The 143,430-nt window shown below is 44.8% G+C and overlaps 7 protein-coding genes across 14 annotated transcripts; 2 read left to right on the forward strand and 5 right to left on the reverse strand.

Annotated features, from left to right (window-relative positions):
* Positions 1–375: 375 nt before the first annotated feature.
* LOC118788951 (DCN1-like protein 2) lies at positions 376–5,962 on the reverse strand. Of its 3 annotated transcripts, none has more exons than XM_036545174.1 (7): positions 5,498–5,962; positions 3,865–4,081; positions 3,455–3,623; positions 3,032–3,162; positions 2,419–2,501; positions 1,184–1,280; positions 376–1,014 (listed from the first exon to the last, which is right to left on the reverse strand). In XM_036545174.1, the coding sequence occupies exons 2-7, from the start codon at positions 4,037–4,039 to the stop codon at positions 944–946; spliced, it is 726 nt and encodes a 241-aa protein (XP_036401067.1). In that variant the 5' UTR covers positions 4,040–4,081; positions 5,498–5,962; the 3' UTR covers positions 376–943. The 3 variants fall into 3 exon arrangements, with proteins under 3 accessions (XP_036401067.1, XP_036401065.1, XP_036401066.1); XM_036545172.1 differs by having other exon boundaries at positions 5,502–5,958; XM_036545173.1 differs by lacking the exon at positions 5,498–5,962 and adding an exon at positions 5,019–5,383.
* Positions 5,963–6,995: 1,033 nt separating this feature from the next.
* Positions 6,996–19,843, forward strand: LOC118789083 (transcription factor Dp-1-like). Of its 3 annotated transcripts, none has more exons than XM_036545393.1 (12): positions 6,996–7,064; positions 9,876–9,932; positions 11,132–11,198; positions 14,681–14,778; positions 15,317–15,435; positions 15,856–16,021; positions 16,113–16,259; positions 17,208–17,276; positions 17,397–17,548; positions 17,936–18,102; positions 18,537–18,615; positions 18,849–19,843. In XM_036545393.1, the coding sequence occupies exons 2-12, from the start codon at positions 9,921–9,923 to the stop codon at positions 18,970–18,972; spliced, it is 1,200 nt and encodes a 399-aa protein (XP_036401286.1). In that variant the 5' UTR covers positions 6,996–7,064; positions 9,876–9,920; the 3' UTR covers positions 18,973–19,843. The 3 variants fall into 3 exon arrangements, with proteins under 3 accessions (XP_036401286.1, XP_036401284.1, XP_036401285.1); XM_036545391.1 differs by lacking the exon at positions 6,996–7,064 and adding an exon at positions 7,547–7,696; XM_036545392.1 differs by lacking the exon at positions 6,996–7,064 and adding an exon at positions 8,604–8,643.
* An 816-nt stretch (positions 19,844–20,659) lies between these two features.
* On the reverse strand, positions 20,660–25,056 carry LOC118789207 (potassium-transporting ATPase subunit beta-like). The gene is made up of 7 exons (XM_036545552.1): positions 24,945–25,056; positions 23,053–23,181; positions 22,840–22,953; positions 22,148–22,353; positions 21,431–21,493; positions 20,920–21,012; positions 20,660–20,818 (listed from the first exon to the last, which is right to left on the reverse strand). The coding sequence occupies exons 1-7, from the start codon at positions 25,054–25,056 to the stop codon at positions 20,660–20,662; spliced, it is 876 nt and encodes a 291-aa protein (XP_036401445.1).
* Positions 25,057–26,818: 1,762 nt separating this feature from the next.
* Positions 26,819–34,956, forward strand: LOC118789020 (rhodopsin kinase GRK1-like). Its single transcript, XM_036545297.1, has 7 exons — positions 26,819–27,520; positions 30,218–30,345; positions 31,249–31,406; positions 31,874–31,957; positions 32,602–32,726; positions 33,365–33,566; positions 34,664–34,956. Exons 1-7 carry the CDS (start codon positions 26,819–26,821, stop codon positions 34,954–34,956), a joined length of 1,692 nt encoding a protein of 563 aa, XP_036401190.1.
* A 5,278-nt stretch (positions 34,957–40,234) lies between these two features.
* LOC118788894 (ras GTPase-activating protein 3-like) lies at positions 40,235–65,905 on the reverse strand. 2 transcript variants are annotated; one of them, XM_036545090.1, is made up of 24 exons: positions 65,732–65,905; positions 55,343–55,460; positions 54,442–54,545; positions 53,330–53,424; positions 52,647–52,723; positions 51,921–52,001; positions 51,198–51,270; positions 50,357–50,430; positions 49,700–49,804; positions 49,150–49,306; positions 48,176–48,324; positions 47,620–47,734; positions 46,967–47,041; positions 46,739–46,862; positions 46,015–46,121; positions 45,464–45,541; positions 45,126–45,203; positions 44,883–44,956; positions 43,952–44,058; positions 43,581–43,663; positions 42,951–43,159; positions 42,492–42,595; positions 42,085–42,268; positions 40,235–41,461 (listed from the first exon to the last, which is right to left on the reverse strand). In XM_036545090.1, the coding sequence occupies exons 1-24, from the start codon at positions 65,784–65,786 to the stop codon at positions 41,395–41,397; spliced, it is 2,493 nt and encodes an 830-aa protein (XP_036400983.1). In that variant the 5' UTR covers positions 65,787–65,905; the 3' UTR covers positions 40,235–41,394. The 2 variants fall into 2 exon arrangements, with proteins under 2 accessions (XP_036400983.1, XP_036400982.1); XM_036545089.1 differs by having other exon boundaries at positions 43,581–43,681.
* Positions 65,906–71,451: 5,546 nt separating this feature from the next.
* LOC118789044 (serine/arginine repetitive matrix protein 2-like) lies at positions 71,452–85,126 on the reverse strand. 3 transcript variants are annotated; one of them, XM_036545336.1, is made up of 8 exons: positions 85,028–85,126; positions 81,506–81,651; positions 79,865–80,060; positions 78,876–78,946; positions 75,227–78,340; positions 74,374–74,816; positions 73,564–73,680; positions 71,452–73,176 (listed from the first exon to the last, which is right to left on the reverse strand). In XM_036545336.1, exons 1-8 carry the CDS (start codon positions 85,108–85,110, stop codon positions 73,174–73,176), a joined length of 4,173 nt encoding a protein of 1,390 aa, XP_036401229.1. In that variant the 5' UTR covers positions 85,111–85,126; the 3' UTR covers positions 71,452–73,173. The 3 variants fall into 3 exon arrangements, with proteins under 3 accessions (XP_036401229.1, XP_036401228.1, XP_036401230.1); XM_036545335.1 differs by having other exon boundaries at positions 79,865–80,063; XM_036545337.1 differs by having other exon boundaries at positions 79,865–80,063; positions 85,041–85,117.
* A 789-nt stretch (positions 85,127–85,915) lies between these two features.
* Positions 85,916–91,203, reverse strand: LOC118789208 (pulmonary surfactant-associated protein D-like). The gene is made up of 10 exons (XM_036545554.1): positions 91,168–91,203; positions 89,837–89,899; positions 89,027–89,071; positions 88,594–88,767; positions 88,291–88,416; positions 87,460–87,588; positions 87,249–87,364; positions 86,826–86,960; positions 86,594–86,705; positions 85,916–85,920 (listed from the first exon to the last, which is right to left on the reverse strand). The coding sequence occupies exons 3-10, from the start codon at positions 89,061–89,063 to the stop codon at positions 85,916–85,918; spliced, it is 834 nt and encodes a 277-aa protein (XP_036401447.1). The 5' UTR covers positions 89,064–89,071; positions 89,837–89,899; positions 91,168–91,203.
* Between the last annotated feature and the right edge of the window lie 52,227 nt (positions 91,204–143,430).

The following is a 143,430-nucleotide window of genomic DNA, read 5'->3' on the forward strand; positions in this document are numbered from 1 at the left end:
TTACATGGCATAACCCGATTTTCTGATTGTTAATGCAGAGAGCAGAGTCACACACACATGCGTACACACATGCACGAGTAGCCAACAATGAGGTCAGTGTGTATGTGTTTGTGAGGGGATGTTTCTGCTCTCTTCCTGATTGGTTGCATTAAAGACAGAACAACCAGTGACAGAAAGTGAAGATGACATGAAGCATGTAACCAAGGGTTTAATTTACACCAAAAATGCTTTATCATTTACATATATATGTATGTGATATATTTATATGCATGTGATATATACATATACACACACACACGTGTGTGTGTGTATATATATTATATATATATATATACATACACACACATACACACAGTTGTCTCTATAGATACAATATATTACAGCTGTAGAAGTTTTGTTTCTGCTGGTGCCCAGTCCTGAGTGGATCTTCCTTTTTCTCGAAATGAGAGCATGGGTATGTCCTGTACACAGCATCCAATACAAAAAAACATACACACTCAGCCCTATAAAAAACAGATGATGCCCAGCTTTTTACACCTAAAATAAAACAAGCGCTGCCAGTGCTGTCCTGTGTGAGGGTGGAGTCACAGCACCCCACCCATCTTGAATCCCCACTGGAGGCTGGTGGTGGTGGTGGGGTGGGTCAGGTGTCTCCAGGTGCCACCCGATGCCATGGTGTAGCCTGGCTCCTCAGTGCCCCCCAGCAACAGAAAAGAGTAGCTGTAGTGCATGTGCCAGCTCCAGGCAAAAAGGGGAGGAAAATTTTTTTTTCCAATTCTCTGCTCTGATTGGTTGTCCATCTGGCCCCGCCCTCTCAGCCAACTGATAGAAGTTTTACAACTTCAAGTGTTTTTGCTTTCTTTTTATGTTATATCTTTTTTTAAAAAAATGATCAAGTCAAAATAAGGGATAAAAGCCAGTCACTAGGCGGTGATTATATAGTTTAGCGCTTGCCCCCTGTCACGATTGGCCGAGCAAATTCCACAAAATCATCTATGAGGACAGGCCAGGCCCCTAGGAAGAAAGAGTCACAGAGTCATTGAAGGGGACAGTTTGTACAAAGAGCCAACCAAACTGCAATGCTGAAGTCCTGGGTTATTAATTCCCAGCTGAAATTATTGTCAGGTAATTCAGAACCATCCTTCGATTCATCTGGCATTCCACAGATGGTGAAAAACCTCACCTTCCTCATCATAGTTGGACATGTCATCGGCAATCATGTTGCAGAAGTCCAGAAGTAGGTTCCACGTGTCTTTGGGAATTGAGCGTTTGTGGTGTTCCTTCACACAACAAGAAGAAAACGGCAAACAGGTAAGAGAACCACACCAGTTCAAGCACAACCTTCACACAAGGTTAAAGCTGTTATAGTGTTACACTGCCACTCAAATTTTATGAGAACATCCATGATGTGTTGGCTGGGATCCCTTGTTGAATCCTGCATGAATCTGTTTTTCACAAACAACCACCACAAATAGGCCTACAATCATTGCCATACCTACACAGAGTATTAAAAAGCTATACAAAATATACAAAGCTGTCTTTGATCATTTAAAATGTAACAAAAAAGTAGGCAAAATGTTAAACATGTTGATAAAAAAGGGCTGTCCTTCTGATAAATTCAAACTATGACAGGCAATAATAATAGGTTGTAATGAGCCAATATTATTGATGAAAGAAATCAGCCTCCCTCTCAATCAACATGACATAAGCTAAGCTCTTCATTTCTTGCAGGCACAGTCTCCTGTGACACATCTGTTTTTGTCATTAACAATAATGCCAAAATGCTTCCACACATGGGACTTTTGAATTATTGTCCACAATGGGGAATACTGGCTTTCAACTAGTCCGTTTCCATGCTCTAATCTTTACGTTTACACAGCATAACTGTCCCTCATTAGCTGTCTGTGCTTTCAGACTCCAATGAATAATGTTCTGCTTCCCTAATAATAATTTGCTCAGAATTATCTCACAATATACCATTAGCAGTTGCTCTCCCAAAACTATCACTTTCTTTAATTGGTAAAATACCTAACCAAACCTGTGGCAGGTTCGTTTTGTACCACAACACAAACCGTAAATTTATAACACAGTCAAAAATCCACCCACAGGCTACTGCCCATGTGGATCTCCTACAGGTAGCCCACCTGATGCAGGACTCTGGTCCCTTCCCATTACACACTAACACATGCTGTTCTCATTCTGCAGACTCTTTATTCCTCAAACACAACATGTTACACTGTTACTCTGTTGGAGGACCCAAGCAGATGCCCCCAGACTCCTTCATATGATTGGTCCAAGCTCCAGGAGATTGGTCATTCATTTGCCACATCCGGTGACCTGTTTATACAGGTTTCCGTCTTACAAACCCATTACAGCCCATTGTTATTTCACAGACGGGGTCACACTGTACAGACTCACCAATAGAAATCTGTTCCAGAGGTCCAGGAACTTGAACCTTCCAGCTAGTACTAAATTCCAGTAGGCCACGGCCATCTCTAAATCTGAAACGAACAACAGCAACAACAACCATGGACTGAGACACACAGCTCAACGCTCTGTCAATGCCTGCTACTTTAGGTCTATAGTCACCCTCAAACCACTGTTCTCCATTATCAAGGGCACCGGTTGGCTGGCTGAATACACACGCGCACAGACCAAACAGCACACACACAGACACACACTCACAGCAGGAAGGAAAACAGGCACTGTTGTTGCTTCTGAATGAAGCGGGTTCCTCCAGAAAAGCCTCACTGCCTGTTCTCCCACCCCCTCCCACATGTCAGAGCTCTGCGCCGCAACAATGCCGCTCTTTGTGCTCTGGTGGTATGCCCGGGTCACCAGCAAGGACACAGAACACTCCTGTCTCCATGACAGTGCGCTGGAGGGATCAACACCAGAGTCCTCTCTCAGGGGAGCCCGTCCCTCCTCCATAAACCTCCCCCCCCCCCCCCCCCCCAATTGCCCACCCGCCCGAACCATCGGCCCCCAGGCCAGCCTGGACAGCACGCTGCAGTGGTGCTGCCCCGCGTACCTAAACCCTTCTGTCCAGGAATCTTGGCGAAATTAAAGGTGAACTGATAGAAGTCTTTGAACTTTGTGGCGTCTTTGAGCTCCTGTTCCAGCCTGGGGACGAGCGCTTTAAGCTTATCAGTGCTGTCACACCTGAGAGACAAAGAGACCGAGGTGTGAGCATCTCCAATGTGGAAAATACACCCCACATACACACACCCATAACATCGAGCACACCCACTGAACACACACAATAAACACAACATATCTAACACAACGCCATATGTTTACACAGGACTAACACAAAATTAATACAGAATATACAACGAGCTAGTCCTTTTAGCACATGCATATTTGACTTCAAAATCTGTAGTTTTCATGAAAGATGCACTATATCTTCAGATGAACATCCACCCTGCATCAGAGAGACTATATCATGGCTCACCCCAGCTCTGACATCCCGTCCAGGAACTCCTTCCTGCTGAACTCGCACTGTGTCGCGGCCCTAAACTTCCACGCCACCACCAGCACACTCAGACTCGCTGGGTCCAGGTTCAGATCATCACAGAACTGCTGGATGCCGTCAATCCCAATCTTGTTCTCATCCTGGGGATCTGAAGGGAACAGCACCAGGTCAAACACACACATACATACACGCACACACACGCAAACACACGCTCATGCAGGCCAGAGTTTCAGACTGACACAAAAGTGGAAGGGTGTTGGCATCTGCTCTTAGTGCCGTTCAGTGTGTGAGTGAGCCGTTGGTGTTTGGGGTGTGGTGCTCAGGTGTGGTTCTGAGGTGTGGCAAGTGGGTTTGGAATTTGGGGTTTGGCGCTCGGGTGTGGCACTTGCCTTTATAACGGTTGTAAAGCTGCTCCAGCTTCTTTCTGTCCGCTGTGTTTTTCATGGAGTCTTTTTGGTAGAGCTCTGGGTTTTGGAAATAGCTGTCTGTTGCCACCTCTAGTTTCCAGTCATTGTGCGTGAGGCAGTGTAGCGCGGTCTTCTCCCCCGCCTGAGTGAAGGACATGAACTGGCGAACCTTGTCCTTCTGCGAAGACCTCAGCTTGTGCTGCGAAGAGAGAGCGGAGACACTGATGCTGTGTGCCAAACGGAGGAACGGGCCTGGAGCCGGAGCTCCCACGGCAGCCCAGCAAAAATCTACTCAGTAAACTTCACTTCTGTTTACTGGAAGGAAAGTTTTCACCAGCTGACAGCTAAGGAACACAATGTAACATACTGAGTGGGTGAAAGTTGAGTCTTGATTAAGCCCACACAGATCAGATGGAATTAACGTGTGCAGGCACAAACACACTCTTGCTCTCTCTCACGCACACACACACACACACAGTTAAAACACTTAATCTGTTGTTGTGCAGGCGTTTTTCCACATAGTCGCTACCTACTGACGTGTAAGTATTGGCATGCTGCATCAAAGTTCAGCCGACCTGTAACTACCGTGTCGCGTTTAAACTACGACAATACAACATAATGATGCGGCGTTTCGAGACAGGCAAGACCTTTGACTCCCATCACAGAAACTCGAGCCGTCCCAAACAAACCGGACTGCGAGCAAGACGTGGTTATTTTCGAACCAAGCTGAGTCAGACTTGACAGAAGTAGGTATATGTACCATCTCCGGCATTTCTTACGGTAAAATATAATAGATGTTTATTGTAAACACGTGCATCTATCTTAATTAAAGCGAAGTTAAGCAATCAAAATCATGCCGGTACAATCGTATAACTGACGAATGCGAGACAGTAAAACAAGCTAAATTATTTACGCTTCCCCGCCTTGTGATGAATGGTTTGCTAGTTAGCCTGCCAGTGTTGTTTGAGGTGCATAAGGTCTCAGAAGCATCACCTAATATGTGTCATGGACGAAACTGAATCGGATAATTCCGTATGAACTAACAGTCTGATAGCTAACTGGCTGTCAAAAATATCACGCATTTATCGCAAATGTCATAAAACCAGATAGTAAAAATGCAAGTATCGCCAATTCACCGTGACGAAGCGTCAACAAACATAAACATTGGCTTTCTTCTGTGTATGATCATCAGCGACGCCGGTCGGGGGGGTCAGGGTCCCGGCTGTTGTGTGGTCGAGTCTGCAGAAAGGTGATCGTGGAATTTTCTTCTCTTCCTCCAAAAGCTGAGCCAACCGTACACCCTTGCAGCTCCGCTGGGGCAGTAACTCGCGACCCAGTTCCCGAGCCTGCGCGGTGGGTCAGCTCCTCTGTCCCAACTTACTCGGAGACCAAAAAGGGAAAGGTACGTGTCGAGCAACTGTTGCTGGTGTCAGCTCTCAAAATACCAACAACTCTGACCTTCCTTATCACTCAGAGTAAAACACTGACAATGCGACTCTTGGAGAAGGACACTTTGTGTGCGGCACTAGCGACCTCGCCCCCTGACTCTTTCCTCCCCGTCACACCTCGTCGCTGCGCTTTATTTGTCAGTTAGGTTGTATTATTTTGATCTTACCTACCATTTTATCACCCGCTGTTTAACCAACTCGATTGGCAGTGGCCTCTTGTGCGCCTGCGCAGCAGCCTCCCGGTGTTGCGGTGGACTGCGAAGGAGCATGCGCGATTGAGTTATTTGGGCCGGGAGTTGCAGTTTTATGGGAAACGTTTGTGCTTCTGTATCGAAGTGGTGGTGCAGTATGTTGCAAGAGGGGGAACTAAGAACGGACAATTAATTACACCTGAATTCAGTGAAAATGCACCCTAAAAGCAAGGGCTAGACCAGCATCGCAAAAGAGGCGTACCGCTAGGCTAATTTAAACCTAATCCTGTCCCGTGTCTTAAATGAAAAGCTCTTCACAGCCAGGAGGTGGAAAAAGCTTTGATTTGTTTCGGAATTAAATAACGACTGTGTTCAGGCGTAGTTTTGGATAATTAAATAGGCCAGCGACAAGCCAGGTACTTCACCTTGCCCAATTCGATTCCCTAGCTGTTGGAGAGCATTCTATCTAGCACAGTGGTTTTTAAATCATCAGAAAACATTGATTTACTAGCCTTTCACCCAGCTAGCCCGCTATTTGAGTTTAGATTTCATACAGCAAGTTCGTTAAACGCCGAAGCTATTGTATAAGACCGTTTTCTTACTGAATCATAGCCTACCTGTCAGGATTATTTGCCGATGGGACTGATACCTGGTACCACCAGGCGGACGCTTCATAGTATCATCCGGAGACAGGAAGCATACCCAGAGAAATGTCGGTTGCATTTCTCGAAGAGTTCTAAGCGAACTGGACGACGCAGAATTTCGGAAAGTAATCCCTTATAAATGTTGAATGCTTGGTATATATATTATAGTGTGTTGGTGTGAAATATGTGATGACGAAGACATGGATGGCAGGTTAACCACGGCCATAAACAATTCCAGTTAAGCCGGTCTACACTAACTGCAGTAAATGCCTGGGGACTGCATTGCTGCTAAGGCGTGTAAGTGTGTGCTGCTTGATTTCACAGTCCGTAGTGGGCCATTCTTCTGGGGGCGAGAAAGGGAATGCTGAAGGTCCAGGGAGAGAGAAGACCAAACGCTAGGAACAATGTGGGGACAACGGACTTACTCTCCGCCTAACAACATGTTTACCCGACTAACTGGTAATACTGGTCAACAGAGTGATGTTAGGAATGACATGATGTTATACATCTTACAGTTAGACAAGATATTTTGCCAGGTTATTTTTAATTTTTATTTTTTAATTTTCAACTATTAATACATGTTTCCAAAATAAAAGTGATAATAAATAAAAATTATACATTTGTCTGCTACAACAATAAACCTGGGGTCTTTTTATATGATGGAGTCATCATCTTCTCTTTCTCTCTCTCTCTCTCTCTCTGTGTGTTTGTCTTTCATTCTGATAATCAATGAAGCAACTATATTTTTGGTTAAAGCCAACAGATTTTCTATTAAACGTTTTGCACAACACCCCTTTCTTCATGCGTGATTAGTGTCCCTGTGTGCTGCAGAGAACTCCTTGATCTCGAGTGCAGACTCCCAGACAACATGAGAGGCTTCAGCCTGAGAAGCTCATAGGGTCAGTAATGAGTCTATTTCAATTTTTATTCTTTCAGGACTTGATGACCACAATGCTACATTCCCACTGGGGGTGTGCCAATGCTAGTAAAAAATAATAGTAATAATATGATACAAAGGGGCAAACATAGAAAACATTAGAAAGAGTGAACACATTTAAATCAAATGAATGCAAAAAAAAGTACCTAAACGGTCATTCGAATTGAATTTATTATTGAACTTGACCGGTTACGTTGAAATGACAGGAGGTAAACTTTGCTAGGCCGGAAGTGTTCACTCAACATGATATTCAAGGACCATTCACCTCACCAATGAGAAGCTTCGCTAGAGGAAGCTGTAACACATAAACCAATGAAAGGACAGTGGGATGTGGCCTATGTGGCACGCCGTGCTGGTGATGTCATTGTACGTATCCAATGAGAGGGCTGGCTTTTTGGACACCGCCAAGCTCAGTTTGCAAGCATAAAACAGTACTGTGAGCAGCGGAGGACTGGCGGCAAAGCCTGTTGAGTCGAACTGAATGAGAACGGTGACAGATCACTAAAAATACTTACAAGGCGGACCTATATGTAGTATTTTTATGCACACGATTTCACGGGAACGGAAAAGATATGAATGCTTTAATCTGAGCAAGTAAGTTCTTTCCCAAAGAAAGATTTTCTTTGTGCAGAGTGGGGCGATTTACCCCGGGACTAACGGACGGGGGTCAGCTGGCTTTGCATGATGAGAATTATGCGCACAAGACTGGCTGGGACGCTTGTGTGTGACGTTTTATTTATCCAACGTCAACCGCCATAGATTATGCAATGATTTGATCGAGTAAACGTACCGTTTCAGAAGTTTTTGCTTAAGTGAAAAGATGTTTCCAGTTTTGATCATTTTGGCTGTATTTCACATAGCATGTCCATTTGATTTAATTAGCAGCCTGCAAGGATATTTAAATTCTAGCTAGCTACTTTGCAATTCAAGGTAAAATGGCTGACATAGCAAATGCTTTCGAGTGTGGGGGGAAGCGTTAGCTAGTTTCCTGCTACAGTTGTCCTTCACTGACGTAAATTAGCTAGATATAGAAAGCATGTCGACCTTTCTGGTTATTTTTTTCTGAATGAATTAGCTATCTTACGTAACCTAATATATGTCACTGAGGTCGAGTTTGAGCCAGACGACCCACTAACCTCTCAATACAAGGTAGTGCATTGTCACAACATTGTACTAAACCAAAAGTGAAATACCCCAGCACATTAGCTAGCTGTCTTACTACTCTATGCAATGCACAAAGAATTTGCTGTATTCATACCGCGAAACAAACTTCGTTTCAACAGCTTGCCACTATTCGATAAGATTGCTTCGGGCAAAATGTAAATGTTGTCAGTAAGGGATTTCCCTACCACCTAATGTTAAGTAGCTGTAATTAATGAAGGCCACATTGTATAAATGATGTTAATCAAATGTCTGAAATAGAAGTAAGTGTTCGATTTATGTAGAAACGTGATTGTATAGTGTTTCCTGTTCGGTGCACGGAGCTAGACCTCCTCTTCCTCTCGGACTGAACAAAAACAGGAGCCGAAGAGTGTGCATTCGTAAGTGCAATTCACTGTTGTCTGTTTTTAGTTAAAGCCTGCAAAATTTAGATATGTTGCTGGTTCGACTATTCGAATTGTTCCACGTGATTCATCTCGGACTTTGCAGGCGCGCGTTATTACAAATGTGTCCTTGTTGCCGAATATAAAATGAATTCGACTAATAAACATTCTATTGGCCATAGATGGCGTTACGACAATTACGCAACCTTAGCGTGTAAATCTCATATAATCGCATACTTTTTTAGCCAGCTGCCTCCTTTGGGTTACAGTTTACGGCTGATCCCAGTTTTATATATGTATATTAAAAGTTGTAACATGAAAATGAAAATACCCGAATTAGTTCGTGTTTCGCCAAATGCATCTATCTTTTCCGTTACGACAATAAACGCATTCATGTGTTGTATTTCGCCCAGAAAACCACAGGCAAGAGCTGTGGTGCATTGTGCACTGTGAGCAGATGTTTTCTGTAGTCAGGCGGGCCTAGCTTCATGAACAATGTAGCCAGCTAACGTGGCAGCTTTTATACTTTCTTCTCAGAATGCTTTCCCTGCTATCAGGAATAGTTCCTGTGGTTGTGGACAGGTTGCTGTGGGATTTGTTCGTATCTCGACTACCCTTTAGGACGACTTAAAACGGGGGGAAAACACCACGCGGCCTGCAGTAGTACTGGAGCTGCGCAAACTGTCCCACGCACAGTAGAGCCTGCAGGTTAATGAATGGGGCTCCGGTGCGCGTACGAATGGAAAATTTGCACATTCCTTTCCGCTTTGTCTCACGCGAATGCGTTGCGATCACTGAAAGTAAAGGTCTTTTGTATTACCGTTTCCTATCTGACTACAGAATTACGACTTTTTAAGACGTTGTGTTGTTAAGACGTGGTGTTTTTGTGTTTACATCGCGCTGGCAGGGCTAAGATGTGTCGGGTCATGTGTAGGGCTGCTAAACTCGTAGTCTCATTACTCCCATTCACAACCGTTTCTCTGACACAATCGACCGCCTCTGATATTTTGAGGAAGAAATTATTCACATCTTTCGTCCTCGGTCTCTAGTCATGGGATTGAAACGCACAACAGTTATGCAGTTTGTTGTTGATAAGAATCGATGAGCAGCAGTTCTAACCTGGAGCCAAATGGCACCAATATACACACTTTCCCACGAGCTTCGGGTCCAGAGTTCAGTGCTCTGTTTACCATGTCATTAAGTGGCTCTAATCAAAACTTTTTCTGCAGGGGATCAGCTCCTGAACATCACTCCTCCACCAAGGATTGGGTACCATGGCAAAAGATGTGAGTGCTGCAGCCAGGGACTATGTTGGGCTGCACTAGCATCCTGTTGAACAACTACTTAAACATCCATTACATTTCCCACAGAGCTGCAAACAAGTTACTCCAACCTGTCACCCTTAATGTGCTGACTGCACTGAGCATTCATATGAAGCACACCTGAATGTTCTCTTAATGCTTCAGTGTGTGTTGAGGGCACAGATACCTGTAGCTAGACATTGCTGTGTATTGGATTTACACTTGTGTTGGATTGCATTATGCTTTAAAAATTTGCATAAAATGTTGTATTGCCCTGTAGGTGGTTCTGTTTATGGTACTGGATGGACTAACTTGTTTGCAGCTGTACTTTCTACATTACATCACATTGTCATTTAGCAGATGCTCTTATCCAGAACGACTTCCACAGGTTACAATTCATATCCGTTTATACAGCTGGGTTAAGTACCTTACCCAAGGGTACAACATTACTGCCCCAGTGGGGAATTGAACCAGTAGCCCCGCCCCCTTACAACTGCACTGCTGTCTGTCTAGTCACTGTGAGAAGGGCAGCTGTAAAAAAGGATCATTGCTGTAGTTTCCTGTACTGAAATGGCCGCAGTGTGACTCAGTTTAAACTCTCCCTTTATAGGGAATATAGTACCTCATTGGAACTCTGTTTAGTTGGCATCAAAAGAGATACTCTGGTCACAATAGGGTTCATGATGTGAAATTATCACAAAACCGATCTTTTGTGAGACATAACGCTGATAGAGAATAGTATGCAAACAGCATTCAAGAGGAACAATGGACAGAACATGGACAGAAAGAAAGTTTTTTAGAAAATCCACTGACATGTTTTTTCCCGCGGAAAGATTCTAGCCAGCTAGTTGCATTCTAGCCAGTTTTAAGCTAAGTCACGATTATTTGATTTCTCAGAATGTTTTCGTCATTTTCTGATTCTGTGAAATTTGATATTACGATATTTCCTCTTATGACGGCTGTTTAGCCTATGTCAGGGAGCATCAATGCCTGTGTAAAGAGAGGAAGGTGCTCTTTTGGTGGTGAGGTGCTCTGAACTGTCTGTGCTGTCAGTGTTTAGTGTGAGGTATATCTGTGCTGCTGGTGTTGGGTGAGGTCTGTCTGTGCTGTCAGTTTCAGGTGGGGTATGTCTGCGCTGTTAGCTGTTACTGAGGTATAAGCCTGTTACCTTCTGTGCTCCACAGGCCACTCTGATTGAAACCAGTGGAGAGCTGAAAGTATTCATCGATCAGAATCTCAGTCCCACCAAAGGTGAGCCACGTGCAGGGGCTTCTGGGAGCTCTGAGGAAATGAGGGAGTGCTGAAGGGGCAGGTTTCACACAATAAGGTGGGGTACAGGCACTGGAGGTGAGGAAGGGGAGATGGGGATGCCCTTGTTCAGGATCCTGAAGGAGCAGAGAGGAGTCACATGGTCTCAGTGCAGAACACAGGGCTGAATCCTGATACGGGTAAAAACGGGTACCACAGGACTCGGGAGGGTGTAGGCAGTGGCACAGAAGACTGAGGGATAGCTCTGCTGTGGTGCTGTCAGCAGGTGGCAGTATTGGCAAGCAAAGGGAGCTCTCATCTCAGAGCCTTCTGCCTCACAGCTATGAGCCCTCTCCTGCGTGCTGCACACGCACACGCTCAAAGGAGCGGTGAAAAGTGGCAGTGCACCAGATGCGCTGAAATGTTAGCCTGCATGTACATATGTAACAGTTTATGTAGCCAGTTTGCTGTGGTGCACATGGTAAAATCATGTCTCGGTTTAACGCCTCACACCAGTGCGTGGGGTCCTGTGAGTGACAGTGACTCTGCTCTAGCAAACTCCTTGCAAGCTGCGGATATGAATCAGTTCCTCTTCAGTGCCGGGTTTGACAAGCAGTGAGGAACTGCCAACAGGCAATTAAAAATAAATATTCAAAACACAATGTACCAGCCAAACAAATAGCTTCAGGACTCACACAGTGCCTTGGAAATCTTAGACGTGCTTCATTCACAGTTCAGCGATTTTACATAGTGTTAGTTTTTTTTTTCTTTTTTGCATTTTGTAAAAGTATCCCTTTTCCACATACATAACTATACATATTTTGTACAGAAATAGTTTTTAAGCAGTTTAATGACAGTGATCTATCTTTTCAAAATATGAGTTCCCTCATTAACTATTCTGAGAGCAGGAATTGGCTCTTTGCTAAGGGCACAAGCTTGAATTTTTTTTTTTTGTTGGATTTTTTTCTTCCCTTAACTGTAGACACTCAATCTGACTATTTTTTTAAGGGACAGACTTTCAAGGCACCCTTAACAGCCAGAGCTGTTCTCGAAAATAAATGGTTGCTGTGCCATAATAAATAAAAGGATGAACTTGACTGGCTGTTAATATAAAACCCTTTAAGGAGTGGGGTAATAGAGATGGTGTTCACAAGTAGTTATGTTCAGGGTTTTTTTTTTTCTTTTGTTTTTCAAAATGACAGACATGAATAAACATTTCTATTCGAAGCTTTCAGAATTCAGTAAATGATGGTAATTATTGGTCAACACTGACCGACTGCACCAGAATGACCTAGTGTAATGACCTAGATGTTACACACGGATATAGCCCGTCACATTTTAATATGGAAGATTGCCATGTTTCTTCACCTTCCTGCAGTAAATATGAGATCTGGGATTGGCTTCCCAGCATTCACAGCTGAAGCAGAGACCCTCAGTGATGAAGACTAGGACTGTCCCAGCGGTATTCATACTTTTTCAGATGAGTCCCCCCCACCTTTGACATGTCCCCACCACCCTTAACCCTAATACCCTAATCCTGTTTGCCTGGGTAGGAGATTGGATGCCAGATTTTGTCACAGTTGTGCATTCTAGGCCTGCCTTGGTCTTTGCTTTTCACAGGCATATCTTAATCTTACTTGAACACATCTGAGGGTCACATCAAGCAGTGTGCTCTCTCTCCCTTACAGTGACATTCACTGAGTTCAGCTCATCAAAAATGCCATATTTTTGATGAATTGAGCTCATAGCACAAGTTGAAGTTATACCGCAAGGCAGCTGGTGTCAAACGGTGCATTTGGGAGAATGAGACTGGCCCTTTTTCTCTGTTGGTGCCTTTCCCTGGGAAAGCCGTCTGGCCCCGGCACTGACAGTGGCTGGGCACCACTTTTGGCTCTGGTGCTAATGGGCGAGATTACATTATTGGCATTTAGCAGATGCTCTTATCCAGAGCGACTTACATCGGTTACAGTTTTTTTTTTCCCCCCCAATGTTATCCATACAGCTGGATATTTACTGAGGCAATTGTGGGTTAAGTACCTTGCCCAGGGATACAGTAGCAGTGCCCCAGCGGGGAATCAAACCAGCAACCTTTCAGTTATGAGTCCAGCTCCTTAACTATGCTACACTGCACTACACTAGATTTGTAGGCTGTGTCCTAAACTTTACTGCTTTAATTGTGGCGCCCGAGACGTCGCTGAACTCTTGAGTCATCAGCTGATTTGAGAAGGCCTTGTGGTAAATAATGCAGTGATTCCACAGCACATGAGGGGTTTTCTCCTGAACTTCAGCCCTTAGACTGCTTCTTCTTCATCAGTTGCTTCATCCGGTTGGGTTGCAACTCAGAGGCCCTAAAGAACTTCAAAGGCAGATCATGGATGTGCTGGACATTGCTGCGATTGTGCAGGCAACCATGGTATCAGAGAGGGGAAGAGTTCGCAGTTTATTGCCTGTGCTACCCTCAAGCATGGTGCTGCACATTTCAGTCATCGCAGGAAGCGCACTTTTTTCCTCCACTGAATATGGCTTCTTTTTTTAGTAATGGGATGCTTGATGTGAGGCTTTTAAAGCATTCATCTGAGCATAAGCAGTATTCTTCATTGCAGATTTTTGTGAAACCATCTCAGGATCATGAATTTTTATCTTAAAAAAATCTGTTTCTTCCCTTTCAGGTGGCCATATCTCAGTTCTAAATGTTATGATTTTGTTTTAGTTTGGTCACAAAACTGCAAACACAGCAGTGTGGCTGTTCTCTGTAATGGTAAATCTGTAATCCAGTAGGCCTCCTCATATCTTTGTCTTGGGTTTAGCAGGATCAGGTTGATTTAGGCTCTTTGTCAGTTCTGTGCAGAACTATTATGAATAAGAAATGTATCCATTTTGTTATGTCAGCTTTGGGTTTGCGAGTCCCCCTTGTGAGCAAAGTTGCTTTTTTGCCAACCCCAGTGAAAGTTAGTTATATCAGGATATCCAGAAGGTGAAAATAATTCTTAGAATGTGCTGAAAGCTCATAAGCAATGACCTTTTAAAATGTTTTATAATATTTTAAATATATTTCATCTCTTTCCATAATTTGATTAAAAAAAATTTCACTTGCTAACTAGCATAGCCTAGCATTAGCCATTCACATCTCATGCCCCTCCACATCCCCTCCCCACCCCCAGTCCTAGAAGGCTCACCCTGCAGTTTGAATACCACTGCTCTAGACTATAGGCAGAATGACAAACCTAGTTGGGCTGATTGGCTTATTATATTCATTAAACTTTTTGTGTTTTTGGTGACAATAATCCATTTGCATTTCATGAGGCCTCTCTCACTTTTTTAAAAATGATGCAATAAGAACTTTTTAGAACTAACCACCACAGAATGCTAGCTTTAGATCTATGGCTTGTCTGTCAGTATTGGCAAGAGGTGGTATGTTGAGGTCAGGGGGGTCATGGCCTTTGCACTGACTGGATGTACCTTCCTCTTTGCTCCTCCTCCCTCAGGGGTATTGTCCCTGGTAACCATCCAGCCTTCCATCCCTCTGGGAAAGCAGCTGCTGCCCAAAACCCTGGGACCCTCCAACATCAACGTGGCACCCATGGTGAGTGTGTAAGAGTTCCCCCTCTGGGCTGGGCGAGGGAGAGCCAGTCTGGGCCGGGGGTGGGGGGGGCGCATGTATTAATGGGTCTAAAATAGCGCTCCATTAACATTGGGTGAGGTGACCTAGAGCCTAAGCGGATAGGAAATGGAGCAGTCAGCGCGATTATGCCCATGATCCTATTAATGACGCAAAGCCTCTGCCAGGACAGGCTGCCAGCCTGCTGCACCGAGAGCTCCCCAGTCCCACAGACTGAGGGCCCCCCCACCCCCCAACAATCACACACACCTCTCAGTGCTTTTACTCCTTTGGTAGAATTCAGAATTATGTAATATTGTAATGTTTTTTTTTTTTTTTTTTTTTTAAAGTGGATAAAGGTCAAATATTCAGTTGAAATTGTGGGAATATGTGCCAAGGCAGTATGAGTGGCATTTTATGAATGAAGAGTCTTTATAAATGAAAAGCTACTAGTTAAAACACCATCGGTGGTTCCCCCCTGGTGATATGTTGTCTGTCACGGTGTCGTTGGGGCCCCCTGCAGGTGATCGGCACGCCCCAGAGATTGGGCGGCTCCGGCGGGGTCCTGGCAGGCAGCCCACACACGCCCAGTGCCCAGTTCCTCGCCCACGGCCAGCCCGACTCCTCGCCCTGGTCCACCGGGTGAGTCAGACGGGTGTCGGACCGGTGCCAGCGCCTGCGGGGGCAGGATAGCGGCTGGAGTAATGGACTTAGAGTGGATGTGCGATTCGTGTTTCCTGATTCGATGTCCGTGTTTAAAGATGATAATTGACAAAGTGCACCTAATGACAGAGGGCCCCTGAAGGAAGTGTTTTTGGAACTGCTTACTAAAGCAGTGTGAGTGTGTTTTCATGCTTGTGAGTGTGTATGTGTCTCTGTGTATGTATGTATGAGGTATATTCATACCTGTGGTGAATGAAGCAAAACTGTGCCGAATTGAAACACTGGATACTTAGCCTGCCTTTGCTTAGTAGTCCTGTGTGGGAACTCGGGCGTGGCTGGTTTTGCGTGTTGGCGTTCGACGTGGCAGTACGGGCGCGGCTCACTTCCTTTTCCCTCCAGGAAGCGCAGTAAGAAGGGTGAGAAGAATGGGAAGGGCCTGAGGCACTTCTCCATGAAGGTGTGCGAGAAGGTGCAGAAGAAGGGCGTCACCACCTACAACGAGGTCGCCGACGAGCTGGTGGCCGAGTTCAGCAACGCAGACACGCACATGTCCCCCACTGACCCGGTGAGCTCGTCTCTGTCCGTGTGTCCCATCAGCCCAGGCTGTCTGAGTGCCTCAGTAGCTGTGACCTCATTGGTCCGCCCTCTCCCTCCAGCATGTCTACGACCAGAAGAACATTCGGCGCCGCGTCTACGACGCGCTCAACGTGCTGATGGCCATGAACATCATCTCCAAGGAGAAGAAGGAGATCCGGTGGATCGGCCTGCCCACCAACTCGGCCCAGGAGTGCCAGAACATGGAGGTGCGAGCACGCAAAATAAGCCGGAATATTCCGTCACTGATTCTGACACTGACACACACTTATGGGAGTCAACCTCTCTCCCTGGGACAGCCTTTTAGAAAAGGTTCAGCCTAAACAGATGATCAAAATTTGTACGTGTCCCCACCACCAGTATGCAACTCGTCTTTGGTACCCAGCTGTAGCAAGAAAATAGTTCAAATCCAATGCACTGTTTGTAAGAAAATCCTTAGGAAAAAAATGGAGCTTAGCTGCCTAGTTGCATATATGTTGGATCACAACCCCTTACATACATAACAACATACAAACATACAAGACAAATTGGCATTAAGCTTGGTAAGAGTCATCTTAAATCAAAACTAGAGACAGTGTTGGCTACCGCTAACACAGTGGTAATTGGACCCGGTCACATTCATTGGACCCGGTTGTGATCAACTCTTGACTGTTTTCACAGGAGCACAGTTCCTGTCTTGTTATTGAATAGTATCATTCACTAGTATCATTCATAGTATCAGTTAATATGTGCAAAGGTGTGATAAAATAATAAACTAGTGCTACTTCAGAGTATATTTAGAGTCCTGGGTATTTCCTGGAACATTCAGCATTTGGGGAGTGTTCCAGAACATTCTGGATCCTGGGGAGTGTTCCGGAACATACGGCACCAGGGGAATGTTTCAGAACATTCAGGACCCTGGGAGTGGTCTGGAACACACAAACAATTCCAGATGACTATATTCCCTCTCACTGTTAATGTTGGAAACAACTATTCAGAAGGTGAAAATAGTTCTAAAATGCTAAGTATACATTGTGGTGTGAACAGTCAATGAATTCAGCTCTGCATGGAAATATATCTTGAAGAGGTAGAATACAGTTGTGAAGGTAATATGGTTGCACCAGCTGGCCTTCCTTTGACTTTGGTATTTGAGTTTTAACTCCTCAGTTTTATTTCAGGTGGAAAAACAAAGAAGACTTGAAAGAATCCGAGAGAAACAGTCCCAGCTACAGGAACTCATTTTACAGGTGAGTTAATTGTGTGATTAAGCTGTCCAAGAGCCCCTGCACTTTATAATGTACAGACTCTGTACATGCCCCGCTATCCACCAATTTTTATTGGGGCCATTTTATTTCACCCCCTTGCAGCAAATTGCCTTTAAGAACCTGGTGCAGCGGAACAGGCAGGTAGAGCAGCAGACGAAGCGACCGCCGCCGCCCAACTCTGTCATTCACCTGCCCTTCATCATCGTCAACACCAGCAAGAAGACCGTCATCGACTGCTCCATCTCCAATGACAAGTGAGGGTGGCATGTTGTCCAGGATACCTAGAGCAGTGCACAAATACAGGGACCCCCTGCTTTTGGAGCTAGAGGTTTACATGAACATGTGCCTCTAAGGATCTTCTCTCTCTGCTCTTTTTCCCCCCTCCCTCTTTCCTGCTTCTCCCTCTCTTTCTCTCTTTTCTTGCACTCTTTTCTCTTTTCCTTCTTTTTCCCTCTACCTCTCTCCCTCCTTCTGTTTCTCCTGTGCTCTTTCTCCCTTATTCTTCATCTTTTTTTCCCCTAATCTCCTCCCTTCCCCTCTCTCTGTTTCCCTTTCTTTCTCTGTCTTGATCTCTCCCTCTTCCTGTCTTTTTCTCTGTCTCTAACTTCCTCTCTCCCTCGGTTTCTGCCTCCCTGTCCCAGGTTTGAGTACCTGTTTAACTTTGACAACATGTTTGAAATCCACGACGACATTGAGGTTCTGAAGCGTATGGGCCTGGCCTGTGGGCTGGAGGCCGGCCGCTGTTCCCCTGAGGACCTGAGGAGGGTGCGTGGCCTGGTGCCCAAAGCCCTGGAGCCTTACGTCACAGGTCAGCCCCAGCCATGAAAGCTGTAAAATCACGCTGTGAAAAGGAGTGGGTTGAAATGAATACAGTTTCCCTGTAGCATTGTTTTCAAGTCCTTGATTTCACACAATTCAAATTTAACTAACTTATTTAACTACTTCAAGAAAACTAGGCTAAATATTGTTGGAAATGCAGTATCTTAACAGCACGATACAAATTAAAAGCTGCACTGAAAAATAATGCTGTAGTCATTATTTTTGTCAATGTTTTCACTCTGGATTAGAGCGAATGAATGGCAATGGCAAAACATATTACAAGCTGCTTTTCAAAGATGTACTTGGTTTTATGCGCCCTACTGATGAGTTTCTTACAATGTGCCCCCGAATATACACACACACACACACACACACACACACACATACATGTATGTGTTTTACACGTCTGTCTTTCATATGCAGAAATGGCGCAGGGAGCCATACGTAACGTCTACATCACTGGGCGTGTGTCCTCCAACGGGGGGCGCTACCAAACTAGCAGGTGAGTACAGGCTGCAGGTGTCACTCCAAGGGTGGTGGAGCGAATGAGTTCAGACATTTTGGGAAGTCTGCGCTGATGATTCACCCTGTCTTTCCTTCTGTGTGTTTGTCTTTGTGCCTCTGTGTGTGTGTGTGTGTGTGTGTGTGTGTGTGTGTGTGTGTGTGTGTGTGTGTGTGTGCCCCTTTGTCTCTTTGTTCAAATGTGTTGTTCTGTGTGCGTGTGTGTGCGCACAGTGAGAGTGGTGCAGACTGTACCCTGGCCTCCAGTTCCAGCGGCTCGCGGGTGCAGACCCCTGTGTCTTACATGGACGACGACGATGAGGAGGAAGACTACGACGAGAACGACGATGAGGACTAGCTCCACTCATAGTCCTCCAAACTTTCAGGACGTGGTCTCCCCCCACTCAGTGTCTTTCAACCATTTTTCTTCCTCCCCTCTCTCTCTCCCCCCCCTTTTCTTTTCCTATACTGAACCTTGCCTCCAGTGTGCTAGACTCAGAAACCCCTCATAGTATGCTGGCATATGTAGTCTTCATCTCAAGAAACTTGTGTTTATGTCACAGAGGGTGGGTTGAATATGGGGCTGATGGGAGCTGAAGTCCTGAAACTGAAATTTTGTAGTCTACACTGGCTCAGGACCTCACGTGGGCAGCACTGCTGTGCAGTGCCCCCTGCTGTCAGCTCTCACTGCAGACACCCTCACCTCGGTGCGCGAAAGAACACACAGGATTCCCTCCAGAACATGGCTACGAAGAAGAAATAGTATGGTGACATGCGTGAAGTAAAGATTCCTCCAGTTGTGGGGTTTTTTGTTTGTTCTTTGCTTTTTGGTTGTGCTGTGTAGATGTGTCCACAACCAACCCCTTCCTAGGTGTTTTTACCGATGTTTTAAGATGGCCGCCGCTGAAAGAAGCTTCCTGCTAGCTGGAGAGGAGCACATGCAAGGGCAGACTCCATGGCTCTTTTTGTTGATCGAATGCTGTGTTTTCTTTTCTTTCACCCTGTTTCTCTGTTCGGCCGGCTTCCTGGTGTTTTGCAGGCAGCTGCATTTGTGACTCGGTTGAGTGTTTTGTTTCTCTCAGGCCCCCAGCCCCAGCTGTTAGTGTTTATAGTGCATAAAATGGTGTCCTAGGAAAAACAATAACCCACACAGCTCATGTTTGAAACATGTATTTTTTGCTTTGTTTCTGAAAGGACATATTCCTATAAGACCGTCAGTAGTGGAATGGCACCCAAATCTCAGGTTGATTACTTGTTTAAAAATGAGTTAATGTAATTCTGAAAAAAAAATTTTAAAACAAATGTACTGACTCTTCCAGGTACCTTTTCTGTCATCTAATTGTATAGAACTGTATAAAGCTGTTTCTGGACAGAGGGGTAGTTTTCCTTTATTTGTATGCAGACCTGTACCTCTAGACTATAACAACCTGCAAAGCCTGATATATGGTAATAGTCATTTTTACATATAATAACTGTGTATTTGTAGTCTACATGGTACATAATGCAGTGCCATCTTCCTGTGTGGAGGTGAAAATGAGTATTTTTTAAATAGAAATGAAAAGATGGTAGAAGTTGCAGGTAGCAATGCTGTGAAACAGAACTATTGAGTAAATATTTATTAACTCAGGTGTGTCTTTGGTTAATCACTTAAAACGACTCAGGTTAAACATGTATACAAACTACAAATCAGACTCTTAAAACCTTGCTCCTACAATCACACTAGGTAAAACAATATTTGAAGTAGAGTATGCCAGCACTGGTTACACTGGGGAAATGTAGAGTTGCATTTGACAAACTGAATATGAAAAATTAATAACAGTGGAGATTTAGAGGACAAGCATGAAGGATCACAGTCTTCCAGAACCACAGTTGTCACAGTCCACGTGACCTACTTAGTGCTGCTTGCTAAACCGGCTAACTCTCTGTACTGGAAACTGTCCTATTAAGGTGACTGGACGACAGCACTGAAGGCGTGGTTCTGCTCTGCTGCTGGTTGTGTGGGTCTGGGGTGTCCAGGCGGGTGATGTGGTCCGGGCAAAGAGGGGTTATGAGGTCACTTTCAGGCAGAAGACCACTTTGCCTTCGTAAGGGTCATGGAAGTTCTCGTAGGCGATGTTATTGGCCACCACCCTGCACTGGATCTTGGCATCTCGTTTCTTGATCATGTCAAATTTCACTGCCACCAGGGGGTTGATATATGTGGGCTGTGGAGTGAGGGAGGTGGGGTGGGTTGTGGTAGTGAGATTAGGACACTGCAGACACTAGACTAGGGTCATGATTGAAGAGGTATCAATAAACTGCTCACCTGGGCCTGTTTGCCATAGTAGGGGAAGTAGGAGAGGTCAAAGGTGCCATTTATGGGGAAGTACTCCACCCCTCCTACATTGTCACTTCCTTCCTGTGCAAACACAAGGCAGAGACACAAGGCACATTTATGCAGTGTCAGCCCTTAAGCCATTTCTATCATTCTAATCCAACAATTCAGCCAATCAGATGACTCTGAGCCTGGTTCAATCAAATCATTCTTTGACTCAAACCTGGACCTAAAGTGGAATAACTTTTGATGTTAATGAAGAGTATGTCATGCTAACCCATAGAATCTTGACTGGAAACCAGCTGGATTGCAGTCCTCAAATGAATGTTCACTCATGTTTTTGTGAATTTGTGTTTGCAGCACATTTCTGAGAGGAGTTTCTCCAGCTGCGTCTTCATTTTCCCTGCTCATCAATAAGGGAGCCATTTTGGCTCTCACCGTTACACAGCGCAGTGCAGTTTGTTTAGGGAGCCATTTTGGCTCTCAGCATTTGTACACTCACCAGCACAGTGCAGTTCACATAGGGAGTCATTCCAGTCCCATTGTCTGGCAAAAAGTTAATGACCTGGAGAGAGGCAAATTGAACAGTGTCACCTTTCAACCCTTCAGGAATATCATAATCAATTAACTCAAGGTTGCGCATCTGTACCTTAGTGATAATGAGAAACTTGGTTGTTTATCACATATGTAGTGTTTAAAACAAAGGCATCCTAAATACAGTATCTAAGCATTCTAAACGCAGATAAACTGTGAACATATAGGCTACCTCTAAGCACATGTACAGTAGATAACATTAACCCTAAACATCATTAACCTTGTAACCTTTAATTCTAAACATGCATATAAGTATAAAAAGGGGTGGCAGTGTAGCACAGTGGTAAGGAGCAGGACTCGTAACTGGAAGGTTGCCAGTTTGATTCCCCACTGGGGCACTGCTGTTGTACGCTTGGGCAAGGTACTTATCCCAGAATTGCCACAGTAAATATCCAGCTGTATAAATGGATAACGTAAAAACTACAACCAATGTAAGTTGCTCTGGATAAATCATTTAGTCTGCTTAATGACTAATGTAAAATCATGTATGATGTGCATATAAACTCGGGGCTTTGGAACCCAGGGGAGCCAGTGAGGTAATCCCCCTCCTTTATCTGGAACCCTCCCTCTGCTTTCTCTAGGTCCACTTTTCAGGTTGGTACTGCTTTGTGATTGGTGGACGCACCCTGTTCATTTTGATGATCACGCACGGCTTCCCGTCGGGGTAACCGAAGGAGGGGTCGCTGAGGCCAGAGCAGTTTCCCAGCATGCTCTGGGTGAAGGGGCAGGCCAGTTTGGTGTGGTTTGGGCCAGTAAACTCTTTCTGGAAGAAGTACTTGCCCTTTGTGCATGGGTGATTGTTGCAGTGTTGCTGCATCGTGTCGTTGTAGGCTGAAGTGGGCAGGCAAGTGGGCGTGCAGGGAGAGAAAGGAAGAAAGACATTGGTTATTTCATCTGCACTTTGGCGACATCAGTTTTGTGTTTAGTCAGCAAAACTCCTTCATGGGCCTGGTTGCCTAGATAAAGAACTGTATGCAATTGGCTGCCTGGGACAAGAGCCCACTGTGATTGGCTGCCTTTATTCTTTATTATTCTTTATTGGGGTCACCATTAGCTTCCACATAGTGGTCACTAGTCTTCCTAGGATCCACTCAACAGCAATAACAATCAATTGAAACAAACAATATTAAAAATGATACTGTATCGAAAAACAAAACAAGCCAAAACTTCAAAAAATAAGTACAATTACTCTACATATGAAACACTAGACAATAACAACCTGCACTGAAAACCAAAACAAAATTTGGCCTTGTATATTTGGTCACAAATATACAGCCTTTGTAAAGAGCCAGGTGAGATCAGGTCTTTCACACTCACGCAACAGGAACTTCTTCAGACAGTTGGTCATTTTCATCCAGCTCTTCTTGTCTGATATGTTGTAGGAGATCTCAACACCATCCTCCCCATATGTATCTGGCCATACCATCACCCCTAAAAAGGCAGAGGGAGAGGTCATCTCACACCTAAACAGGCAGAGAGAAGGGTCATATCACCCCCAAACAGAGGGTGGAGATGTTAAATGCTCCTTACCTGGCGATTTTAAGCGGTCTTGGTAGTCAGGAGCGTAAGGACTGAGTGTGTACATCAACACATAGATGGCCAGAGAAAAGAGGGCGGTCATCACCACGTAGAAAGCCACATAGTAGAGGCTGATGTAGACTGAGGAGAGAGGAAATTATCACCATTTAGTGCAGTCTGGCACAGACTGAGAGGAAATTACTACCGCAGAGTACAGACTGATATTGACTGAGAGGAGATTATCACATAGTGCACACTGATGTAGACTGAGCAGAGTTGAAAGTATCACCACATAGTACAGACTGACATAGACTGAGGACGCAGTTTGCTGTTTACCTTGATATGTGAGATAGAGGGAGGGGTGGAATATTGCCATGATTTGGAGTAGAGCTGCATTTCCCTCATGTTAGAGTACACAGGGATGGTTTTTCCACATTTTTCCATTTTCTCCCCAATTTGGAATGGCCAATTCTCTGAATTGTTGGAATGGCCTATTTGTCATCGATGTTCGGTCCCATTGCACAACCCCCACTGTCAGTCCGGGAGAGCGTGGACAAGCACGTGCCCTCCTCCGAGACACGTGATGTCAGCCGCTGCTTCGTTTCACACTGTGGCCCACAAGCCAAGCTAGCACAGAGATGAGTCGGAGGAAGACATTTCATATGCAGCTTTGGCAGGTGGACCCCAGGCGCCCGATCAAAGATCAACCAGCTCGACAGGGGTCACTGTTGCTAATGGGACTGAAGCCCCTGCCAACGTACCCACCCCTATCCCAGCGGAATGAAGCCAATGTGTTCCACCTGTGAGCTAATGACACGGTCGGGATCGAACCCGGACCGTAGTGTTCAGTCTGCACTCGGAATGAGTGCTTTTACCGGCTGAGCCACTCGGGAGCCCTCCATTTTCAGCACTTATTTAACCCTGGGCACAGATCTAACCTGAAGGAATGCTCTGGTAATGCTTAACTGTGTTTCAGAAGACCAAGTGAATGAAAGAAGAGTGTAGATGCAGAAGAGGATTCTACTGGTGAATTGTTGGCTTACCAAAGTAAGCAATATATTAGCTCGAATTTAAGTTCCCAAAGATAAGGAACATGTATTTAAAGTATCTTTGAATAGGTTTGACTCAGATGAGTGTTTCAGGTATAAGTCTGTGAAGTTTGGATCAGGTGAGTGTTTCAGGTGTAAGTCTCTGTGAGGTTTACCTTTCAGGTTCAAGGTGCCTTTTGAGCTGGTTTTGCCTAGGTTTTAGGACACTGTGTTGGATGCCCAGTCTTATCTCTTATCTCCTGTTCACACACTCAACTTCCATAAACCCCTTCAACACAGATAGCATGTCCCTCACCATATCACAAGGGCACAGCCAGGCCGAGTCACCTGCGTACAGGTATGCCAGGGCTTTGATCTGAAATGCATCCAGTATTTGGTGTTTGGAAGTCTTATCTGCATCCCCAACATCTCCTCTTACCCAAGGTGACACCTTAAGCATCCCCTAACTCAATCGCACAGCTGGGTTTTTGCAGGAGCAATAGGTCCAGCGGGTTTAATTTCTAAGAATTTATTACCCTCAGTATAGTATAGGGAGAGCAGTGTGCTGGAGCCACGGCTGTCTTGGTCTGCACTGTCACCACAATGAGTGGTGCATATGTAAATTATACTGACTGCCCGCCCATGTTACATGGTTGTAAGCTGCGCCAGGTCGTTCCTGCAGCCAACTTTGTCTTTGTGCTGTGAGAGGTCTGTTTGGTGGTTGTGATGTATTTTCTGTTGTTTGTGTTACACTCTCATTTCTCTCACAGCTCTCTCCTCCTGGTCACTCTCTCTCTTTCACACACACACACTTACACACTTATCCCCTCATATATTGCTGCATATTTACTCTTACCCACACACACATGTACATACCCCACTTCTCTGGTGTTCTCCCCATGAATGTCTTGTTGTCGGAGTTCCACACAAAGTGCCCAAAGTCCTGGCAGCGCTGGCCACAGGTCCTCTTCTCCTTCAGGGTTGCCATGGTTTTACGTTGATAGTGGAGTGGTGCAGAGATTCAGGGGTTCAGTGTTATTCACAGAGGCACAGAGACTCAGAGGTGTCCACAGAAGCACAGAGGTGCGGCTTACGCTGCTTTAGATGTTCTGTGAAGGACCTTCTCTCTCTCGTGCCTTTACAGCTGCTCTGAAGGTCACGGTCGATGTAGAACAAACACAGCACGACCAATCAGCAGGTATTTACTGTGCCCCTGTTGTGTGCCAGTAAGATGCCAAGAAACCCCCTCAGGGCCCTGTTTGCCCTGCGTGATGGGCGTGGCCAGGGGTTGGTGTGGCCCACATGGAATTGCTGTAAACGGCCATTGTTTCAGAGGTGGTACGGCACTCATTGCCATGGCAACAGGGGGTGCACAGAATCCTGCCAAATGCATAAAACCTTCAGGACATGATCAGTCTGAAATGGGAGAGTCTAACCATTGAGTCAAAGCAGGGTGTTGTAATGGGGTCATTCAGGATAGTCTGCTCTCAGAACTAAGCCTTGTGCATGACTTTCAACTGCGCAAAAAAGGTTGCCAGTTAGATCTCAGGTAGACCAATGCCCTCAAGTAAGGAACCTGAAATGTTTCAAAAAATATATCTGGCTGTAGAAACGGGTAATATGTAAATTATGATTTGATCTCTGTAAATCACCATGGATGAGGAAATCTGCAAGGCAGAGAAATCATGTAATAACATTGTTTCTAATTATTTCCTTAACTTGCGCTAAAACATGTACGAGACCAAAATGGCAAGGCCAAAGCATTGTGTGTGGAGAAGCTGGCATTGAACCTTGTCACTTCTCACAAAACCAAACAGAAGGCTTTAAATTTTATTTAAAAAATTAGCAACAACAAAAAACAGCAAAAACACAACCAAACTTCTCAAACAAAATTCAGCTTGCTCTCTAGCCACACACACACTACCATTTAATTAGACAGGTGAGGCCAATTAATTGAGCTGTTTAGCTGGTTCAAGACGATTACAATTAAGCTGTTTGCAATGAAATTGATTTACACAGATCTGTTATTGGTACGTTAGTGAGTGATTTAATCAAGAGATCCCAGAAACGTTTGCACAAAAATTTAGCAATACAATTCATAAACAATTTTCAGTTTTTGGAGGATAGGTGAAGGTTTTCCTACACATGATGTACGGCACGTGACAGTCAATGTGGTTAAGAGTGGATGCCGTTCCTGGGTAAGTGGTAGAGATGCAGCCTCGCAGTCCTCCAATCAGGTGGATGAAGTGTGTGTGTGTTCCCTCAGGGCTGCAGATTCTGATTGGTGGACTGGAGTAAGGAACAGCACTGCATGTGCCTGAGGGCTGTATCCCAGTCCTTAGCGCTTAATATGGGAGGAATTATAGAGTTAGAGGATAAAGGCTTTACAGAAAGGTGTTGAGTCAGGCATATCTGTGTGTGTCAGAGAGCTTAAACCCCTCTCACTGAGCACAACACTGTGGCTGTAGGTTGTGCTGGAGACAGTGAGTGCTGTAACCCTCTCACCCGTGCGCTGTTGGACGTCTGTTCATCTGTCTCTGCTTGTCTGCCTGCCCCTCTCCTTCAGGGGGTTGTGTTTGCAGCCCCCTTCTTCTCTGTCTCTCTGTCTGTCTTTGCTACTGTCACCCCTTCTGTTTCTTTGTCTTTCTCCTCCCCTCTCTGTGTCTCTCTGCCTCTGGGCTCCAATGCTCTATCTCTGAGCAGCTCCGCCATCCCAGACCCGTGCGCCACTCCCCCCTCCCCCAGCTACCATGGATATCGGTGGCCTGACCACCGTGGTGGCCAACTCGGCCTACATCTCCGCCCGGGGCAGCTTCGACGGCTCCGCCAACCCGGCCTCCAACAGGGACAAGAAGTACTTCGCCAAGCTCAAGCTGCCCCACATCACGGTGTGCGAGGGCCTGCAGGAGACGCTGGACCTGCAGTTCCAGAGCATCTGCGTGGAGCAGCCCATCGGCAAGCGGCTCTTCCAGGAGTTCCTGGAGTCAGCCAACGAGTACAAGGGCCCCTGCCGGCTGTGGAAGGACATTGAGGAGTATGACACCGCCGAGGACAAGGACCGCGTGCAGAAGGCCGCCAAGGTCATCCAGCGCTACATGGAGCCCTCCGCCAAGTATTTCTGCCCCTTCCTGCCCGAGAATGGCATCACCAAGGTGAAGGAGGTGCACGAGCAGGCCGGGGATACCCTGTTCGCGGAGACGCTGGTGAACGTCATGGACTTCCTGAAGGAGGTGCCCTTCACTTTCTACCTGGAGACCATGTACTTCAAGCGCTTCCTGCAGTGGAAGTGGCTGGAGATGCAGCCCGTTGGGGAGGACTGGTTCCTGGACTTCCGGATCCTGGGGAAGGGGGGCTTCGGGGAGGTGTCAGCCTGCCAGATGAAGGCTACAGGGAAGTTGTATGCCTGCAAAAAGCTTGGCAAGAAGAGGCTGAAGAAGAGGAATGGCTATGAGGTGAGGCTACACAGCATGTGTGTCTGCTATTTGGAAAGAAAGACACATCCATGTGTCTGTGAATTTATGGGAGAGTTGCTGTTACTAGGACTGATGGATAACGTGGGCGGCAGTGTGGCATAGTGGTTAAGGAGCAGGACTTGTAACTGAAAGGTTGCAGGTTTGATCCCCGCTGGGACACTGCTGCTGTACCCTTGGGCAAGGTACTTAACCCATGATTGCCTCAATAAATATATCCAGCTGTATAAATGGATAATGTTGTACAGAACTGTAACCTATGTAAGTCGCTTTGGGTGAAAGTGTCTGCTAAATGAATAAATGTAAATGTAACGTGAGTGAGGGGGCATCTCTCTTTGCGAAGCTCTTGTTGTTAAGGCTGATGGAAAGTGTAGCTCAACAGGTAGGGGAGTTAGAGAGTATAATAATAATGATTATTTACTCTACAGTGAAGGCAGGGTGAGTTTCATCAATCACCACTGTCTAACTCCCAGCCAGGAGATATATTACAGCCATTTTGTGACGGAACTCTCACCACATACCAACTGAGGTGAAAAGGGTGGCAATTATTTTGGCTAATGAAACTATGGATGATTAGACTGAAAGAGCCTGAGTGGGAAATTTGCCAGGACACTTGGGACCCCTGACCCCCCAACCCCCTGACCCCCCCCCTACACTTTGTAGTAAGTGCCAGGAGATCTGACTTAAAGTCACGATGAGTCATAATGAGTTAAGACCTTGGTGTAACTTTTCATCTAAAAGATGGCATCTCCTACAGCACATGGTTCCAATGACTGCGCATGGCATTGGTGCTACTGGCACTCCAAAGCTAATTCTGGCAGAAACCTGATTTTCCTGGGAGGTCTTCCATTCCATCCAGTTCAACCCCTTCTTAGCTTCAGCTATCAGACAGTTGTGGTATGACTGCTGGCCAGAAACATCCATGTGTCTCTGTCTACTTTTTCACTGAGGGAGCCCTGCTGAACCAAACCTGAGAGAGAACCTCTGGTGAGGTCCCCCTTAGCTTTACCATGCATTAACCAAGCTGCATTGTATGACCTCACATGAATCTGAATAAAGTGTGGCATGTCTGCTATGATCACAAGAATTACATTAGATTATTGACATTTAGCAGATGCTTTTATCCACAGTGATTTAGATAGGTTACAGTTTTTTATATGTTATCCATTTATACAGCTGCATATTTACTAAGGTAATTCAGGGTTAAAGGTTGCTGGTTCAATTCCCAGTAGGGAATCGAACCAGCAACCTTTCAGTTTTGAACCCTGATCTTTACCACTATGCCACTGTCTGTACCCCAGAGTACAGCGGTGCACACCTCCAGTGAGTGGCCATTCTCAGTTGATGGGCAAGGCTTCACCTAGGCCCAGTGAGCGTCCAGAAATTCCTGCACATCCTTGTCACCTTCAGCTGAATGATGGCACTGTCCACGTGACCTGTCCTGTTGCATAAGGCTGTCAGTCAATCCTCAATCCTGCTGGCTCTGCTCACGTTTATCTGGAACTGTTAGGTAACAGTCACCGTCCTATATCTTCATCCACTCTCTCAGTTAATATCTAATAATTAATAATGTAAATCTAGACGAAAGCTTTAAGTATCTACTAAACACACGTTTGGAGCCAGCCTAATGGCAGCAGTGGGCATCGGTGAGGGCTGTTAGTTCGGATCTCAGCGCAGGCATTTCTGCCCAACAGAGGGATGAGTCATTGGCATTACGCATCACAACTTTTTTTTTCATCGGTGCTGCCTGGTTATGTCAGCGTTTCCACTGGTACTCAGCTCACAGATCATGCCACACCCACGTGTAGAACACTTGCCTGTTAATCGGGTCATTACAAAATGCCATGTCCAACGCGTTTAAAAATGGAACGGATGTCTCCTGGATTGTGATGACAAGGGCGCTGGGCTGGAGAAACTGTGCGATTAAAGAAATCCCTGGCATGTGACCCTGAGCGTGTCGCTGGACAAAGGCACAGAGCTCATAACAATGTTTCATAACATTTCCGCATCAGATATTTGCAGGAAAAATTCAATCATGAACCACTACATGTGTGTCTCTATTTCCATCTCTTTCTTATATGTGTGTGTGTGCATGTGTTTGTGTGTGTGTGTGTGAATGTTTGTGTACATGTGTGCGAGTGTGTGTTTGAATGTGTCTGTGATTGAGAGTGTTATCGGTATGTGAGTGTCTGTGTGTATATGGGAGAGTATGCATAATTAGTGTGAGTTTGTGTGTGTATGACTGTGTAATTACAGTGTGAATGTGAGGCATTGAATTTTTTCAGTGAATGAGGTCAATGTCTGGTGTGCCCACCATTTGTTGCTAGCAATGTTCACACCCAAAGCAGCATCAACAATACAAGAGTATTTATTTCACCCTGGGAAATCATACTCCACTCAGTGAGAAGTGTAACACACAGCTCTGTGATCACACATGCCATTCATATAGACATTGAGAAAAGCCACCATCATGGTGTTTCACCTCCTGTTATTTGATAAAGGGTTTGAAGCTGTCAGTCCTGAGCTTAAAGTGCAGACAAGTTTAAATATATAAGTTTAAGTATAAATCACCTGGGATATTATTCTTTTCAGTAATGTTGGAGCCATGATCATTTGTTGCATTGATTGCAGTCTCTCAGTACATGTTCCTCTGTTTGCACCTCTTGCTTCTTCCTATAGGGGGCAATGGTGGAGAAGAGAATTCTGGCTCGTGTCCACAGTCGTTTCATTGTGTCGTTGGCCTACGCCTTCCAGACCAAGAGTGAGCTCTGTCTCGTCATGACCATCATGAACGGCGGAGACCTCAGGTGAGAAGCCTTACACATCCGCACACCCACACACCCCTGCACACACATGAGCAACTCTGCACCCACACACTCACACATCCACACATACAACCACACACCCATACTCCCACACACCCACACAAACAACCACATCCCCACACACCCACAGGTCCACACACCCATATGAGTAACAACACACCCACACAACCACAGATCCACATAAACAAACACACAGGCACACAAATAAAGACACACCCACACGAATAACGATACACCCACACATCCACATGAATAACAACACACCCACACACCCACAAGTCCTCACAAACAACCACACACCTACACGCTCACACAAATAACCAAACACCCACACACCTACAAGACCAGGTACGTTCCTACACATCCGTGCATCCACCCTTCCACATGATCAAACACACACCCATGCCCACACCTACACCCACACAATCAACTACAGGTCCAAACAACAGTACCCATAAGCCTACATGCCTCTGTAATTCTCCTACACCACAATAATCCCCAGACACCTACACCCATATCTCCCACACTCACACACACATCTAACCACATACCCACTCACACACCCACACACTCCATAACTTACATGCTCATGTGCACAAGCAAGATCTCCAAAATTCAGTGGATACGCAAAGATCTTAGTTTATCATTTTAGGAGTTATAAAAAACAAAAAAATGTATTGGCAAATCAAGTCAGTCTGTGGCGACCATGTCTGGTATACAAGATATATGTGGGACACTGCATTTGAAGACTCAGAGTAGTCTTCCTTTATTTGAATAAATGTAGTTAGCATTTTTTTTTACATTGATGGTATGGTGTGGTTTGTCATCTTATTATGACTAAATGCATGTGGGTGGCTGTGTTGGTAAATTGTGTGGTCGTGGCAGGTACCACATCTACAATGTGGATGAGAATAACCCTGGGTTTGAGGAGCCGAGAGCCTGCTACTATGCTGCTCAGATCATCAACGGCATGGAGCACCTCCACCAGAAGAGAATCATCTACAGAGACCTGAAACCAGAAAATGTACTGCTAGACAATGAAGGTACACACACACACACACACACACACACACACACACAAATACATCCGATCATAACGTACACACTAATTCTAGCCCCACTACTCATAGATGCATGCATATAGAGACACACACACATACACATATACATGTATACTGTACATCTGATCAAAACATACCCATACTAACTACACCCCCACTATTTATAGATCCATACGTACCGACACACACTAACACACATACACACACACACACACACACACACACACACACACACTTATGCACATACATCTGGTGATAGTTTGCACGCGCTAACTCCACCACCACATGCATACAGACACACACTCGCATGCATGTGCACACGCACACACGCCATGTTAATGAAAACAGACCCGCCGCTGTGTTTGTACCAGGAGCTCCAGTGTTTGCTCTCAGGTGACGCACGCACACCTCTGACGTTTGCTTCATGTTTGTCTGACGTTCGCTCTCAGGTAACGTGCGTATCTCTGACCTTGGGCTGGCAGTGGAAATGAAAGACGACCAGTTTAAGATCAAAGGCTACGCTGGAACTCCAGGTGTGTCTCAACAGTCTAATGTCTCAAAGCCATGTCCTACTCCTGGCTGAGAGGTTGATTTCTGATGTGACAGAATATCTCCCTGACAATCGGCTGTCTCTGAGTCTCTTTATAAAAACTGGCATGCTCTGGTAGAGGGTAACTCCTATTTTTATATAGATGGACATTAAATTAGGCTGCTACAGTCCAGGTTTAACTTTATATTGCTAGAGGCTGACTCTGATTTGTGCTGAATGACGTTCAATGAGGCAGAATGAACTCACACGTGTTCTGATTAAGACTGACTCCAGAATGTTCTGTTAGAGGTTGAACCTTTCTTGTATTGATTGAAGCTAAATGTAACTGACTCCTGACTCTGATTGAGCTGCCACAGGCTGACATTTCCAGCACATGTTAGACAAATTAGATGTTAAATTAAATGTTCTAAGTGACCTGATCTACTGATCTAATGAACTAAAATGACTATTACTAATGCTGGTAGAGGCTGGCTCTGAGGTTAAAACATTCTGGTAGAGGCTGGCTAATTTGTGCTCATAGAGCCAGACTCCAAAATGTTCTGATAGAGAATGAATATAGCTTGTGCTGGTACAGACTGACTCTAAAATGTTCTGTTAGATGCTGACCCTAAGCCCTTGTCCCCACAGGGTTCATGGCCCCGGAGCTGCTGAAAGGGGAGGAGTATGATTATTCTGTGGATTACTTTACCCTGGGGGTCACTCTTTTTGAGATGATTGCAGCCAAGGGCCCCTTCAGGAGCAGAGGAGAGAAGGTGACCTGTTTTTCTCTACTTTCAGTCCAAGTTGTCTCTCCGTCTGTCTCTCAGTTTTACTGTGTCCGTGGCTGAGCTGTGCAGGTATCAGTGACCTTCAGCAGGTCAACGATAGTGAGGGACACTGAAAAAGAAAGGAAGTGCATTTTCCTCTCTGTCTCCACCCCCTGTGATGTCATTTTTTACAGTGGGTGTGTCCCAAGTCATGCAGATGCAATATTATTATTTGTTTTGTTTTCTACCTTGCTTGCCCAGCAACACCATGACAGGGAATGAACACCTTGCACTGAATGCTTGTATTGGGAGATCTGGAAACTGTCTTAATAAAATAAATGGTACATTTGGGAACAATGGGAACCATCTACAGTGTTGTTGCTGTTGAACCGTGTTGACAGACCTGCACTGTTGACCTGGTTGAAATGTGTTGTTGATAGACCTGCACTGTTGACCTGGTTGAAACGTGTTGATAGATCTACAGTGTTGAAGTGGTTGAACCGTGTTGATCGATCTACAGCGTTGAAGCGGTTGAACCGTGTTGATGGACCTGCAGTGTTGAAGTGTTTGAACCGTGTTGATAGACCTGCAGTTTTTACATGGCTGAAACGTGTTGATGAAATCATAGCGATGAATCCGCGCAGGTGGAGAATAAGGAACTGAAGAAGCGGATCATTAAGGAACCGGTGACCTATCCGGAGAAGTTCAGTGAGAATGCCAAGTCCATCTGCGAAGGCCTGCTGGCCAAGGAGGTGGACGCCCGGCTGGGCTTCAAGAACGGGAGCTGCGACGAGATGCGGGCGCACCCCTTCTTCAGCTCCATCAACTGGAGGAAACTGGACGCAGGTACTGGCATACCTCTGCATGGTCCTCATAGACACCCACATCACCTGTACTCACTCACTTCTGTGTAACTAATGCAATGCCAAGACATCCAGCCCATCTGGGCTCATTATACCTGTGTTCTGGAGTGCGTCTAGCATTGTCAAACCTGGTCTTCAACACTCTAATGATCTCAACAAACGCTGCTATGAATCGTGATAAGCTATTCCTTCATATAATAACCTCCTTTGTGGAAAAAATACTTCCTTGTGTTGGTGTGAAAACTCATTTCTGCCTGTATCCGCCTGTGAGTTACGACTGAAATAGCATCTTTAGTCCACATTATTAATCCCTTTTAATTAATAATGTTGCTTCTTTGCTGAGATTAATGGCTTAACTATTTTAAGGCTCTTGTCAGAATATATGTGTTTGATACTGTCTTTTGAGTCTTTTACTTCTTTGAGAGCTTCTGTTTCATTTTGATTGTGTTGTACCCAGAACCAGGCATAATACTTTATATGTGGTCGGACAAAGGAATTGCATAACATTTGTATAACCTCCTTTAATCTGTATTCAATACATTTTGCTGTAAATGCCAGCATTCTATGTTTTTTCGACTGCTTCAGTGAAGAATCTTTTTCATATTGCACATACTGTAACGTAGTACACCCTGTGAAACAATCCTGCCTTACATTATTTCCCACATGTATAACTTGATTATATATATATATATATATATATATATATATATATATATATATATATATGTGTTAAATTTAGTATGCTAGATATCTGCTCAAGGCTGGATGTTCCTTACACCTTAAAGAATTTTATACCTTCCATTGTATACCTTAACTATTTTGCTACTATTGCCGTTTTCAAGATCAAACACAAAAATAAGGAACTTGTCCTCACTTAGACTTGTATTGTCTGTGCTCAATCACATCTTTCCTTATTCCTCTGTCTAAACACATCTATGTTTTCTATCACTTGTCTTTCCTCACTCACCTGTCCAAGCAGACGTGTACTGACTAACACTTGTGTTCAGGCACTGAAGTTGTGTTGAGTCTGAACGTGTTCGGTAGGGGGTTGCCTGTAACTGCTCACTCTGCGTTTGGTAGGCATCCTGCCACCACCGTTTATCCCCGACTCCAAGACGGTGTACGCCAAGGACCTGGACGACGTCGGGGCCTTCTCCACGGTGAAGGGGGTGAACCTGGAGGACAAAGACAAGAATTTCTTCGACGAGTTCGCCTCGGGCAACATTTCCATCCCCTGGCAGGAGGAGATGATCGAAACCGGCGTTTTTGGGGAGCTCAACGTGTGGGGTCCCGGAGGGGCCGTGCCCGACGACCTGCGCCGCGAGTCCATTCTGGAGCAGCCGCAGAAGTCCTCCACCTGCTGCCTCTCATAGGCCGGACCGCCCCGTTACCGCAGCAACCCGACCCTCTGCTGACTGTTAATTGGCTAGTGGGGCTGGGCCATCTGCGGGCCTGAAGAGGCACAGGAAACAGAAACTGTGACTGTCACTTTATGATGCATTTAGATATGCAGCTCTGTTATCCCTCTGAATCTGTTCACAGTGATTCTGTCTGTGTGTTTCCATAATGAACACAGATTTTCCATAATTAGACATTAGAGATGGGTTATTACAGGGCAGGGTTAATATGGTTATATTTAGTCAGGAACATTGGATTATACTATGAGACAGGCTAATGCCTTTGAATAGTGCTGTAAGTGCTCTATGGCAATACTACTGTTCTGGGTGCTACATTAGACACAGTTTGATTGGGTTATGGTTTAGGGGCTAGAATTTGCAAATGAAGTAGTCCATACAGAGACACAACATTTTTTCGGTTTTGACAGATATCCACATTTTGTAGTATTTGATCATTTGTTTATTAACATAGATCCTGAAAGAAGAAATATATGCGCCTCAACACATCCTGATTGCTTCAGGTCAATACGTCAGATAGAGTGAGGAGTGGTTACCATGGGGACTGGCTAAGTGGCATTTCTTGTAGTCAAATTTATAATGTCATCTGTGTGAGCCACTAGCCCCAATCTCAGTCATACTGAGAGAAAAACGTCATTGGCTGCAGACATGCCTGTACGCATCTGTGAGAACTTGTGCTCAGATTTGTGTGCATGTGAGCATGCAGTTGCATGTGTGCGTGTGTGTGTGTGTGTGTGTGTGTGTGCGTGTGTGTGTGTGTGTGTTTGTGTGGAAGTGTGTGTGTGTGTGTGTGTGTGTGTTTGGAAGTATGCTAATGATTTCCAACTCAGTGTGTTCAGTCACTTTGGATCTTTCTCCTGTGAACTTATGCTAGTAGTCTCTCCAAAGAATATTTTACAGAATATTCTATCCTGCCACTGTTTTATTTGTCAGGGTTTACCATGTAGTCACACAGTACCAGCATTTTGACCTGTTCACAGTATAAGCTATATTTTTTGGAAGTGGAAAAAAAAATAATAAATCATAACACTCCAGCTTAATAGATTTACAATATTGGAAATTATGTAAAATGAATGTTAAAGATCTACAATGTAATTGTGCTTGTGATGAATCTTAGTATTCTACCTGGTGGTGAATATCTGTGCTCTGATTGGTTGGTTGTAGTGATAATGGAAGCACAGTGCTGCTGTCAAAGCTGTAATGACTCAGACGCTTCTGCTCATCAAAGCATGTTTTTAGTGCAAAATGGAGCAAAACACTGTAAAATACCATGAATCCCTAGCAGGGTGCATAAAAATCAATTTGTCAATAAATGGCGTGCCAGAGAAACACCAAAGATGAGTTATGTGTCATTTTGTACCTGGAGACAGAAAATTTCATTATTATCTAACAATTATCCCCTTCCATATTAACTTTGAGTAATGTCTTATGTTTCACTTTAATAATACTAATTTCAGCAACTTCCAAAATCACAGGGACCCTGCCACAGCCCTGGCCCCCTCTGCCCTCACACAACAGAGAAGCTACAGAAGCAAAAGAACATGGATTTCAGAGCATAAAGACAACTTTAGGAAAACAGTGGTACCCTGGGGAACAGAGAGGGGAACTCTCATGTCTGACAAAAATATCCAAGAATTTTCATCTGATCGAATATGTTCATATCCGATTCCTGACAGTTGGAAAATCAAAATCAAATCATTCACATATCCTCCACATGCTGTTGAAAATAGACATTATCACTAATGTTTCAGGCTTACAGCCATCAGCAGAATGTTTGTTAACACAAACTTTCCATTTTCATAAAAGACGTTGACCCACGACTCAGATTACATCAATCAGCAATCAGTCAGTGTCAGTATAGATAATATTCAGAGCTGTTGTGATCACGAATATGCATGTTCAACTTTTCAATGATTTACTGATGATTAATCAGATCAGTTACTGGTATTCTGATCTAGTGACTGTGATGTATGGCAGTATACCTGGCTTCCTTTGCCTAGTCAGGTTGCCCAACTTAACATAGGGTAGGGTTTGGATAGTGTTATCCTCACACTCACTGGTCTGGGAGTGTTGTTAGCCTGGTCTGACACTATTGCCCATTCAACTTGAAAGGATATACTTATGTTCTGTTATGCTCTGAATAAGAGCACCTGCTAAATGAATGTAATGTAATGTGATGTATTCCTAATGGCTGATCCATACAAATACCATCCACTTTCTCTGATCAGTGAAGTTGCAGGTCATGCTGTTGGTTTACAGGTTCTATTTTTTTTTTAAATGTGCAAATGTGTTGAATGTAAAATGCTCCAGAATATGTGTTGCCTAGATTGAATATACAACTGATTTAGTGAAGCCAGAAATATCAATTGCTTTCTGGTTGGATGTTCCATGCAGGTTAATGTTAAAAACCTACATTTCCACATTTTTTATTTTCCTTTGAGGTAACAGTGAACAGTGAACTGCCACTGGAACTGAAGTGTACTGCACATCTTCACTGTCCTGGTTGTGACCGTCTGATTTCACATTCTCATTCATAAAGCAAAGTATTCTAGAATAAAGAAATAGCCACAGTATGCCTAGAGATACACAAGGGCACTTTCCAAAGGTCATTACTGATAAATGAAGTTGACATAATAGTATTGTGGAACTATGGTGTGTTGAAGGCAGTTGTTATGTAGCACTGTATGTAACTGTACTGTATGAAAGCAGCACAAAAAGCTCCAGGCTCTGATCAATGGCAGAAAATGACATTCCTGCTGCTATACATTGCTGCAGTGTGCTGAGATTACATAGTCAACCCAGTTTACGTAGCGTATCTCTGGTGGTGCATTGCATGTACTGAGGGAGCCCCTGGTGGCCATTTCAGTGTACTACGGTAGTGTGTTTTGGCGCTCCCTCACCCTGGAAGATGAAGTGATTCTAGCTTTGGGAACAGTGGCACTTATACATACTGTTGAAGCAGGGCAGACTCACTGGTGCACCCTGACCACTGCTCTACACTACTGTGAATACTCACCTCATTTCTACACTTACCCTACTCCTTCCCAGCTGGGTGTTTCTCTGATTTGGTCAGTGAGTTGGCGCAAGCCTTGTGATCAGTGACAGTTCTTTGGTGTTCAGAGCAGTGGCATCGTTAGGTCCGATCATTCGGGGCTATAGATATTTTAAGCAGATATTTTAAGCCTAGCCCCAAATACTTTTGCCCTGAAAAAGGAGGTGTTTATAGCAAAACAACAGATAGACTGTTTAACAGAGCGGAACTTGACTTGCAACGTCCAGTGTGATAATATTTATTTATTATAAAGGTAGATAAAACCTCCCCAGCCTACCGATGCCGATCTCCCTTCAAAAAAAAAGACAAGCCCCAGGCAAACTTGATTTAGCCCTGCATCTTTTCAATAGCTAGAAACGTCCATGGTTCAGAGTATGATCAGTAGATCAAAGAAGATTTTACCCTTCTGAACCCACTCAACCCCATTAGGAAGACTCGGACCCAATACAATTTTACACCTGCAGGGGTGGGGGTCAAATTCCACAACAGATAGAAACACTGAAGAATAGTTTAGATGGTTGTAGTGAATAACCCATGATGAGTGTAGTAGTTACTGCTGGCTGGGGGCTCAAGTTCTACTTAGCCTCACAGAGTGTGACAACAGATAACTTCACTCTGACCCAGTGTGATCACAGAGATCAGTAACTCCACTCTGACACACTGTGATCACAGAGATCAGTAACTCCACTCTGACACACTGTGATCAGAGTGAACAATAACTCCACTCTGAGGGAGAGTTATCACAAAGATCAGCAACTCCACTCTGACAGTGCAATCACTGAGCAAAGGGAAATGTCCCACTGTTTGTGCTGAAACAATTTTCTGTGGTATAGTCTCATTTCTGTGAAATAGTCTCATGCAGCCATATACATTACTGAAGTGCTTAAATTTCATGGTTCAAAAACAAAATGACAGTTAAAATTGCATACAAACATTTTTGACAGGAACTGTTATGGAAAAAGGTCTTTGTTTGCTGGGGAAATGTCCTTATTGAGTATGAATTACACATCTCAGTTGACATATGCTAATATCCATTTGTATAGCTGGGTATTTCCTGAAGTAGTTTAGGTCAAGTACCCTGATCAAGGGTACAATGACAGTGCCACACCTGGGATTGGAACTTGCATCCTCCTGGTTGTAAGCCCAGCTTCTTAACCGCCGGAAGCAGTTTCTCCTCTTTCTCCTTGTGTGTGTATGTGTGAGTGTGTATGCACTAGGTTGGAACAGCTCTGTGGTCTTCAATTACACCATGATCCTTCTCACTGCAAAAATCAATAGCCACGGACAGTACTGTAGTGCACACCATGCACTACAATGCAAATAAAACAATACAAAGACAACAGCAATGCTATCAATATCTCATTTTATCAATCAACTCACAACCTCATAAATTTTACTGTACAATTATTAGAAAGATGTTGAACACTTTTCATAAAACACATTTGTCCCTTCTGGAGCTTTTTTCTATATGAGGTCAAAAGGATTCAGCTGGCTGGAGATGATCTCAGATGATCTCAGATGATCTCAGTGATCAGCAGGGATTCCAGGAATCTGTTAGCTGCTGATGTATGGGTGCCATTTATTTGTAGTTTAAATTTAGAGTGATGAATCTTAAGCAAAACAGTAAACTCTGGATACAGCAGTGGTTGGGGTCTTGGTGTCCTTTGCCTACTTCTGTCTGTCTGTCTGTCTATCTGTGTGACACTTCCAAGGCTTATTGTTCCACAGCATCACTTTTAAACTGCTGGATTAATTTAACTCAACATCTGACCAATAATAATCAGCTAGCATGTGGAAAAAATGTGTCTTTGAGCATTTCATTTTACTGGAGGAAATGCTGAATTTGTGGAAGAAATGTTTAATTTCATAGTTTAAAGTAATTTGCTTTGCTATTTTAATAACAAAAAACAGAGATCCCTGGTGATCAGTGAACATCTGAAGCTTTGTAACAGTGGACATGTATTGCATCGTATGAAGAGCAGACAGAATCCTTAAAAGGAAGAGTAGCTCAGCTCAGAGCAACACAAACTACAGCTCTCAGAACACTGCAGCAACAATACCATGCAAGACACACACACACACACAGACGCACACGCACGCACACATGCACACACATTTGATACACCCACTCATTCACATACGCATACAAATGCTCACACACACACATGTTCACACACGTGTGCATACTTGGTGCAACTAATTTCTCTATATACTCAGACGATAAAGGAAATAATCTCATTCTTCAGAATTAAAATAAACTGAAATGCATAAAAACAGGCGTGTGAAATATTTCTATAAAACACAAGGGTCAGTGGTGAAGTCAAAGACCCGACATACCCTGCAGTTTTGAGGTGTCAGAAGAGTAACCATGCATACTGAATCTGTCAGTCAAAGGCAGTGTCCAGATATGAACCATGGAGTATGGAGAACTACATTACCCAAAGTGCCCTGTGTGAGGCCACACCTGGCTGGGTACTCTGTACCTTTGCTAAGATGCTGTGACAGAACCATAGCATTTCACAGCAGAAGTGGGTTTAGGAATGAAAACAAAGAGAATGAGCATAAGAATACTAATCCAGGAGAGTGTTCAACTGAAAACCAACCCCGGGGAGTCTTCATCTGCACACTAACTGGAGCTATCGGCAGCAGACAATGCTCACACATGCTAAGAAGCTGTGCTTGGGGTCTCCTGCTGAACAGAGTGGGGTATTAAATTCTGTGAAGACCTATGCAGTTTTACTAACCTCTATATGGCCCTGATGGGTCACCTCATCCCCTGTGCCCATCAGAATGCCCACCAGACCATCCAGATAATATATGGGACAATGAATCTGCGCAGGTCAAATGCAGAATTTATCAATATGAAAACAAACAAATAAATATGTTCAGACTTGGACTTCTGAAACACCTGAAAAGACCTGAAAAGACTTTCACTGTGGAGCTGAGGCTTGGTCACTGAGAAGTTTAACACATACTAAACATTTTAAAAACAAGGTTTCAAAGATTTGTAGACATTCGTTTGCTAAATGAATGTAATGCAGACATTGGCTGGTCCTGAAAAAATATATTTAACAAAATTCACACTAAAACAGAGCTTAAAAGGTGGCAGGAGGCTGGGTTTGTTCATCCAGGAGGTCAGGACGGTTAAAGTGCAGAGCCCCTGTCGCACCTGGCAGCGAAAACAAAAAACTCTAAAACTTTCAAAAAATAAAAACTGTCCTGTTGCCATTTGCAGGGTGTTTCTGTGTCCCATGGCTTTGTTTTCTTGCACGCCCTCCTCCCTCGAGGAACAAGGGAGGTGTGTCACTTCAAGCGCCATGGCAACAGAGGTGCGATCAGATGCACTAGGGGGTGCCCTCCGACTGCTGTCGGATGTAACACTGCAAGGCCATGTCTCCGATTGGATATTCCCTGCAAATATTGACAGCCAATCAAAACCCGCTTTACCCCAACCGATACACAATGGTCACAGTGAACATCCCATCTCCCCTCAGATCACACTGCGGAAAGAGCAAATAGCCTGAGATGGATTTGTGAAGTGATTTAGCTTATACGATGGTATCTTTACCATGTTTCTGGCGCAATACCAAAAGTGACTATTCCTGTGATGTCATTTTTTGCATTTGACAATATCAAAGTTTGTGATACTGTCCCAAGCTCTTTCCAGGATGCAAAACAGCTTTTCATGGTGTTTTTGAATGTGGAGAGTACAATATTTGTGAAGATGGACAAGAAGCTTCACTTGGAATTATTTAGATTTTTGTAGCCAATGAAACCAATCAAATCATTGCCACCTGCTCGCACCCAAAGGACAAACATCACCCACTTGCTTGCTGTCCTGGATAGTGCAGGTAGCAAGGTGTTCTAAAATGTAACTTTTCAATAGGGATTACGAGTGATGTGGTCAAAATCACTCATATCTGCAGAAGTCTATAAAGTTTACAAAGAAACAATGAGTGCAGTTAAGAGCAAAGCAGCAGAATTGTAATGAAAGGCATATTCGATGGCTCTTTGAGTGACACGCAGACACTTACTGGCTACCATACTTTGTCTTCCTGAACTTGTCTTGTTCGTACTGAACGTGCTCCTGTTCTAGAGTATGCACAGCCGAGATGATGAGCTTCAGCGTCTTGTAGGTCTCCTTCGCGTCATCGATGACGAACCCTGAGTACTCATCTTCCTCAAGGCCATTATACACTGCCTTACTGCCACACGCCTCTAGGGGGAGACAGAGAGCAGAAGATGAGAGTAACACACACGCACATGCACATAAACATACAGATGTACATGTACACACATACACAAACACTGACATGCACATATCCACAAACACATTCTCAAACACAAAGGTACACGCACGCACACACACACACACACAAACACACTTACTCTCTGCCTCTAAAACTTGAAGTCTCACACATTCTTGCAATGACCAGCTCACCTTGCATCTTATCCAGTTTGTGCATGTATGTGTTGAAGAGGGTGTAGATGCGCTCACTCTCCCTGTCTGCATCTATGTCCAGCTGGATGTTGGCAGGCAGACCTCTGTCGCACAGGAGCACAGGACGACAATAATCAATCCAAACATCCAGGCTAATGCTGCAGTAGCACACACCCAATTCCCAATCCACGCATCCAGGCTAACACTACAGCTACATGCACCCAACCCTCAATCCACACACCCAGGCTAACACTACAGCTACATGCACCCAAATATCCAAATCATCCAAATACTCCACTATGCAGCACTGCAGGCAGCCAGCTGCAACTCCAAACACCTTACTGAAGTGAAGGGAACACTTGGAAGACCAGCAGACGGGTATGTGTGCGTGTGAGTGTGTGTATGTGTGTGTGTGTGTGTGTGTGTGTGTGTGTGTTTGGGGCGGGGGGGGGGACTCACCCCGTGCAGGGCGTACACCCGAAGGCAGACTCGGCCGACTGCTTGCAACACAGCCAGTGGCCATTGAGGAAGGCGGAGGGGTGGTATTTGCTCAGGCGCTTGTGGTTGCACTGGCTGACTTTGGTGAGGATGTCTATCCAGTCGCGTGCCTCCACACAGTTGTTAGCCTGAATGTAGAGCGCCCTCTCTGGCTGGATGACCTGGAACATCTGCAGTCATGGAAAGATAAAATCAGTGTTTGGAAAGGTCAGACTAAACTGTGTTGGGTCGGTGACCCTGAGATGAGCTTGCTGTGTTGGATCTGTGACTCTGAGCGGAGCTCGTTGTGTTAGGTCTGTTATTCTGAGCAGAGCTCATTGTCTTGGGTCTGTCACTCTGAGTGGAGCTCATAGCGCTGTGTCTGTGACTCTGACTGGAGCTTGCTGTGTTGGGTCTCTGACTCTGAGCGGAGCTTGCTGTGTTGGATCTGTGACTCTATGCGTAGCTTGTTGCTTTGGGTCTGTGGCTCTGAGTGGAGCTCATTGCGTTGGGTCTGTGACTCTGAGTGGAGCTCGTTGCATTGGGTCTGTGACACTGAGAAGAGGTCATTGTTTTGGGTCTGTGCGTTGGGTCTCTTGTTTTGGGTCTTACATTCTTCATCTTGAAGGACTCCTCCTCCAGCCTCTCCACTGCCAGGATGTTCTCAATGGGGATGCTGCAGAGGGCTGCCTCACCTGCAGACACATCCCACACTGCGGTCACTTAGCAACATCAGACAGAAGTCTTTCAACAGGCCAAGCTTATACACAACATTCTTTTCATAGCCTGAATCTAACCTTCTCGCAGATTAGCTGTAGCTAATACCATTTCCAATAATTTTGTATGTGCTTTGTGTGTGTGTAGTACATGTTTGCTTGAGTATGTGTGTGTTTGAGTAGGTGCCTGTGTGCATGTGTGTCTGTCCAAGTTTAAGTGTGCTTCCAAGGGTTTGTTCCGTTTCTGTTTCACAACTTTTGAGATACCTTTGGCTTTGTGGTAGGTGAACTCCTGATTCGTGAGACGGAACCACCTATTCTTGAAGTTCTTGACACCGAAACGTTTCCTGCCCTGAGCTCTTTTGATCATGAACCTGCAGAGAAGGACAGGAGAGAAAGGAAGAAGGAGACAGATGACAAGAGAAACAGGAGAGAAAGAGACGCGATAAGAGACAGAGAAAGAAAGACAGGAAGGAGGGGGGCAGAGAGAAAGCACGAGAGAGAAAGAGGAAGAGGTTACAGAGAGGTTGAACTGTTTAGACTGGCATCTGAACAGACGGGATATATAGGAAACTACAACATGCAAGCTGAAAACAGTGATCTCAGGGGTGAATTCATTCATATTCTGCATGTAGTGTACAGTGAACTGTCTTGTACTGCACACTTTACACCAGGGGAAAATGCTCTAGTGATAACCCTTTTGTTACACCAGTAGGCAGGCTGCAGAGTTTCTGGGAAAGGAGCAATGAAGAATATTAGTAGGCATTCTCTCCACAGCCTTTTCCAAAGATCTAAAGGTGCTAACACAGTTTCTTTGGGATTACATGAAATATAGAAAGAGGTTCCTATAAGCCTAGAATGCATTGTATGTTTATTCGCTCCAGTCATGATAGTTACAAGTTTGCTGTGATTATTGGTACAAATTGACATGTGTATGCAGAAATCATACACTGGCCTAAGAGTGTAGATCCTGAGGTATGTCAGGTGCTTTGAGCACTCCATAGCTTCAGTTCCAGTAAGTCAAAACATTTTGACTGGAATCACACTGTGTTTTCAAGAATGACTGCCAACAGCTCATAAAAAATGAACAGGTTTAAGGTAAAACTGGCATATATCACAACAGGTAAAACTAAGGAGATATGGTTTTAAAATGGAAGCAAACTACTGGGCCTTCTCTGTGATGCCATCAGTGACTTACCCCTCTTTCAGCGTGATAGGCATCTCAATGGTCTTCTGGTCCCACCTCCCAGAAGATGAGATAAGATCCAGAAACTGAAGACAGAAACAGAATATTAATTACAGCTCTTACATACAGAGCCCAGTCTACATACACCCCATGGAAACCAGTCAACTTACAGCTCCCATAGAGAGACCAGACAATATATAGCTTGCACAGACAGACCAGTCTACATTCAGCCATAGAGATCAGAAAAACACTCACATTTTTAACAGCGTCTGTGTATTTCTGCTCGTTGAAGTAATTGAAGAACGACGCCATGTAAGACTCTTTGAAACTCCCCTTTGTAGAGAAAGAAAAGAGAGAGAGCAACAGAGAGAGAGAGAGAGAGAGAGAGAGAGAGAGGATGAGAGAGAGAAAGAGAAAGATAAAGAGAGAAAGAGAGAAAAAGAGAGAGTGAGAGAGAGAAGGACAGGTCATATCCTCCCAAATACAGATGCACATGTAGCCTGTGTGACAGATCCCAGTTTCCCCCTGCAGCAGAGATCCCTGCTATGTTGAAGCACACAACAGAAACACATGCTCACAGTGTGTACACTCACAGACTTAGACTTAGCCAAACTCCCCAGGGTCTGAATGGTCTTAGAAATGAGGGTCAGGGTTCGAGAGGTGCAGGGGTCCTGTGGAGAGAATGAGAGGTGAGTCAACATGGCCATGCCCCCCCAACACACGCATACATCAGCAGAGAATCTGTCCTGCACTTCAATCTGAACCAGAGCACATCAGCACAAGAGTATCATATTGATATTATCATAATAGTTTACTACAGGATGCAGAGGGATGGATTAGAACAGTAGGTCAGTTAGTGTGGGGAGATCGTATGGGGGGGAAATATTATGAGGATGCGCACTCACTGGGTGGTACAGGGGGAAACATTACGAGGATGCACACTCAGAGGTGGTATGGTGGGAACCACTTTGAGGATGTATATTCATAGGGTGGTATGGGGGAAACATTATGAGGATGTGCACTCCCTGGCTGCTATGGAGTATTATGAGGTTGCACACTCACCGGGTGGTGTGGGGGGAAACATTATGAGGACACACTCTCACTGGGGGGTGTGCGGGACAACATTAGGAGGTTGCACACTCACCGGGTGGTGTGGCCTCAGCTGGAAAAGGTTAGGTGACAGGATCGCCGGGGCGAAGAAACGCAGGAAAATGAAGCTGCTAACGGCAGTGTATCTGACATCCTGATCCTCTGAAGAGCACACACACACAATGCACACACACACACAAAGCAATTAATGAACAGTAATTAATGTCTGCACACTATAGAAGGTATTTTCATGTTGAATGTGGATGCAGTGCACAGCTTGTCCAACAGATGGCAGAGTAGACACTCAGACTGTGCCAGAGTGGACCCCAGGAAAGCTCAGTGATGGCAAACAGGAAGTAAGGATCTGTGTACAAGGTGAAAACACAGGAACCCTGAAGGAGTAGAAGTAAGGAGGGGAGGGGCGAGTTCTGTCCAGTCATGGATTTACGAGCCCCACTTATGACAGCCAGTCTCAGTCTTTAAAAATAGAATTAGTGTGCATCTGGTTTATATAAGGTGCTAAGGTGCTTCTGTAGTAATACCAGTCTACTTCTCAAAAGGCCTTGGCCTCAGATACTAAGCATTATCGACACTGTCGACACTGTCACAAACATTAATGTCACAGGTCTTGTGCTCACACTTTTGTCACAAAAGCACTGTGGTCACACACACAGACACTACTGTCATCCTCACTGTGGTCACAAACACTGACACTGTGGTCTATGACATAAGGACAAGGCTCCTCTAGAGTCCTGCATCAGAGGGGTGGGGCCGGTTACCTTCGAAACGGGTGGCGGCGGACTCCCTCACGGAGAAGAAGATGGCACACATGACCGTGGGGCAGCTGACGCCAGACTTGGTGATGACAGAGAAGATCTGGTCCACATACTGCCGCAGGTTCTCCTGGAAGACAGCCACAGGCAACGGCAAGGTTAGAACCGGCTGCCTGTCCCATCAGGACCACGCCCCAGCCAGGCGGACCTCTCCTCTCTCTCTCTCATGCTCACCCTGTTGGTCTCCAGGTTCTCGGACTCCTTCAGCTTCACCGGGTCGATCTCACAGGGCCTGTGGTCTGCGCAGATCTGCGGACACAAAGCACACACGTGAATAAGGTCACTGTAAGGTCAACGCCATCCAAACACGCAAGACGCACCACGCTAAAGCTGTAGGCACTGCGCAAAACGCCACAGTCGCTCTGCTAGAGGTGCGGTTTCACAGCTGACATTAGGTGAGAGTCACAGCCCTGCTTCCTTTGAATGCACTTTAAAGTTCCGGGGTGTGGAACTCTGCTGTAACAGTTACAAATCAAGAAGGTGAGAAGAGGCTGGCACCTCCCTGGAGATACAGACAGAGGAAGGGTTGTGAGATGGAAAGAGAGAGAGAGAGAGAGAGAGAGAGATGTGAGATAGAGAGATAGAAATGTGAGATATAAAAATATGAAATAGAGAGAGATGGAGATGTGAGATAGAGAGAAAGAGAGACAGAGATGTGAGATAGAGAGAGAGATTTGAGATAGGGAGATAGAGGTGTGAGATAGCGATAGATAAAGATGTGAGACAGAGAGATTTGAGATAGAGAGATAGAGATGTGAGGTAGAAAGAGAGAGAGGTGTGAGATGGACAGAGAGATATCAGATGGAGAAATCTGGTGGAACTCTCACCTCATCGATGATGGGTTTGAGGGTGACCTGTAGGTAGTGCATGCCCGCCAGCTTCATGGTCTCGTCGATGCACTTGGACGTCAGCGAGTTCCCCCGGAAAATGGTGTTGGGGTCCCTGAGGCGAGAGACCAGCAGGAGTTTCAACCCCCTGTCTCAAGTGTGGAAGCCACACCAGAGATAAAATCCACCAGGCCAGGATCCAGGAAAGTTTCAAACAACTTAAGGCCTGCTATGAACAGCCTGACACATTGTAGAAGCAAACACGTAGTACCAATTTATGGTTCAGCTGGCTTGTCTATAGGTTCCATGTTCCATTAGAACCACAGAGCACTAATCCAGAATCAGTTAACTCAGCCACACTCCCCACCCCCACCACTAGAAGTGGAAGACTGAAACCGTCCTAGGGCCAGTGCTTGGGGGCAGACAGTGGGCGGGGTTTCCCTTGACCAGCTGACCAAGAACCCTGGACAGGAGCGTAGCAGTGATGTCATCCACCACACACGCCCACAAGCCTGCAGCCCTTTCAGGGGGGCAGGGCTGACACGCTGTCACTCACTGTGTCCTGTTGATCTCTGCGTGGGCGATGGCGCTGATGAAGGGCACGATTTTCCCCGAATGCAGGAAGAGTCGCACCAGCGGCACGGCGGCCTCCTGCTTCTCCCGACACACTTCCCCAAGGATGTGAGCTGCAGATGCTGACACGGGCTACGGGACAGACACAAAGCACTGATCCAGGGTCAGCAGTGAGGTGCACTGACACACGCTGCAGGACAGACACAGAGCACTCATCCAGGGTAGGCAGGGGGATGAGCTGACACAGGCTGTGGGACAGACATAGAGCACTGATCTGGGTTCAGCAGGGGGAAGAGCTAACACAGGCTGTGGGACACACACATAGCACTGATCTGGGGTCAGCAGGGGGAAGCGCTAGCACAGGGTGCAAGACAGACGCCTATATCATGCATACAGAGAACTGATCTGGGATCAGCAGGAGCATCAGTGTTGGCTTGAGGTCCACCCTGTGCCACATTCAGCAGCAGCTGAGAGGAAGTCAGTTCTGCAGAGAACAGTTTCACACCTGCAACCGCGACAAGCACAACCACCCAGAGAGACGCCCTAACCAAACAGGATGCACACACACACATACAAATGCACTAACAAACACACACACACACACACACACACACACACAAGCATATACAAGCACACAAGCAAACATGCATGCACACATAAGCGCGCGCACACACACACACACACACACTTCCACACACACACACACACACTTCCACATACACACACACACACACACTTCCACACACACACAAACACACACACACACACAGACATCCACACACACACATACACACTTCCACACACACACACACACACTTCCACATACACACACACACACACACTTCCACACACACACAAACACACACACACACACAGACATCCAAACACACACAAATACACCTGCACACATGCACGACTGTCATTCACACAAAAAGAAAGTAGCACAGCAAACCCCACCTCCACGTGGGCAGAGTTGAGCAGCAGCTCTTGGAGTGGGCTGTAGTATTCAGAGGGGAAGACATGGTCCTCCGTGTAAACAATGTTGAGCCGCAGAGAGCCCAGATCATCAGGCTTCCCTGCCTTACCACCACTATCCCGCGGCTGCAGAAAGTACCTAACAGACAGACAGACAGACAGACAGAGAGACCAAGGGTCAGAGTGAGAGACAGACAGACAGATGGGAAGAGACGAAGTGAGAGACAGAGAGATGGGCAAAGACAGAGGGACAGAATGAGAGACAGAAAGATGGGCAAAGATAGAGGGACAGAATGAGAGACAGACAGACAGATAGGCAGAGAGACAGAAGGACAGACAGACAGATATACTGAGAGACAGGTGGACAGAGAGAGACAGAGTGAGAGACAGACAGACAGACAGGCAGAGGTAGAAGGAAAGAGTGAGAGATGGACAGACAGAGGGAGCTCAGAACGGATAGGTACAGAGTGAAATGTTCATGGTGCCGTTGAGGACAATCAGAGGGACAGATGATGATGTCAGCGGGACTCACCATGCATCATGCGCACCCGTCTGTCCCAGCACCTTTAGCGGGACCCGCACCTCTCCCAGAAACTCATCCCCAAACTTCAGATTACTGGCGTTCCACAGGTCCACCCTATGGAAGAGACTGAACATCAGACCAAGGACGGGCACACACAAACACACACACCCACACACACACACACTCACACACACACACACACACACACACACACACTTTCACATACACACACACACACACACACACACACTTACACACACACACACACATACACACACACACACACACTTCCACACACACACACACACACACACACACACACATCCACACACACACATACACACTTCCACACACACACACACTTCCACATACACACACACACACACACACACACACACTTCCACACACACACACACACACACACTTTCACACACACACACACACACACATCCACACACACACACACACACACACACACACACACTTCCACACACACACACACACACATACACACACACACACACACACACACACACACACACACACAAAGTCCTGCTCCAACAGGTATTCAAACAGATACACATACATACACACACGCATGCACACATATATACATGCACACAGACACACACACACACTTGTGTGTGTACATGCATACACACACACCTAAGTGCCATCTTGTCAACATCATCCTCCTCTACATCAAAGTGTCGTCTGGTGTAGCTGAGTGGTCTGGTCACCTGGAGGAAGATGAAACCCATTGTCAATCAAACCACTCCACATCAATCAAACCACTCCCCGTCGGTCAACGACTCACCATCAATCACACCGGGTACAAAATCAATGTCAACCAAATCACTCTATGTTACTGTAGTACAGTACTCTAGTCAGGAGAAACTGAAGTCAGACAGTTTCTCTCCTCACTACGTTTTACAGTAACACTGAGAATCCAATGACAAGAGAGGATACATTTTCTCTACAGTTATTGGCTCACTGCCCCCTTCTGGCCAACCCTGGTACATTTCACCCATATTACTACAATATTACATATCACATATACACCACATCACACACACGCCACACACAAACACATTCACATTGATGCCCAAAGCAAAGACTATTAGCCAGAGCAATTTACAAGTCTGACACACATACATACATTTGACACACTTGTACAGTTATTGTTGAACAGAAGACTGATGCTGCTGTAATGACTGAAGGTTAATGACGCACACCCAAAGAGACTGTGAAAATCCCCAAGCATACACGTGAGACAGATGAAGACCGCACTGCACGCTAGTTTAATGTGACAGAATGAGAGTGCACTGCACACCAGGTTAGAGAGGCGGTGAGTGTGTGGCGCTTTTACACTGAGGGACATTTAAGGTCCAGCATGGCTCTGAGTGTCTGTGCTTCTCAGAAACGTCTGGCTAAAAACAGGAAGTGCCAGGGCGTTTCTGCTTTCACAAAGAACCGCTGCATGATTTGAAAAGTCCTAAATCCAAACCTCAAAATAGAAGACCTCATCGAACTGGGGGTTGTTGGTTTTCCTCTTCACCTTGGTCTTTTTGGCCTCTGATCTGAAAAGAGATCAGACATGCGTATGTCTCTTACAGTGAATACATCCCTGCATCCCCGTGTGTTTACAATTTCTTTTGCTGTACATAGCTGCTCTTTACTATTGTTTGCATTATTGCCTTGGCAAGACTGCTATTTTTGTTTGTCTTGCCAATAAAGACTTGAAATGAACTCAGGGAGGTGAAAGAAAGCGTGAGAGATAGACAGAGACAGCATAGAGACAGACAGAGAGAGAGAAAAGGAAAGTGAGAGAGCATAGAGAGAGAGAAAGGTAAACAGGGAGAGTAGGAACCGAGGAGAAAAGCGAGCGATTAGGGAGAGTGAGTAGAGAGAGAGAAGGAAAGTGAGAGAGAGGAAGAGAGGTGAGAGAGAGAAAAGGAAACTGAGAGAGAGGGAGAGTGAGGAGAGAGATGGACAGGGAGAGAAGAAGAGTAGCAAGAGGGGGAGAAAGAAAATGAAAGAGAAGGACAAAGGAAATAGAAGTGAAAGAGGGAGAGTGGAGAGAGAGAGATAAGGAAAGTGAGAGAGAGGAGGAGACAGAAGAGAGAGTGAAGAAGGAAAGAGTTTGTGAGAGATGGAGAGGAGGACAGGTGAGATGAACGACTGGAACACTGAGGTACTCTGGTACACCTCCACATTGACAGACTCTGACCTGGATGGTCCCAGTAGTGACACTGTAGCATAGGGGTCACACTGTCCATTAACAATGGGCAGGCCCTGGCACTCCAGCACTCTGTGAGGAAAGGGAGATACCTGTTACCCCTCCACACGCACACCATCACACTGACACATTCACACACCATCACACTGCCACATACACACATCTTCAAATGATCACTGTACAACACATACACACAAACACACACACTAACACGCAGCTCCACTTTTTTTCAGGGGTGCTTGTGGGTTTGAGGATGCTGGGCCCACTCTGCCCCTGACACACCCTGTTGTCACCTTCTCCTCCCACACTTCCTGATTAGCGCTGAGATGCGCTGGTCCTTGACCGGAAGCTTTTAAAACAAGGAAACCAACTCAAAACGCTGGTTTGCGGTGAAGGCTAATGCGGCAATCTGATTGCTTTCATATGCGGTGCCGCTGGTAGAACTTGACTGGGATCCCTCGGCCACAATTGCTTAAAGACGACACTGCTGGCTTTGACTGTGTGCCCGGTTATACCTCTAACCACATACTGCAGTGCCTCTGAATCACACATTAAGGGTGGGCCATATGATTGGCTCATGGATAAAGGGCAAAGGCCGTGCGATTGGGCAAGAGGCAAATAGAGAGCCATGTGTGGCTCACTGGTGAAACCTGAGCCCTGTGATTGGGTGCCAGGTGATGGTAATGCCTGTGACTGGGTGAAAGAGAGGACACTCACCGTGTGGCCAGCTTATGGCAGATGGCGCCACTGTCAGTTATTACTTCATTCAGTCGCAGCTCCAGGTGAACCTTCCCCTGTTGCAGAAAACAAAATTCCCGCAGTTACATTCTAAGGATCCCGGACTGCTACTACACCCTGCTACTGATAAGGGGGGGCTCCTGTGCCGGTTTGTGTGTCGTAGTCATTTACATTACATTACATTTACATTTATTCATCTGATTGCTACAGATAGCAGCCAGACACAGAGTGAAGAGCTGAGCGGTCATGCTGACCCTGGGAATTCTACCAGCCTGGGTAAATGTGTATGTGTGTATGTACATGTGTTACTCTGTGTGTATGTGTGGTGTGTGTATATGTTACTGTGTGTGAACATGTGTGTGTGTGTGTGTGTGTGCATGTTACTGTATGTGTATGTGTGCATGTGTGTGTGTGTGTGTGTGTGTGTGTGTGTGTGTGTGTGCGCGCATGCACGTGTATGTGTTACACTGTGTGTGTGTGTGTGTGTGAGACAGACAGAGACGTGTGCTCTCTCCGGAGGGTACAGTAACAGTGTTCATTAACAGATATCTGGAGAATGGTGCAGCACAACTACATGATACAAACAGAGACAAAGAGACTCAGACACATTTATCAGAGTGTATATGTGTGATGCAGCAGAGAGGAGAAACACCTGTGCTCACCTGCACCTCTGAATCAGCACTGACGTGCTGCAGCTGGAACCAGGTGTCTTTACCGTGGTACTTCTGAAGATCCTCCTTCTTCACTGCCACTTTACCTGCAGAGACATCACACCTCTCCGTCACAGCCACACCCAGCACCCAGCAACAACCGCGGCAACGACATCTGAGCCATGACAGCAGCCAGACATATTCTACACCACTGAACTGCGAGGGAGTGTTTGTTGCGGGAGTGCAGTGTGTTGCTGTGACTACATGTGGCTGAAAGTGCAGTGTGCAGCTGTGAGGGTGTAGTGTGCTGCTGCGATAGTGTGTATACTAAATGGTTAACACTGAAATAGTGAACTCTTAAAAGTGAAATACTGACCCTTTAACATTGAAATACTGAACCCTCACCAATGAAATGCTGAACCTTCAACACTGAGAAACTGAACCCTTACTTCCTGAACTCTTTACAATGAAATATTGAACCCTTAACACAAAAATTGTCAACACATCATGTTATTCAAGCAATTACCACAACAAACAATCAAAGACCTCAAGTCTGTCACCTGGGTGCCGTATAAGAGAGCTAAGGTATGCTTTTCTTTAGAGACTAAGGAACATAAGCATAATGACTATAACAGGCAATTCAGCCCATCTCGTTTTGCCTGAAGTCAAGACTCTGGATTATATCTAGCGCTGTGTCAAGGCCGGTCGTAAATACTCCAAGGCTCAAACACCCAATCAGAGACAAGAGACCTGTTTATCTACCATCAAACTAGCTCTGCTTAGCAACAACCACATGCTTAACTGCAACAAGCATGCATGGACCAGCTCACAGTGTAAGGGGGACTTTTGCTAGGCTATCCAATTCTTCCTTGCATTATAATGAACACCTACTGGACCCTGACTAAGCAGGGGAAAGACGTAATGTAAATATCCACAGTAAATATCCAGCTGCATAAATGGATAACATTGTAAAACAACTGTAACCTATGTAAGTCGCTTTGGATAAAAGCGTCTGCCAAATGAATAAATGTAAATGTAATGTAAATGTAATGCTATTGACTACTCTGACTTTGTGCGTACATTATCTTAGCTTTTAGCATAGGTGTCACTGAGGTAGCTCTTACCGATGCTGGAGTCCCTCCTGAAGACGTCCCTGTCGAAGATGTAGAACGAGAGGTGGCGGAAACTGCGGGGAATTTCACAGTAGAAGTCTTCCCCGTAGAAGGGGCTGTGTTTATGAAAGGACAGAGAGGACCTGGACTTTTACTACACAAACTAACACAACTATTTCACTTCATTCACTTCACATCATTTAGTTAGGCCCCCAGTAGCTCCAGTTAACACACAGCATCCTCACAATGTTGCTGTAACATCAAAGTTACATGCTGAAATGTTCCACAGTGGTTGTGGGTATGTAGTGTACAGGTTGCAAGCCAGTTGGTAAAGTTGGAATAAACAGTGGTCACAAAGCAAGTTTCTCTTTCCCTCCCTCCCTCTCTCCTTGGAAGAGAAGATTATGTGTATTTGTATAAACTAGGAGAGAGGCCTATGTGTACATCTATAAACTGAGAAAGAGGCTGGTGTACTGGTATACACTGGAAGATAGAGGCTTATGTGTACTGGTATATAACAGTAGAAAGTGATCAGTGTTCTGGTATATACTGGAAAAACAGGGGATGAGAGACTCAGGTCAGAGGTTTGTGGCCAGCTGGAACCCAAGAGGGGAATTCAGCTAGTGCAAAATTGACTCTGATTCTCAGGATCTCAGTGCAAGACTCACATAAAAACCCCTCTATCAGCTCCACTCCAAACACAGTAGGGGAGCATTGAAAGCCACAAATCACAACCAGCCCCTTGAGTAAGCCCCGCCCTCAACTGACCCCTTGTCCAATCGGGACATTCTGGGCTGACCTGAGCCCTAATCAGCCCTCTCCACCAGGCTTGCCCTATCAAGGGTACCAGACCATGCACCTGTCTTACTGATCCCAGACACACTCAGACAGACAGTAGAAGTGGATGACCTACCACAGGGACTTCTCGATCATCTTTGTGCGGAAGACCTCCTCCTGGTCTAGGTTGACGGTGCAGTAGCAGTCCCTCATCTTGTTAGGCCCCGGGTATGGAGGGATGTTCTTCGCCTCACCTGGAGAGGAAATTGAAAGGAGGGGGAGAGAACGAAAGAGAGTGTAAGGGTGTCTGCCAAATAAATTCATAAATAAACACACATAAATGATCTGAGGGTCTGGCAAACATCTGCCTGGATTGGAATGCAGTTCAGACAGCAGACCTGTCAGACAGCACTGCTTCATGCAGGAGGAACCTGGCCCAGCTGTCCGACTGTGAATACAATCACATAGGAACGACCACACTGGAATAACCATGAAGAACCAACCGTCATAGAGCAAGTGTACAGGGGTGACCGCACTGGAGTGACTGCATTTAGCCTCTACATATGAGATCAGACAAATAACCGAACAAGACCACACGAGGAAACTATGCAGGGCAGTCTCTCCAACAACATACTCCACCCCCACCCCCTCTCACCCTCATCGCACCACCCCCACCCTCCCAATACCCATCTCACCCTAACCTACATCCCTACTCCCCTCATGCACCCCTTTTACCAAAGCCTACATGCCTAATCCTTCCACACACCCCGTTTACCTTAATATACAGGCCTACATCCCCAGACCACACCCTGACACCCCTCACACCTCTCTCACTCTTATCTACACCCCTACACCCTCAGAACACTCACCCATCCCTACCTCTCCACTTACCCAGCTCCGCCCCTCCTGACACCTCACTTACCAAGCCCCGCCCACACCCACTACCTGAGCTTGACAGATATGAAAAACAGAGCCTCTCTTCACACACTCTATTCTGCTTACATAACGATCCGCCACGCTTTCATGGCTGATAAAAAGATGGTACCGCATTAGTTAACTTCTGCTTCCTGTGAAAGAGCTCATTGTGAAATTGTGCAGGCTAGAGGCGTGTCTGTTCCACTCCAGTTAAAAGAAGAACAGATCTCTCTCCCCATCTCACACCGAGTCTCTCTCACACGCTCTCTCTCGCTCACACACACACACACACACTCTCACAAACATGCATTCACACATATGCGCTCATACACATACACACATCTTAGAGATGCACACGCATGTACAGTGTGGGCGGAAATTGTAATGGTTATTTGCACGATCATTAGTAACATTACATAAGGTGAGTGAATGAAACAATGCTGTGTTGTGATGGAGTCCCATCTGCTCGGACGGGGGATTAGGGGAACTTTGACATTACACCAGCACTAATCTGCTGGCAGATCCATCCTCTCCAGTTTCGCCTTGCCGTCAGCGCGGGGATTCTGATAGGATTATATCACCCGGGTTGCCAGGTCAACCACACAATCGTGCAATAATCTGAGTTGAACTGGGGGGTTTCACTGAATCGAATAAGAGGGAAACAGTGACCAACACTGACCCACTCTAATACAGTACCCCACACTGACTCACTCTAATACAGTACCCCACACTGACTCACTCTAACATAGTACTGCCCTTCAGTGCTGCAAATTCACATTATATTTAAATTAAGAGTACATAGTCAGTCATATTTTACCCTGACAGTAATTCTAAAATATTCTAATCTAATCTAAAGAATAATCTAGCCCCAGCTACCAAACTGAGTAAAATGCCTTTTAAATAATATACATTTTGGGTCCTCTTGATTGTTATTTTAACTTAGCACTTTATCACATCAAAAACCCCTCCCGTCCCTCTTTCTTCCCCTAGACAGAGTCACTTGTGGCTCCACTCAGATACAGATAAGAAAGTAAAGAGATAGGTGTGACAGGGAAGTAAAACAAGGAAAACCAGGGGGTTCAGGGGCACATTTTATATACAACACATAGTACAGTATAGGACAACACAGTTATACAAGCTGTAAGAGCCATGAAATCTCAAACCGGAAAGTCAGTAAACCATGTAGCTCTGCCCGGCTGTCAATCAAATTCCAGTTTTCTCCCTCAGTCCAACTCTGCACAACCCCCCCTCCCCCGTAGCCTGGTAAACCCCAGCCCCTGTGAGTGAGAGAGTGAGAGAGTGAGAAAGAGAGAGAGAGGGAGAGAGAGAGAGAGAGAGAGAGAGAGAGAGAGAGAGAGAGAGAGCTACAACAGGAAATGAGGAAGAGAGAAAGGAATTCCAGCTGTATCCAAAATGTAAAGTGAAATGCACTGAGCAATGAGGCCAGAAGGAGTGTGTGTGTGTGTGTGTGTGTGTGTGTGTGTGTGACGAAAGGGAGTATACGTGTCTGTGTTTTGTCATTTGAGAGCAAGAAACAGCAAGACCGTGTACGTACACTACTGTTTTTAAAAAGGACTCAGACACAGAACTCAGCTACAGCTGTAAACCCATCAAAGCAGATATGTGCCACTGCTTATTCTCTAGTAGTGTCTTTATTAGGGCAACAAAGAGACAGGCCTTTCAGGCTACTGGTATAACGAGGATCACATGACATTTATTTGGATACAGCCAATTACTGTCATCTTAGCTCCACTTAACTACTACATAGCTCCTTTTACTTGACAAGCACCTTCATTTAATTAATCAGGACAATGGGAATATTGAGCCCAAACACAGCAATGGTGGGGGGAGGGCATCCAAACTACAGATGCTTCCCTGGTACAATTCAATAGATTTGCTTTAGAGTTGACAAACAAGTGGTTTGCTTTCCTAGCACAAAATCCAAACATGTCAGAATTGCTGTTCATTCCTGTTTTTCAATGTCCTCTCAAACCAGCAGCCTGAAGCTGGTCAGCAAGCCTTCCCAAAACTCCTAGCTTTCCTGCCAAATGTCACTCAGGGGTCACACATAAACCTCGTAAGAGTTGGCTACCCATGGACTACAGCATCAGGCTCCTGCAGGCATCCACATTCTGCAAGTGTCTTTTTACAGGCTCATCATTGTGACATCATCACTCTGAGAAGACCAATTGGCACAAGGAAGCCTTAGGCCATAACTGACACTGGGTTGTACCTCCCGGATTATGAACCGACTCCGCAAAAGTGGGAGGCAGTGTAGCACAGTGGTAAGGAGCAGGGCTCGTAAAACGAAAGGTTGCAGGTTTGATTCTACACTGGGGCACTGATGTTGTACCCTTGGCCAGGGTACTTAACCCATCAATTAGCTGAGAAAATATCCGGCTGTATAAATGGATAACATGTAAAAATTGAAACCCATGTAAGTCGCTATGGATAACAGCATTGTCACACCCGCTCCCAGTCAGCCAGCTCAGCCACGCCCAGTTCAGCCCAGCTCAACCACATCCACTCATCAAGCACACCTGCGACTCATTCCTCAATCAAGTCCTGGCTACTTAAAGACTCTGTTTCTGTTGCCTCATTGTGAGGTATCGTTTGTTATAGCACTACTAAGCCTGCTCTCTGCCATTCTGTGTTTTACTACTGGGTTTGACCCTTGTCTGTTGCTTGGACCTTGCTCGTGTTCGGGTCTGATTTTGCACTGCAGCTTCCTGTTACCGACCTGTTTTGTCCCCGATTACAATTTTGCCTTGCATCATTAAACCTGGTTGACCGCTCTTGGATCCCAGTCTGTTTTCATTATAAGCATCTACTAAATGACACTAATGTAATGTAAAAATGCTTGAAGATTCGTCCCTCCACTAAGGCATATGTAAATGGATCACCGGCAAGAAACAGATGTACATTTTCTGACACCATGTCCTCCTTTGGACAGCGAAATATTGGAAATCGTTTTTTAAAACTGTGAAAGTACAACAGAGGAAGTGGTTACACCCACCTTCAGAAGAGCCGAAGTACTAAAAACCAGGGGCTGTTCAGTCAACCTCTGCCTCTTCTTCCCATGTGCCAAAACCACAAACTGTTCAGTTTAAAAACCCAATGGGGAAAGATCATCTTCTGCAGCCCAGCAGAAACCACTCTTCTGACCCTCGTGATGTAAGGAGCATGGCTCGTAACCAAAAGGTTGCAGGTCTGATTCCACACTGGAGCACTGATGCTGTACCCTTGGCCAGGGTACTTAGCCCAGCAATTATCTGAGAAAATATCCAGCTGTATAAATGGATAACATGTAAAAATTGAAACCCATGTAAGTCGCTATGGATAACAGCGCCTACTAAATGACACTAATGTAATGTAAAAATGCTTGAAGATTCGTCCCTTTACTAAGGCATATGTAAATGGATCACCGGCAAGAAACAGATCTCCATTTTCTGACACCATTTTCTCCTTTGGACAGCAAAATATTGCAAATCGTTTTTAAAGCATAACAGTACAGTAGAGGAAATGGTTATGCCCAACTTCACACATGCCAAAATACTAGAAACCAGGGGCTGTTCAGTCAACACACATCTCTGCCTCTTCACCCCACGCACCACCACAAACTGTTTTCAGTTTAAAAACCCAGTGGGGAAAAATCCTTTTCCTGTTGCCCAGCAGAGACAACTCTTCTGAGCCTCGTGCTGTGCTGCAACTGAATCTAGCCACCGTTTCCTGGAAAGATGCTCTTTAAATCAGTTGAAACAATGCTAACAGGAGACTGGGCATCTGTTCTTCCTCCTGGAGGAAACTACATATAGTGAGTACAATGGGGGCCCACTCCAGCCCCTCACCCCCATGTGGTGTTGCGTAGTGGTAAGGAGCAGGGCAGCAGTGTGGTGTAGTGGGAAGACTAGAAGTGTGGTGCAGTGTGGTGCAGTAGTAAGGAGCAGGACAGCAGTGTGGTGTAGTGGTAAGACTAGAAGTGTGGTGCAGTGTGGTGCAGTAGTAAGGAGCAGGACAGCAGTGTGGTGTAGTGGTAAGACTAGAAGTGTGGTGTAGTGTGGTGCAGTGGTAAGGAGCAGGACAGCAGTGTGGTGTAGAGGTAAGGAGCAGGGCAGCAGTGTGGTGTAGAGGTAAGGAGCAGGGCAGCAGTGTGGCGTAGTGGGAAGACTAGAAGTGTGGTGTAGTGTGGTGTAGCAGTAAGGAGCAGGGCAGCAGTGTGGTGTAGCAGTAAGGAGCAGGGCAGCAGTGTGGTGTAGTGGGAAGAGTAACAGTCTGGTGTAGACGTAAGGAGCAGGGCAGCAGTGTGGTGTAGTGTGGTGTAGGGGTAAGGAGCAGGGCAGCAGTGTGGTGTAGTGTGGTGTAGGGGTAAGGAGCAGGGCAGCAGTCTGGTGTAGTGTGGTGTAGGGGTAAGGAGCAGGGCAGCAGTGTGGTGTAGTGTGGTGTAGGGATAAGGAGCAGGGCAGCAGTGTGGTGTAGTGTGGTGTAGGGGTAAGGAGCAGGGCAGCAGTCTGGTGTAGTGGTAAGGAGCAGGGCAGCAGTGTGGTGTAGTGCGGTGTAGGGGTAAGGAGCAGGGCAGCAGTGTGGTGTAGTGGTAAGGAGCATGCCTCCTAACCCAAGCATTGCTGATGTGGTCCCCAAATGGGGTACTGTTTGAGTAAGGTGCTCAACCTGAATTGCTATGTTAATTATCCAGCTAGATAAACAGACACTATGCTGGTTGCTCCGGATAAGAACATCTGCTAAGCAGATAAAGCAGCTGGGCATCAGGTTATGATCTGTTTCTCTGTCAGTAGGAGAATCACAACTGCATCCCCAGTTAGCAAGAAAGCCTAGAAGAATCCAAACAAGCACCATGTACTCACTTGTACTTGGTTGAAAATGTTGTGTTTGAGTTCAGCTACAATGTTGTGCCATTCTCTCGCACTTACTTTTCTCAGGAGAGGAGCAGCCATGACAGCACTGACAGGGCAGAGTAACAGTGCTGACACAGCAGTGTAACAGCGCTGACACAGCAAAGTAATAGCACTGAAATAACAGAGTAATAGCAATGAAATAACAGAGTAATAGCACTAACAGGGTAAGGTTACAGCACTGACACAGCAAAACACCAGCACTGAAAACGCAGAGTAATAGCACTGACTGGGCACCGACAGTGACACACTGACAGCTGTGGGCCGCGTTTGAAGTAATCAGAATACTGGACCTGAATGTCACAGCAGTAAATCCCTGGAGAGGCACCACTGATGTTCCCTAGCTCGGATTCAACTGTGAAACAGGGTTACTGCACACAAGAGACGCAAAACTATGAGTGCGATATCCCTGAGCAGTACAGAGTGGCAGCTCAGGGAAGAACAACTCCTCCGGCCCTAAAGCCACGATGATGTCACCAGCTAAAAGAAGGCCTGGTCATGTAAGAAAGCCCCCTCCCCCCCCTACCCTCCTTGTGCTTTTAACAAGGGCTTGGGGAATTCTGGGAAGCACTGCTGGAGAGGGGCCAATCAGGCGGAAGTGTCCGAGTGAAACAGAAACTTTATTTTCATTCCCAAGCTGCAGGACCGGAGTGTTCCTGACACAGTTCCGAGTCAGAGAGAGACATACCCCGCCCTGTTCCCAGATGACACAGCTAAACGCCTCTCCCCTCCTGGACACAGCCAAACCCCTCCACACTACCCAAAACCCGGTCAGTTTGCCTGTTTCTGGTGCTGTTTTTCGGCCCAAGGACCTGACATTAGGGGGGGAATGGAACACCCTGTTTGTGAAAAGGAGAGCAGGAGCAGTGCTTTTCACAGTTGTGTAAATGCAACCTCAAAATCTGCTTCCAATTAGCTTGTTGCTGAGCAGGAAAAAACACATGTCTTTGTTGTCCGTCCAGCCAATCAGGAAGTGTGTTGAGGCAGTTTCCTGTTTCCCAGCCCGGTAGTCCCAGCCCCCTGGAGCCACGTGCAGTTTCACAAAAACATGTGCTTTTTTAGGGAAACCGCAGAAGGAGCTGGGCACGCTGTCTCTCTTCAGGGGGGTGCGGATAAAAACTCTCCACTTTGCAGCACTGTCCCCTTTTCAACAGTCGCACAATCACAAACTCAGGATCCCTCACACAACAAGACACTGGAGATTTAACCCTTTTGTGCGTACGGTGACACCGGTGTGATTAGCCCTTACGTGCTTGCGGTCAAACCGGTGTGCTTAGAACACTAGATTTGAAAAATTCCAGCTAACGTTAGCTTTGAGGAAACACTGATTTAAAACTATGAGAAGCTTAATAAAGCTAATGAAAACATAACGAACCATGTAACGTAGCACGCGCGCTACACAGCATAAAATAAGTCACGTACGAAAGGGTTAACTGCTATTACACCTTCCACCCCCTCCCCTTCTCCACCCCTCTCTCCTTGTCTCTCTCCCTCTCCCTCTGTTTACACACACCACCCCTGCCGGTGAAAGGATATGCACTGCCATGTTTGTGTTTTGTGTTGGTGTATTTTGGTCAGGAACATAGAGGTGGTTCCTGGAGAGCAATGCCACTCAGGCCAGCTGAAGCACATCTTATTCCATCCCTCATATCCATCCCACTGCCCGCAGCCTCCAAGAGTACAACCAAGGGAGACACACAGGATTCATTACTAAAGAACACTGCATCCTCCTCTCACCGGGCACGCAGTCAAAGCCAGCAGTGTTGTTGTTAAACAATTGTAGCCGAGGGATAGCAGTAAAGTTCCACCAGCGGCACCGCATATGAAAGCAATCAGATCGCCTCATTAGCCTTCACCGCAAACCACCTTTTGGAGCTGGTGTCTGTCTTCCAAAAGTGTCCGTTTGAGAACCGACGCATCTCAGCGCTAATCAGGAAGTGTGGGAGGGGAAGGTGACAAAAGGGTGTGTCAGGGGAAGAAACTTTTCAGCATCCTCAAAACCACAAGCACCTCTGCCGAAAACAAAAGGGTCTGCAACTAATGGTGGGTGCATGTTTGTGTGCGTGTGTGTGTGACAGAAACAGACAGAGAGAGATCGCAGGGGAGAATCATCGTCTCTTCGTTGAAAAATTGTGAAACCAACTTAATACTGAACCACCAGTGTACAAGTGCTGACCACACACATGCACAAATACAAATACATGCACACACGCCCACCCACACACACTTGCAAGTGCACATTCAAGTTTGTGTTGTGTCTCTTTCTACTTTACACTGAACGAACCAGTGCGCAAGTGCTGACCACACACACACACACACTCACACACACACACACATACAAGTCTGTATCATGTCTCTTTCTACTACATTATGACCACTAGGATGATACAGCAGTATGAAGCCTGTGCAATGTACCACTGATGTGAATGGGACAGTCCAACACTGGGACTATGGCACACACAGTGAACTACACACAGCTAAGCTGCAAGTCAAACCTCCACTAATTCTAACACTTTTATGTCAGTTAATAAATGAGAGAGGAGGTCAGATGGCAGGGAGACAGAGAGAGTTACACAGAGAAGGAGTGGAAAGGAAAAGATGAGAGATAGAGAGAGGAGCACAGAGAGAAAATGTTCCCCATTTTTCATTAGTTGTTGGGAGAGGCTGAAGGTCACAGAAGACATGAGTAATCCTTTTGAATGCAGAGTCAATAAGCGCTGTTCATCTCTCCACCGTCAATGTTTCTGAGGGACGCGCAGGAATGAGGGAAAACCAAGGCCCTGCACAGGCAGGATTCACAAGGACAAGCAACAGAAGCTCAGTCCTTTCATTTCAGATCTGACAGAGGCTGCCAGTGAGACACAAACTGAGGAGGCAGAGAGCTTACCTTTAAACAGATAACGGCCCTGGACCTGTTGTTTTTGTCTGTGCTGAAACGGTTTTGAGGCAAAGCACACAAAGGCAAAGATACTACTCCACATAAAAGGAACAGAGCTACCACTTTACATAATAAGAATAACCTGCCATTGGGTGACCTTTGTTTAAAGTGACATGCTTGTTTTTGCATGTAAAACAACAGAAAACAGGTTAAGGACAAGTGTAAAAGAAAGGGCGGTTCTCTGCCTCCTGACTTTAGGGGCCACCACTTCCTGAGCAAGAGGATCTGAAATCTCAAATCACCCTTCCCTCTCTCTCTTCACCCTCTCCTCCATCACTGCACCTCCACAACCCTCCATCTCTCCAATTCAGTGCTCTCTATACAGTACACATTAATTTCTACATGCTTACGTCCTTTTATCTCTTAAACTCCAATGCCACTGGTCGGTTCTCCCGGGTTAAAACTTTTGACTGCGACGGTGGCGGCCCCTTGCTCTAAAGTTGCTTGCGAGTGATCTCTGAAGAGCGCTGCTTCTTCTGTTTTCTATATCTCAATATTCCTATAGCTACGGACCCCCTTCCCCCCACCCCCAACCCCCCAAGGTCGATGTTCACCCATATGAGGCTCTGGCGGTGGGGACGTTGCTAGAAGCAATGCAACAGACGCGCTTGGTGCGCTCGGATTAGACGACGTGCCAGTGATTTCTGCTCTTACAATGTATGTTAGCAATCTGCGCGACTCTGCATGGAGCGTGTTCTTTTACAGCAACATTAACAACACCAAAGAGACAAGAGATCGCCACATAATAATATCAAAACTAAGTATGGTTCGTTGTCTGACATTCTGAATTAGTTCTATTTGTTATCGGACATCTAGAGTGTCGCTGAGTGACTATACAGTCAGCACCCCCCGACCATAGATGGTTTGTTTTTTTCCACTCGTTTCATGTTTTATGTCAAAACATTGTTGCCTACACCCACTGGTAAAACCGCAAGTGAGAGCGCCTCACTGAGTCGAAACGACCGTAAAATGCACGCTTTCAACTAAGTCACTTCACAACCAGTTGCCAAATTACGTTTTTCCTCGCATATCTTGTTTAAAATACATTTTGGAAAGAACTTACATCCACAGTTCCACTATTAAATACAGCAATGACAGTCACGGAGAGACCGGCGGCTAAAAGCAGAAACTGGAAAATGGAGGGCATTCAAGAAATATGTTGATGTCCATTACAACTGCCCAGCCGCGGATGTACAATGTTGCTGTTTGTCATTATTGCAAGGACCACATTGGTGAGAGCCAGTGCGTGTTCACAAACTATGTCAACATCCAGTTTCACATTACTGCGATCAAAGCCATCAGAGCATCACTTAAAGAAAATCTTGAGAAAGCTCATCGTCAAGGTTCGCGCACCGGGACTCCAGAAAGCCCGCATCTTCACGCAGCGCAGAGGACAGTGTCCATCTGCATCCCCAGCACGGGAGGACTTCCAGACTCTCTCAGTCTGACTCACATCAAGAAACAGTTCGCACTTCCAAACACTCTGCAACTTCAAATACCCCAGTTTACTCCCGATAACATATATATCAGCACCCCTCTCTTTCACCTGAAGTCGAGATTAATCTCTGCTATTCACATACAAGATCATAACGGCTTAATATGTTTCAAATAATATCGATTACATTAGCTTTACGTAGCCACACGCTATTCACAAGAGGTGTTCAGTGCTGTATTAAGCATGTGTGTGATTGGAATTGTAATGTCCCGGGAGGGGACTATCCGCGAGCGCAGATGCGATTCCTTGGAGCATTCCTTCACTTACCTATTTTTATTTTGACACTCTGAAAAACTCGGAGCCCTTCCTCTTCGACCGCCATGCTCGCAGCTCCGATTTTCCCTGTTTGGCGGTGGACGGCGAGGTTCTTCCACTGTGCTCAGTCCCTTGCCAAAGCAACCCTACACCAGGGCGGGCAGTCACAGTCGCGAAGAGCGCCCACCAAACACACACACACTGCAGGCTGCTTGAACCCACTCAGCAATACCCGAGGGTGGAGCTTCGCCCTCCCTCTCGACTTCTGATTGACTGCTAGCGAAGCTCCATCATTCAAGGGGAGGATCGCAACACGAGTGTGAAACCGGTGATTGCTCTCAGTGCGCACTCACGTTTTATTGGTCCAGCCTCCAGATAAGATCTGTCATAGCCAATCGTAAACGAGTACACGTTGTTTGTGATTAGAAAAGCAATACAACATATAACATTTGACGGCTTACACAGAGCTGGACGGCAAGGTCACGGTTTTTTGGTGTGTTTGGTGGAATGAGCGTGACAAAGGGAACAGTTGCGATGCTGTTTTTTTTTTTTTTTTTGCATTTTCTTCTAATTCGTTAGATAATTTCTTCAGTTGATCTTTAACATTGTTTTCATGTGATATTTGTCTGTGTATGTTGCCTAAAATGTAAAAGGCTGTATGAAAATGCTTGTTGAGTAGCTTATTGTCCCCCGTCAAGTGCACGGAGTTATCCCGCTGACCGATCCAAAGTAACGGTCCTGCTGTAACTGGCGTAGCAAAGAGGGTGTGCCAGTCAACTAATACTTTTTTCACTTGATCCAACGTTTGGCTCCTTTAAAATAAAATCGCCCAAAATCTAATTATAGCGCTTCAATCCTCACGTCAACTGGAGTCTCCATCTAGAGTAGGCTATTTGATACCCTCAATGAAACACACCGTTCACGAAAGTCCTGCGTTTTACGCACGCCGGACGTGTTTTATGGCGTCTACCATCGCCATTTACATAGGCAAAAACTCTCATTCTTAATCCAGAGGTGTCATGGTGAACAAAGACATGCAAATCGCAGATAAGAAAGAGTTCGCTACACAGGGTGCAGAAAACTGCGCTCAGACACACGAGGCCGTACGACGGGTGCTCTTTGTTTTAACTTCAGTGAAAATCGAGCTAACTCCACCCATGTGGTAAACCACGACCCTCCGCTCTGTAAGCAGGGCAGCAAAACTGCACAGCCGCAAGCGGTTCCACGCCTTCAGACAGTTACATAGCGAATGTCCTGTTGCACAGTTAAAGTTCACCTCCTTGCACACAGGAACTGGGAAACGGTATACAGATGATCTCACTCTTCCACTGGTAGAATTTCAAAGACTTGTTGTTTGTTTCCTCTTATTTTTTTCGGAAGAACTTGGACACAAAGTGAGCGGATAAAACTTTAAATAGTTCAAGTAATACATACATTAAGGATATAAATATATACATACAAAACACATAAGTAAATTTGTGAACAGAGGACTAATTGCAAAGTTTTCCGATATAGCGTTGGAACTAAAAGATTCCTGTTTTCCGGAATCTCTCCTAACGGTATTCTGTGACTTCACAGAGCCAGCGTCTGCTATACTGATCCCTGAGAGAAGGGAGCATTAATAAAGTGAGGAACAACAAGAATGAGTAAGTGATGTGTGAGAGTGAGTTAGAGAGGTTTTATAGAGAGGGAGAGAGAGAGAGAGAGAGAGAGAGAGAGAGAGATTAATAAGAGGAAATAGTACTGGAGGAAAGGTATTGGAGAATAGAGTGTGTATGTGCGTGTGAGGGGGACAAGAGGTGAGGGAGCGATAAATTTGGAGAAGGAAAAGAGTAAGACAGGGATAAAAGTTTAGGAAGACAGAGACAGAGGGAGAAGAGGGTAGAGAAAATGGATGAGCCAGTAGGATGTGACATGTTTTGATTTAATGCATAACATAACACTCAAATTGTACTCTCTGTGTCATCTGTACACTGGCAATGCTGAACGGATGGGATTCTCATGATGGGAAAACATGGATATTAGATTGGAAAGACTGGGGAATCAAACCACAGGGCAGTCTGTGCTTACTCCCCCTCCATGACATCTTCTGTCTGCGGAGCGCTGAGCACCCAGCTGTCTCTGTCTCCTGCAACAGAACTAAAATAAGAATGGGGAAACATGGCAAATTCTGACCTCCTTTGCTAGAATCAGTTTCCATAAAGTTCACAGATGGGTGGTTAGTCACCTCGCAGCGGGAAGGGGAGTGATCTCACAGTCAGGCAGGCACTGATCTCACAGTTGGGCAGGGAGTGACCTCACAGTCAGGCAAGGATTGATCTCACAATTGGGCAGGGAGTGACCTCACAGTCACTCAGAGACTGATCTCACAGCTGGGCAGGTAGTGACCTCACAGTCAGGCAGGGACTGATTTCACAGGTGGGCAGGTAGTGACCTCGCAGTGGGGAAGGAGTGATCTCAGAGTGGGTCTAACGTAAAGGTACATTCCATTACTTGACTCCCTGACTCCTTGTGTCTCCTTCAATTCCTCAGTGAAAGGTATCAAGGAGGCAATGAAGAAATGCAAGGAGCAAAGAGGGAACTATCTAATCTAATAAGGGAAATGGAACATCCTTGTTCAATTTAAAATGGTCAGTTCTGTATGATGTTTAGCATGGGTCCTCTCCCTCTTCAGGACAGCTGTGTTTTTAACATGTATGAAACGAGTAAGTTTTTCTATTTTTGCTAGCATTTTTTTTCATTTATAAAATATCTAGCCAATAAGCTTTAGAGTCAGATTTGAAATGCTACCTATTCAAAATATTCAGTGCAAAAAATCCATTAGAAATATGCAATTGTTGTCAGAAATTCAAATACAATTTATTTGTATTGAGATTTGTCATTGTCTTCCTTCTATATGTTGTGGACAAGTTTTTTCTGTTCCTGTTATGACTTTACAGTATCAAAATAATAATAATGTATGGAATGTGACACTTGAGTAAGGACTTATGTCACAAATCCTTGAAAAGGTTCCACATGAGGAAGAACTGATGCAGTCTGCATTGGAGAAGACAATGGAGGAGATGTCTTGCGCCCTTCATGTCTCCTTGGAAACAGAAATAGTCCTTACGGTGGTGATCAGTTATTGATTTCTGGTATGGAGGATGTGAGAATGTATGAATTGGAGGAAAGGATGCATATAAACACTTTTGGAATCCAGGCTAAGAGGGTAAAGAATTCCTGCTACTATCAATGCCTGCCAGCTCTTAAAATCTAGAGATGTACAGTAGCTTCCCTTTTTCCTGCAGAAAGATGGCTGTGGGGTGAACACTGTTCATAGCAGACAGAGCAAATTCACTTTTAATTTCCTGTCGAATTTAGTTGAGACTCTCATCTCTGAAGTGCCATCTTGCCATTGGCTGGTTTAGTTTTCAGCGCACACACACAAGTTCGTAAGGTCTTACCTCTTACAAAGACATGGTTTAGCTCTGACACACCAGGTACTAGATGACAGGTTGCAACATTCTAACTTGTAGAATAAGATGCAGAGAATGAGCCACACACCGTTATCATCTCTCTTCGCTCAATTTTGCTGTGACACTGTGATAACATTGCTGTAATGTCAGTGACATTGTGGTCTTCGCTTGCTTAAGGTGGGAGAACAGAAAGTGCATGTGTATAGTGTCTGTGAACTTCTCCCGGGCTGTGTGTGCACAGAGGGGGCAATACAGAGCATCTGAAAGGGGAAGGAGTCACGACCCAGGAGATCCCATCAGGCTTGGTCTGGATTTTACCTGAAGCAAAAGCAAGTCTTTGATACTGCCATGCACAGCTGCGCATATCAACCAATCAGCTGAACCATACTGACACCTAGTGGCAGCAGAGAACACTTCCACCTTCCACTTCCACTTCCAAACTGATTAATAGCAAGCTGATGAGTAGACTGGAAAGGGCAGGTAAATCGGCCTTAAAACCGTGATCAAAACAGAACCAGACACATAGATCTACGACTGGGATTGGGCAGTACTTGTCAGCGCAACCAAAAATTTATGTCGTATTATATCAAGATTCTAAAATGGTTGAGTGGTTGCTCTTTGAGGAAAACTTGCGTTTTTACTGAGACAACGTGCAGAAACGCTCTGGATCCAGTGGTAAATTGATGAAGAGCCAGTCATTGAGCACATGCTGAATCCTACAAGGCCTCCATGTTCCATGTGAGGGTCTGCCTACAGACAGGTGTGTCCACTGACCTCAGTCTGGCTCTCTTGGAGGGATTCACGAAAGACAAAACTGAAAGAGTCATGTATGAAATACAATCTCTCTAAAGTGAACGTTGGTTCAAGTTTCCCAGTGTATGGGTCTGCACCACAACAAGTGAATTCAGCAGCAGGTCATGTAGTCTGCAATGAAATAGGATAGTACAGGATGCCCATGTGGACATGATTACCAGATACGTGACAAAAAAGTACTTGGAGACGGGTCACCAGTTCTGGATGCTTGGAGGCTGGTCATCAAGCCTAAAAGCAGGGCTTTTAAAGCAGGGCTCTTCTGCACCGCAGCCAGTGATCTTCCAGTGTAGAACGCACCAGGGGCCCAGCCACCCGGTCCACAGCAGGGCTTTCCACATTTATTTCATACCCCGTCACTCCATAAATAAAACGTTACAGTAAGGCGCTGAAAGCAGCCTTCAGAAATTTATCAAGAGAGACACCCCCTCAATCAGCATCTGTTCAACATTAGTATATATCACCTATTAATGGGGAAATCTAAAGGACATTTGCAACTACAAAAAAAAAAAAAAATCACTTTCTCTCACTCTGGCTGTTCAGTGTTCTGCTGTTATCACTGAGGTCTCAGAGTAAGTCAGTCACATGGATAAAATCAGAAATAGAACACTGGGATCATTTTAGGAGATTTCTTTAATAATCAACATTGCATTATGTACAAAGCAAACAAAACAACATCCTAAGAACTAAAAAAAAATACTAAAATGCCATTTTATATAAAAAGACAATTAAGCCAAATGTGGTTACATCAGAAGAGTGAGGTTCTACGGGAATGTGGAGCCCTACCTCATAGATGCAGAATTACTAGATTGAACACTGGTGTTCCCACATCCTGTCCAAAATGACATCCTGAATGACTACGCACCTTGGAAACCTGAAATTATACAGGCCCCAGTTTAAATTAATACAGCTTCTGTGATACTCTTTGTGGGCAATTCTTGTCCAGTATGGCTACCCTACTTGCATACATTCGGCTGCCACTCTCTATAGGCGTATCCAATCTAGTACTTCTAGATCTATGCTTTGTATCACACCTCTCTGTATACCGTTGTGTGTAATGTGATCGGAACCAGACAGCCTCCACTATTGCGTCCAAATTAAGCTCTGCCCAGGAACCCCTTCAAGCCTTCACCCTTGAGGTGCACACACCAGCCAGAGGAAGGCCAAGGAAACGGTTGCTGGGCTACACAATCGCTCCTACTCCCACTTTAAAGGAAAGACGTTTTAATCAGAGTTGGGAGGTTCATGTCAGCTGGGGTGGTACAGCACATCTATACAGGGTGTAAAGTGAATGTTTCCTCAGCCTGCTGTGAGGATGGCCTTGTGTTTTATCTGTGTGTGTGTGTGTGTGTGTGTGTGTGGGGGGGGGTGTTTGCAGGTGAATGTGTCTCCTCTATGAGCAGGCATGTGTGTGCATGTGTGCATGCGCGCACACGTGTGTGTGTGTGTGTGTGTGTGTCTGTGTGCACGCGTGACTGTGTTTTAACTGCAGTTATTTTTGTGTGACGCAGGGCTGGTAGACAGCTGCCTTGTGGCACGCAGCAGGGAAAACCAAGAACCGGATGGGGACACAGACCCCACAGGGCTGCGATTTGGAGGCTAGGACGAGAAGGGGAGTGGTCCCTGTGTGGAATCAGGACAGGATCACAGAGCAGCGAGATCCCTCTGCCCACATGCCTGCCACCCTCTATGCTGCCTCAACCACCCAACCCTCCCCCCAAAGCAGCAAAAGCCCAGGAACAGCATTTTACCATTTTCTCTCCGCCATCTTGCTAAGATGTGGAGAATCGGGTGACCCAGGGGCAGGACTACCCCCTAAGACATGCCACAGTCAGGACGCTCTGAGCAGAGTGCTGTCAGAAACAACACAGGAAGAAAAAAAAAAAAAATACAAAATGCACCAAAAAAAACACGGAAACATTACACAATACAGTAAAGATGTCGGAAACATCGAAACATTTTTTTTCTTTGCACAATGCATCAGTTCTTTTTTTCACTTTTTTTTTTTAAAAACAAAATTTGCGGTGTCAGATTGTGGTTTATAACCTACAGATGAATTACGACCTGATCCATCACGCAGCTTCAGAACAATCCTAATCAAAGAAGACAAAAGCTCCAAAATCTGAAATTTCAAACAGACCCCAAGGTGTTGGGAGCAAACGCTAGAACTAATGCGCTGATGTCGGCCTTTATTGGTTTACCAACTATCCTAAGCACGGGCTGCGCCGAAGGACATGATGAATCAGGGTTAATGTCGTCATGGCAACATTATGCACAGGTAAGCCACTCAGCAGCCATCTGATAGGTGGGACGCGGTCCATTACACAGAGTTGCATGCTGGGAACAGGCACGCATCCGGCCACGGAGCTCAGCAATCACTCACACATTCAACTCGTGACTGAATATTTAATGGTTTAAAACAGAAAGGGAAAAAAGCAAAAATTCAATACAGAAAAAAGGGCAAACAGCTAAGCTTAAGTCCTTCACAAGAAACCTTTAATTTTTTGTCTTTCTGCCACCCATTAGATCACCAACAGCCCAATGGTGAAGTGTCTTTGGAAAGCTGGCACCAATCCCCCATGGCCTGCTGTTGTACTGTGGACCATCTAGATATGGGTTTTTCTTTTACCCTTTTTTTTTTAACATTTTACCAGAAAGCACCCACCATTTAAAAGCCTTGGCTACAAACATTCATCATCCTAATCAATAATCAAACCAGTCTAAATTTGGGGCTCTTGGAACAGGGAATGTCTATTTGCCCTGAAATTTCTCTCTCAGACACAGTGTGATACACTCTAGCTCTGTGCAGTTTGTCCTCCCTACAGATAGGGGGCCTCAGAGCAAAACTGGGAGTATTTTGTGTGGGTGTACGGTTGGGTCAGCTGGAGCAAGCGACTGTCCCTCATTTTCGATAACCCGCTGTGGCAGCTGGGGACAGCGGCAGAGGAGCATTTCCCACCTGGACAGGAGTGTCAGGTGAGGCACAATCGCTGCCCCTGCCCCCTCCCTGTCCTTCTCTTTGTCCAAGGGATCCCCGTAGACCACATCCACCCTCCGTCTGGCGGTGTTGAGACCCTGGCGGCACCCGGAGCTCTTTAACAAGGGCCGCTGGCATCACCAAGGGGACGAGGGGGGGTGGAACGGGGCGGGGTGGTTGGGATGGGTGGCACGGGTGTGAAGGGGGTGGGGTTACTGTAAAATTGAGTGAAACAGACACGGGTTCAGTACAGGTTAACATTTCAGGAACACTGTTTGCCTGACAAGTAAATAAAATCAACTGTGTACAGGTAAACGTGAAGGGACTGAATACGGTTTACAACAGCAACAATAGACTCATAATTCACGCACACGTCTGCAATCTTGTCAAATTTCTGCACGCTCAGAGTAATGCAATGCCCCTCAAATGACTACTGAATTATATTATTATATTCACATGCCATTACTGACAGGTCAAACGGTTTGCAGTGACGCAGAAATGCAGACCTGTGAATGGAGAAAAAAGGTGAAAGGGACAAGATGCAGAGGCGTGCGTTAACTCAACAACAAGACTGTGAAAACGTTAGGCTGGAGAAGCTTTACACTCAGGCTGAAGGAGGTTCCCTTGTTCTCCCTTGGCTTCTCGTCATCCTCGTCGTCGGAGACGTGCGGTTTGGCGATGGCCATCTCCTCCTTGCTCTCTGCGATCTTCTTGCACTTCTGCAGGGAGAGAACGGAAGCGCGTCAGTGCCAGTGCAAGACTTCCCATGTAAACCACAGCTCAGCTTCCTTCAAAACAGACCCAACACCACACACCGGGGGCCTAAACCACAATGCAGACATTTCCATATTTAAGCGTGAGCAATGCTAAATCAGAATTTTAAAACCAGAATGAAGTATATTAGCCATGCTCAGAAGACAACTAAAAACCTTTAGAAAGTTTTGTTCTGTGATGCTGTGAGTTTTTTTTCCCCCAATTTCAACAAAATCAAAACTTGTCATTTAATGTGTTACAGAATATCTGTCCCGCCCTGTAAATTTACAATGGGATCTGACACTGTAAACCTACATGGAGCCCATGGACTGTAAACCTGTAAGGTATGCATGAACTACAAAGAACTAAGGCCCCTGAGCTGTAAATCCACATAAGGCTCTAGTGCTGTAAACATACATAAGTACTATAAACCTACAAAAGGCACCAGAACTATAAATTTACATCAGGCACTAGTACTGTAAAAATGCATAAGGCACTAGGTGCTATAAAGCTACATAATGCACTAGTGTTTTAAACCTACATAAGTCACTAGTGCCGTATAAATATATACAGCACTTGTGCTGAAAACCAATGAGACCCTAGTACTATACACTTATTTAAGGGTGCTCCACTCTACATCCCCACAGGTTCCTACTTACCTCTGTGAGCTCCTTGATGCTGATGCTGTTGGCCTTCTGCGTCACCTTCCTCTTGACCTCCTCGATGTTGGCGGTGTTGGGCATGGCCATGGGTGGGGGCTTGTTGGTGATGGTGGGCAGGGCAGGCATGGTGGGCATGGCCGACAGGGCGCTCATGGTGGAGAGGGCGGCGTTCATGGTGGCCACAGCCGCGTTCATGCTCATGTTGGGCATATTGGGCATGTTAGGCATGCTCATGTTGGGCATGTTGGCCATGTTCATGGGCAGGTTCATGGGCAGATTCATGGGGAGGGGCAGGGGCAGGGACAGGGGGGTCGGCACTGGCGTCGGCAAGGGCAGCTGCAGGATGGCCTTGGGCCTCAGGCTCTCGGGGATAGGCACTCCGGCCTTGGCGCACATGGCGGCCGCGTTGGCCTTGGCGATTTCCAGCAGCTGGTCCTTATCTGTGAGGGAAAGGGGACGTGAAAAGCATTGATTACAATTTAGCACAGGTGTTAGAGAGAACCCGAATGGCTAATCAGAATCTTGAAGATTTAAGGGTGTGTATCTGTGAACGAGTGATGGAAAAAAGTACAGACTAGGGCAGGAAGCAGATCTGCATTTCAGGTATGCAATTGCTGTTGCAGCCTTGAAAAGGGCACCTAATCTAGTTAAGTACATTTCCAGTGACATATATAGAGTCTACTAGAAAATACGCACTGCCCCAGATAAAGGTATTTGTTCAGCAAATAATCTCAGGTAACAACTCTGCTCTGTTAACTGGACAAACTACACGATCAACTAAGGACAAATCACAGGTTTGCTAAGAGCCTGGAAGTGCCTTTGGGAGGGGTGAAGGAGAGGGTTGTCTTACCCAGCTCAGTGAGGCGAGGCGGGGTCTTGCTGGAGCTGCGGCGTGTGCGCGAGGTGGACCTCCTCTTGCGGAGGATGAGGATGGGGGAGTGGCTCGGCGTGCGTCTCCACCGGTCGCGCCGATCCAAGGGGAAGCCGCTCCTCCTCCGGCGGGAACTGGACCGCGACCTCCTGGACCGAGATCGCCGGGCCCTGGACCTCGACCGTGACCTCCTCTTCCTGGCCGGAGACCGGGATTTGGAGCGTTTGCTTTTGTCTGCCGATTTGGATCTCCTCCTCCGCGCCGGTGAGCGAGACTTTGATCGTTTCTTTCTGGCTGGCGACCTGGACTTCGACCGTTTCCTTCGAGGGGACCTGGACTTAGACCGCTTGGTTCTAGTTCTCGACTTTGAACGCGATTTCCGCTTTCTAGCTGCAGACTTAGACCTCGACCGTCTCCTTCTGGCAGGAGACCTGGATTTAGACTTCTTCCTTCGACCGCGTGAGGGAGATCTGGATTTCCTCCTCCTGGCCGGAGATTTTGACTTTGACTTCTTCCTTCGACTCACAGACTTGGACTGGGATCGCTTCCTTCGTGAAGATGAGGTGGACCTTGAACGCTTCCGACGAGCAGGCGACCTGGACTTGGACCTCTTCCTCCTCGAGGGCGTTCTAGATCTTGACTGTTTCTTTCTGGCAGGAGATGCTGAAGATCGCCTTTGTTTTGAGGATTTTTCGTTTTTGCTCACTGAGGGGGATTTGGAATCCTCCACGGCAGGAGGCTTGGCTAACGCTGACGGAGACGGCGATCTAGAGCGCTCGCTGTCGCGGTTGGCGGGGGATCTCGACCTTGAGCTCTGGCGCTCATGTGGAGACATATCCTCTGCCCCAGTTTTATCTCCACTCACGTCAGCCTGGCCCAACGCCTCCATTTCAGATTGATCTGGCAACAAGGGGCGAGATTCGGATGGCCCGTCAGACTGCGGTGACACAGACCTGGATCTGGAGGCAGGTTGCTTCTCTCCACCTTCGTATGCACTCAGCATCTTGCTGAGACTTTCAAGGTTATGCAAGTCAGAGGCTGGTCTGGACTGAACATCAGTGGAGGCAGTGTAGTGTGCCGTCAGCTCTGACGGGTCCTGATTGGTCGAAGGCATCTCAGGGGTAAAGCACTTGTCAACAGGACCCCTCTGTGGAGATCTGTTTTCATGGGACTGCTCTGGAATGGAGGCGTTTGCCTTTGAGGTGTTGACTGCCTCCAATACGGGTGCAGACTTTGCCCTGCTGTCGACTAAGAAGGGCACTGGTTTCCAGCCTCCGGTGGAGGCAGTGGCCGGCTCTGAATAATCAGCATTGTGGTCTCCAGACATGACAGCAGACTGTCCCACCTCAACGTTAGCAGAATCCAGGATGGTTTCTTCCTTCACAATGTTTTCTGACATATTCCCATCGTGCGAATGAAGTTCTTCCGACATAACTTCTTTACCCGGTGGTTCAGTCGAGGTTGGGTCTACATCATGTTGGCTTTTGTCAGGTGATCCGGCCTTGGAACCGCTTAGGCCTTCTTTGGTCGGGGAGGAGCTTGCTTCTCTTGAGACAGATCTGGATTTTGATTTGTTTCTATCTGGGGAACTTGATTTCGAATGCTTACTCCTCTTAGGAGATTTAGAACGTTTACCACCACGTCTGGGAGATTTTGACTTCGACCGATGCCGTCTTGCTGGGGATCTCGTCTTTGACCGCTTACTCCGATGAGGAGATTTTGATTTAGACCCATTCCTTCTTGGTGACCTGGATTTTGAGCGCCTCCGCCTCACCGGCGACCTAGACTTGGAACGGCGAGATCGGCGTGGTGAATGAGATTTAGATCGCTTTCTTTTCGGGGACCTGGATCTGGATCTGTTCCGCCGTACTGACCTTGACCGTCTGTTTCTCCTAGACCTCGATCGTCTCAGTATGACGATGGACCTGGATCGGGTTCGCCTGGTCCTCCTGAAGGACCTGGACCGGGACCTTCGGTGGCGGGAGCGGGACCGCGACCTGGAGCGGCGACTCCGCCTGACTGAGCGAGACCGAGATCGCCGGGTGCGCCGGCGAGACCGCGACCTCTTCGATCTGGACTGAGAGCGCTTGCGTCTCGACAGAGATCGCGACCGTGAACGGCGCAGACGCACAATGGATCTGGATCTCGTCTGTCTGCGTCTGACGGACCTGGATTTTGATCTCCTGTTCCTGGTCCGAGACCTGGAGTCTGAGCGCCGTCGCCTCTTGGTGGAGAGAGATCTGGACTTGCGGCCAGACCTCCTTACAGAAGGAGATCTAGACTTGCGCCTCCCAGAGCGAGACCTAGAGCGCTTCCTCTTAGGGCTGCTCTTCCTTCTAGAGCCAGATCTGGACCTCCTCCTGGAAGAGGAACGGGCCTTCTGGGAATCGAGCTTTCCCGATGTCCGCTTTGGGCTCACAGAGCGACTGCGGCTCTTTTTCGCCGGGGTTTGCCGAGACGTCTCTCTCTTCACCTTCGAGAGGGAACGTGACCTGGACCGCGATCTGGAGCGGCTTCCGCGCTTCTCTTCGCTTTCCTCCTCGCGTTTCCCGTTTGTGTCCGCTGTGACGTCCGACTCCTTCTTCGCTGGCTCTTCCCTATGCACGCTCTCCAGCTTAGGAATTATATCAGGCAGATCCTGCGCTTTGCAAAAACCTGCCTGTTCGCCGTTGTGCTCTGCACCTCCCATATCTTCCACAGTTGCAGAGTCCTCCCTTTCAGGGGAGGAGGGCACACCCTTCTCGATGGGCAGACACGGTGTTTCTCTCACGTTAGGCTTTGAGTCCTCGTCCTGGTCTGCAACGTCCATGGACTCACATTTGACCGAGATGGCCTCAGCTGTGGGCAGGGGTGACACCCGCCCCGGGTCCTTCTCTGTGGAGATCAGGGGGGACACTGTGGCTGGCAGTCCCGAGGGGGGCCGGGATTCTGCCTCAGACTCTGTTCCGGAGGCTGAAGTGCTCTCTGAACGAGAGCGCGAGGGAGACTTCTTCTCCTGCTTCTCCTCCTCCTTCCTCCTCCGCTTTTTCTTCTTCTTGCTTGTATGCCGCTTTTGCTTCTTTGCCTTCCCGTCACCATCTTCGCCTATAGGATCTGTAAGGACATTGAGACAGCTGAAGGTCCACATTCAGCTGCTTCCAATTCACAGGTCTACAGTTTTGCAGATGATCACTTCAAAAGTCCACTTAACATGCAAGCTGTCTGTTCTCTACACCACTAACTTTATGAATCCTTCTTAAATGTACAGCCTTTTTCAACTTTTAACTAAGAGCAGGAACACAAGTAACCCCCCCCTCCCCAAATAAAAACTAGCAGGTTACACTAATGTAACTCAAAATTAACATTAATGCTTAAATTCTACGTATCTAAATTACACCATCAATCTTCATACACCTTGAATACTCTTTGGCCTCTTTTGGTCTAATAGTCCAGTTGGAGCAAACCCTCCCTCTGTTCTAATTCACAATTAGCTGGTATACAGTCCAAAGGCATAGATGGGAGAGCTCATCATTTATGAGTTAGAAGCAACCTTTTGACTTGTATAAATTTATACAATAGCTATGAACTAGTCAAAAGCTGAGATGCCTGCAGGGGCAGTGTTGTGTCTCCTTGCTCTTATGGGACATGCCTGAGAGCGGGGTGCTTGCTGGTTCTTCCACCACCTCCGCCTGGTCATCAGCTGGGGCTTCAGTCTTCACACTGTGGCCAGAAAGAGAGAACCAGTCATATACCCTAATCTCCTCATTTCTCCTCGGCACATTAAGGAGGTTGTGAAATGGATAACTAAATAAATAAAATGCCTGAGGGTACGCTTTGACTGGGTTAATATGAAACCACTTCAACTACCTGTCAGTATCGATCATTATCCGAAGCGCTACCACACGAAGTAAATTGGTAGATTTGTAAAATATAGCCTAAGCTCTTTCCTTCAAATCAAATACAGGCTGAGTAAAAAGATGAACATTATGGGCATAATATGCAAATGTGTTCAGCAGAATTCATATTGCTAAATGTCACCAAAGGCCATTTCACAAAATTTCAACAGAAAAGAAAAAACAGCCGCTGATTTTGATGGACTGACATTAATTTCACAAAACTAAATATTTTAAGAATCAGTTTCACATTAGAATACCCTCTGAAGCTTATACTTTCAAATTTAAAGTTTCTCGTTAAGCAGAACTATGCTGGTGCAGCCAACCAGGTTGATTTCTATTCTTTACAAAACTAAGAGCGAGGAAGAAACTGAGAAATTAATTAACCTATCAACTGACCTATTTGAAAACATTGTCCAAGGATGGCACCTGACTCTGAAGTTGTGTAAATAAATGACAGCAAATGGAGGGGTTTAATTTATGGGGCTGGGAAACAAATCCTGTCAATACTCTGTATAAAAGTGTGCTAAGCTTGACTTGTAACCCAAAGGTAAAATTACAGACTGGATTCCTAGATGAGGGCATTGTTGTCCCCTGATGCTACATAACCTGAATTCCTTCAGTAAGTATAAAGTTGAACAGATATGTAAAAACAAAAGCCATAAAGACCCTGATCTTTTCTGGACTCAGCAGTGTGATCAGTGACACAGGACGTCAGGGTGATACAATCGGCAGGGAGTCTCACCTGGTCCGGCCTCGCGCCTCTCCGTCCGACTCTGCCCCCGACTCAGAGCTGCTCTCCTTCTCCTCCTTGCGTTTCCTCTTTTTCTTCTTGCTCTTGTGTCGCTTGTGCTTCTTGTTTTTCTTGCGCGGGGTCTCGCTGCCCTCCTTGCCGGCCAGCTCCTCCACAGCGGGTGCGTTCTCGGAGGCCTCACCCTCCTCTGCTGAGACACCACCATGCGCTCATCACTCATTCATGCAGCAGGGATACCGCCTTTTATGTGGCTTTTCTGCTTTTTTTTTTTTTTTTTACTTCAGCTGACATTTTCACCCCACAGATTTAGAACAGGGGTTCAATTACAAACACAGAACAACCAAGAAACCAGCCATTTAGAAAACACAACAGGTGTACTAGGAGACTGGTTATACGAGCCTACACGATTTTCAGTTCTTTCCTTTTTTCCCCCCAAGGGAGGGTGAAGGTTTGGAGTTTCCCCCCACCACACTCTGCATTTATTCAGTATATGGATTTTAAAAGTAATTTTATACTTGTATGGGTTTTCCATACATGCTAGCTAGCTACAGCTAGTTAAAACATTAAAATACTTTGAACTAGAGGAGGCTTAAGAACAGTTAAATAATTTCACAAGCGAGGTTTATGTAACTCTGGAGAAGTGTTCATTTGCATGTGGCTTATTTTTTTAAATACATTCATGTTTTTTTCCATAGTAAATTCTGCAGCAGAAAATGGACAAATGGAATTAAACTCCCTTAAGTGTTTTGCTTAATGAAGGAAACGCTGTGGGAATAAGAACCTCTTCTGTTTTTATGCAACTTTATAACTTCTGTCACATTCAGATGGACATGCCTGCATCTCTCTCGTGGTAAACCAGTAATGCATTTTCCATCTATTCCCCATGTTGGGAACTGTATTTCATTGTTTTCAGTTAATGCTGCTGTTTGAGATTGTCCTCATTAGACACCAATGGAAAACATTTACCTGCAGAGCGCTTAATAATGCTCAAATCACCGAATGGAAGTTTGGTGTAGTTCCAACAAGTCTACCACGTTTTTTCTGTTCAGAATGTCCTAACAATGCTACATCGGAACAGCGTGAGATCTTTCTTGTATGCCAAGACAGATAGTACACAGTATGTAGCACATATTTTCTTTCATGATTATTCCAAACCAGATTATTGTGTCCTCCTCTATGAAGGGGCAGAAACAGCCGTTGATTGACTGGGCTTGCCACCTTGAATTTAAGTATTGTTTGGATTCAAATGATTAGAGTGGAAATTACAGCCTGAGAGAAAACCACTTCTTCCTTAAGCTGGAACAATGGAAACCTTGACACAGGTCATTCCTTCACTTCAAACATTACTGATGCTCCACCCTCTAATTCAGCAACTCAGGCACTGATCAGTCACATCCACAATGACATGCAAGAAATCTGCCCCTGTACAAATAATGCAGACATATTCTTTCTCCCTTCATCTCAAAGAAATACATACGGTCATGAGTGTGAATACTTAAACACGAGTTACAATAAAAGCACCTATGAGCGCATCTGAGTCTACAAGAATGAGTCAATGGACAGAAATCCTTCGGTTAACAGCTGTGTTGTTCTTTGCACCTAGAGCAGGTCCCTGATCCCAAGCTCACTTACCTATTTGTGCATTTCTGGCACGTTCCATAGCTTCTGCTGCGTGGGGGGGTGTGTTAGTCTCCCCCTGGCTCTCCATTGGATCAGCGGCCTTCTTTCCCAGGCCAGAATGAGACACGCCGCCGTTGGGATGCCCCTCACTCGTCACTCTGTGGGAGAGAAGAGCCGTTAGCCCAGGGACCTCACTGATGACACATCACAATAAATACAAAGGCATCAAGTATGTCTGTGAACGTGTGGCCATGAGTATATACACAAACTACATGTGTGTTTATACGCTTGTTAGAGTGCACGTGTATTCTGAGTAGATGAGAGCAATTGCCCGTGTTAGTGTATGTTTAAGGTGTGTGAAGGTAAAGGTATGTGCAGGTATGTGTGGGAGCATATGTGTGTAGCTGCAGCCGGCTGTCGATCTCCACAGGTGCCCTGAGACCTATCATCAGCTTCTCTTAACATATCTAGCATTTTAAACAGGGGCTTCACTCAGGATCAACTGCACTGAGAAGTTTGCTCTCATACTCAACAGAAAACAAACAAGAGTTTCACTAAATTATCAAACTTGGCATGGAGAGAGGAACATATGAAAACATATCAGAGCAGCCACGGAGCGCAGAAACATTACATTTGCTTAGCAGGTGTACGTTCTTATCTCCAAGTGTTTTACACATCTTTTCAATTTTACATGTTATCCACTTATACAGCTGGGTATTTACAACAGGAAAGTCTCACTCCTCTGCACTGTGCCACACCGCTGCCCACACTAATCTGGCCACAAAGCTAGAGGCTACCTCAATGTGACCTGTGACAGGGGCTGTCCTACTGGCCTTGCGGGGGGGGGCGTCCATGTTGCAAGCTCCTGGGACGAACTGACACGGGCAAGATGAAGAGTTACTGACACTGCAAGCAGGCACCACAGCTCTACTCAGCTCTCGCACAGGACTCTGATTACAGGGGCTTGACCTACAGTAGAGGGTAAAGCCCAGCAAACGTTCACGCACGTAGGTCTATTCATATATCAAACCAGCGCATAAAGCTGTAATGTTATCTCTCACATTCAAGCCTGCTGCGGGTCCCAGGAGGAGGACCCCCTCCCTTTAGACTTAAAACATCACCACTGGACATCTGTACTGGATATGTTTTTATTCACACCATACTGTCAGTGGATCAAAGAAGGTTTTCTGTAGGACTTTTCAAGCACGCTGGCAATTAAGACCAGCTTCTCCTACCATGCTCAGTCAATCAAAAGACTTCAATATAGACTTCTTCAGCAACTGGCACTAAGCCTCAACAAACCTCACAAGGCACCAATATATGAGGCTTCAGACTGACACCTGTGTCTCGCAAGCATCATATGCACAGTTTGAGTCTGTGAGTCAATTTCAAAAGTAGGAAAAATAGCACTAAGAAAATCCACCTCAGTCAAGGTTCTCGGATTAAGACTGTGATGTAAATTTGAGAGCCTGAGAATGACTTAAGATTGTGATGTAACTGTGTGCCAGGGGGCATTCCAAAAGTAAACACACAGGTTCCAGTTTCACCGCTGCCCACTGTTGATGCACCATGTTTATTAAAGCCAACATTCGAATCGGATAGCCAGCCAGACCCTTTATTAATAACCACAGGATCAATTTGTTTGTCAAAAACACTGCAACAACATGACAATTCACAAGAACAAAGGAACAACACAGAAGACTAAAAATACAACAGAGTGCAGCAGAAGGACAGAAGAATCATAAACACATGACAACTGCACCACGCACTACTGCATAATAAAAGTGCTGAAGATCAGATCACCATTAACTGCATGAATACTGCGAATTACTGACTCACCCACCCACTGTCCTCTATGGAACACAGCGGTGCTTATTACTTTTGATCACTTTCTGATTGGCTGGATCACATTTAAACATAGACATGCATATATAAATGCTTCCTCGACACCAGAAGGTGTGCTTTGTTGTTCACTTGCTGCAGGTAAAAAGACTGAGCTACCGAGCTAACAGTAGAGTGCCGCCGGCAACCCCCCTCCCCCCCGCCCAATCTCTGAACAAACTAATTTAGAGTGTAGTTGTGTAAGACAAAGACCACAGGAAAGACCCCCCCAAAAAGCTGGCAATTCAGCATTATAACCCGACCGTTCATGGATCTGTACTTAAATCTAAACCCATGCCTTTGACGCTTGCTGGCGCCAAAATTATATCTACGGCTAATTTCACCGTCAGCTGCTTCGAGTTGTTTGGGACAACGCTGAAACTCTTTCCAGGGAACCAGAGAGTGTGGCGTTACCCAACACCGATCTGCGGACTGCTTAATATATGCTGTAGCCTCGCTAACGTCTGAGTGATTTTAATTACCCGGCAGTGGCAGATGAATTACGAATGATTATAGTCCACACAAACATATAAACCACTTGCGCGACTTGAATGACCGCTTCGCCGATTTCGGCCTGGACTTGTAGTAAGATAGACCAAACGGAACACCGGAGCCGTTTGGCCAGTTAGCCAGAGTTTTCGTTTACAGCAGGAAATCTGACTCTTTGAGCTGTATTCGCGATCGGCCTCTAGGCTGCTAAACGTCTCTTTTGAACTGCATTACCGCAAACCACCTGCACTTAACGATGTCCGAAAGCGGCATTGCTGCGGCCTGCCCAGCGGTCCCACGGTCTCTCTGGGCTGCACTACTGCGCACCGCCTGCGCGGCTCACCGCGGCGCAGTCCTCGCTGTTAGGCCCGGAGCAGACGCGGGGTAGCTGTGTACATTTTAACACAATCACAGTTCCATGCGGCTGCCCAAAATCAAATGCAACGATCAGCTAACTTGCGATTTAAAACCGCATTACGATAGCCACATTTGAAACCGCGTTAACTAGGCAGCTAACTATTAATGCAATATGGCGCTAAAACGGTAGCTTGCTAGCAAGATCGTGTAGGCTGGCTAGTATAGACAAAATATTGAAAAGTGGGCGCAGAACTCGCACGTCTCCGTTTAAAGCCAGTGTTTCCTGACACTACAAGACACAAATTCATACGTTTGGCGATGCGACGATAACTACAATACCACGGTCGCGCTAGCAAGTACGCTGCCAGGATGTATTCCTTAAATGAATAAACGCTCCCATAATGGTTTCACGGGCAATCTACCTAGCCAGTGTGAGTGACTGGCTAGCTGCTATTAAAAAGTCGGATTTCTTGAAACCCACTCCACCTTCTTACCTAGCCAACTTCACCTAACTAGCTATGCACCTTCACCGCATCCATCGCTAGCTAGCTAATTAGCCACTATGGAAACTACTTAGCAGCTTATGTAACCAACTAGCTTGCCAGCTAGCTGTGCTCTTAGCAGAATTAGCTAGTAGGCTAACGTTAGCTACCTGCAAACACAAAAAGGCATGCCGTTGTGTGCCATCGCACCGGCCTGCGCGTCCAACTGCTGAAAATCACACCACGAAAATACTCCCTACACAATTCGGAGTGTTTGTCTCTCGATCCATGTGCAGTTATAAACAGCTACGAAATACATATTTACCCAGTAGGCTGACCTTCGTCTTCAATTTCTTTGATTTTATTCATAACGAAATCCCGGAAAATTTGTTCGATGTTGGTCGCCATGACACTGAGAGCGAGCAACGAGGTCCTCCGAAGTCCCAGAATCCCCTACATGCAGGAAGACTTTGCCATACCAGAATGCACTGTACACTTCAGGGACGTTCCCACGCGTCCGATACACCATAACACTGTTCTGTAATTAATAGATGAGCGTGAAATAATCAACTTCTTTGTCTTTACGGATATCAGGTTAGAGAAGACGCTGCGCATATGCACTATGATCATTGTAGGATCCGTCAATCTACTCACTGTGTCCGTTGTTGTACCATCCAGACACAATACAGATCAGTGGACGAAAGAACCGCCGCTCTGAGCAAATGCCCGGGAATCATCAGTTTACTACGGATACCCTAATAGGACATTCTTAAGAAAACTCTTGTTTTCATTATCAATTTACAGTACTACATTTCAAATCACACATACATTTCAAACCCCTGAACTTAATCAAACTATCATTAGTTTACTCATTCAAACTAGCTTAAAGCTATCATTCAAATTAATCATTTTGGGGTATGTATGTATACAGTTGGGTTTTAATTTGTAAGTGGAAAGTTCAGTTAAAACATACAGGGTTATTTGAAGTGTTTTGCTTTGATGTGACAATAAATACTACCACTACTGATAATAACAATAATTCATTTTTAATTGTTTCTGTCTCATGTTGAAAACAAAACCAAGAACACATTTTACAACATTTTACTGCATTTATTATGAGGCAGATTATGATCCACTGGAAGCATAATCATTGGAAAACAATTTCATACAAAATTGGCAGTTTTTGATGTAAAATGAGAGATGATTAAAGTCTTCAGGCTGAAAGCGGGTAGGAGCAGATGAAGGCTCTTGAGAGTCCACAGTCAACTGCACTCCACCACCCCTCATCTGTAAAGAGACACCGATAGATTCACGCACAGACCTCCTCAATACGCAACACGCTCACACTCCTCAACACCCTACACACATGACACACACGCTCGCCTCTGTACCCTACTACAACGAGTGTTAGCTTTTGCAGACTGGTGAACCTCATCCTTCGACCAGGAAACACCAGGAAACTCATCTCTCAAGCCTTGGCCCCAATTTTCAGTTTTTTTGCTGCTTCTCCATTTTGTGTGCAACTCCACTGCTGTCCACTCTCCTCGTGCCAAATGGCTGCTCAGATGTTTTGCAGAAATGTTTGCTGGGCCGCTTGTCCTTTGATTCAACAATAATCAATATCTATTGTTCAATGTTCACTTCAAAGCCAGGCATGCTGAACTCTGCCCAGCTTCCCTGAGGACATGCCGATCACAGTTTTATCATTGTGCTTTGATTACAGTATCTGTGCTCAGGTGTGATAAACCCAAGCTGTAAATGCAGATTGCTGTGAGGGCAATTTGTAACTGTTAATGAATCTGTAGACTTAAATGTACTGTTTCATAATGCTGACTGACTCTGTGAGGTTATGTAATCTGTTCAGCTCTCATAAACACGGGGAAAGTCTCACCGATGCGGAACATCTCCACACATTTCTCACTGTCCTTCCGTGTGCTGGGATATCCAGGCATCCAGTCGCTATAGCTCCAGGGCGAGCCATCTATCCACTGAAATTTATCCACCTGTAAGGCACACACACAGATACACACACAGGCATTGACACAGGCAGACACACACCACAAGAAGGTTTAATTATTTGGGATGCTGTGACTGGCAGCTGAGGGGGAGGAATCATGACTGACCTTCAGAGCTGCTCCCAGCCAGGTCAGCACAGGGCCATTGCTTGCCTCTGTTACCATAGAAATGAGGCGAGTGTGCAGGTCAGAGCTTGTCACAGAGGCCAGGTGTCCCCCAGGAGAGAGCTGTTGGCAGGTTGCCTACAGGACACGTATAAACACTCTGTCAGGATAGACACACTGATACACTGACAGATCCACATACACACTCTCTCAGAACAGATACAGAGCTTGTTCAGTTGGTTTTCTTTCCTCACAAATGCATTCTAGAGTATACTGGTAGCTATGGTGGAGCAGTGTAGGAGTATGTACGCAAATCTTATGTATTTTCAGTGTTTCAGACAAAGTCATTATGCAGTTTTTCAGTTTGGTGTTCAGTAATGTGTGGGTGTGTTTTCTATGTGTGTGTGAATGAAAGGCAATATGAACCTCAGCTTGCTCGAAGGTCTGGGAATTGGGGAAGAAGGTATAGCATTTTTCCATGATGATATGGCCTTGACATTTCTGTTTGGACTCTAGGGGGCGCATTGCTGCTCTTGACTCACCTGAAACACACAGAACCACAATACTGGCTATATCGGTACAGCTGATAAGAATATTTTGCTGCATGCTGTACACAAACAAACACAAAAACACTCACTATTCAGTAAGTTGGTTCTTGCCATCTCTCCTATGGGCTCCACCATAAGACCAGTTCTAGGGTCCACCAGAATGGCTCTGGAGTTCTGGGTACCTTGCCTGAAACCATCCAGGGAGGGGGGGACATATACTGAACACAGAGAGAAACAGTCACTACTTTAACACAGCATGGAGATACAGTCACCAATGTCACACCGTATGGTGATAAATTCACCACTGTTACATTACATAACATTATTGACATTTAGCAGTGTAGCATATCGGTTAAGGAGAAGTACTTGTAACCAAACGGTTGCTGGTTCGATTCTCCACGGGGGTGCTGCTGCTGTACCCTTAGGCAAGGTACTTAACCCACAATTGCCTCAGTAAATATCCAGCTGTATTAATGGATAACATAAAAACCTATAAAACCCATAAAAACCTGTAATTGATGTTAGTCACTCTGGATAAGAGTGTCTGCTAAATGCCAATAATATAATGTAATGTAAAGCAGATGCTCCTATCCAGAGTCACTTACATTGGTTAGAGTTTTTTTTTTTTTTTTAACAATATTACTCATTTATACAGCTAGATATTTACAGTAGGAATCAAACTAGCAACCTTTTGGTTATGAGTCCTAATCCTTAACCACTATGCTACACTGCCACCCCCGCTGTAATATAGCACAGAGGCAAAGTCACTGCACTAACACAGTACATACACACAGTCACTATTGTTATACAGCACAGAGACACAGTTGCTACTGTGACATAGAGAAGCACTGCCAATATCGTAACACAGAGCCATCTTTCCCACCCCTCCCTGCCCCACCCTGTCACGCCCATGAGCTCACCGGGTCCCAGGTTCCTTTGCATCTCTCCCACAGCGGGTTTCTGCAGCCCAGATCTCAGGTCCACCAGGACCGCCCGGGAGTTCTGTGTGCCTTGTCTGAATTGGTCAGTGGATGGAGGGACATAGTCTGAGGAGAGTCAGTGAGAGGAAGAGACGCACTGTTTTTATCACGCACGCGTGCACGCATACACACACACACACACACACACACACACACACACACACACACACACACACACACACAATGCATACGCATTCAAATACACTCACGCACACATATCATTAGTGAAGGGCTTAAACGTACAGTCGCCCACCCTCCGGTCCATCTCGCTGACGTAGTTCTGGGGCAGGCCTGATCGCAGGTCCACAATATGTGCGCGTGAAGGCTGGGTGCCCTGCCTTCGTGCCTCCACCGGAACAGGGCTCTGGACCCGGACTGAGCCGAGCACATTGTTCGGCAGGGGCAATGCGTGGAGACCTGGACACAGAAGCAGACAGCCGTTCACAGATCAACATTTGGGAAACCCACTAGCATGCTTTTTATAACAGGATTTTGGGGAAAATAAAGTGGAGAGTGCAGCAGTGTAAAGCGAGCAGAGAGAAAAACACTGGAAAGCATTGGGAGATAGTGGTAACAGAAAGCAGGTGTAGAAAGCAGCAGAAAGTCACTTGTGAAATATACAGTGTATATATATATATATATATATATATAAATGAAAAGACGCATGGAGTCCTACCAGCCGCAGCCAGGATGAGCAGAATACCCCTCAGCATCCTGGACACTGTGGCGAAAGGAGATTTGTTTTACTTCATGTCAAAGGACACAGGCAGCCCATTCAGACGGCCACTGCATACTCTGACCCCTGCCCTTCCTTCACCCCACACAAGCTGCATATAGTGTAGGATCCATCAAAGCTCCTGTCTACCTCACTGCCTCACACCATTCTACCATTCATCCTCACACCATTCTACCATTCATGCCCCACACCATTCTACCCACTGCCCCAAACCATTCTACCCACTGCCCCACACCACTCTACCCTACTGCACCACACCATTCTACCCCACTGCCTCACACCATTCAGCCCCACTGCCTCACACCACTCTGCCCCACTGCCCCATGCTATTCTACTATTCAACCCCACACCTCTCTGCCCCACTGTCCAACACCTCTCCACAGAAGGGCCCCAATTCTCTTCAGTCTTACAGACACGCAAAGCTTTCCTAACATCTCTTTAACATTGTACTAACGTCATCACAACCTCTGAAAGCAACAGAAGCGCTGAGGGAACAAAGCCTCTCTCAAAAGCCAACAGAAATAATCAAATACCAAGCTACTATTATTATTAATGTTCACAACTTCCTTTCCAACTACCAGTTTACATAAATCTATTATTACAGTAATCAGCTCTGACAGTTAGTCATCAACATAGGTCAATCTACACAATCAATTAATCTAATCAAAAGTATTGTATAATAATATATCATTTCAATCACACATTTTTATAGTAGTGACTCTGTGCTGAGCGACCCTCAGTGAAACTCACCTGTGTTGTGTGCTAAGCTGTAGACTGCTGGCGGTTGAGGGATGAACACAGGACTGTACTGGTCTGAGCGACACACAGACAAAGGTGTTTAATAAGTATAAAGTGTAGCTTGTAAAAAAGGGAGGGGCCACAAGCTCAGCAAGCGTCTCACTCTAACGAGGTTTATCCAGATTCACACAGATAATTCTGATAGTTTTTATGGGATACTAAATTCATAAACACGCTGGCATTGATGTCAGCAAATATATGACCACGTTTATTAACCACTACAGAATATGAATGTAGGTCTCAAGCAGTAGATGTGGCGTTCACATATTCACAAATTATTCTTAGATTTTAGTAAACTGGTGTACTGTCAGGTTCAGCTTTTTGGGATGTTATTAAACCATCAGGTGTGAACACTTATCAGAACTATAGTTATTTGTCCATAGGACAAAACCCAATCAGGCCACAGAAAGGCCAATAGGCAGAGTGTGTACGTATGTGTAAATGCAGTGTGTGTATGGTGTGAATGTCCTTTATGCATGTGTGTTCTGGCTGTGAGTGCTCTTCCTCTGTTTCTATGGGGACTTTGACCCTCATGTCAGTAACTGATAATGGCAGAATGGCAGATCTCCCAGAAAACACACAAACACTGGACCAATGGCTATGCCAGGAATGTGACCCCTTTAATGACCCTGTCCAATCACTGCCAGGCACCATGGTAACTAGAAAGTGATCGAGGGGTGAAAGTTGGATTGATCCGTACAAGGTTAGAGTGGAAATACTGAGTCAGATTAAGTGTATCTCTTAATCTGATAACATTCATTAGTGAAAGAAGAAAGCACTAACACACTTCTTAAAGTGATAGCCTTTAATTCAGTCAGTGCCATACTCAGTCAGTGCCAAGTCAGTGAGTCAGTGACCATGCAGGGATACTCCTGGTGAAATTTCCATGGGAGCACTCACTGCATGGGTACATGCTAAACTAAAGCTGATAGTATCTGAAAAATTAAAAGTGACATGCAAGCGTGAGCTAAAGTGGATTGAAGCTGTTGATGCCTGAAATTGCGATTCCTGTTGATTTATTCCACTGTCAATCAAAAAACACCCTACACTTATTTGTAATCTGAACCTTCCCATACAAAGACACACACACCTTCTTTCAGCAAACAGAGGCAGGCATCAAAAAAAAGAATAGAGCTTGTCTACAAAAGAGTTTGACATGAATGTATACAGGACAATGTTGTGCTCACAACACAACCCAGAGTTCTGAGACATGGCTACTGATCTTGCAGTAATGTTGACGGACCAGTACTGATTTAAAATTGCACATGTGGAGTAATACTTACGTGCATACACAATAGGAGATGTCTGTTTGCTTTGAGCATCAGAGATCCTTCTGCGTACCTCTGGGACAACAGTGGATTTCACTAAAGGCAATGACCTCTCTCTCACCACTGTATGGCTGAATGACAGAGAATAAAGCCCCCCTAACCTATCTCATCACTGCACTGTCATAGACATAAGACATCTTTACCAACACCAGTCTCTCCCCCTCGTATTTAGCAAAGAGTCGGAAATAATGATTACATTTTTTTTCTCAATTTCACTTTTCCATTATTACTGTTTTTTGGATTTCCTCCAGAAATAGCACCTTGTGCCGTATCCTGTGACAGTTTGACTACACAGACTGCCACGGCAAATAAAAGCCGATGAACTGAAAGGGATCATCTGGGGATGCTGCTGTGATAAATATATTACTGAATGTATATTAAAAAGATAAATATTGATAAGGAGGCCAAGAGAGGCAGAGCAGATGGGTCTCTGTAGTCTGTCTGATTGAAAACATGGTGGCGAAGCCCAGGAGGCCCACGATGCTCTCACCATGTTGCTTTCATGTTGTTGGAGCGTCAGAATGTATCAGTGACATTAAGGTAGTAGTTTTTTTTTTTGGTAGGAATTTGGATACGACTTACTCCCCTGCTGTTACAGTTAGCAGACGCTTTTATGGCTCAAAGGAAAATCAGATCTGATGAGGAAATGAATACATCCTCCCGCTGAGCTTAAAATATACAGCGTGCTGGGATCAGGATGTTTATGGCTGGTTTCGACTGAAAGAGACACTTGTTTTTCTATTGATTTTAGGTATGTAACAGCAGGGGGGGTCTTTCTGATAACAATGTCATTGCTGCAGAGGGATTGCTTACAGAGCACAACCTGTTGCTAATGCTCAGACAGCACGCTGCTCCAGAGCAGGGCAGCAGGAGGCACTGCTGTGCATATGGGCTTCACTGTCCATCGGGTTCTGATCACTTCCTGGCAGCTCTCTGCCGGTCTGTGCCTGGAATACTCACTTTGTCCTGCTGGGGGCAGGTGTGGCATGTTGCTGGTAGGTCTTATGTCTCAGTACTCATTTCTACTCTTAAGCTTTAGCAGTTTCAATCAGTAGACTGTATTTTCCAATGGTGGCCCATGACCAAAAAACGGGGGAGACAGAGAACGCTACCATTATACTGATAACCACCCTGGATATCGATTCACTAGTCTGGAGGCTTGATGGAAATTTAAGTATGAATTTGATTTTGAATTACGCCACAGTGCATGCAATGAATGCAGTGCTGATTAATGGTTAAGTTATAGTGCGATCATTGCACTATTCTGAACCATCAGTGAATCCCTTTTGGCTTAGTTCTGTCAAGATATATATTCTGTCAAGAGATATGCATAATAATAATAATAACCCAAATTTAGCCTTTTTGATTATAGCAAAGACAGACTGAGAAACATTGATTTTTCCTTAAAGTCAGTAGAGTAAATAAATTATCTGACTCTGTTGGAAGTGCACATAAAGCTATCACATTATATGCAATCAAGAAAAAAGGAATTATCTTTTAATGGGTGGGTCATTTTTACCCTTCTATTTCAGCCAGACATTCAAAAAAACAGATTCAGGACTGCCACAAGGTGAGCTCTCTGCCACTGGTTTTCATGGCAGGGAAGAATACTGCAGTAACCTCCTGTGCCCCACAGGGGGCAGGCTTGGCCTGTCACTGACAGGTCTGTAGTCTTTAATGACCTAATGGTTATAATGATGAGGGAGGAGACTGAAGTTATACAGTACCTTCTCTCCTATTGAGGGCAGACCTGGCTTGTTGCTGGCAGAGGACAGTTACTGTTGGTTGGAGGAACTCTGTGACTTTGACACTAAGAGAAGCAGGACACTGAAATTAATCTCCCCTAGAATAATAGTACAGAAACACTGAAAAGGCTGCCTTTAGTGGAAAGAAAGTGATAAGAAATCTGAATCTGTGCTCTGTGAGGCCATCATAACCTGTGCCTATGTGCTGACCCTGCAGATGAAAGTTAAAGACAAACAAAATCTTTTACAATCTGTCCCTTTATGGCACCTTGGTACAAATTCAGCCATGGGTGAGCAGATTGAACAGACTTGACTTGATAGGATTCTCTTGTATCTCCACTCATGCAATAGATGACTATAATCGTCTTTGGATAACAACAGGCGTTTGGACCTCAGAAAGAATGTATTTAAAATCCAACAACTGGTAAATCGATAAAAGCTGATGATAATGTCCTACAGTGCAGCAAGAGCCATGAGAATGTCCATGTTTACTTTTTAGTTAGGTGGAGCCAAATGCATACTCACCACTTTGTGTGTATGTGTGAGCTTTGTGTGTATGGGTATGGGTTCGTGTGTAAGTGTGTGTATGTGTTTTAGTTTGTATAGCTATGCACAAAGAGAACACATTACAAAAACAGAGAGAAAACAGGGTGACAGTTACACTTTAGGGTGATTGTGGAGAGTATTCACTTCTTCCTCTGGCCCTCCATCATACGCCTGGCTTTATAATGAGAGGGAGGAAAACGCCAGAACACTGAGCTAGTGGCGCTAAATTAGGCCTATTAAGGCATGGGGGAATCTCACAGAAGGGGGTCTTAATCACTCTCAGGTAATGTACCTTACAGTCATAGTTGCTCTCAGGTAATGTACCTTACAGTCATAATTACTCTCCGGTAATGTACAGTGCCTTATAGCCATAATTAGTCTCAGGTAATGTACCTTACTGCTGTCTGCAGTGGGCATGATGAAGGAAGAGGCTTGTCTGCCTCACAGCAGCTACAGAAACTATAGCACATCTCCCTACGTATACAGCAAATCTACACCATATACAGCAAATGTGACTACATCTACAGCACATGTACAATGTGTACAATACACCTCACAATATATGTAACAGCTACAGAACCTCTCACAGTATCTACAGCATGTCTACAATACAGAACATGTCAATACAAGCACAACAATTGTACAACATCGACAGCATACCTACAACATTCACATCACACCTCACTACAGCCACAGAACACCTCAGTGCATTGCATGAACTGCACATGAGACAGTGACATCCAATGCCCTGCGCCTGCACTCCCCCCCCCCCCCTCAACATATGCAAGCTTCATCATGTAGTCTTGGGAATCTTACCAATTACTAAGGGACAGGTTTTAAATTAGCTCTAGGAAGTCAAACGATATAATTATGAGGACTGTCAGCAGCTTCATGGAGTATGGTAATGACAGATTTACAATCCCAAGATACAGTGCTGAAACCATGTTCATCACAGTTTGTACATGCAATTACCTTTTTGCTGTAACTGTTCATTTTTTCAGATTGTCAATAAATATAGGTGAGTGAATATGATGACGATAGTATCTAACAGTAAATATCAACTGTGCTTAACTTGGCATGAGATAATTACATTTTTACATTTGACCATTTGGCCCACACTCTTATCCACAGCCGCTTACAGCTAGTGCACACAATAGGGTTATGCAAGTAGCTGCACAGATGCTGAGTCATTAGTGTCATCCTTGAAATATAGTGCCATTATGGGAAACACAGCCACAAGGGGAGTAAGTGCTGTCATGGGGTACACGACCTTAAACTATTACCACCAATTTCCAGCCACCGAGTTTGTACCGCCTTAAGCCTGCACCACCACAAAGTGTTTACCACTGAGCTTTTACAACTGCAGAAACTTCAGCTGACACCCGGCTTTTATCTTCTGAGCTTAAATTGTGATCTGTTTTACAAGTGCCAGCTCTCACCACAGTGCTGGGAAGGGGAGGGGGTCACAGATTGGGAAGTCAAGATCTAGTCTGATTAGGTAGGTTTTCGAGCCATAAAAGGTAACCTGTGTAGAAGGATGAGACATGGCTGTTTTGGTTGGTTGCAGATCAGTTGAGCGGCTACATTCTGAATCAGATGGAAAGCTCTAATGGCACTTTCTGGAGCCAGAAGAGAGCTGCAGCAGTCCAGTCTGGAGGGCATGCTGGCTTTGGACAAAGGTTGATATCGACATTACTTCATTTAAAATAATCTAATATTTATGCTCTAAGACTCCTATAATCTGGAGGACAGATGACTTATGAAAACGTAATATGAATTTACATATGTCCCTGCATGATATGATTTACATGACCTGTCCAGTTATGGACCCCCCCACCCCCACCCCACTGTCACTTCTCTATCTCTGTCTCTCTTGAACACCTGGAGGTTATGAAACAGCGTAATGACTGGAACAGCCACCCCCCCCCCCCCCCAAAATGCAGGACGACTGAGGAGGAGGAGTGAAAGGAGGCAGTTAACCCTTTTTCACATTGTTTGAAAAATATGGGATCGACTTTGTGTTTTGTCTCCAAGTGGCAGAGGTTGTTGATGAATCTTTAAATGGTCTTGGACGTTCTTGCGCCTTCCACCTGCATTCTTGCATCAGTCTCCCAGCACCTCACGGAAACACCTCCGACACAACTGTCAATTCTGCCAATTTGATCGACTACCAAACGAATGCAGAACGGTAATTTGGATATATTAAGTTCAGTGCAATGCTGAGATTCTTGGCTGTGTCAGCTATGACAAAAAAAGTTAAACTGAACGCAAAAGATAAGCCACCAAAGACTGTCACTGAGGAAACTGTGAACAGGCCAAGCCAAGGCCTTCCTCAGACACGTCCAGACATCACGTAGATCCCCACTGACCACAGGAAGGATTACACAGAACACAACCCAGCATCCAACATTTCTTTGGAAAGGCTGAGTGCTGAAAACATCCTCATCAAACGATCATAAATATTTCCTTACATTTGTCCTTCAGAAAAGTCTGTAAGTGAATCCCCTGCAGAGGATATATCTTGCATAAACCATGGATGGGCTCGTATATTTAACGTGTCATGAATTCCACTTGACAAAGGATGCCTTAATTTGAATTTTAATAGACAGAAAAAAATGTCTGCAAATATTTAATGTTTAATGTCACACCATCTACAATGTGTAATACAGCTGCAACGCCACCATCAAATACAACGTCACCATCAAGTGGAATTGCTCATGAAAGCAAGAAAAAGTTGAATAGAATAAGAAATTATATATTCTTTATGTTCATTAAGGAGGGGCGAGGAAGCATAATGGGACAGCACGACGCTGAGAGAGGATAAGAATAAATCACCTGACCTGATGCTGGTTGCAAAAAGTATCTCCGGTGGAAGGTGGGGTATCCTCGATCCTCTCACTGATTAGCGAGCAGGAAGTGGGGAGCATCTGTTGAACGACTGATCTTAATGGCTAAAGCACGTTACCCAGTGCTGATGTTGTATATGCTGATAAATCAATGGTTGTGAGTACTGAGTGCGATTCAAACGGAGCATATAAACCACAATCAACAAAGAACATGGTAAAACAACCCACTGGGCACGTCTACAATTTTTGAGGCATGTCAGTCGTATCGTATTCGTTTCAACACCCCAAACGGTTAAACTCTACGGTGTAGGGAAGTCCTCACACCACCGGGGATCTTGCATTTTAAAAGCCAACGGAAAAGCTCCTGTACATTAAAAAAACAGCAACACAGCCAACTATGAAGCAATCACTGTACCGCCTTCTCAGAAAATAATTGCCCAAATTCCACGGGCAAAAGAAAAAACGAAAAAAGATACTTGAAGTAACTGAAGTTCATAATAAGCCATTTCGGGTCTAAATGATGAGTCTCCGCCGCCTTATCGAACCAATTTAACTCCGGTTAATGTGCACTCCACAGCGGGCTATTTCTCACCGAATACGTCTCCCGAAAAGTACAATATCACGCACACCCATTCACGGCAGCACATTTCAGCGGTATGCTTTATCAAATAGCGTGCAGAATGACCAAATAAACAGGAACGAATGCCAGTGTAACAGTTAAAAGTCAGTGATCTGTTTAATCAACTACTTAATACACACAGGTATCGTCTCAACCAAATTCAAAGCACCACCTGCACCTACAGGGGGCGCTGTCACACACAGAAAAATAAGAATTATAGGTGAATTCAATGCCCTAAGATTGCCTCCATGGTGTCATCACATCGTACATGTGAAAATTGAACAGCATTGATCATCTCTACATGAAGTTATAACACATATTTTCTCAGCTTTTTCTGTCCATAGGTAAAGACTGCTTTTTGGCTACTTTTTCAGTTCAAATGAAGCCAGACACATGTCCTCTGGATTCCAATTGAGTGTGTGACACTGGGGAAATGGATAGAGGATGGAAAATCCTGTGTGGATTTTAGATCAGTGTCATGTCTTTCTGCCATTCCCTATGGATATGACATTAAAATGTGCGTCTCTGCCATTTCATGGGCCAAGACAAGAAACTCGGGGCACAAAGTATATATTCCAGAGGGACAGACACAATTGTAAGGATTCTGAAGGGAGTGAGGGAGGAGGACGGACAGTGTGAGGGGAAAAGGGAAGAAAGAGAGGCGGAGTGAGGGACTACGACAGCAAGAGAAGTGAGAGAACAAATGTAATTAGAGGGGGGTGATAACTCAGACAATGTAGTGGTAAAAACACGATTTTAAAGCAGCAGCGCATTGAGAAACTTCTGCATTCCCTTGGTCTTCCCCCCAGCCTTAATTAACAGTGACACGGGATCCAATAAATCACTGGCTGACTGACCTGAAAGCTCGCTGTATGGAGACAGCACAGTGAGGCATGCACTTCCCACCAGGTGAGAGCGGGTCTGCAGGTAATGAGGGAGCTGCAGGTTTGAGCACGGTGAGGGATGTGAACAGACTGAGAGGGAGAGGGGTGAATCCTGATAAGGTCAGCGTGCTGTAGAAGTTTGTTTTTCTTTCCAAGACATCTCTCCTGTGAAATACGTGGCTACTGTCTGCTCCCAAAACCTTGACCCTTTGTGCCTGCACCAGCAGAGAGCTGGCTGCTGGATGAGGAGTGAGGCTGTGATGTCATTATCACTGAAACTTGGGGATGTGCCTCCTTACATCGCCCTCTAGGGGTCAAGGGCGAACATGCAAGTGCTCAAGTAACACAAACACTAATGAGAAAGATAATATTTTAGCTGCAAATACTGGCAGAAAAGACAGTTGCATAATGTAATTGTGTATGTGAATAGAACTCTGTGCATAGTAAACACAAAGCAAACAGACAGAAGTGCAAGCTAATGGGACCGTGAGCACAGCTTCCTCAAAATGGTCCAAAATGACTGATAGATCAAAGGATTCATATCACCCACCACACTACCATAGCAAGTTTCAATTGGTTAACAAACTGTTCAGCATTTCTACCAGGGAGTCTCATTTATAATAAAACACACAAATTCCTTAATCACAGCTTTTATAACAAAAAAAAAAGCAAAAAGCACCTCTTCTGCCTCTTTAAAATTCTGCCTCAGTCAAGAAAAGTCGGTGAGCTGGTATAATTTCTGCAGATGGTGCCACGGAGCTTGAAGTAAACAGCACAGGAAGTGACAGCCAAGCCTGTCCCAATAAGAGCCCTCATTTACCTTTGTCTTACAGCTCGGCTGTGACTCATCCATCTTCCATCTCTCCGCTCCTCCAGCGCTGGGGAAACAGGTAATAACACACCTGAATCTGAGTCACACAGAGGAGAGGACAGGTACTGTACGCTACACCTGTATGGGATACATAAATACATCAAACCTAGAATAAACATTTCATTTTTTGTGATGCCTGCCTCTAGCTACATACACGGGAGTATGAAAAAGATCCGCAGCGGCAGGTTTTTGGCTCAGACTGTGTTTGAGCTGTTTCCTGCTAGTGATCCCCCCTCCCCCCCTAGAGATGTGGGCAGGGGGAATTGCTAAATCAATGTGAATGAGGAGGCGTCTAACTGTTGCTCTACAGACAGGAGGAAGATGGGCTCAACAGCCCGTGAAAGATCCAACTTATTCCTCCTCCGTGTCACCCTGGCTGCCTGTGGTGTAAACACCACTGGCTGCATGTATGATCCTATATACAGCACCAGTCAAAAGTTTGGACACACCTGATAATGGGAAGATAATGGGAAACATGCATTCAAAGAGATTTTGATGTAAAGACTGATGCTTAAAGGTTTGAAATTTGTTCCATAGACAAACATAAATAGTGAAGATGATGCCAATGTATGATTTTTAATTTTAATTAAAAAAAATATTTTTTGGCTATTTTGAAGAATCTAAAAATGTAAGATAGTTTTGATTTGTTTATAACACTTTATTGGTCACTGCATAATTCCATTTGTGGTATTTCACAGTTTTAATGTCTTTACGATTATTCCAAAATTTGGAAAATAGGAAAAACAAAGAAAGAATGTATGCAAACTTTTTACTGGTACAGTATATATGTTTTCTGACATGAATTCAAATCTAGATTAAAAATCCAGATGACAAGTCAAAAAAATAAAAACAAATAAACAAACAAAATAACAAATCAATAATAAAACAGGCATTTTGGTGTGGCCATACGGTCACTGTGTTTGTAGCAGGCATATAGATGGACGGGAACCCTTTCGGGGACATCAAAGCTGACAGATGATCCTCTTGTCTGTGGCTGACATCATCAAAGCGAGACCAGCGCTCAGATCAGAACACGCCTCAGACGGGGCCGTAATCAGAACTCAAAGGAAAAACCCCTGTGTGTCCCTCCAGAAATCATCCACGTGACATTCACAGCAGACGGCTTATCTGACTCCTCCAGTGGAGGACACTCTCTGGGAACTAAAACTCCCTGCTCTCAATCTGCAGAAATATCCTTGGATAACCCCCTATCACCACCACCACCACCACCACCATCATACACATACACACACTGCCTTTATCATGTACAGTAATACCAATAAAAAATATAGTAAAGTGACCATTATGATGCCAGTTTAACATACAGTAACTGTCAGCATCACATGGCATACAACTGTATCGGGTGCATATAGTGCCATTCAGTGAACTGTGGTTTACAGGGACTCACCTCTGCCACTGTGGGTTCCTTTGTGGCAAATCGCTCACCCCACATCAGCTATAATGGTTTGTATACAGAAGTAAACTAGGTGCTGAGATACCCAAACTTACACAGTCAATTCAGAATTTACAGAGAAACAGAGAGTAATAAAATGACAGTAGATGATACACAAATAAGAGAAATTAAAATAATAAAAAGGATTGCAGAAACAGATGATGTAATTTCCAGAATTATGTTGCAGTATGACATACTTAATAATGTAACTTCATATTAATTAATTTTAAACTTAACATGAACTATCCCACCCCCATGGTTTCTGTGGGAAAACTGGGTGTGTTATGTTGGTGTTAACAGCTATACCACACTATTCCCTCTTTTGCCTCATAGTAGAAACTAAGCAAAAGGCTTGGTTAGCTTGGCTGGCTAAGCTAGAGGCTTGGTTAGCGCTTCGATGAGAGAAAGTTTGCTGCTTTAAGTGATGCTGGTGGGGTGGTCGTGTCTCAGGATCTTTTTAAAAGTCCTGCTTTGTGGACTTCAAAAAGTCATTTGGCAGAATCTGTAATGAAATATTATTATCCAAACTACTCAAAAGTGGTAAAGAGGGCAAACTATTTGACATTATATACGGAGTCAAATGGCAATAAAAGAACTCAGTTTTTCACACAACATTATGAAGTGAAACAGGGCTGAATTTTGAGATTAACATTGTTCAATATTTGCATTAATGAACTGGCATCAACATTGGAATGGTCTGCAGCCCCTTGGCCTCATTTTTTCCAGTACTGAAATTCTCTTTCTCTATGCAAATTATTTCATCATTCTGCCCCCTGTAGTGCAGGGGCTACAGCAGAACGTGTATCTGTAATACTGGCAGATATAGGCACTGACAATCGATCTGGACAAGACCAGAATCACAGTATTCCACAGGATCCCAGGCAAACAAGCACTGCTTCACCCAAGACAACACAGTGCAAGATGTGCCAGCTGCAGTGACCTTAAGCTATAAATTAGTGCATCAGGGAGTTTCAGCCAGGTAATAAATGCTCTGAAAGAAAACACACAAATGATTTTCTATCCTATAAAAACACAATACCTTATAAACCAAATACGGACAAAAATCTTCCTAAAATATTTAGTTCCGTTCAAGGTGAATTCTTCTCAATGGAAGCAAAATGCGGGGGTGCGCCGACATACCGCAATTTCCAAAAACTGTAACAAAAGGCCACTGGAAACATTTCAGTTGTAATTTTGTGAAAAACAGTCTGCAGGTTTACAGAAATGTACCTAACAAAGCCTGCAGAGCAAGGCTGAGTATCTCCTCTTTTGTACTGGCATGCAATAGAGAGGCCTCCCTGAGCAACCAGACAAGGGCCCTAATGTCAGCTGATTCTGAGGAGTACTGGAAAAATCCCACACACCATATACCTAAATCCATACCAAAACAGCTATTATTAAACTTACAGCAGAACTTAAGAAGTTTAACAGCAAGACAAGCCATTCAGCCAGCTACTTCCTATATTAATTACTTTGTGTAAAAAATGCTACCTTGTTTGAGCATGATATTTACCCTTAACTAATTTTCACTCGTGCCCTCTTATTGCTTTGGCAGAACTCAGCTTGAAATAGCCTCTGTAATGAGCTTTATTAAAACATAAAAAACTCAATCAAATTCCCCCTGAGTCTTCCTTTGCTGAGACTAAAGTGTTTAAGTATTTTAATTCTCTCCTCATAACTTGTACTCTCAATACCCTGAACCAGTTTTGTTGCCCTTATTTTCAAGAGCCTCCAAGTCCTTCTTGTACTGTAGAACATTAATATAATCTTGTTTGATTTATGAGCAATACTTTTTAATATACATCCCTGCATCTTATGTGTCTTTTATTACTGTTTGAACACAATATCTAGATCCTGACTGACTATAAAACAATCCTTCCATAGAACTGTTATCGCCCACATTAACATATTAACTTTAGCAATGTCATTTTCTGGGTGTCTGTCCAATTCTGCATTTTCTTCAAATCTTCTTGAAAATTTTTTGTAGGCTCCTGTTTGCTTCACATAAAATTTTGTTTTTCATCTGCAAATGTTTTGCATCAAACTATCCTGATCAAGGTAATTTCTGTGAGGGAGGAAAAGTAGAGGTCCCGAGATCTCTGGAGAACTCCACCTCCCACAACGATCCAGCAACAGAATTAACCTTACCAAGGTGTAAGACAGATACACCAAGATTTTGACCAACTGAGTAAAATTACATGACAAATTCAGTTAAATTTATAAAATAACCAAAAAAATTCCAAAATTCAACAGAAAAACAAATCAAAATGAGTACACACTGCACCTGAAAAGCACCTGAGAAAGTCAAGCATAAAAAATCCTGAGTCCCAAATGAAGAACAGATTTGTGGTCATGGTGAAATGCAAGTGATTGGAGAAAATGTGCTTCCTGTTTTCCTGTCCGTACGTGCAACAATTTATGAGCTCAAAACTTCAATTTACTGTTGTCTCAGACTGACCTGATCCTACTGAGAGAGGATGAATAGGTTGCAAACTTAGCAGCCAGGTGCGTGTCTGCCTGCAACAGTCAAAGAGACAGTGGGGAGACATTATTCCACAACAGGGTTCCTTTTAATAGAGTAAAACCGATGGATTTTCTTGTTTTTTTTTTTATAAATGTATATTTTCCTTTTGTGATAATTGCCATTAGTGTTATTATTATACTTCCTATTTATGCATTTTAAGCTTATATAATCATAGTTTTAAGCACATTTCAAGACTGAGACGGGGTTTGTTCTCAGCTGGTACAGGCACAAAGGGTCAAGGTTTTGGGAGCAGATAGTAGTCTTGCATTTAACAGGACAGATGTCTAAGCAAGAAAAACAAACTTCTACAGCACGCTGACCTTATCAGGATTCACCCCTCTCCCTCTCAGTCTGTTCACATCCCTCACCGTGCTCAAACCTGCAGCTCCCTCATTACCTGCAGACCCGCTCTCACCTGGTGAGAACTGCATGCCTCACTGTGCTGTCTCCATACAGCGAGCTTTCAGGTCAGTCAGCCAGTGAGTTATTGGATCCGGTGTCACTGTTAATTACGACTTGGGGGGGGACGACGACTCTGGGATTGAGAAGTTCCTCCAATGCGCTGTTGCTTTAAAGTTGCATTGTCACCACTACGTTCTCACCCTCTCTGCCACTCTCCCTCTCTCTGTCCGTCTGCCTGCCCGTGTTTCCGCCCCCGTCTCTTTCTCCCTGACATGTGAAATTATCATAGCGCGATGCGCCCGTGTTTCCTGCACGGCTGCATCTGCCTGCGTTTGTCTGAAAGGCAGAGCTCAGGCAGGGAGAGAGAGAGAGGCCCCGCTGTGGGAAAAAAACAGAATGTTTCCACCTCGCAGAGTCCTGACTGCAGCAGAGCCCAGAGCTGATGTACTCAGCCACGGGTACTTGGAGGAAGGGGGGTGCTCGTTCTGTGATCTGTGTGGGGATGGGTGGTGATTCTTATGGATCCCTGTCTCCCTCTCATTCTTCAGGGCTTGTCATCTCATAGTTGCTGCAGGGGGAAGCAAATCCATTTCTATAACTGATGTAGCTGTCTCCTGACTCCTCCTTGGCCCCCTCTCCAACACCTACACCCCATCCTGGGAGTGGAGCTCTGGGATACACCTGAGTGGCACTTGAGAGGGGACCCCACAATGGAGCTCTCAGTTTGTAGCTTGTGAATGTTAATTACAGTTGGAATTACAGTGGGCTCAACACATGAAAGGCTCCCAGAAAGGCATTTCCTTCCCAGTCTTTGATGGTTGACTTTAGTTTCGGCTCCACTGCATAAAATTAATGTATTTCTATATTGCAGAGGACAAAGAAGATCCCTTTCTATGATTCACAATGGAAACAAAATATTTTTTATCTTTTTAATTGGCTCTTGAAAAAAGAAATGTCTTTTATGAAAGTCTGCATTATTAGATCAGGACATGACAGGCTGCTAACATATGCAGTAGAAATGTAAAGTTGAGCAAGTGACTTCACAGGGCGCCACAGTCAGCCATGATCATCTGTTGGAGCTTTTCTTCCGAATTTCACCGCCGCCTTTGCCGCTTAAATGGGTGATGTAAAGCCAAGGGTACAGTGAGCCTTGCTATAATATCCATGTTGAATGTATTGTTGATGTGTGATGAACTGAAGGTTGAGTACAATACAAGCGGAGGCACCTTGCCATTAGAGAACAAAACTGCACCTCTGTGCTCGCAGGAAGCGACAAAGTGCACACATCGGCTTTAGAAACCTCAACTCTCTGGGTCCACGTTTCATTGTGACATCATCACAATGCTGGGTTTTTCAAAGCTGTGCAGAGACGTGGCCTTTTCCTGACTTCAGATGGAAGGTAATTACAGGGGCTGTCCTCCCAACAATGACCGGCCTCCTTTGTTCCCACGGCTCTGACTGAGCATTACTGACAGGAAGTCATGTTGCATTGTGGGAACTTAAAAGCAGCCCGTTTTATCCTACAAGGAGCGCTGCTGTACTCTTCAGCGGAATTCTGCCCTGCTGAAGGGTGTGTGTGTGTGTGTAATTGTATTTGTATATTTGTAATTGTATTTGTATGCATGCCCGTGTATGTTTCTATGTGTGTATTTGTGTGTGTGTGTGTGTGTATCTGAGTGTATTTGGGTACCTTTGTGTGTGTGTGTCTGTAAGTAAATTTGAGTACCTGTGTGTGTGTGTTTGTGTGTGGGGGTACATATGTATTTGTGTACCTGTGTGGGTGTATTTGTGTGCATGTACGTGTGTGTGTGTACATGTGTATGTGTATACATGAGTATTTGTATACCTGTGTATGTGTGTGTATGTTTGTACCTGTTTGTGTGTGTGTGTGTGTGTGTGTACCCGCGAGTGTGTATTTGTGTACCTTTGTGTGTTTAGATGAGGGTCCCGTCCTGAGAGCACAGAGGAACAGCTGCACATTAGAGACAGCTGCACATTTTCTGCTGTAGAACCATTTGCCATAAAGAGGAGCATCTAAGCTCTTTCCTTCTCACTTTGCTTCTGAGCACCAGCGTGGATCTGAATATCAAACAGACTGGGGCCACCTTTCAGAACCAGCCCACAGAGACGACTGTACAGTATCTCTCCACATCTCTCCAGCACCGCTCCCCCTGGTTTCTGCCATGGTTTAACAACTTTCGCCAACCTCCGCTATTCATGTGAAGCCCTGGCAATGGCTTTGATGGTCATGCTGCAGGAAGAGGTCAAATGAGATAATTCTTTTTCACCATGTGTGTTTTTCCAGGACATTCCATCTGTCTCAGTGTGTGGAGCCGCAATGAAGTAATCACTGTGAGCCTGACAGATATGTGGCTATGCTACCTGAGAGATATGTGGCCATGACAGGTTTGAGGCTCTGTTTACTTGGGGACAGAGATCTCATCTCCAAAGGCTTTCATCTCCCTTCTGATGCTTAACTTTGTTAAAAGCAGAGACACATGACCACCGTTTCTGTCATTTCTGTCAGCTGATTAACTACGCATCATATCAGCCGTAGCCAGGTGGTCTTTGTAATCTGACAGACACACAGTGGGGTCTGAGGTCAGTGCTGTTCTGTCGCTGTTTGTAGTTTGCTTTTCCATGCTTTCCAGCCTTTTCAGGGCGATTCTCCCGTGGATCCAACAGTGGCTCCTGGGTTCATTCGGCTTCTCATGTGGATTGATTCCCCACCTTTCTTGGATGTGTTTTCAGATCACCCATCTGTCAAATCAACTGTCTGTCAAACCACCTGCCTGTCTAATCACCTGTCTGTCAAATCACCCCTTGTCAAATTGCCCATCTGTCCAATCACCTGTATAGTTGTAAGTCTGCTCAGAGTGTATTCATGCTGCTCTTTGTTTTTTTTTTTCATTTCTGTGCTGAGTCCAGCACAAGTAGCACAGTGGTATGAATGACAAACTTTAACTGGGAAATGAACCAAAACTTGCCGAATCCAAACCACCTGACAGCGCCTGAAATCTTGGCCAGTTTTGACAAGCTGGCTCACACCATTACGCACATCATTATCAACGTATTCTGTCTGTGAAGTAAGAGTAAGGTGTCTACGCTCACTGAATGTGCTGAGCTGGCATAAGCGCTGGGACAGAGCATCTTGAGGCTCTCTCTGAAAAGAGGCAGTGCTTGTTTAAATGTTGTTTTTTTCTTCTCGGGCAGTCAACCAAACTCCCGCTCACATTCAATTAAGGCAAGGTGAGAGGCCGATGATGGACACACGAACTTTGATGAAGAACTTTTAATTGCCTTCGCTTCTGTCTTGGATTTGATTCGTGCGGTCCCTGCGTTCCTCGCTGATCCCCGGGATCACACACCCAACGCTGAGCAGCCTACGGGAGGGCGCTGTGCAAGAAGATCAATCACTCTGAACTGCAGCACTGCTGCAATTGAACAAGCCATTAAGCTAAATGTTAAAGCTTATATTAAGCAAAGTCTCTTCAAGCGACAGCACTTCTCATAGCATTAATAGTGTAGTTATGTCACGTGGGAATGCTGAAAGTGTAATGGTTGCAACAGAACACCCAAACAATCAGTATACAAAACCGATGTCCCATACACAACTTCAAGGGACCAATAGCCTCACACAGTGTTAGAGGCTGTGCACTCAGTCACCAGTTCAATTCAAGTACTCCCTAATGTACCGTAGCACTGATACATTCTAGCACGTGCACCATACTTCAGATTACTTACCACTATAGCTTCATGTGAGCTGCCTAACACAGTTCACACAGTAAGCCAGCCAGAATATTGCTATATCAAAGCTTTTATGTGATACTGGACCTAGTAGTTAATTCTCAGCTAAGTGGCCCACAATGACAGCCAAGCGTACCTAACTCATTAACCTGCTTAATAACCCATGCGCACAGTTGTCCAGCTGAGAGAGCTTACGAAACAAGAGGAAAAACGTGCATGAACAAATCCATCCAAAGCAAATTGGTAAGCAAGCAACTCAAAAAGGTCTGTCTCAGTCTACACAGGACGTACCTGTCTTTCCCTCCCTCTGCATTCTTCATTTTCACTCTGGAGCAGTGGCAGCTGGTTGGAGAACATTTTTGGCCAAATCTCCCTTAAATGGATAGCTTTGGTGACTTCTCAGGGAGGACATTACTTAATTCTACAATCAAGTAGGCAACAAATGAAATAAAATATTAGTTCATTTCTTACAGTTTAGATCACATTTAATTAATTTGCATACACATTTTTCTGAACATTGTGAAATGTTAGCGTCCATGCGAGCAAGACCAGGGTGAAAGTGGCCGGGAAAAACATCCTTTCACCATGGACAAAGGAGGACAGTAACACAGGATTCACCCACAAAATATTTTAGATTCCTTTAGCCGCTGAAATATGAGAATTGGATAAGCATTCAAAGTGTTTACCTTTTGAGGACAGTGCAGCTTTCTGAAGTCCCTTGTGTACTGCTCTGGGTATGGAATGACTGTCTCATGCTCTTGTTCATTGTTTTTTTCATTGGGAATTGAATGCTGTCCTCTCACTGCAAACTGCCTGCTACAATGAAAACAAACAAGGCAAATAATGCATCCACTAAAGTAAACACTAAGTATTTTGACCATCTGAGACGTCAAATGGATATTCTTGAAAACGCCCGTGAAATGTTCTTAAATGATTCCTGTATGTAATGTAGGATAATGGAGAGTTGGGCTTAAAAGGCAAGGTCAGCAGTTTCATCTTTCATGCAAAAAATGAGCTGCGATAACTTTGGTAACTCTAGCACCGTAGCAGAATGGAAGCAATTCGATCATTCTGGGTTATTCTTGACATATCATAAAACACGACTGAAGATACAAAAAACCTTCCCAGAAATTCATCATACTATGCAATTACTTTGACCAACTCCTTTTAGTTTCCCGTATTGTCAGAATATTTGCCCTCATCATTGCTACTTGGCCAAATAATACAAGTCAATGCATTTTTAATTATATAACAAGAAAAAAAGAAGAACCAGTACCTTGTCTGGCCAACCATTGAAACCTGGTCATGCAGTGCTTTGAATATCGTTGACTCCTTAAGGTTTTTTGCTTGTGTTGTGCTCTACGTCAATTGTAAGTCGCTTTGGATAAAAGCGTCTGCCAAATCAATCAATGTAAATATAACATTATAAAAAAGAACTTTTTTGATTAATTTTTGAAGGAGCTGCTGCTGCTCCAGACAGACAGAACCCTCCCCGGTCGTCAGACAGGACGGATTTCAGAGTGCCCACCTCGTCATGCCTGTCTCTCTGTCACCGGCACATCCTTATCAATCGACAGGTATCTGGATGCAGACGTGGGGTGCGGGGTGGGGGTGGGGGGCGAGGGGCGCTCCTGCCTTCTCATTAATCACCCGCCTGATGCGCAGAGACCGAGACACCAGTTTTGTCTCCACCAAGTTGAAAAACTGGTACACAAACCTCCAGCACAAAGCTCTGCTGTTCTTTAAAGAGAGTGAAGGTCCTCGGGGTCGTGATGTATCGCCAGGCGAGTGTAGTGCGACTGCAAACACGGATTTCAGCGGAGCATGGTGATGAGAAGGAGACCTTGTGCACCGATAATGCTGTTATCATGGCAAGGTCAGGGGGTGAGCTGTATAACATTGCTAATTACTGCCATTAAGACACCCGCTTCAGACAATCAAAAGCCCAATTAAAACTGATGCCTGGTGGATTATATCACTTTAGCAGCCATTAGCTGGGCGCTTATTAAAAAATGCATGAGGAGGTTGGGTTCCGGGCCCAGTTGAGGGAGGTGTCATGTGACATCGTTAGCAGGAATAAAGACCTTGCGCTGTCTGCTGGTGTGAGACGCGATGCTCTGGTGAAGGTGTAAACCCACCTGGGAGCTTTGTTAGGGTTTCCGTTGCACTGGTGAGTCATTCTCCTGTATGAAGTCAACTGCTCTTCACAAGTCACTGATATATACATTACCACATACACAAACACATGCTGTTATACACTAATACACCTTGTCCCAAAGCAGTTATACACTAACATGCCTTTCCCTCCTGCTGGTACGCACCAATACACAACAACGTGTTCCAGTGATAAGGGGCATGGCTCATAACCTAAAGGCTGCTGGTATGGTTACCAGATGGGGCACTGCTGTTGCAGCCTTCAGCCTGGTACTTTACCTGAATTGTTGTAGAAATGGATGATATGTAAATTATTTAAGTTGCATAAGGACATATGACAAGCACATAAATACCATAACTTGGTCTAGCTTAAAACACCTCGCCCCATTTCTGCTATATACCAATGTTCCTCAGTGCCTTACTGTTCCACACTAATATGCCATATTGCTGTTAAATGCAAAATTGCTGTGTTGTTGTTTAGCATGTGTCAGGAGGGCAAATTCTTTGCAGATCCTTTATGAAGCACTGCATCTCTGATGAGGACATGAAATGATCTGGTCAAACCAATTGTGAATTCAGTAGCATGGTTAAAGCACTACAGCTTTTCTAAGGGGGGAAAAATATGTTGCACCAACTTGCCCTCATACTCTACTAAAACAGAAGTTATACTTGTAACTGACAAATGTACTCTACTCAAGCAAAATTTGGGAAATGATATGCAGAGAAAAACAAACAGCACTTCTGTGCTACTCGGAACCAACCCTCGAGAGAAGTGCTACACAACTTGTGAAAGGGCAATTTGAAAAGCAATGGCATCGTTTTAAAATCCAGGCCTCGGTAACATAGCCTGGATCAATCCGAGTGCAGGCCCTGAATAAACACCCCCTGACCCTCAGAGTTCTTGCATTCTTAAGGCAGTGAACATTTAAATCCAGTTAGCCTTTATCTGAAACTTGGCAGTGCCAGCATAAAGCCTCAGTCAGTGCACATATTCTTGAGGGTGTTATCCTGCACTCTTAATGTGCAGAATGCTTTTCCAGTGCGGGTCTTTATATCCGTCTGTGTTACCTGTCCGTTTCCCGGAAGCTTACCTGCGTGTGGAAGCAGGGGAGGGGCTGTTAGAACGTGGGCTGTCAGAAGAGGAAATGAGGTTCAGCTGTGGCTCATTAGCACTACTCGGGAAGCAGGAGTACAGTGTTATTTAAGCTCAGTTTGAGGAAAAGGCTGGTGTGTGGTTAGGGAGGTGTCTGGCTCAACCTGACTAAACTGGTAAGTGTTAGTGTACACCTGTGCATGTGTCACCCTGGATCATTTCCTAGCAGGCTGGCTGGGGCTAGCACTACAGGTCCAGCGTCTACTCTTTTCTTCATCTGTGGCCGTATACACTCTACCACAGAGATGGCACAACTGCTTACACTCTAATCCTGCTCCTTGGGGAATAAGCATGTGGGGTTTAATGGGACAGGAAGTGCACTGAAAGGACAGCAACTGACCACCAGTGGCTGGAACCATTTATAGAGCCTATGATCTCGCTCCATGAGGAATCAGCACACAACTCCAGTAACTGTTCCTGGTGAAACTGGGGCTCATTTTCTTAATTTCTGGGCCTCATTAGCATGCTCTGATTAGTCCCCGCTGCCCCTCCCCGACTGGTGCCAATCAGTCACTGAGATCTAAATTAAAAGCAGTGGCCTCCTTTAGATCACTCCAGACCCAGCTTCCTGTTTCCATTAAGCAGCAATCTGACTCCACCAGGCGCTCCTCTCTCCAGTCATATCGCATCTCGGGTTGGAGAGATGAGCCGTGGGGGTTCCAGCGTTGCCAGGGATGCGGGGCTTTCTGCTCCACTGGCAGCGGGATGGGCGGATGGCAGCTGTTGAGTTTTACCTCCCGCTTGCTGAGTTGTCATTTCTGATGTCTTCATACAGCATTCCACAGCCAGGGGTGTGGGGATCCACGGGTACTTCACTCTTAGAATGCCCGGTGTGTGTGCAGGTGTGTGTGTGTGTGTGTGTGTGCGTGTGTGTGTGTGTGTGTGTACAGGTATTTAAACTCTAAATTCGTTATGCAGCTGAGTGAAACTGTATAATTTCTGGTGTAATTTCCTTCTGGATTGCTCAGCCTGAAAAGTACATGAGTGAGTGTGTGTGTGTGTGTGTGTGCACTCACGCTTGTGTGTGCACAGCTCTCATGACAGCAGACAGCACAAGGCTATCAGAGGTGTCTTATGGACTTTCTGCTTGTGGACTCACTGCCTTTCCCAGAAACATTGAGCAAATAAAACAAGAAGAGCTCTTTTCTCCCTGCTTTGGAGCTGATATAAATTAAACATGATAGCCCTCTAACATATTGTATATATTCATAATTGAATCAAATGTACTGTAATGTATGTGTGTGCTTAAGTTAATATTTACTTATTTACTTGACTGACGGAATCATCCAGAAAGAAATTTCACCAAAACCTCTCATTCAGCATACCCAATATACAGCTTAAATTCCTGCTCAAGGTTACAATAGCAGGTACAGCTTTATCCTTTGCTGTGTGACAGCTTTATCTTCATGTTGCTGATGGTGAAAATGAAACGGCAATACATATAATTTGCATTTAATCACATTATGGTTTATAGACAGGCTTTCTTAGATATAATGCAGAAGAAGAATAATGTTCTTAGCATTCTTACATTGACTTTGATGTAAAACCTTCAATTAGACTTTCTAGGGTGCTGAGTCCATGTGGAATAATGTTAATGGTTTATGAAAAGGTCAGCACTCACTAATTAGACATGTGATTCAAAAAATGTCTTTCTTTATATAGCTTACATAGTTGCATTTGGTCTCATGTGGTATCCCTGTACCTTGGGCTGTTAAGTACATACAGAAGCATCCTCTGCAAAGCTTGGTAACACACAAAAACGAAACAGGCAGCCAAGCAACAAAAACACACAGTTAAACCACAGAGACATACAGCCAAGCTACAGCAACACAGACCCAAGTTACAAAAACACATGGTTAAGCCACAGAGGCATACAGCCAAGCTACAACAAACGAAGCCACACCACAGAAACACACTGCCAAGCCACAGAAACATATAGCCAAGCTACAGTAACACAGAGCCAAGCCACAGCAACATGCAGCCAAGCCACAGAAACCCAGAGCCAAACCACAGCAACACAAAACCAAGCTACACAAACACATAGCCAAGGCATAGTAGCAAACAGCCAAGCCTCCATTAAGTGAGTTACTTTAAGGGGAGGTACTCCTGATGTTTTATTAGCAAGAAGAGCTATCTGTCCCACTTTAATTACTGTGGGCATATGCTTAAAGTGTATGCAGTAGCCAATCTCTTCCAGGTCTGCCTGCTGATGAATATTCAGGAGGAGCAGCCATCATGGGAATTCTTTTGACAGATAAGCCCAGAGCTTATTTTAGCCAGGCCCACTGGGTTTACTAGAACAACACAAACCTCAACAGCCTTCAGGAAAGCTCAGGACAGGCTATTTCACCATAAACCACCCAAGTGTAAACCAACCGTAAACCAACCTTAATCCCGGCGTCAGCTGAAGTGAGGATATAGCGTATCATCAGCATATGCATCAAACACCGGACGGGAGACTTGTTTACAGCTTTGCCAGTCTCAGATTTAATGTCTGCGGCTTCTGCAACCTCCCTTCGGCTGTTTTTACCGTCTCTCTGATTTCCCCTAACTTTATTCAAGCCAACAGCTTTAATCCTCATCAGAGTTTTCAAAGAGCCTTTTAAGTGTGCATGCATGGGCGAGTTTAGCAGACTTCTGAGATGCTGTTAATGCACTGAGCACTCCTATCAGCGTGAAGTCAACTGAGAACATACACTTAAGACAGCACCACCCTGTCGTCTGTCACGCACAAAAATTCAGTGCCGTAATTCAAGTAAGTATTCAGGTTCAGTATTCATAAGAAAAAACATTTGGACTATTATTTCTGTCTTTGTCTGTAGGGGTGCTTTCGGTTCTTGGTTTGTTCGTGATGTATTTGAGCTTTAACTGGTGTCCTTCTTGAGGAATAGAACAAACAGAAAGGAAAAGTGGTCTCTTTCTCTCTCCCTGTCTCTGATGAGAAATGAATCCCTCCTGATTCTATGTGTGCAGCAGCAAATCTAAAAGAGCGATCCTGGCTCACGGGATTACTCCCTGGTTTAAATCCCAGCAAGTTACTGGGCAAATAAGGATACTAGCTCTAAGTGTTCACCTCTCTTTTCAGAGTGTCGTTCAGTCCACTTACGTTGTGTGTCCAAAAATGAGCAAGGCGCCCCCAGCCGGGGTTATTGAATGAAACAGAGCAGTCAGATAGAAACATATCACTTCTGATTCGTCTCTATGTAAACCTACCCATTATAATCATTACCATATAATTATGGTTATCACTAATAAGTGAGTGCATGCATGTGTGTGTGTGCGCAGCACGCATGTGTATGATTGACTGCGTATGTGTTAGAAAGTGTACATGTATTGGTGTGTGCATGCAAGTATGTGAGTGCTTGACTGCACGGCACTGTATGTTGAGGTGTGTGTCTGGGCGGGTTATAGTACTTTGATGTCAGTCAGTGCAATATAGAGATACTGTTCTACATACATATGTTCAATTCTCAAGATTTGTGTTCAGTTCTCAGACCCTCTTTCCTTCATGCAGCAATCATTTAATATTTTGCGTAACTCTTTTTGTTAGATCTCAAAGCAATTTGAGGCTGAACCAAAGGGCACAAATTTTTATTTCAATTCTGTATCTTCTGTGGAAAAAAAAAAGAAACTACTTTCAGGACTACCTTAAATAACTTCTCTCTAAGAAATACAAAGAGCAAATTCAAAACCTTGCTATTGATAAAGGAACAATCCGGACCCTTACACACAATAGAACCAACAAGAAGGAAAAGATGAAATCTGTTGTTTCAGCGAGGTGTCACTTTGGTTCACTGCCCCTCAAAGTGGTGTGGAGGAAATCTTTGACAATCTATCAGTGACAAGACTCAGGGAGGAGGGTAATCATCTCCCCGGGAAGGCTGCAGCAGCTGAGGCAGAGGAACCTTAGAGTGCCATTCTGTTTGAATAATAGTTTACACAAGGAATTTCCACATCTACATATTTACTGTTCTCTTTGGCAGTCGTATCTCCCTGTCATCTCTCCTTGGTTTCTACCTGGGCTGTCCTATCAATCTCTCGACCTTGACAGAGTACTCCTGGAGAGAACAGCAGGCTTTCCTCTGGATAGACATCACCAAAAGACTGGAATTTCACATTGATGTCTGACTCCAGTCGTCATTGATAGTGAACACAGTGAACAAAAATAATAATACACATGCTGAAACTGAAGTTTACCTTTCAAAAAAAAAAACTTGCATGACTTTTGTGTCTTCTCATCAGATTTCAGAGTCAGGTGTTGGGTAAGGGGGATTTCCTGTCTTCTGCTCATATCTATACATCTACACTTTGCAATGGTTACACTCTCCTAAATCATTTGAATGAAGGGCAAAGCCTATTCAGACAGTGGGCAGTGGGTTTTTTTTACATTCAAGTGATTACTTATATGTTACTTGCTACGGCAAAGCAATCTTGAAATTGCTGATACTTCTTCAGACCATTATAGATCATGGTCAGGCAGACTTAAACACTAATGATGCTAATGAATGTCAATGAGAAATACAGTGTCTGCCGAGATGAAAATGGAAAGTGCTGTGTGAATTAGTCTGAGGAGGATGCTCTGGGTGTGTGTGTGTGTGTGTGTGTATGTGAGGGGGCTGCCCCTGTGTTTGAAGCATATCAGTGTAGAGCACTTTTCAGTCTAAATGAAAAAATGACATTTATTGGCCCAAAGTTAAGTGAAAAAGCAAACATCCGTAATTATGAAGAATGAAGTTAATTATCTGTGAAAACAGACATTTTAATATGTCATATACTCATAGAGCTGATCAATGGCTGTTGTGAGATGATAAACTGTGAACTATGAAAACCTTTTATTAAATTATATGAAAAAAATTATGTATGCAGTGGAAACCCTGCCTGTCCACTTACATCACTTTATAACTTATCCAGTAATGTCTCTGCTATGTTACATCATCTAAATAATTACCCAGTGACATGTCTGATTGATTTTAATTTCCTGGTGATTGTGCATTTTACTGAAAGCAAAGTCTGTGTGAAGGAAGAACACATTTTGGACGCTGTCACTGCAGACACTATGTCTACCATCCACACAGACTAATTGAACACCACTCAAGCTATTGCACAGTTACAATATATGTAGACATATATAGGCTCAACAAAGTGTCGAAGATTTGGCACAGGAATTCTATGGTGGTGGATCCCCACTCCAAATCCCCACTTGTTTCATCTCATCCCACATATGCTTGCCTGGTTTGAGATCTGGTGACTGGGGAGGCCACTGCAGTACACTGAATTCAATGTCATGGTCCTGGAACCATTCCTGGCTAGTCCTAGCCTTGTGGCATGGAGCAATATCCCACTGAAAACACCCATTCACAGATGTATACACTGCTGCCATGAAGGGATGCACCTGATCAGTAATGATGTTCAGATATCCTGTGGCATTCAAACTCTACTGCTCTACTCTACTATAATCATTCATATTCAAATAGCGAACACATATTATTCGCTCTTCATCCTGTCTGTTCCTTATATTGGGATGTACCCTGTTCCTCTCCTGTCATTTAGAAAAACCATGACCCAACTCACAGCCTCTGGCTCCATGCAGTAACGGCAAACCAGGCAGGAATCTAGCCGTGGCAATTCTTGCACCATTCTATGAAACTTAACACCAGCTTTTTCTACATCAGACAAATGCAATATACCATTATACCACTGCAGTAACTGCCTGGTTTCATGAATCTATGATTACACTTTCATCAGTGTTATGCTGTAAGTCCTGCGGCAACACATAAAACCGTGCCCAGATTGCATGTGCGTGACGGTATATATGTACGTGTGTGACTCTGAAACAGCTAACCTGCCATTGGCCAAACAAAGTGCTTCTTTCATGATGGCCACAGAGTCCACTGTGGACCAGGCGTAAATGTTCTCTTGCGGGGCGTTTTTCTTGGTGCTAATTTTTGCCATCGTTTACCCCCCACAAACCAAACCCTTGATAAATCCGGCTGTCTCTCCCAGTTTTCTGCGCCAGTGGCCCCCCCACCCCCTGCCACCCCCTTTCCTGACTGCTCCCCAAGGACTGCATAGGATGGATTTTCTCTAATGCAGTCTGGAGTAAAAAGGAGATACAATTTCCACTTATTTTTGCGCAAACCAATAATGCAAAGCTTTGCTGTGAGCTGATATCTTGCTATCTGTCAGACTGGCCAATATGCTTTGTCACACACTCCAGAGGGGATAGCTTAGTGTGTGTGTGTGTGTGTGTGTGTGTGTGTGAAAGGGAAAGTGAGTGTGAGAGAGACATTCACATTGCTAGGATTAGCTTTTCTACTTGCTTTGGGATTTCTCTGTTCAACGTACATTAAAATGACTTTAAATTAAGAAGAGACTTCAACTTTTCATCGACGTCTCACTGCAGCTGAGAGGTTGATTAAAGACTGTGCCCTCAGGGATATCAGCAAGGATATCAAACAGCTTCACGACTGGTCTCACAGCGCCACGTCTCTAAGAACCAAGCAGTTCTGGTCTAGGCTCAATGTCCATCTCTGTTCAGTGAGGGAGTCAGTGCATTTAGAAACCATATGAATTTTTATTACCACTTATAAAACCATTCAGTAAGTTTTCCCTTTAGCACTGAACCAAAGGTTGTAGCTGTAACAGCACTTGTGATGGCAGGGCTGTCTGAAGGAGTAACAGTGCTTATAATGGCGGTGCTGTGCAGAGCAATACCCAGGCTTGTAATGGCTGGTCTGTGTTTACCAGTACCATGGTGGGGCTATGTGAAGACACTGGCAGCTCCTGAGCGACTGCTCCTCCTTTGAAGCCCAGATGGTGGCTGTTCGCTTCGCTTTGGGACTGCCGTTGTGTTAATGTGAGAGTGGCTTCTTCCATCTGTTTTTTTTTTCAAGTGCCGGAACTTTCTGGTCCTCCTGACGCTTGCTCTTTCAAACCCGCCTGCTGCCGCGGGCAAGTGAGGGCGCGTGTGGGCGGCCGCTCTCGACTCCGCGTCCTCTCCCGCTGCGGCTGGACCGCGAGTGCAGAGAGAGGCTGAAAACGTGGGTACTGGCGCTCTTGCTTTTAGCAGCTGCATAGCTGTGCGGTGGGTTTCGCTATGTTTTCAATACCCGGAGTGAACCTGCTCAGACTATGATAAATGACACTAGCCTGCCCAGCACGCAGGCACATTTCAGGCCTGAAAAGGTCACCTTATTTAGGTTTGGCCTACTATGTCATGAATGAGACATCCAGGGTCCTACCCACGATATGCTACACTTTGGAATTGCATTTTCTTCTTTTCTCCATCCTTGTCCAGATATATTTGTAACTGACAGGATAAAAACCTGATAACAGGTAACAATCAGCAGCTTTGTACCAAATACAGAGGGCCAAATATTACCAGCAGGACCCTTTCCAGGTCCTTTCCATGTGATGTCAATGGGCCAGACTAGAACTGCACCACAGCACTCTTTCTTCTGTTCTGTTTTTTTACTAAAATCTCTGGAATCTCAACAATTGCCATTATAGAAACAGGGCAAGGAAAGCCAACCATGTGATTGGGTTGGATAAGCTTTACAGTTTATGCACCACTGAACACGTAATTGGATGACAAATACCACCCACTCAATGTCCCCCTAATTACCCTGACAGATCAAAATTCAGGATATAGTTATGGGCCAAATTAAGAACAGATTTGAACAGCCCTTTCTGAGGTGAACTGGGGCTGATGAATGAATACAGTTGTTTCGTCCTCTGTTTCACTGCTGTCATGTGAAACCCCTACTGCTAAACCATCTGTAGCATTTGTAATGCCGTAATATGAAAATGTCAAAATAACGCTAAGCTACGAGCATCCTGGGCGGACATTGGCGATTGTAGGCAGAGTTCACTCGTGTCGTTTACTTGATGGGTCTTTGTCAGTGGCACAGTTTTTTTTGTGCTGTGGATAATGTGACAGAAAGGAGAGGGGCTCTGTCAGCCAGAATCTCTTGACAGGAGCTATATTTATCCAAACTGCTGACAGGCCCATTCTCATGGTAATGTTCTAATTCATCTGGAGCTTTTAAACACCATCAGATAGTGTCTCCTCATGAATATATCCGGTTATAAAGCCATACAATAAATAAGAGAGAACGTGACACATTTCCAATAGCCAGACCTCCATAATTAGGCAAGCCTTCCTGGTGTGAATGGGCCTCTTAAAGGGGTCTCTCCATCTGAACTAAATGTATCTTCCTCATTTGTTTCATTGCCAATCAGGCAAGGGGAAGGAGAAGATCTGTACGGACATCCACAGGTTTGTACCGAGACTGTCCTCTGATGGCACACTGTCACTCTCACACGCTGTAACACACTCACACACTGTTATACTGTCACTCCCAAGCACTGTTACACACTCACACACTGTTATACTGTCACTCCCAAGCACTGTTACACACTCACACACTGTTATACTGTCACTCCCAAGCACTGTTACCCACTCACTCTCACACACTGTTACACACTCACTCACACACACACTCACACACTGTTACACTGTCGGTCTCATGCACTGTTACTCACTCTCACACACTGCTACACACTCAAACACACTGATACACAGTCACTCTCACACACTGTTACACATTCACGCACTGTTGAACTGTCACACTCACACACTGTTACACTGTCGCTCCCACGCACTGTTACACACTCACACACTGTTACACTGTAATTCTCACACACTCATTCACATGTTCTTATACACTCACTGTCACACCCTAACACATGGTTACACACCGACTTTCACACACTTACACACCATTACTGCTGCTATCTCAAAACACAAAATAAACCATTTTTTAACATTCTGTCTCGACCATGTTTCATCTTGTATTCAGGACCAGAGGGAGCGCTGTGCATAAGAATGAGTGAACGTTGTGGGAGAAGCACCAGTGCATGCTCCGAATCAGACATGATTTCCTCTGAACGAGCGGCTTAGAATTTAGAAGACAAAATGCTGGCTCAAAACACAAACAGAAATGCATGCTTTTCCTGATGTTACAGCGCACGTCAGATGTTCCCTTTAATCTAGTTGTTTGTGTCCTTTGCGAGACAGCTAATCTCAGACGTGAAAATGTGGGTCGGATGAATGTTCCAGTCCATCACACAGCTGTCAGAGACCGCAGACTCCGAAGACTCTGAAGACTCACCTCTGCAGTTCCAGCAGCCAGCCTGCAGTGAGACAGAACACCTGATGCTTATTCCTGTACAACCCTGATAGGCTGTCTGTGACAGCTTCCTGCCCGCCTCAGTGATTCTGATGCACGGCAGGTCAGAGGTCAGAGGTAACTGTTCCTGCTGAGGAAAAGGGTCCATTCCTCATGCTCTCACCCCATGTGATAGCTGCTTAGCATGGTAAGGGCGCTGTGCTTTAGCTGCAGTGTTCACTACTGCATCCCATCCCAGATGCTGTGCCCTGTGGGTGTGTGAGCGTGCCCCACCACCCTCCCAATTAATCAGCCTGCTAATTGTCCTATTAGACACATTTCCAAATTAGCCACACAGTTGATGCCAGCAGTAACGGAAAACTAAAAGGTCTCTTCCAAAGCCAAACTGAGAAGAAGCATTTCCCACCCTGACACAGAATGATAATTTGTAATCCCTGCGATCTGTCGTTCATCAGGGGGAGCTGTGATGGAGAAGGCCAGTGCACAGCCCATAAATACAGCAAGATGAGCGCCTCTTCGGCATCTTTCAACAAGGTTTATTGGACATCGGTTGATTGGTTCGTCTCATTAGCCAATGGCTGGCTACCCTCTCACACATGATCCTCACAGATACAGTGACAACAACACAGAATGAAATGATAAGATCTGCCATTGGGAAGTCTGCTGGTGGGGACAAAAGGATCCTAAGCATCCGACACATGCATCCAGTTTAAGGACGCCAGTAATGAAACAAACTTTACTGAATCCACTCCACTTCAGTCCCACCTGAGTCCACTCCAGCGCTGCTGAGCCTCCCGTGTGGAGCGTGCAGCAGGCGTGCGGATTCGCACATCTCTCCCGTGCGTCATTTTTTCACTTCTACTCTTTCAAAACACCTCTAATGAGATGTTCCAGGCTAAAGCTGACATGAGTTCTTGAAGGCTTGAAGGCTCTGCCTTTAACCACCGCTGCATCTGAAAGTACGCTTAATGATCGCTCGCACCTGCGCATGTCCATTCATGTAATAGAGCAGGCCTAACCCAAATGTGCCAGGCGGCAGAAACGGCCGCCATTAGGGGTTATAAATAAATCGAACGCCACAATACCACTGTGTAACACGAGTCGAGACGGCCTGAAGTGAAACTCTCAGACCGTCGCTCTGTGGCTTCTGTAAAGTTGTTTGACACTTTCGGGGAAATAATAATTGAATCAGTATCCGCACACAGTGCACCCCCCTTCGATTTTCCTTTCCAGAAGTGTCTGATGTCCGCGGCATCCCTCTGTTCATCTGACAGCTTTCCAAAGGGCAGATTGGCTAGATTCTGCCGAGCTGAAACTTGCCCAATTCCCTCCTCACTGCAAACGAAACGCTTCTCGGAAAAGACCGCTCACTCTACTAAACCAAACAAAAAAAAAAAATAATGATGCAAGTCACCGATGAGGAGTAACAGGGCACGCCATGTGGCATAGAAAGCGAGCTTCGTCGTTCCGTACTATTTTTAACCTGAAACCTTTTGCTGTGATTTTGTCAGACGCAGCCCGGAGAAGGGCTGTCCGGGGTGACGTTTCGGGGCGAGGTCACCCTTTTAAAGCGCGTATCGATCCAATTCTCTCCTCCGCGCCAGTGCCCGAGTTAGCCTCTGTCCTCGTTTTATGGTTGGGCCCCGCTTTGCGGGTTCTGCAGATTCGTTACTCAATAACCTTATTGAACAACTCAGTGGAAGAGGGGTTAGTATCACCCCTCAGTGCACAGACAGATCTCCCACACCACAACAGACAGACAGACAGACAGAGGAACAGACAATGAACTTAGTTTGATTCATGTTGCATCATTTGGCAGTCTCTTGTGGGACAGAAATCTTTGCAGTGCTCAGGCACCAACCCACAGACCTGCCAGGAAGTGGCCTGACCTACATAATTCTGGTAAGGAAACACAGTCCGAGAGCCTCACCTGTCTTGCTTTCGGCGTACTTTGGTGTGGGAGCCGCCTCAGGCTGACTCACCCCGCGCTTCCTGAATGGTGACTCTTTTTTGACAGTTTGAGAAAGCTGAAGACACAACCAGAGCTTCTCCACCACACAGGTTCACACTGCCCTCACAGCTTGGCCTCTAGAGGTGGCATCTTCCCACGGCCCTGCTCGCAATACCCCTGACGCGGCCCTTTGTTCGGCTGTGCTTATATATTTATTCATGTACTCTGAGAGAAATGTTAGGCACATTCCTCCTGTGTCAAAATGCAACTTTTCACCCATCAGAAAGAGGCATCTCTAAAGGAATGCAAATCTAATGGATTGCTGGAATTTTTTCTCCTCCTTCAGTTGCAAAGCTCTCATCACGGGGCTATTGTGCATTTGCGGCAGGGTGGAGGCCTCCTCTCCCCCTCTCTGACACCCTGAGGTGCGAACCAAGAGGACATTATTTAGAATGATTTGGGATTTGTTTTGTCAGGCTAAATGAGTCTGCGTGCAGAATGCACAATATCCAATAAGTTAACAAACTCTCTCTCTCTCTAACGCTGACGTGTTCATGAATCAGACTGAATTGACTTCCTTGACTTCCCAGCATGAGTTTCTCAGGGATTAAGGATAAATTGGATGCTCAATCCTCCCTATCATAAATGCACCTGCGTGCATTAATGCAGCAACAACACCCCCCCCCCCCCCCCCCCCCCCACGTCCCCTCCCACCTCACACACACACACACACACACATACACACACACACACACACACACACACGCACACACACAAGGGTGAATGCTACATCAGGATCAAATGTTCAATAATTCATTATATTCATATATTAATTTATGTATAAAAATTCTGTCTAAAGCTGCGAACCTCTTAAACTTGAATTGCTAGAACTTTGTTTAAAGAAAGGCTCAGTTTGTGAAAACCATGTGCATGCATGTGTACATGTGTATGTGCAATTGCTTGTAAGTGTGTGTGTTTGTGTGTGTGTTTACGTGTATGTATGTGTATATGAATTAGTATGATTTCCCTGTGGGATATGATATGTTAAAAATGAAGAAGACTGAAAGGGCCTACTGATCCTTCCTGCACAGTATCTGAAAAAGCCCCACAAACTCACCCCAGCTCCTGGCCCGGGCCCTGTTCGTCTCATGCCTGGTCTGATGCAACTCCCTCCTTGCTGGTCTCCCTGCATGTGTGATCAGACCCTTGCTGCTCTCCTTGAATGCTGATGCCCATGCCTCACCCCTTCTGATATCCCTTCACTTGCTACTGGCAATGGCTCGCATGTTTTTCGTAATTTGAATGTAAGCTTATTAGGCTGTGAGGGGAACTGTCAGAGTTTTCGCTGCTGCCTCCGACAATGATCAACAGGTGTCCTCGTAACATCCTGTCTGGGTTTCTGGCTATCTCTTCCCCGGAACACCACCAGATGTCCTTACTTCCTGTTTGTTCATTGTCTCATTTAGTTAATGTGTAACACCTGCGTCTAGTTAGTTTGGTCACATACTGTACTTTGTCATTTAAGCCCTGCCTGTTTACCTGCTCATTGCTCAGTTCTGAGCTGCCATGCTCTGTGTATGCACTCGTGAACTGTCTGAATTGCTTGAGCCTTCAGTAAAGGTGACCTTGTTTCTCAACCACCAACCATGGTCTCTGAGTGATCTATGCATTTGGATTCACCCTGCTCTGCACTACAGTAACGTCTCCATCCTATGTTCAAACCATCATCAGGTCCTACACACCGGACAGGCCACTCTATTCTGCAACCTCAGGATGCCTGGCTGCCCCTCCCCTTTGTAGCCACATGTTCCAAGTCGTATCCTCTGTCTGTTCTGGCACCAGTGGGGTGAAACGAGCTTCCCATAGTGCTGAGGACCGTGGAGGACTCCTCAGACTGTGTCTTGGCTCTGTTCAAGCATAACTCAACTTCCTTTAATTGTGTAGCTTCGGGTGTGTTGTAATTCTTTTGCATGGCACGTTCTTTAGGTTATGTTGTGTTGCACATATGTGTCGAAGCATGTACACAGTAGTTATCATAGAAAGGGGCTGTTGCATGTTTGATTTTGTGTCCTGCATGTACCAACTACCAGTTGGACTTGATTCCCTTTCTTTATAAGTTGCCTACTCTTTATAAGTTACTTGCTCTTTATAAGTTGGTTGCTTTTTATAAGTTGTCTAAGCCCTTGTTCAATGACAAAATGTAGAGTAGATATAAATGTACATTAAAAGATTGAAAGTGATCATAAGTGCTCATTTGGAGAGTTCCCCTGCAGCGAGACACCACACTATAGGATTTAATCATAGTCTACAAATGCTGAAATGTATTGGAGTTGAATGTGTTAGCCGAAGGGAAAAACATAAGGGAAAAATGATTACCCCTGAAACATTTTGAATTTGCACTTTAAAAATAGCAGTTTGTCCCTGAACAGGCTGTGTTTATTTCTGACAGTGATTCAGCATGATTATAAGAGACATAATATTATGATATTTAGAGTCTGACATTTCATAAAATATAAATCTAGTTTTCATAAATTTGAAGTTCAGAAGTTTGTCATAGCCTAAATATGAGTTACACAAGCAAGCGCACACATAATAATGGACAACATGTACAATTGTGGAGCTGGCTTTCTTGTAAAACTAGGGCAAAATATTGTCACATGCCAACACAGAGACTCACATAGAAAATAAAGCTCACTCAGATTGACGGACTTAATAAAAATCCACACCAGAAGCAAACATTGTTCAAGGATACAAGGATGAAAAGGCTTGTTTGCGATAATGTTAGAAGAGGCCAAGCTTCAAGTACATTCTTACTCGCCTCTTTTACCTGGAAAGAAGAGCTCTGCGTTAGGGCGACAATATTGGCAGACATTTCAGCACGATACCGTGCAGCATGCTACTTCCTGTCTCTGCTGTAACTGGCAGTTGTAAAGGTGCAACACATATCGGTACTCATTAGAACCAGAGCCAAATGCATAACTATGTCACCTCTAGCGAATGTTAATGAACACCTGCCGGAGCCCCGTGAATTCACTGATGAAGGAATGGAAATTTGTCAGTAACTTACTGAAAGTGCGGCGGCTTGTTACGAAAACAACGTCTTAGGCTTGATATGTGTCTGATAACTGATGGATGTTCCCTGGGTCGGACGTAGTGAGTGACGTCTCAGCATTACAGTGACGCACTACGGGGGATGATCAGCTTTCAAAATATGAACAGTGATGTTAGCCACTAATCAATTCACTGCTTCTGGAAGGCAGTCTACCTCGCAGTGGGATTCAGCAGGGCTTCCGTCATCTCTGGGGAGGTCCTGCAAACCATAATTATAGAGGAGACAGCATGCCTCTCGGTGGATGAATGCAGTATGGTGTAAGCCAGAAATGAGTGTAGGAGTCTAGGAAAAATGGATGCATGCTGATAAAGACATTTAACTGTATTATATTTATGTCCTTACGGACAATGGCACCTGTCTTAAGAGTAAGCAAACCACCCACAGTGCTGCAGGCACATTCAGCATGTGGTCCTCCATCAACTATGTGCTCTGCACAGGCATTTACAAAAGCGGGATCTTGTAGACAACAGCACTGCAGCTTTGTGTAAGTATGTTAAAGTAGCAGGTACTGGTAGATGCGGTGTAGGCATATTGAATTGCAGGTGTTTGTAGATGCAGTGTAGTTTTGTACAGGCATATTGAATAGCTGGTGTTTGTAGATGCAGTGTAGTTTTGTACAGGCATATTGAATAGCTGGTGTTTGTACATGCAGTGTAGTTTTGTACAGGCATATTGAATAGCTGGTGTTTGTACATGGAGTGCAGTTTTATACAAGCATATTGAATAGCTGGTGTTTGTACATACAGTGTAGTTTTGTACAGGCATATTGAATAGCAGGTATTTGTAGATGCAGTGTAGTTTTGTAAGTCTGGTAAAGTTTCCGGATTGTCTGTGGTTTGTAAAGGAACTTAAAGAGACGACATACAAATAAGAAAAATGAACACACAAAAGATCAATCCATGCATTTTGTTCTGTACATGATTGCAACAATGAGGTTGATTACAATTACAACTATTGTTCTATGTTTTTCCATAGAAAGTTATGAAATTTTCATTGGTGTCACAGCACAGCTTTGAAGCATATATTCACAGCATGTGTGTATGACTCAGTGCTAATTAAAATACAAAGGATATGAGTATAACAGCCGGGTAATATGGTTAAATCATAGTGGAATAACTACATGGATCTGCTCAGAATGCAATACAGAATGAGAAAAGTGAGATTTATGAGATTCTCAATGTAAATAAACCATGATAAACATGAATTATACTTTTTACCCCATTGCATCTACCCTTTGTTTAGCAGCATGGCAGAGGATAAATTCAGAACATCATTGCTCCACTTATAAAGATGCTGACAGTTCTGTAATCCATCCAAGATGTTTGGCATTAAAATTAATTAAAGACAGTGTTCATTTAGAGTTTTTCTCCTTGGTGGGTATACTCCACAGCAGAGTTTTATTCATTAAGCATTAACTAAAGTTCAACAGAAATTTGCTGCAGAATTAGTCAGAACACAGTGGAACTGAGAACGGACATCCTCTGTTATTTTAACACTAAAATAGGGCCCAGAGGATGTAATGTGCAAACAAAAATGGACATCTAAAATTCTCTTTACAGCATACTGCGAGAGTATCAGCAGTAAGAGATCACTCCATTATCACTTCAATTACAAGTAATACACTCTTTGCATTAGTTCTTTTGAACAGTACTTCTTGTTCTCTGAGACTCACTCCATAGTAGAGCTGTGACTTTTCTCAGAGACTGACTGCTCGGGAGAGCCGTGACTCGAGTGCTGCTTAGAGTGTTGCATGGCACCTCAGTCTCTGTGGATAATGTGGTCAGATTTTTGCTACTTCTTCAGCTGTTCAACAGACTGAGCTGTCATGACAACACATTGTCATACAAAGGGTGGTAGGCGAAAACATCTCACTGTCTCTCACACATACATACACACACATACACACGCATGCGCGCACACACACACACACACAAACACACAGTCTCTCTCTCTCTCTCTCTCTCTCTCATACACACACACAAACACACACACACACACGCACACACACACACACACACACACACACACACACACACACACACACACACACACACACACACTCACACCCAGTCTTCCTTTCTCTCTCTCCTAGAACTTCTGACTCCATCATAAATGAAAAAGCTCAATATCACCACATTTCTGATTCACTTTTGACATTTATCAATATTTCATGGCTGTTGTACCAAACTTCACAGATGCCACCTTCTTATAAATGATTCATTCCTTGAAACTTTGAGATAAATTCCATCAATTCTATAGGATCTGTAATATTCCTGTCAACCAGTCTCAGTAAAAGGTGTATGTAGAAAAAGGATTCTGATGCTAGCACTGGCATTGATTTCCATAACAAGACCTTAACTTCGGGTTTTATTTCACATGTGTTTGCACTACAAAAAGTCTACCTTCTCACACTGTGTGTCACATACAACAGAAATGACAGCAATACAACACTTAAAGGAATATAGAATAATGACAAAAAAGGACACCTGTATTTGCAGCAAGACTTTGAGTTAGACATAATATTACATTCAATTACCCAATCTTTAAGTCACTCCATTTGTCTAGAGATATCTTGCAGTGACCTAGATGAAAGACTGTAGTCAGGACATGTTGATTTGTATGTTTTTATGCATCTGGTCTGATGAGGGTTGCTCCAGATTGTTCTGTGAAGAGTGCAAAGAGGGGTAGTTGACATTGAAGAAATGAATGAAGTCCCAGATTTCTGTGAAAGTGCTGACACTTTTCTTACAGTCTCCACTGTTCCTGGGTCAGTGGTAAATCCTGGGAATTGGACGCCACAGGAGAGTGATGAGAGGACTCACAGAGAATGAAAACTGTTTTGGGAGATTTGATAGTTTTTCTGATTTTATTGGACTAGAAGTTCTCAGAAATATTCATCCCTGCCAGTACCGTAGTAAAACACAGTCCCCAGGTGGTCATATGGTTAAGGATGATCCTTGTGGGCATAAACATTTCCTAGAAGGCCTTGCAGTTGAAGATGTTGGCAGTGTATTCTTCACATTTGGTCTGAGGTCCCTGTCTTGTAGCTCTGATGGCTCTCTGGTGAAGCCTGTCGTCTCTCTTGTAATGCGTGTGTCTACATTATGGTCTGGCAATAATGAGCTGGTAATTACTGAGCCAATGATCCTTGAGGATATCCTGATTGTGGAATGTGTTTGCATTCATCTGACTGTCTGAAGTGTATGTAGAGACTGTAATCACTAACTGGCATTGATGGGAACCCCTATTTAAGAATGTGGGGAAATTTCGGTATTACATTTAGTGTCTTTCCACACTGTGTCCAATGAATGGGACAAATCAAAGCCTGACCACATTTACTGATGAATACACACACACACACACCACACACACACACACACACACACAGGTGAGGTTCAGATCACACACAACACTCAATGAGACATCACTCCCAGGGCAGATCACACAAATGGTGAAGTTCAACTTACTGATGGACAAAGAAGAAAAAAAGATGTCCAGTCTCATGTATCCCTTCATATGTTGTGTTTTCTTTTGTTTAAAAGGCCTTTAGCTGCATATTGATCTGCTAACACTTGCCCAGTGCACTCCTTGGAGGGGCTAGGGTATGGTGTTATTTCAGACTGTCAGGACTCTCTGGAACATGATGGCTTTTGGAGACCATGAAAATATCACACTAGAATGACTCTGTCTTCAACTCTCCTCTCTACACTGCCACAATACTGCAGCTGGTGTGCATCACAAAAATTCATTTCACCCCATTAGGAGATTAGACACTAATGATTTAAACATCTCCGAGTTACTGTAATCAGAGGGTCAATCAGTAAACTACGGCAGGGCTGGCATCAGTGGAATGAGCCTGCACGGCACTGTGTTCGGGAGGGTTATTATTATGCTGATATCCGTGCTGCATTCGGTATGATTATTCTTCCCGCCTGCACTCACACCCCGCCTGCACTCACACACGTTTCACAGGTGCATCTGTCTCAGCTCCCCTCAGTGCACCTGATAGTAGTAGTTACAGTCATTAACAAACATCTGACTCACTGTCCTCAGGTCTGTGTAGAATTGCGTTGCCTTAATTAACCCACACTTTGCTCACTGTTCTCAGGTCAGCCCAGAGCTGTGTTATCATGATCAACCAACACCTGTCTCGCTGTCCTCAGTACAACCTAAGAAATGTGTTACCATGGCTACCCGACATCTGTCTCTCTGCGCTCAGGTCAGCTTTCAAATCTCTGGGGTGACTCCACAGATGGACAGAAATCTCACAGACGCTGTGAGATGTGAGGCGTGCTTACACCCTTTGGTTGTGAAGGGGTATTTCAAGGGATGAAATTTTCTCAGCTCTTTGTGGAATGCTACCTTGCTCCTAGTGCTGCATTGGGATGGAGCTAACCTTGGTGTGACTGGAGGAGAATTAGGGGGATGTTCTGTGATTTTCAGAGCCTGAGGTGAGACGTGCCTGTCATGTTAGCAGCCCGGTGGGGAGGACGAAACTACCTCTGAAGGATGAAGGAACATGATGATAAATTGGGCTCATTTTCCCTGGCATGAGACACCAGCGAGAAACAGCACAGCAGAGAGATGGAAAAGTAACAGCCTGGATGAAGGAAACAGTAGCACACAACTTTAAAAATCATCCACTCGGTATACTAATCATGAGACAGGGTGGAGGGGTCATTCCATCAGTGCTTTATACATTTTCACATGGCCTCCAATCAACCAATAGCCTTACAATGCCTCCCCATATCCAATCACTTACAGGCTGATCTCCATACCAAATCCCGACCCACTGTATATCCAATTGCACACTTGCAGTCTGATCTCCATGCCCAATGTAGCCCCCACTGCATATCCAATCACACACTTGCAGTCTAATCTCCATGCCAAATAAAGCCCTTCTGTCTATCCAATCACGGTCTTAGTCTCATCCTCATGTCAAATAAGGCCCTGCTGTATATCTAATCACAAACCTTCAGTCAAATAGGGACAGAAGAAGTGCTGTACAATGAAAATAACAGGTGTTTCAGCCCAACCAGGGTCATAATTCAATGAGTACAAGTCCTTTATCTTTGTTAATTATCTCCCTTGACAAAGCAGGAAAACCTTGTTCACTATCCTTCATAATACAATTTTTTTTTTGTTGAGGAATAATTTTAACCTATCCCTAAGGACAGACTCCAGAGTTGTGCATAAAATGCAAGTCACATTAACTGGCCTGTAGTTCTCTTAATCACTGTGATCCCCTTTGTATAGATTAATATTATGCTGCCTTGTTTCCAGTCACCAGGGATGTCTCCACTTTTCGCATATGACAAGATTTTTGTTAATTGTTTATAATCCTCTGCCACTTCTGCCAGGTACTGATGGTGTATACCATCAAGACTTACTTGTCCTGTTTGTCATACCTCGTCCCATATTTTAATACGATCTAATACTTGCTGAGAAATTAAATGCAGCTGTTGGGATTGCTGTAGCCTCTTCCCAGGTGAAGCTCCCAATAACTGTGAAGTATATCTGCAAATCATCACTGTTATACAGCAAAACTTCCTCCTTTTTTAGATGCACCAAGCCTCCTTTGTAAAGTTTCATTTTCTACCACAATATTGAAAACAATACTTCTCAAAAAGCCTTTTAGCCTGCCTTGTTCCTTTGTTTTACATTGCCTGGTATTTGACAATGTGCTAACTTATTACTTTCTGAACTGTCATATTTATATATCATAGAGTCTCTTCTTCTGTATTCGACTTTTTCTGCAATGATTTACTCAACTGCTTTAGAGACCACTCATCAACTATTTTTTTCTTAATTCGGAAAGAATTTGGATGCCACCAATTTTTTTTTTCACCAATGCGTGTTCATGGTTCTGCAGTCAAAAAACTGTATCCTATGTTGCTTATAGTTTCATATAAAACTGGCTTGTCAAAAAGGAAAAAGACTACTACTTGCATGAAGTGGCTTTGACTTGCCAGTATGTAATTGTACCTAAATTGTAACAATGTTTTGTTCACCTGATACCAATCACCTGACACCAAAACAAAAACGGGTGTTATTGTACTAATTTGTGCGAGTATGCAATCATTTCATTTAAAACATCTGAGACTTCCAAATGAAATTGTTCATGTCACATCTTTATAAATTCATTCAGTGCTGGGCCTCATTCATGACAGACTTTTTTTGTGGCTGGTATAGAGCATAGTGAGATAATCGCAGCTATAACAAATGGATCCTTGCAGGCACACTTCAGTCTGGCAGACACCGTTAGGCTGTAATTACAGTTTGGATGAAAAGTGCATGAGAGGCAGGACATTTATCTCCAACAGCGGTTTCTCCTGGGGAGACCTGGGTTCCAGAAACAGGACAGAGGTGACCCTGTGGAGGATGTGACGCTGATTCCACTGCAACATTGTAATGGTAATGCTTCACAGTGCATTAGTGAAGGTTCATCATTGTGACACTCCTCATTTCTCATAATGACTCCAGAAAAAAAAAACTGACAAACAAAATATATGTCATTTAACTACAGGTGACAGTGTGTGTTAAAGACTTTTCTGTGTATTTGTGGGTGACAGTTTGTGTGTGTGAGAGAAAGGGAGACACAAGAACTTTTTACTTTTAAAATTCCTTTATTGTTTCAACAAGGAGCTTTTAAAGACATAATTTTTTTTTACATATTTACGAGTTAGGAAAGAGCAGCCAAAATATATATATATATATATATATATATATATATATATATATATATATATATACATATATATATTTAAGAGCTGCTGTAACAGGCTGCCACTCATGCGGTGCCATCTTAGAAATATATATATATATTCATTATATAGCTATAATGAAGGCTATCCCTAAACAGGACATTTGTGTTTTGACAGTGAAACAGCCTATTAACAGCCTACAATACTTTTTTTCCCCAAAGGGGTGCGCTCTTTTTTAGCTTGCAAAGTGCTTATTTATGAGTTCAGCGAGCTGTACCCCAACTGGGCTACACTGGCTAAAATTGCCTGTGTTCTGCCCGTGTCATGCGTGCCAGCAGAGAGGGGCTTCTCTCTGCAGAATCGAATTAAGACGGCGCTGCGAAGTTGTCTGGAGGAGGAGAGAGTGATGCGGCAGCCTATAGGCTACATTTTATGCCATGTAGGCCTAGCCTTTTTTTAAACAGGCTGCAGATGTTACAGGTTACAGCTGTTTCGTAATAGCCTACATTTTTGCGGCTAATGTTGAGAACTCAGAAGACTCTTTCACACGAAAGATGGGAGGGGAGAGAGAGAGAGAGAGAGAGAGAGAGAGGGAGGGACAGAGTTGTCACTTTGTGCTCTCCGTCACATGCAGTTTGGGATTGAGCACCACCAGAGGTGAACAGGGCCAGCAGGGGGGTCGGCCAGTAATTAGAGGAAAAGGGAGCGAGATGGATCGAAAATCGAAACGCTCTGATTTTTCTCATCTCCAAAGGGCAAGGGCCAGAGGCACTGTAAGTACAACCAGATTAAAACTCTTTATTTTTTAAACTTTCAAACAAGGGTTGTAAACATTGGCGCGCCCACCATCAATTCTGCTCTTGAGGAGAGCCCAGCCCGGCTCCCTGCTCCGATTGTTATCAGTGGGAATGGGAATGGAATCGTGAATGAGATGGGGGCTGAGGAATGTCCTGACTTTGTGCCCATTAATTGCCCGGCCGTCGTGACCAAGGTGCAGTCGACTCCAGATTCCACCCCCTTCATTTCGAGAGAGCAGACTCCAGCAGTCGAAACAACGTTTCTTAATTAACAGCTCAGTTCTGAGCAGAACGCCCACCTGTTACAGTTTGCGCACACCTGCTCATTTTCCCAGGAGATGGAACTGCAACTCTGTTTAAAATAATAACATGTGAAATGTTAAAGGATGCTACTATCAAGGGGACAACTGAGTTTTAAAAGTCTAAAAGAAGCAAGCCTCTCATTGGATATCCACATTATGAGTCAGAATCAGTCGTTAATTATAGCCAATGTGTTGTGCACAATGAGACAGCTGAGACAATGCTCAGAGAGATCACAGACAGACACTAATGGACAGACTCATTTAAGCCTTTTAATACACTGTACCTTATTTATTCTGTGATTTTGGGTTACAGTAATGGCTGTGTTGGGGAAATGTCAGGCAGATGGTGGTATGTGCTTAATTAATGAGAAAGTATAAAATATATTCAATAATATTCAATAACAATTCAGTCATACAACTAGGACAAGCTAGAGGGTCTATTTTGTTTATGTCTGTGTTATTTTAATGGACAGGTTTTGTTGAGATGTTGTCGATGATTAATGCTAGCAACCCATTCTTCAGGTCTTTTAGGAATAGCAACATAGTGCTCATTTCCTGAATGGCCACCACAGATTAGAAATGCATACATTAGTCAGATTGTTTTCTTTTTTTGCCTTTATGCAAACCCATTTTTGGAATCTCCAATTATACTTCTGCAGGAGCGCTGAGGCGAGGCTAATGCAATCCTCCGATACACTCGAATGCAGCCAACGGCTATTTTTCGCACTGCAAGTCACCCAGCGCGCTACAGCGGAGTGGGCACTCATTAGATGACAGGCGCTAGTCCATCATCCAAGCAACTTGCAAGCTCCTGACAAATTGCAGGGTACTTGAGACCTTGGTCTTTCTGTCCACCCCTATCCCATGTGGAAAGAAACCAATTTGTTCTGCCACCGTGGGATGCCGGTCATTGTTGGCAAATGACATGGCCAGGTTTGAACTCGGTCTGTGGGGCTGAGCCTGGGCTCAAAGTGAATGCCTTGCTGACTAAGCCACCCTAGCCAGAATCTGTATGTTGTAATTTTGTTTCTAGTTTACTGTTATAAACGTAGCTGACACAGTCTTCTCCTCCTCGGCTGCTCCTCAGCTTTGCTGCGGCAGAAAAAATCCACTTCCACAAAGTGGAAGTTTTTGTGGCGTAGCGCTGTAGCCAGAGGCAGCGGTTTGCTGCTCGGCTGGGTTTATTTTCCCAGCCTCCCCTCCCTGCCTTTCCCCCCTTGCTGGCTCCTGAGCAGCTGCCTCTCTGATTGGACGGCGGCTCTCTCTCCATGCTCCATGGAGCCGCAGGGCTGAGCGGGCGTGGGCTACCTGAAGCCGGCGATGAACGACGGAAGCAGTTCCCACACCTGAGAAACGGCGGAGAGGCCCTCAGGTAGGCCCGCTCCGCCGAGCGAGCCAAAGCCGCTCTTGTAATCCTGTTTCCGCGGTGACTCCACAAACCTGACATTTGCAGAGGGTGAGGGCGCGCGCAGAGGGGGGTTGTGGGAGGCAGACCCGGGCAGCGTGAGAGGAGCGATCCCATGCTGGTGGAGGTGAAGTGCTGTATTGATTAGCTCTCTGTTGGGTCTGTATTGTTTTGTTTGCTCTGTAGGGGGAACAGGCATCGAGTGTGTCTCTGAAATAATAAAAAAAAAAGAACAGGCTTGACATTTCCCTTTTCTCCAGCACACAGCAGCTCTGCGACTCTGTGCAGTCCTTGTCTTCCTTTGTAATACACTATAAAAGCCTCCTTGAAGGATTCAGTCAAAAACCACAGTATGCTTTCTTCGTGTTGCTTTGTGACTGCAGTGATTAGATTAGCAGGGATCTAAAATGCCATCTTTACAGGAACGAAACCAAAATATTCCCCTCGCATTCCCTTTTATGCCATCATGACTTCCCTGAGCAAACAAACTGAAGAAGTCAAACTAAAAGAAGCAATGAAAACAGTGAGCCAAAGATGCCCAATAATTAATTAAGGGGTCAAATTTCTACTACATCATAATCAGGAGTCAAATCTATCCACTACTGAATTTAGCAGGTAAAGTGCTCCTGCAAAAAATTCATGAGTCAAACTGTCCACAGTGCAGAGAGGGGACAGAGTCTGTAACACTATGAATTGTGGGAACTTCTGCTGCTTTTGCCCCTACAGATATACCCCACTTAAGCAGGTTGTGTATTCATCAGAATTCACATACACATAAGACACTGTCCAGAAAGACTGTATTACCAGTTAAGGGGGCATGCATTTGCTTGTCCAGATTAGTGTATTCTCTGAGGATTGGATTTTGGGCATTTTAGATTGGAACACCACTTTGCCAAGGCAAGCGGAACCAGCATGGAATCTTTCCACGCCATGACTTTGGCAATAAATTGTGATTGTGCGTGAGCATAATGTTCCGGGAGTGTTGTGTGTTAGCCGGAAAAAGAGGGGAGAGCTGGGCTGGTGGGCTGCATCTCGACTCTGTAAGCTGAGGCAGGTAAGCACGCCTGTTCTAGGTAATATTCTGTGATGAAAAACGGCATTCTGCAATTTGACGGATAACGAAGAAGCCTTGCGTTTCAGCTTTTAGAGCTTCTTGACTTCACAACTGTCCTTTCCCAAGTGAAAACAACTGCTTTCATTTCCATATTTTACAGGATTGAATTGTGTTTTCTTGCAGATGAGATTCTGAATATTTATCTGTAAGCCAAGTGTGTCATTGGAGACTGATGTAAATGTATGGCAAAGTGATGTTACAGTTTGCCACCTGCCACACGGTGACGTTAATGCATGTTACATGGTGACAGACAGAGGTGGAAAACCCCGGCTTCAGAAAGTAAAAGTCCTACCACATATTTGTTCTAGCCATTCACTAAACAAGGTGATTTCACTAATTAGTTCCTCTACCTGGCTGAGGAGTTGTACTAATTAAATTCAGGTGGTGTAGTGCATGGGTGGAACAAATACGTGAAGCCGGGGTTTTCCACCTCTGGTGACAAGCGTGTTACACAATGATACTAAAGTACTTAACAAGTGTTGTTGAGGCTTGTTACACAGTGATTATGCAGTAAATGTAAAGTATAGCAAATGTAAAGTGTGTTACACAGTGACATTAAAGTGTATATAAAAGACAAGTGACAGGAGGTTGTTACAGAGTGTTACAGAGTTTAGCAAGAACTGCTCTGTTTTACACTCCTTTTAAACTGTGCTAACTGTGCTCTTTTAGCTCTGGGCTTTAACTGCCAGCCTCTTTTATTCTGCAGGGTGCAGCTGTTTCAGAGCTGATTGGATCACACAATTTTGCCTTTACTTTTTCCTCGGCTTTGCATTATGGGATATGGTCTTAATATTTTTCCACTTGCGTTTAATTTTAGTCATTTTTGAAATAAACATATGGCCAATTTGATATGTACAGAGCGATACTTAATCCAAAAATCTGTTTGTAAGTGAATATACGCTTAACCACATTCTGTTTACACGCTGCGAGAAGAATGGCGGGGTTTAGTTACCTGTGTGGCTGAGAATGAATCGAACTGGGAGATTACCAGTGTTATCTCTCTCATTTCAGCACATTTAAGTCACAATGTCTGTTTCAACCTATAATCTGCTCCCTGAAGCAGGGATGAAAGTGCTTCCAATTTAGAGAGAAAATCGCTACAGCATGAGTCTATATTCCCCCATCTCCTAGGAAAAGCGCTCCCCTTCCCTGCTCTCTACACTGATGCATCCGCACGTCTCAGGAATAGCTGGTGTCCATCCAGGTCAGTCTCTCCTGCCCAGATTTGTATTACTGACTGGTAATGCTTTGCTATTGGCATAGAAGCTGTTTCTGTGCAGAGGAGCTGTAGCCATTGGAAGAGCAGTTTTTCCATCAACATATAGCATTTTCTTCAGAGTCTGTTAGCTAGCAAGTTAGCATTATCCACGCTCCCTTAAAAAAGACATCTTTAATCCAACAAGAATCCTGCTTACACTGTTTGCATCCTGAAAGTTTTAACCCTGGAGGGGTAATTGGTGATAAACTCAGAACATAATGGCATACTCTCTAATACAATCTAATGGTGATACTGTGGCAACATATTTGGATACTTATTTCCTTTTTGGAAATTTGCCCAGGTATAAAGAGCTAATGGACACAGGGGACCAATGGGAAAAACACCTCCAGACAATGTAATAATGGCTGGCCAGAACCTGCCATGTGGATACAGCAGAAATCACTCACTTTCCACCTCCACTCCCCAGTGGAAATTTACTGTGTGAAAGCAACCAAACTAAGGAAAAAAAAAAAAAATAAACTTCAAGTGTGAACTAGATCAGACTGGTTTCTGGCTTGATACAGTAGCTACATTCTGTCCATTCTTCCATTAGACATGCATTTGTGTTATTTTCGAGGTCAACTCTTCATGTTATTTCAAAGCTGCAAATTTCTTTGGCATCCCTGCTGATATCACCTCCAGATTTTGAATTCCACACTGTTAAAAATATCTGCGCTCACCTAGCATTCAGTTCAACCAGAGTGCGTTCAGGACAAGAGAAGCAAAACTGTTTCCCAATGAACAAATTATTAACCAGGGTTAGCAGAAGCCCAGGTCCAGTGAGATGTGTTACTCTCTCTGTGTTCTATATCTCACACATTCTGCAGTGCATTGATACCTGCTCTGTTTGACTGACTAAATGTCTCTCAGCCAAGGTGTCCAAGGCAGAAAGCAGTGAAAGGAATCCTGTGACCCAAGCTCATCATATGCTTCTCTCATCTTCCACTATGTCCTGGGAGGATGGCTTTTCCATAACTATCTTTGACTGTCTGAAATGGACTCCGCCCTCCACTTCCTGTGTGCCACTGCCTCCACCCTCTCCCCTTCCTGTATGCTACTGTTTCTGTCCTCTCAACTTCTTGTTCTGGTACCGTTTCTGCATGCTCCATTTCCTGCGTGACACTGTCTCCTCCCTCTCGAGCCCCTGTCTGCCACCGTCTCCATTTCCTCTGCCCTAACGTCTGTGACACTTTGGGTAATGTGTCCTGACGTCTCTGACTCCTTCTGGTAATGTGATTTTTTGAGAACACTGACCTGAACTCCCCGCTCCCTTTATCAAACCTGGGAACAAAAGGAAACCTCGGGTGGGAGATGAAAAGAAAGCAGTCAAGTGCTCGCTGTTAGGAACAGAAAAAAAAGAGCAAAACACAAACTGCAAAGAGAGCTTTTTTTTGTAATTGTTGACAATTGAAGCAGCGTTTTCCAAGGCCAGAAAATGGTCCTCCATTAAATGCACCAAAATGGGGACAGCGGGGCTTTTAACAAGGACACCACAATACGTCAATTCAGTAATAAAAAAAAACAAATAAATCCCATGTGTGTCATGCTTACATAAAGACATGCATGAAAGACTAACTTTATTTGGAGAAATCAGCAAAGTGCCTGTGCATTTGTGAGGTCGACTGAGACACAGTGGCACACCGCAAGGGCTGCTAAGTGCTTTTGGGCATAGAGCAGCATGGACCGCAGAACACACGCAGTGATAAGATGTTATTGACAGAATCCTGCGCGCTAATCGAGCGGGCTACTGAAGGCCGTCACTCTCCATTACACACATTACTCCAGTTTAATGGACCATTTGCGCTTTCAAGCAGGGGGGCCGAAGCACAGAAAAATTAACAACCTGCTGGTAAGTTTTAAACGGCGTGACGGAGAACAGGAGACTGGTCAAAGTGTAACTAAACAACCAGAGCGATGTGGAAAAAAACCAACTATCACACAGTATTTTAGATTACACCTTTATGGGCATGGCATTATCAGTTTATAAACCAGTTATAAGCAAGCGCTGTGCTTTGTGTTGGCAGAATTAATAGTACGTTGCGTATTAACAGCTTTATTTTTTACATTTGCAATGTTTCACATGTCAGCGGTCATAAAGCACTGCAGCTGCTTATGAATGTGTTATAAAGTACTGATAGTAGGCCTGTGAAAGTGTTATGAATGTTATAAAGGTGTTATGAAGTAATTCTTCATTTGAACTGTGACCACACAAAGATATGAAAACAGCAATTTAAATCATCAGGGTAACAAACTTACTAGACCTTGAATATGTTAACAATTAGGTATATCAGCAATACTGTGGGAGATATGTGGGAGACAGACTGACAGACTGACATACTGTATATGTCTGCCAGGTCTCAGCTCAAACATCAACATGTGGTGTGTGAACAGAATGAGTGAAGCATCTGTGTGAGATTTTTTTGGTGATGTGTCACAAGTCGATATTTGAAGTCCCAAAAATGTTTTAGACACACGATGTTGGAGTTTTGATGCGCCAACCCTATGAACCTTGTCAGCTGAGCTCTAGTAATAATTGAGTGCATGTGAAACAACATGATGGAACAGAGTATAACAATCCTGCACCACAGTGCTGACATCACATTAAATGTTAACAAGTTTAAAATTCACACGTTTTTTTGTAAAGGGACAGAAATAACCTCCGGGACAATGCTCACACATGTTTGTCTTCTCAGGGTCAAAACCATTCTCTCAGCCAATCACATTCATGCATGTCATTGTGACCTCGGGATGACCTGTGAACCTCACACAAACTCCAGATTTGTGGCAAAATCACATTTTTTAAAAAATGTAACTGATCAAGAAAATTGGCTTTGATCTTGCCTCTGAACAGCCCTGTGGCAGAAAATTTGAAAATGTAAAAGATACCGATGCCAAGAACATCAGCATGAACTGTCTCACACCCCCAAGCAGTCAGTCTTCCAGAGATAACCTTGCAGGGGGGCAGCTTGGGTACAGCTGGGGATTCGGCATGGCCAGATGACAGTGTGTTAGGAATTTACAGACTGTCATAAATGTTTAGAGATGCTCTTCACCCTGCTACTTTTTAAGAGATTGTCAAATCTGTTGGCTTTATCGAAACACACAATAGGACCCAGCCTCACAGCCTTTTGCCAGCATGAAACCAATGTCCACTGCAAAGAGTGCCACACACACACACACACACACACATGCACACACAACCACATACTCACAGACACAGTCACAGACACACTCTAGGACATGTATGGACACACAAGCACTCACATATAGGGACAAACACTCTCTCGCACTCATGCATACACACACACACACACACACACACACACACGCATGACCGCGCTTTCCGTCTCTGGAAACACATAAATAAACTCCGGCGGGAGATATGAGGGCAAGTATCGAGCGTCCTGCAGGCATTTGGAGGGGAGATTAAGGAACGGCTCCTTTTCACACAGAGGGGCTGAGAGCTGCAGATATCTCAGCACAGGTGAAACACTTTGAGCCTCATGACATTTATTACAGCGTGAATAGACCCTCTGAGAATCTAAACACCTTATTTATGCAAAGCCGCTGCTGTCCATGGGAGAGCAGAGCGCTCCAGCCCTTTTATTTCTTAGTCAAGCTGAATGCGTAGAATTTTCATTTTTGGAGAAATTACCCTCTACTTTCACATGCATTTATGGAAAAAACAAATGATGGCCATGTTAGGTGCAGAAATGGATAGAGAGGTGCTAATTGGTTGTTGGGTATACAGGTTAATAAAGCGGCTCTGACAGGGCATTGGGTGTATAGATTAATATAAAGGTTCTGATTAGCGGTTGGATGAATAGATTGATAGAGTGCCTTTGATTGGAAGTTGGGTGTATAGGTGCATGAAAAGGCCTTGATTAGCTGTACCAATCAAAAGTTAGGACACGCCTGATTAAGATAATGGGAAAACATGCATTCAAAGACATTTTGATCTATAGACTTATGCTTATATACTCAGACAAATATAAATAGTGATGTTGATGCCTATGTATAAATTTCTTTAAAAAAAATTAATTTAAAATATTTTTTGGCTACTTTGAAGAATTTAAAATGCAAGATTTTGTTTTGATTTGTTTAAAACTTTTTTGGTCACTGCATAATTCCATTTGTGTTTTTTCATAGTTTTGATGTCTTCATTATGAAATAACACGCATGGAATTATGCAGTGACCAAAAAAGTGTGTGGCAGAGGAAAATAGTAAAAATAAAGAAAAACCCCTCTATGAGTAGGTGTGTCCAAACGTTTGACTGGAACTGCACAGAGCAAAGAACAATAATAAATTCCACACATTCAAGCACAATAACAGACACACATACACATACTATACTTTCAGTTTCTCACATGGCTGTGTCAGCAGAACACAGAGTTTTTTATTGCAGCCCTGGGGAAGTTTATCTAATGTATGATTGATCCCGACCACTACGCTCTGCTAACGAGCAGCATGAAGTCCCTGCCCAGAACTTTCTCCTTCATCGTGCCTCGATGGTGGAATGCTACACTCCATCTGCTGAACCCCTCGCTATGTTCAAGAAACATCTGAAGACACAGTTCTTCCACACTCACCTGAATACCTGAAACACTACTGCCTGGAGCACTTTCTTATGCCTTAATCTTTGTTTTCCTTAAAAAATTTCAAATCTATGATTTCATGCACCTGTATGTCTACTAGCTAGCTTGTACCCTGTCTGGCCAACTATTGAAACTTGATCATACAGCTTCTAATATTGTTGACTCCTTATACTGTTGCGTATGTCTATTTGCTTATGTTGTACTCTGCCTCGCTTGTAAATTGCTTTGGATAAAAGTATCTAGCCAATGAATAAATGTAAATGTAAATAATTGTACAGTCAGAGGGCCCACCAGCCTGCTAAATTAACATGGTAGCATCCCATAGACCTGGACTCACTGGGATATCTTTATATCTCAAGCAGTGAGACAATAACCAGGTTTATTGTATTTCTGTTAATGTTTGGATGTCCCATTGAGACGTCTTGTGGAGAAGTCCCTCCAAGTAAACTAGGGGTGAGTATCCACCTAGCACTCTTGGGGCAGTGCCTCTCTTTCCAGCGGGACCTACATGAGATGGCACAACATGCTACAGAGCTCTGCCACACTCTCCTGTAGGGCTGACCCCTACACACCCCCCTGCCGGATGCAGAATGCATCTGTTGCATACTCTTCCTCTGATACTGCCGGCTGTTTCCAAGGCATCTTGGAGCACCCTGCTGCCCCCTACTGGCCTGGAATCCCTCCGCTGCCACTAAATGTCCAAGAGTAGTTGGTCATACACATCTGGGAAAATGAGGTAGGAAGGTGTGGGACACTGGGATAGCCAGCAAATGCGGAGATTTATTTACAGCAGGAGCAAAAACAAACCTAAATGGTATAAAAACAAGCAAAACCAAAAAACTGAAAGTATCAATACGCTACAACAATACTTTGTACAATGAGGCTGATGCAATACAGCACAAACATTTCCTAATCTCACAGGAGAATGGCACAACTGTGCATTCTGTTGTTTGTTTGCATATTATCAAACCATTATATTCGTAATTCACAGGAGATTTCATTCCAAAAATACATGAATATGGTGACTATGGCCATAAACACAGTGTAGGACTGCGCAAATCCCAAACAGCAAACAGCAAATAGCATCCAGATTGTACCATACACATACAGGAATCAATTTAACGCTGTCTGTTTCTCAGCCCCAGTAGCTTGAAAGTGCTCCCAGGTATATGGGTATGTGCTCATTCAGGTGCGCCTCCCTTGTGATCGTCACAGCAACGGAGAGCCCAGGCAACACAAACCCACGCAATGAGAACCCACACAGTAACTTTCACTTTTCAACATACTGTGCTTCTTGTGGATTAAAGTGAAAATGCTTCACTATAACTTCACGAACTACCTAATATGTAAAAATCTTGTGTATCCGAATTACCTGTCTGAAATGGCCGAAAAATAAATACAGATCTAACACTGGTAAATGAGTACAACATCACAAAACATACTAATGCTGTATGTGGTTTACATCGGCATGCAGGGAAATGAAGTATAATGAGGTAAACAGAATGGCAGATTGATTTAGACTCTGTCAGAGGGGGTAGAAGTGGTGCCAGAGGGGGTTAAACGTTCAGTTCAGCTCATGATGCTGTAGGCACACAGCCAAGCCATCGTGCAGCACTTTCCTGGATGTGGCTGCCATTGCATTTATTTTCCTGGAATATCGCGGTAATCCACACCCATTTCGGCAACTCCCAGAGAGACAGAGAGAGAGAGAGAGAGAGAGAGAGAGAGCGTGTTACAGGGCGGTTACGGTTACTCTCACGTTGCGACGTCTTTGTCTTCAAGGGCACGCAAGACGCCGTCATTCATCCTCGGCTCGCCGAGCGCTGCCTGTGGCCCGTGACACCGGTCTAATGCGCTCCAACCGGCCGCGCACTGCGCCTCGTCGCCTTCACCGACCCGCAAAGTCAAAGCCACGGTGACACGCGAGATTTATAACGGCGGTCTCTTTATTTGAAAGGGCTGCGTTCCTGCGAATCCGAGCGCGATCTCCCCCCTCTTCTCCTGCTCCGCTGTCGGAGCTGCGTGTGATCACGGTATCATTTGCTTATGATGTGAAACATTAATCTAATGGCCGTGAGGTAAATGTCCTCCAGCGCTCTGTGTCAGTCTCTGCTGCCGCTCGGCGCGGCATCCCGTGGGAGAGCGGAGATCCGAGCTCTCGTTTGAATGGACAGCTGATTGAAGACAGAGCGTTTTCAGAGCTGGAAGGACACCGCCGGGTTCGATTGAAGTCCGGTAACCATTTAACACAACACTTATCTAATTCATCTAATGCAAAACTAAACTAAAACACTTCATAAAACACAAATCTAGGATCTAAATCAAAGCTGATTTAGTATATTTAGTATAACCCAAAGCTAGAACTTCTAATTTAGAGCTAGAGTAATGGTTTTAATACAGTCAAAATCTACATTATATTAGTGGCATTTAGCAGGTGCTCTTATCTAGAGTGAATTTCCAGGTTTTTTTTTTTTTTTTAAGCAATGTTATCTATTTATACATCTGGATATTTACTGAAGAAATTATGGGTTAAGTACCTTGCCCAAAGGTACAGCAGCAGTGCCCCAGCAGGGAATTGAACTGGCAACCTTTCCAGTACAAATCCTGCTCCATTACCACTATGCTACACTACCACCCCCGAAGCTAGCATATACAGCACAACCTTAGTATAAAACTTCTACCCCCCACTAACCCCCCCCCCCTCCAGCACAACAGACCCCTTATTAATACCAACCCCCATCAAAACAGCTGAGCTCACATGTGTCCTCTGTTACAGCAAGGGGCTACTATCAGGGAGGAGAAGAAAGAAGCATGTTGCTATTTTCTATTCTCTGTTCTCTAACA

This window comes from Megalops cyprinoides, chromosome 14, assembly GCF_013368585.1.
Source record: "Megalops cyprinoides isolate fMegCyp1 chromosome 14, fMegCyp1.pri, whole genome shotgun sequence".
Taxonomy (NCBI): domain Eukaryota; kingdom Metazoa; phylum Chordata; class Actinopteri; order Elopiformes; family Megalopidae; genus Megalops; species Megalops cyprinoides.

What these genes read in the sequence shown, in the direction of transcription:
- LOC118788951 (XM_036545172.1), bottom strand. An exon ending in GACGGGATGTCAGAGCTGGG is followed by an intron (nt 3,163 to 3,454) that starts GTGAGCCATGAT and finishes TTTGTCTCTCAG; the next exon opens with GTGTGACAGCACTGATAAGC. An exon ending in TCCTGGACAGAAGGGTTTAG is followed by an intron (nt 2,502 to 3,031) that starts GTACGCGGGGCA and finishes TGTTCGTTTCAG; the next exon opens with ATTTAGAGATGGCCGTGGCC.
- LOC118789083 (XM_036545393.1), top strand. An exon ending in ACATGTCCCCCACTGACCCG is followed by an intron (nt 16,022 to 16,112) that starts GTGAGCTCGTCT and finishes CTCTCCCTCCAG; the next exon opens with CATGTCTACGACCAGAAGAA. An exon ending in CCTGGAGCCTTACGTCACAG is followed by an intron (nt 18,103 to 18,536) that starts GTCAGCCCCAGC and finishes TTTCATATGCAG; the next exon opens with AAATGGCGCAGGGAGCCATA.
- LOC118789207 (XM_036545552.1), bottom strand. Translation starts at nt 25,056, where the DNA reads ATGGCAACCCTGAAGGAGAAGAGGACCTGTGGCCAGCGCTGCCAGGAC. An exon ending in TCTGAAGAAGTTCCTGTTGC is followed by an intron (nt 22,354 to 22,839) that starts GTGAGTGTGAAA and finishes TGCCCACTTCAG; the next exon opens with CCTACAACGACACGATGCAG. An exon ending in ACTATGGCAAACAGGCCCAG is followed by an intron (nt 20,819 to 20,919) that starts GTGAGCAGTTTA and finishes CTCACTCCACAG; the next exon opens with CCCACATATATCAACCCCCT.
- LOC118789020 (XM_036545297.1), top strand. Translation starts at nt 26,819, where the DNA reads ATGGATATCGGTGGCCTGACCACCGTGGTGGCCAACTCGGCCTACATC. An exon ending in TGTACTGCTAGACAATGAAG is followed by an intron (nt 31,407 to 31,873) that starts GTACACACACAC and finishes GTTCGCTCTCAG; the next exon opens with GTAACGTGCGTATCTCTGAC. An exon ending in AGGCTACGCTGGAACTCCAG is followed by an intron (nt 31,958 to 32,601) that starts GTGTGTCTCAAC and finishes TTGTCCCCACAG; the next exon opens with GGTTCATGGCCCCGGAGCTG.
- LOC118788894 (XM_036545089.1), bottom strand. Translation starts at nt 65,786, where the DNA reads ATGGCGGTCGAAGAGGAAGGGCTCCGAGTTTTTCAGAGTGTCAAAATA. An exon ending in GAGTGTCAAAATAAAAATAG is followed by an intron (nt 55,461 to 65,731) that starts GTAAGTGAAGGA and finishes TTTCCTCTCCAG; the next exon opens with GTGAGGCGAAGAACATCCCT. An exon ending in GTTTGGCTAAGTCTAAGTCT is followed by an intron (nt 45,204 to 45,463) that starts GTGAGTGTACAC and finishes TTCTCTACAAAG; the next exon opens with GGGAGTTTCAAAGAGTCTTA.
- LOC118789044 (XM_036545335.1), bottom strand. Translation starts at nt 85,110, where the DNA reads ATGGCGACCAACATCGAACAAATTTTCCGGGATTTCGTTATGAATAAA. An exon ending in GAGGCGCGAGGCCGGACCAG is followed by an intron (nt 78,947 to 79,864) that starts GTGAGACTCCCT and finishes TTCTGGCCACAG; the next exon opens with TGTGAAGACTGAAGCCCCAG. An exon ending in GCCTCGCCTCACTGAGCTGG is followed by an intron (nt 74,817 to 75,226) that starts GTAAGACAACCC and finishes TTTCCCTCACAG; the next exon opens with ATAAGGACCAGCTGCTGGAA.
- LOC118789208 (XM_036545554.1), bottom strand. Translation starts at nt 89,063, where the DNA reads ATGCTGAGGGGTATTCTGCTCATCCTGGCTGCGGCTG. An exon ending in AAGAACCAACTTACTGAATA is followed by an intron (nt 87,365 to 87,459) that starts GTGAGTGTTTTT and finishes TGTGTGTTTCAG; the next exon opens with GTGAGTCAAGAGCAGCAATG. An exon ending in GGCTGGGAGCAGCTCTGAAG is followed by an intron (nt 86,706 to 86,825) that starts GTCAGTCATGAT and finishes TGTGCCTTACAG; the next exon opens with GTGGATAAATTTCAGTGGAT.